General features: G+C 46.0%; 1 protein-coding gene across 3 annotated transcripts; it reads right to left on the bottom strand.

The window, feature by feature from the left end:
* Positions 1-7781: 7781 nt before the first annotated feature.
* Positions 7782-109630, bottom strand: MARCHF4 (membrane associated ring-CH-type finger 4). Of its 3 annotated transcripts, none has more exons than XM_064661267.1 (5): positions 108876-109630; positions 107553-108759; positions 39203-39364; positions 30031-30223; positions 7782-11464 (listed from the first exon to the last, which is right to left on the bottom strand). In XM_064661267.1, exons 2-5 carry the CDS (start codon positions 108012-108014, stop codon positions 11103-11105), a joined length of 1179 nt encoding a protein of 392 aa, XP_064517337.1. In that variant the 5' UTR covers positions 108015-108759; positions 108876-109630; the 3' UTR covers positions 7782-11102. The 3 variants fall into 3 exon arrangements, with proteins under 3 accessions (XP_064517337.1, XP_064517338.1, XP_064517339.1); XM_064661268.1 differs by having other exon boundaries at positions 107553-109315; positions 109435-109630; XM_064661269.1 differs by having other exon boundaries at positions 39209-39364; positions 107553-109629.
* Between the last annotated feature and the right edge of the window lie 17342 nt (positions 109631-126972).

The raw sequence follows: 126972 nt of genomic DNA, 5'->3' as shown, positions 1-126972 counted from the left end.
CTGAGTCCTGAGGAGCTGGGAGTACAAAATGCCCCAAGGGCACAATCCTGATCTTATGTGCCCACTCAAGCCTGAGGAAAAATCCTGCTGATTTCAGTCAGGTTTATGTCAGCCTTAGGTGTTCTCATTCAAAATTAATTAACTAGTTGTCTGATAGATTTACTTTACATTGGGATTTTTATCACTGTAATTGCAGACAGTTGTTGGACATTTTTTTCAGGTACTGGATCCTCTGGCCATTGAGCAGACAGCTGTTGTACAGCCTCTAGAAGTGGCCATTTCTGGATGGAAGACACTGGTTCACTGCTTGAAATTCTCAAACCACATTATTTTCTCTTTAAGATTCAGGTAAATATATTCCCCATTCAGATACACCTACATTCATTCTAGGTTAGGTTTTGAAATTTCCACCCATTTCTAAAGCAAGATAGTTTCATGTTTCCAGCGGTGAAAACATCTTCCTGCCACCACCTTGCCTCAGATGCTGTTTACTCTAGAGTCTGTGATTTTTGCAATTCTGCTGTGAACTTTGCAGCTTGGGCTCAGATCCCAATGTTTTGGCAACACTCCTGTCTGTGTGTGAGGGAATCCAGGCTGCAATATCACTCAAACCTTCCTGTGTAACAGACTACCTTACATTTCTGAAGAGTAACCCAGTGTTTCAGCCTTCCCGTTTTCCTAAAATCCACTGAGCTGGCAAAGACCACATTGTCTTATTGCTGTTACAATTCTGCAGAGCCCTGGCTGGCTGGTGCTGGAAATTACTTTGGGTCTGAGCATGTGCAGGCAACATGATGGCTTTTAGCAATGTAGCTGTGTGCACAGAATAAAACTAGCCCTTGGAGGCCACCTTGAATTAGGAACAATACGTTTCGTTAGAAATAATTGGGTTAGAGGTAAGTTAATGTGTGCAGTAATTTGTGTTTTCCTAGCCTGGGTGATGCAGCTTTTTGTTAATCAGGGGCTTGTTAATCTAGCAAGAAGGTTGGTTGTCAGGCTGCAGTCTGTGAAAGACCCAGTATTTGTACTGGACTCATGGAAAGACTGCTGGAGAGGACTCGATGAAGTCCAGTTCTGTCCATGTTTCCTGGCTCCTTCCTCCCTTCCCTGAGGATCCTCTAGGGCCTATCTTGTCCTCTTTATTCCAAACCATCAGTGTTATTGCTGCAGTAATCAATATTTGCCACCAGCCTCTTCACACCACATATCTTCTTCTCTCTGCCAGTCCTATCCATTCTCCCACTGCCAAATCCCCTCTCCTTGTTTTTTGTCATCCATTTCTGATTAGCACGGCTGTTTCTCTCTGAGCAGCTCCTTGTCCTACGCATTTTATTTTCTCTATTTGTTCCCTTCTCCCTTTCTGTCTCTCTGTGTATTTCAATAGACTTATTTGAATAGCTCTATATTAAAACAACAAAAAAGAAGGGAAGGGAAGGGAAGGGAAGGGAAGGGAAGGGAAGGGAAGGGAAGGGAAGGGAAGGGAAGGGAAGGGAAGGGAAGGGAAGGGAAGGGAAGGGAAGGGAAGGGAAGGGAAGGGAAGGGAAGGGAAGGGAAGGGAAGGGAAGGGAAGGGAAGGGAAGGGAAGGGAAGGGAAGGGAAGGGAAGGGAAGGGAAGGGAAGGGAAGGGAAGGGAAGGGAAGGGAAGGGAAGGGAAGGGAAGAAAAGAAAAAAGAGAAGAGAAGAGAAGAGAAGAGAAGAGAAGAGAAGAGAAGAGAAGAGAAGAGAAGAGAAGAGAAGAGAAGAGAAGAGAAGAGAAGAGAAGAGAAGAGAAGAGAAGAGAAGAGAAGAGAAGAGAAGAGAAGAGAAGAGAAGAGAAGAGAAGAGAAGAGAAAGAAAAGAAAAGAAAAGAAAAGAAAAGAAAAGAAAAGAAAAGAAAAGAAAAGAAAAGAAAAGAAAAGAAAAGAAAAGAAAAGGAAAGAAAAGAAAAGAAAAGAAAAGAAAAGAAAAGAAAAGAAAAGAAAAGAAAAGGACTTAACCAGTTTCCAGAGGAAGGATGAGGAACAGACTCTACCTGTCTTCCAGAGCAGGATCCATGTGCAAATATGGAAAATTCTCTTATGCTTCAGCATAAGTAGTGTTCAGAGCTTCTTGTGGCTGTCTTTGGCTGATAAACACTGCCCCTGCTTTCCTCCTGAGACAGGTAGGCTGTGTGGTTTATTGCACTAGGAATTGCACCTTGAAAAGTGATGCTCTAGGCATTCAGTGGGCACTACAGAAGCAAGGGGCAGCCTCAGAAGATGTCCTGGGGCAGAGGTTGCTGTCATGTGCCAAGCATTCAGGAGAGGAGCTCCAGATCTAGCCTAGCTCTTTACTATCACCTTTGGTATTGCATCCACTGTCCTCCCTTTCTTTGTGCATACTTGCTCTGAGCATTCCCTGTCTGGAGTTCACATAGCAATTTGTAGACGATAAAGCCCTGAAGTAAGGACTGACTCCAGCACTGCTTAGACAGATGTCCACTGTTGAGGGCAGTTCTGTACTGTCCCTGGGAAGGACCCAGCACACCAGAGTGGGTATTCTGAAAATAGCAGCACTTTTCAGTGCTTGCCTGTACTTACCATGGTTGCCTCAAGCTTCTCTTTTGCACAAAGGGGAGGCACTGCACAAGAACCTTAGAGTGATGTTTGCTAAACGATTTTTGTTGTTTAATGCCATAAACAAATGATAAGTCAAAGTAATAACACATTGAGCTATGGCATTTTGTTCAAATCTCCTTACGTGAATTCTTGGCCTCTGATGTGTAGACAGAAGATGAAAGCTTACTGTATAAGGCCCTGTGTGAATTGTGACCAGAAAGAAAGAATTTTTATTGCAGTAAACAAACAAGAAAGGAGGTAAATTTCACAGTGTGTTAAAAGTTAACAGAGGAGAGAAAAAGATTAACAAGAGTCATTCATTAGCTTTTTTTATTATGTATATTTTCATTAGAAAACAACCTTGAACACCCAGGAATAGTTTTCTAATAAACGTAAGCTCATGAAGAGCACTTGGAAGTTTCCATTCTGGGTTCAGGAGAATGACGGGACAGTAACACAGTTGACATGGTCATTCCTCTTAGTCAACCCCTCCCTTGTGGCTGATCTTTTCTTACATTGCAGCCTTCCCTTCCCCATGCTTCCTGCCCTGGACAAAACCACCCCCTCCCTCCCAACGCCACAGACATCTCTGTAGAAGTCTCAAAGAGAGTATTTCTGCATGGACACACCATTGATTCAATCCTCAGTGAACAGAGTGATTTCTTCCAGGCCTGAATGAGGACCCCAGCAACAGACCTTGAGGATCCATGCAGAGACACTGCTTCCTCTCCTGGGCAGACCCTGTAGTAGTGAAGGAGTCCTTAGGAGTGATATCAAAGGCAACTTACATGTAGAGATGCAAAATTAGCCTAACTGGGACTCTGCCCACTGGAGATGAAGATCCAGAGAAGTGTTCTTGCCCTCCCTGCTATCTCTGTTCTTACACTCAGCCTCTCAGGGCCAAAGTCCTGAAGGGGTTGTGCATAGCTATGGGCTGGTTGTGCTTCTGGAATGAGGAAGATTTCCCCACCAAGCCTGGCCTGCATTGCCTACAAAGGGTTTGTTTGTAGTTGAGAGCTGATGTGTATGAGCTAAAAACACAAGGGACAAGGCCATTTTGATTTGCTACCAAATAAATCTGACAAAGATTCCTGCTCCTCTATCATCAGAGCAGACCTCACCCAGGTTTACCACCATCTACAAGGAATTTGTCCTTACTGTGTTTTTGGCTCAGGTACATCATCCACTATAGTTACCCTGAGGCTAAGAAACAAAAGATTCCCCATGCCTTTATCCCACAGCTCGATAGCTTGAAAGTGGTTGCTCTTCTGGTTGCTCTTCTGGATCAAGAAGCAAAACTCCATGAAAAAGGGTTGTGCTGGCAACATCATTATAGAGGGATGTGAGGAAGGTTTGTGTGCCTGTTAGCAAGGAGTAGAAGGGCTGTCCACACTCCCATCTAAATGGTAAAACTAAATGTTTTACCATTTAGTAGCAATGATCACCCCTTTCCAAGGGAAAGCAAAGGTTATGGAGTAGTGGGTGAAAGGGGAGGGGGAATATAATCTCATAAGAACATAGGTACTCAGATTAGCTGATCAGAGAAGCTGGAAAAGAAGATCAGGTGGGTTAGAATAGAAGTCTGTTCATCCTTATAGGAAAAAGAACCTCAGTAAAATGTAGTGGAAGAACTCCAAGAGTGCTAGGCTGGATTTTAAAGCAAAGCTGTCCTGTGACGAAGGACAAAGAGCAGAGTAGCTCTCTCACCAAATTGAGCTGTGAAAGAATGAGACAGGTCACTTGCAGGGGCACAGTGGGCATGTGCAATTTTTGTGTTTACTAGTAACAAAACCTACAGAAGCTGATAGATGCTGCCCAACAGTGACTTGCTAACAACAGGAGGTCATCCTGCCATAGAGGGAGGCAACTGTAGGCAAACAGCCTGATGCTGCTTATCCCATCCAGAGGGGAGCTGTGGTCCTCTGCAGACGACTACACTCTAGGAAGGCTCCTTGAGCAGACTTGATCACTCAGACTTTCTTTGAGCAATCAGGCAACTGAAAGTGATGTCCTAATTCTGTTTGGTAAAGCACACCTTGATGCGTAATGCAACATATAAAGGAGCATCTCCCCTTAGTACCTCTTCTCTACTGTTATTTAATTCTTTAAGACTTGGATATCAGAACTCTCTTTGTTAATTTTCTCTTTTTTTTTTCTTCTTTTCCCCACCTTTTTTCTTTTTCTTTTTCTTTTTCTTTTTCTTTTTCTTTTTCTTTTTCTTTTTCTTTTTCTTTTTCTTTTTCTTTTTCTTTTTCTTTTTCTTTTTCTTTTTCTTTTTCTTTCCCAAGATGCTTGGAAAAAAAAGGGTTATTAATAAAAAATTAAAAATATGGGAAAAAGGTCCTGACAATGTGGCTTGGAAAAGAATTTCTGTCTGAGTTCTTGCCCCACTCAGAAACCCATCTCTTCTCAAACAGTTGTGGTGGCGAGTGCTCGTGCTTTTGCATCATTGTGCTTTTTTGAGTATGGCTCAGATAAGTTTGAGGGGTCTTCAGTTTGTTTCCCACTGCTGGAGCTGAGCATCTGTTTTCCACATACTTCTGCCTTAATTAAATGCTATACAATAATGAGCATGAACCAAAGATAGGCCAGAAGTCACATGAAAGCATTTCCCTCTTCTGTCTTCTCTTTGCCTGGAGTCAAATCATATGTCGCATTTTCCACATGGCAACTCCCTAGCTCCTGTCAGACTTATTCAGTACAGTTAAGTATTCTTTCAGGTTTATTTAGGAGTTTTTTTCTCTTCTTTATCTTTTCAGGATAACATTTATAAATATATACATGTATGTTTACATATATTTTATCTTGAAATTCCGATTCTGGAAGAGAAAACATCATTCTTTCATCAAAGGAGAAATTCACCCACTGACCTGGAGGTAATCTGAATAATGAACTAGGATAGTTTTTGATGTTTGTGTAAACAGCACAGGATTGTCAGTTTCTGCTCTCCTTCTATCCAACATGAGAGATAGGAGATCAAAGACTGCCTTCAGTAACTGCAGTATGTCAGACTTGCATTATTGAAGGAAATATTCCTAGAGCCATTGATTCACTGCTGCTGAATGGGGGAAATCAATCAGTGTTTTCACCATCTCCTTCAACATGTAAGAAGAGGTGGAGGTCAATGCAATAAGCTCCTACACTTGTTTCCCCTCTCACTTATTCAAATAAATCACTATTCCTCAATGAAATGATTTTGCCTGTCTGGAAACATGAAGGATGTCGAAGACTTTAAAACTAGTGTGTGAGGAATTCTGTGTCTGCTCAGGAAATCTTCGGGGCTGGAGTCTAGGGACAGCAGAGGGGATGAGGCATCTGTTGGCTCAGGAATGGGAAGGAGCAGTCACAGGTGAGGTGACAGTGGAGATTAGGATACTCAGCCAGTAGTCACTAAGGCAATTGCACTGCTGACTGTTCCCCTACAAGTGCTTGCCCGTCATACAATAGTAAGAGGAAGGAATAGGTCTTTCTGACTGTGCATTCTCACAAGGAGATGTGCAGGAATCCTGGCAGATGAACCACAGGTTGGAAGTGCTAATGGTGCAGCCTCCTCCTACACTCAAGCGTAGTAGTGCTTTGATTAGTTTGCTTTAGTTTCCTCTTAAGGAAAACAAAGAGGATGCTTGAATGACTGACCACAACATGTGGGCAGAGGATGGTGTTCAGGACTGGAAAGTCTTCAAAGTTGTCCTCCAGCTACGGGCATTGGCTATGATGTTTTACTGCTGCCGGATCAAGGCCTTTGAGAAGAGTCAGGGACCTGGCAGCATAAGCAGTATTTTCCTGTCTCCCTGAGTAAAAACAGGACAGCCAACACTTCTCCCAACTAAAATCTATGCTGCTGACTTGCTCTTTCCTTGGGTCATCCATCACAGTAAGCTGAGACATGGAGCTTTTCAGCACCTTGCTTGGGAAACCACAAAAGGGAACATACCTGATTTACTTCAAAAGCAGCCCATCATTTCTTACATTTTAAATTAGAAACCAAGTGTTAGCTGGGTATATGGGTTTTGCTAGCATTATTGTGGTTTTTTGTGGCAACCAAATAACAGCAGGCACTGAGACTGGCAATGAAAATATATACCAAAGAAGACTGACTCATGCTTATAGAGTTTGACTTATTGATACAAACTCTTAATGGTCCCTGTGTTCTCTGATGACCCTTGGGTTAGTGCACGTGCTTGATCCATTGCAGGCACAGAGGAAGAAGGTTTGAACTTGGCAGTGAGTATTTACCAAGAGACAGGATGGCAAGAATAGAAGAGCTGTGGGAGCTGGAGGCCAGCACTGATGTTTCAGTAGTCAAGAACAGCATTGGCAACTGACACAGAGCAAAACACCTCTGAAGAGCATAACCAGAAAAGAATTACCAGAAAGAACTGTCAAAGCTGACAGAAAATCAGGGGACTGGCAGAAATCACAAGATTGAGCAGGACCATATACAAACATTTTCTGATGAAGGCTGAACCCACTGACCACCCCCAAACAATGTCAGAGGACCACAAAGCCCAGGAACTGAAGGGTCTCCAGAGTGATAGGACCTGGAATTTTCTCCACTGGGAGAAACAGCTGCCAAACTCTGCAAGCTTTGTTTGTCAGTGGAAGGCGATCTGACAGCTTTGTAACAAAATACAGGGAATGTCTCTTCAGGGACCCATCAGACAAGACTAGAGGAAAGACATGGGGAAGAAGAGATGCCTTCTGTAGCATAGCTCTGCCCCATCTCTTCTGTCAGCTAGAATCCCGCAACACAAAACTTATTTTTCATGTCTCAGGAGTGTACTGTCTCTGTTTGCACCTTTGAAAGTCCTGCATAGTAGCACAAAGGGGATGGCACAAGGAGATTGTGGGAGATGAGAGAACTGTGCTCTGGAAGGAAGAGATCCTCATCAGTGTTTCTTCCATCAATACTTTGGGGAGGAAAGAAAAAGAGAATTCAAAACCCCAACCCCCACACTAAATTTGCACTTGTTCTCTCGGATTGGCAGCCTAGAAGTTCATAAACTCAGAAGTACCTTGTTCTGGAGTAAACTGTTCTGAAAACAGTTTCCAATGCCTTCCCCAAGTTTGCTTTGCTGGTGGCAGCCCTTCGGCTCCGTGCTGGCACGTGTATGAAGCTCTCTGAACAAGTTTTGACCTTCCATTAGCCCCTCTGCCCATCAAGCCAGCTAATGACATGCTTTGTATTGCACAGAACACATACAATTGACAAGTTCATAGTGTTGTTTAAATATTAAACAGTCTAGACAGGCTTTTGAGTCTTACGCCACTATGACAAGGCTCAGACCACACCCATCTCTGAAATTGGGCTGCGGGATCATTTGCACAGTAAGACAGACAAAAAGACTTGTATACATTGCCATGCAACAGAATAGACCCCAAACCGCCAGCCCTAAGTGGAAAGTTTATTTCTAAGCACAATATATGGAAAAAACCAAACCAACAAACCCCACAGATATAGAAAACGTTGTAGCAAATCCCTGGTCAAGTAGGACTTCATGTCTGTCACTACCCTGCACCTCACAGCCGCTTAAAATGTCATGCAATGGAGGAGAGGGCACTTGGACGACACCCTCTGCTTCGGATCAAGGAGGATCTCCAAGCAGGAGAAGGCCGATGGAACTCCTGCTGAGTGATTCAGACTGTAACCAGCAAAAGGGCAGCGCTGCTCACCCCCACCACACGCCTCGTGACTACCGGTGGTAGACTTAGCACTTCAACAGGCTTTACCAACGTGGGTTCTCACAACATCCCTGTGAGGTAGGTACGTATTGTTATTCCCCCTTTGCGTGGAGGGGGGACTGAGCCAAACAGCCCAAGGCTACAGAGTCAGTGGCAGAGCTGGAGTGAGAGTTTGCAGAGTCCTGTGTGCTCAGAGTACCAGATCACACCACTCTTTCACAGCAAGTTGTGCTTCTGACCTCATAAACTTTTAGCCATTAGCCAAATTAAAGGAATTTGACTTCTCCATACTAAATGAGTGGAGGGCAGGGAGGGAAACAACATCATGGGTTACAGTTGTCCTTTCATCTGCATATGCTTTCCCCTTCCCAAAACCACCATAATTACTCATCTCTTGGAATGGGGACAGCTTCCAGAACAGGTATAGGGGCGAAAGGCTGCTGTGTTTGCTTGCTTTGGCCAGGTTTCTCTCTACTGTGGATCAGAAGCAGTTCTTCCAGAGGCTGTTCGTTGCAACACTTTCCTTCTGGGGATAGCTACTTTCAGAGATGACTGGAACTGCCCCTTCCCTTTCCCTCTGCCCACCAACACCCCCTTCTCCTCTCCACCAAAAGCACTCTTTGGTAGATAGTAAATCTGGTCAGATAAAGGTACAGTGGCCTCAGAAACCATGTTTCACATGGGTCCTCAGTAAGTCAGCTTTTTTGAATGGTGTTTCACCTCCCACACTCTCTGCCACAGAAGTACCTGTTCTGTTGCATCCTGATATTTAAAGGGACACTGTCAAGTAATTGAGGTGAAAAATATGGCCTTGCCTTAAGATGCTAACCTCCATCTTCAACGTTGCAGAATGGCTGGTGCGCTCAAACCCAGGGGCTGAAGTCTGACACCTTCTCTGGTCCAGAAACACCTGACCTATGACAGACTGGGTGCCAAAGGAGCTGGTAGCCCATGCTTGCCCTGTCTCCAATAGAAGCTGTGAGAGGTGCTGGTATGATATGGAGGGCAGTTGAATGCAGCCATCGTGCAACGTTGCTCGGCACTGCTGCTAAATGGATGCAGTTTGGCTGAAGTGCTTATCTTGATTTTGGGGGGAGCTGGGTTCAGGTTTGATCACCACAGGTTCATTGTTTTAGGACTGCTGAGCTGTTGCTCCTCAATTAGCTAATCTCTGTGTTTTTAAGGTTCTTGCTCTTATGCTTTCTTCATGGCAGATGCAAAATAGCTAAACACCACAGAGTTGGGACATACCCTCCACAGAGCCAGGACATTCAGCAGGAAATCAGCAATATGGATTTCCTCCTGTTGCAGAAGAAAGGTGGGGAGAAGAGGGATAGGGATGATGAAAGGAATGGAGTGAGTGGAGAGAACCATACGTGCCCAAATGGAAAAGGACAAAATCGGTAGGGAAAGAAATTTTATTTTCAAGCTTGTAAGAGAATATTACAAACAATGGAGAGTAAAAAAAGCCCAAACCCTAAAAACTATTAAAAAGTACTTGACAGTGTCCCTTTAATATCCACAAATGATTCAGCCATTGTGCATTAAAAGAGAATGTTCCTGAAGAGCAACCGGTACCTTCGAGGATATATCCCAGAGAAGGAGACTTATTAGAAGTGTTACACAGTCAATGAGCAACTGTGCTCCCTCTTCAGACTAACTCTCTTTTGGATGATTGAATGGAATAGACTCTGTAATAAACTAACAGACTGGATGTGAAAGGATCAGCCTACAAGACTGAGTGAGACTGTTGCAAATTGAGCAGCAGGGATACAGACACCAAAAAAAAAAGTACATCTCTAATGCATGAGTGTCTGAATTGGCAAGGGAGCAGACACCCACAGAGGATGGGTCATCTTCTTGTGATTGGAGTAAAATGGAAGGAAATTAACCTGGAATGTCTGCATGGAAAATGATGTGTGTGAGTGGCAAGATTTGGATGCTGGATTTGGGGTTATGAAGGCATGAATCACACCAGTACTTGTGCTTGAAACACCTGCGGAACGTTTGTACAAAATTTGCCAAAAATGCCTATACGTCGAATAAAGGTCATGGAGCACCCTCCCCCCTCCCAGTTCTACCCTTATAAACCCCTTGTCAGGAACATTATGAAAAAAAAAAAAGGATTTTTGGTGAAATTTGTGTATGCCTGGATTTTTTTAAGATTTTGTTGGTGAGATGTTTCAATCTCTCCTTCTGTAAATCAATACTGAAAAATCCCCAGCCATTTAACTTCAGGTACCCCATGGTAAATCAAACAAAGCTCCAGTGACTAATGAAACAAAACAACTCATAGCCCTGGTTAATCACAGTCTGGAAAATAAAAACACTCCAAATATTTCGTTCCCTTCCATGTTTTTATAAATCTCACACTATGTGTGTGTGTTTGTGTGCTCGTGCGTGTGTGTACGGGGGGTGTGTACAGAGCGTTACCTATTCCAGGTAATAGGATTTGTAAGACATGCTAAACCGTCTGTTCCTCTGCTTCCCCAGAACTCTGCCTACTCAGTTTGTAGTCTGTATTGCACTTGTTTTGTTGGTTTTTTTGTGATTTGTGTTGTTGTTTTTTTTTTTTTTCTTTTTTTTTTTTTTTTTTTTTAAACAGGCTGGAAAACATTAACCTCTTTAGCATGAGTGTGCAGCTCTCCCTCCACCTGCTTTTTTCCTCAGCTGGCCAGGTGCCGCCTCTTATATCTTGTGCAGTTACTGAAAAATGAAAAGGAGAGGAGGAAAAAAAAGAGAAAAAAGAAAAGGAAAGAGAAAGAAAAAGGCACACCATGCTCCTCTGCTTTATGAGTTCTTTGTCTCCTCCGCTTCATGTTAAGGCCTCCTGAATTCCTCGGCTCAGACCGTCGTGACCCTCATGACGAGCTCTCTGTTACTACTAGACTGACTCCTCTGTTCGTGAGGCCTCAGGTGGCTGAGTATATGCAGGATGGTATAAGCACAGTGGTGGTCAGAGAGGGTGCCTGTGGCATGGCCGGCAGCCCGTGCCCCGCTGTCGGCTGGAGCGGAGTTAGTGGCTGTACCACCAGTGGAGGACGAGTGGGTGGTTTGGGAGGAGGGGCGCTGATTTGTCCTGGTCCCTGTTTTTTGCTCCTCCATGTCCTTTGTTTTGTCATAGTTCAGCACTTTCCACTGCTGATTGACCGCCTGCCACCGTTTAAAAATCCGGTAAACTGAGGGCCCTTCGTGTATTATTAGACCTGGAGGGAAGTGGGAAAGAAATAAACATAAAACAGAAACAAAACTTTAGAAAGAACCACAAACCTACCCCAGCACCTTTCCCCAGCTAGCTGGTTAATCTCAGCTCTCCCTCAGCCAGTGTTTACTCCATATAAATCCTCTATTTTAATTACCGACAGTCAGAGCACTGGTGCTCCTCCTCTCCTGGATCCCTTTTCCCCCTGAATTAAAAGGATTACAGTTTTATCTCAGCCATCTATAAAAGGATCGTAAATGCAGCACAGTGAGTTATGCTCTTACAGCAACAGAGTATCTGTTTACCAATAAATGCCTGAGGTTCCTCAGTCGCTGGACTAATTTTTCATGATGCATAGGCATGATTCACTGAGCTAACGGCGTGTGTTTGGAGGGGGTGTAACTGGATCTGATGTTCCAGTGACGGCTGCTGCTCCAGCACCATGTGTGTGCACAGCCCGTGTCTCTCCCCACACACACAGCAGCAGAGCAGACACACATGTGCAGGCCAGAGGCAGCAATCAAGCCAAAAAAAAGGTCTGTCTATTCCCGTAAGTGGTTTGTTATCAAAGGCAAAGTTTTGCTCATTTGCAGAGCAGGTACCTCACTGTACGTCATTGCTTCGTCTCAAGGGGGAACTCAGCACGCTTCACAGAAAGGGCAGATGAGCTCACACAGTGTGTGCTCACAGTGTGTGCCCTGAGTGTGTCCCGGTGCCCACCTGCATTCACCAGAGCTGATGTCTGGGGGTGGCACTGGGCTGCACGACACCTGACTTCTAATGGTCTCCACATTCAAAAAAGAGTGAGCAGCTCAGGCCCTTCCACCCAGCAGTTATCTCATCTCCCAGCTGTCTCCATCATCCTCCCCAACCTTGCCAGATGAATAAGGAATTAAATAATTGTAGTTGTTTAGATGATGACAGTACTCGAGTATTAAGCTCTGTTATTATTAAGTTGCCAGGCTCTGGCTAGACCCTTAGGAAGCACTAGGTCCAGCAGTGGCTGCAACACAAAGGTGTTCTTCTCCACTCGGGCTGGAGGAAGCTGCAACATCTCATGTAGATTAGCTGGCACGCTGTAATTTATCCCACAGGCTTTGCTAGACAATGGGATTTATGTGGAATGAGGGGGGTCTGAGTCTCCTTGTTTTGCAGCCATCTGTCTCTCAGGAAAGTGCCTTTTTATTCCATGCAACTAAAGCCAGACCAGCAGGCAGGACTGGGTGAGTTAGCACATGGACAGCTTCATTGTTCTTAATGACTATGGCTTCACCATTCTCAATCAGGATCAAGATTATCGAAAACATTTCTAGGAAGAGTAGCTCTCTTACCTGCCTGTTGCAAGTGTAAAAGTACAAGAACAAAAGACCCACAAGAAATAAGAATCAAAATCATGCCTAAACAAAGGGGCTGACTTGACCAACAATGTGTGGAGAGATAATAGTCACCACAGAATAAAGTGGTTTATGGCTATTCCCAATGAATCAAATGCTACAGCTTTAGCCACCACCTGTCTTTTCTGGATTGTTCTAGTTTTCGATGGCAGATAATACTGGAGTAAACCCATGCTACATCAAACCCCAAATACCTGAAGGTCATCTTACCCTTAGGGCTGATCTCCCCATTACTCACTGATGGGATGCAGCCACCCCCTTTCTCAGGGTCTGCATCTGATGTTAGAGAGTTTAAATCACTGCTTCAGTACAGACTGAGTTTCTAGCCTGCCTGGTTTTAAGCATAACTAGGAGCCCTGCTGACTGGATCACAGATTAGCTTCAGGGGGACTCTCGCATTCATTGAAATGGGGTGCCAAGCCTGCTCCCTGGCTGTAGAAGTAATTACATTGGATAGTTTAAGTATGCAGATCTGACTGTTTTGGGACAGGGAATAGCATAGTATGAGAGAGCTCTACTCTCTGGTTCCCATAGGCCGTTGAGATTACACAGCTGTAATCCTGCAGTGGTGCTGGCTTCTCATAACCAAACACCATGACATCATAATAGAAAAACGTGGGTTTTCCCCCCTGCTTTGAAACATGGTTGAGAATTCTGACGTGGTCTGATCAAAGCATCAACAATAAAACACAGGACTTAGGGAAAGCCTGCAGATCCAGCCAAGGAGATGGAGCTTTGAAGCAGGCCTGAAGTGGATCAGCCCATGACAAGGGACATTAGACATATATTTAAATGAGCTGTCTGATCTGTAATGAATGAAATTTCACTCTGATCAATGAGAGAGCCAGTGTTTCTCAGAGGCCACCTTAAGCCTGGGATAAAAGAGTTGAAATCAAATGCTTTCTCTTTGGCTGTAGAACATTCTTCATAGAATCAAATCCATTCTACGAAGTATTAAACACTGAGCCAGGATTGTAAATCTATTCTTAATTACCTTATCACAAATATTTAATGCGCAGCCTGATTCAAGAGGGCTGTTTATAAAATTCTTGTTTGTTTGCCTTCTAATTATAAATGTTTATGATCTTATGCAATTAACTGTGTGATGCTGATGGATGGGTTGCTGAGTCAACTGAGCACCTGCTTTCTTAGATAATTCTGGTTTCCAAATATTTATAAAAGTACAAAATAACTTGTTTTCATCTGTATTTACTGGGCTCTAAATTACTTATCGATTTCCCAGTGTCAAGCTCAGGAAGCTGTGAAATTAAGAAGAAACCAAGTGGAGGGGTGGGCAGGGAGGCGGAAGTAACAGTGATTCATTTGCAAGAGTAAATGCCAAGAGTAAGCAAGAGTCTTCCCCTTTATATCAAGCTGCAGGATGCTTAATGCTCCCATTGAAACAAATTCTGTCTGCCTTAGATAAATTAGGACTGGAATTTCTAGATTCAGCTCTGTGAATCCCCTAACAAAAAACCCCCTCCCTCAAAGATCATTCTTGTTGACAGAGGTGAAACTTTCAAGTTTAAGGCCAGAATTCAGTGGGAAATCCTTCAGGAAGAACTGTATTCAACTTGACATGTCCAGCTAAAGCCAATTATTCCATAAGTCAAATCCTCTGTGTGGGTGTGTAAGATTGCAGGTTGGTGTGAACTTCTCTCTCTGTGCAATTCTCTCTTTTCAACACATAGAGAGTTTAAGATGGATTCTGGTAGTGTCCTGGTCCTTTTACACTCCTTCCCAGTTTACCTCACCCTCTTCTGTTTCACAAAATCTGTTCTCAATTGATCCTCTGTGAAAATCATCCTCTTCAGAAGGAAAATCTCTGTAAATTTTACACGGAACTTGTTGGTCCAGACTGTTGCCTGTTTTATGAAATCCTTAGTTCGTGGTGCTGGTGAAATAAAACTCCCATGGAATGGGGACACTGATGATGTGCTGTTCTCATTCCCATTTTCTTGTGTAGAGACCTGGCTGGACCAGCATTGGACAAAATTCCTTGAGCTGAAAGTTGTAGAAAGCTGGAATTCCTTGGTTTAGAAGGGATGGGATCAGCATTGGATCAGCAGACTTGTGACAAAACTGATCAAGAGAAATGGCAACAGGGACAACTGTGTTTATGTCTCTGGGTAAGGAAGGGGGAATCAGCTGGTGTACCATCAACTGTGAGGTTAACTGGGGGATTGTGAACCTCCAATCTAAGGCAATTTTGGAGCAGCAGTTTCCCAGAAATGACAAGCAGTGACCTCCTAAACACGGTCAGACTCTGACACCAAGTTATCTTTTCACCAGGACTTTCAGTCTCTAATTAAAACTTTCCTCTTATTCCAACACTTACCATGCACTTTCTTGAAAGAAATAGGTAAATTCTTGGGAAAGGAACTGTTTCACCTCTTCACCCATAAAAACCCCACCAAAACAGGGCTTCTGCTGACAGTGGGTGGTACATCATCCCTGCACTGACACTCTTATTATCTACTGGAGGAAAAATCAGAGTCCATTCCAGCCAGTTACCTTCTCAAAAAGGCCCTGTCTTGCCACCTGAGTTGTCACCTCTTGTTTCCACCTTCAGCAGCACTTTGCTCTTTTGTTTTCCTTTCCAAATGCAGTTTCATCTCAGCCAGACAGCTGCCATGCTTTAGCCTGTTTCTGTTGCTTTCATTACTGGGTGTCAGGGGAAGATTATGGCAGCTGTGATCAAAGCTTAATGTTTGCATCCACAGCAGTGGTGACTCAGGCCAAGGTAAACCAAGCTTTCTGGGAGACAACACTTCTCATTGCCAGCTTTTCTCTCTACTGACATCATACACAAAACACTTCCCTCCCTTTCTGCGAATTCTTTAATCTTTTGTGACAATCTCAAGTTTCTCCACTTTTGTTTCCAAAACTCCAGCAGCTCAACCCTCACTTATCTCTTTGCCTTAATCTCATCCTATTTGCTCCATCCTTAGTCACCTTTTATCTTGACCTAAGAGCAGGAAAGTGGCTCATGATAAACCAGGAAAAGAGAGCCAGAGGGATCTGTTCCAGGAAATACAGGCAGGGAAAGGGATACCTAGTATCTGGCATTCCCCAACATCGTGACCAGGTGAGTTCCAGCATTACATGTTCTTTAAACAACCTAGCATACAATCCTCCTGTGGGTGATGATCAAGGCTATAGAGCTGTGCTCTTCAGGAAACGGGGAAGAGGGTGAACCAAGGAGTGGGGAGAGATAGTTTCATAATTGAAAATAATGTCATGGCACCAATGGGACTCTCACTTGGGCTGATTTGGGAGGAGAGGTGTGAACCTCAGAGCTGACCAGGCTGGGAATGAGGTAATTGTCCTTCTTCTCCTCATTCCTGTTCATCATCTCCAGAACCTCTTCATTTCATCCCCCTTTTTTCTTCATGTGAACTCCCCAGGAGGGTGCAGTCCCTAGACCATGGAGGTGCAGAATTTACACTGTACCCACCACCTGCCTTTTGATTCCCTGATGAAATAAATTGATATGTCACAGAATTCCTGTCTTCAGCAATGTGACTGCCTGGTCCAGCTTGTGTTTGCACTTCTCTTAATTCGATTACATCTTGTTGATTCCTCCAATTTGCCAGAATCATTTAAAATTTCAAATGCTGATCTGATCCTCCAAAGTGCTTGCAGCCTTTCCAATCTTGGTGTCATATGTGAATTTTATAACAGCACTTCCTATTTAATTATCTAAGTCATTAATAAAAATATTGAAGAGAGCAGAGTCCAAAACAGTCTCTACTTGAAATGGGTTCCCAGTTTACAGTACACCACTGACGGCTACTGAGAAAGCAGTTTTTCCACTGGCTGTACACCTGCACTATAATTATGTAATCTAGAGCACATTTCTCTTGTTTATTTAGGAGAATCTAAAGGCAAGGAATCAAGAGCATTGCCCAAATCACAGCATAACAACCTAACTGCTTTCTCTTTAGCCACTAGTACAACGATCCTTCCAAATCACAAATGGTTATACCCTCATGCTCATCAGTTGGTTAGCTAAAAAAATATTCCACTATCTTTCTATGAATCAGTTAAGCTGATTTGCCCTTCATTTCCTTCATCCTCAATTCCTACTTTCTTTAATGATAGAGGTTATATTTAAAGATAGGTACTCTGCTTGCATTTCCCCAGCTGCCTGGCACCTCCTGCATCCTCCCCAAGTTCCGGATGATGAAATGCTCATGGGTCAGAGACTGCTCCTGCAGCTTCCTCTGAAGTTCATTAGGACATGCTGACAATGACAGAGCTAACTCATTTGAGGCTGTTCTCTTCTGATTCTGCCCTGGGCTTCCTTCTCCGCATTAAAATTATTTTAGCTAAGTTTTCAGGACTGAAACAAAGGCAACATTTAACTCTTTGGCCCTCTGTGTATCAAATATTACTTGAGCTCTTAGACTTGCCTTGTTCTTCTTCTTTACATATGCTTATGGACTCATTTCTTTTTGCCTTTTGTATTCCTGGATGGTCATCTTGGGGTTCAACCCTGATAGCTGCCCATGCCTGTGTGATTTCTAGAGACTTTTCGTTAGTTGAAGGTTATTCTTTCTGCCTTTTGTGTGATTGCAGCTTCTGATTTTGGGTCCTCAAAGAGTTCCTGATATAGCTTCAGTGCTCTCTTCCCACGCTTCTGAGCTTTCCCCTGCACAGGCACAGTTTGCTGTTGTGCCTTCAGTATCATCCTTTTGGCAGCTGTGAGCTGTTCACAGCTCTTTTATCCTTCAAGTTCTCTTCCCAAGAGACGCTCCCTGCTCTGGTCCCCTGAGGCTGCTGCCACTGCTTTTCTGGAGTCCATTATCCTCACATCTTACTTTTCTTCAGCTCAGGAATGCTTTCATCGAACAGTCACTTTCCATGCAAACTACTGTTACATTCAGATTTTCAGGGATTTTTTGCTTTCTGGTGAAATCGAAGAGGAAGTATAGACTCCTTCATAACTGCCATCTCCACTTTCCAAAACATAAATTTTGTCCCCAGAATGTTTCAAGAGCTTAGTGGACAGTCTACCCTGCATATAGGAGTAGTTCATAGTGGATGACTTAGAACCTCTGGTGCTGTCTTTTAGACATTTCTGGCAGTTGCAAGATGCTTGACCAGTGGTCAGGACTTTTATAGTCCACAAGACATCTAGCAAAGATTTACTCTGAATAACACTTGAACTGTACTAGGAGGGTGAGCAAACTTAGCAGCTGCCAGCATTGAATGAGAGACAGTATAAACTGAAAATGTATTCATAATGATTAGAGCTAAAATGAATGCTTAACATATGGAAAAATAATTAGCTGATTATAATCAGGCATTTTCTTATCAATCATTTTCAATGCACATTTTTTTAGTATCTTAAGAACTGATTATGTATGAATCTGGACTGTATTTTGTCTTGGCAGAACTGGGATGTCTGCATGGCTGGACTCTGTTAGAGTGCTGTTGATCACTGGATGGCATGTGCCATTATGGAATCCATGGGTCTGGGGAAGATAAAACACACCTTCTGCTCTCTGAGTGCATTCACCGTAACAAGATTTCACTGTCACAGGGCTTTTGCAGCATGTGTGTGCCATGCTTGGATCTCCTCAGGCCACAGGGGCAGCAACTCCATTGGGTCATTACAGCACAAACAGGCTGGTCCACAACCTTCAATTGATGACTAACCAGAAAATCTTGTGTTTATTACAGCTTATCTCCTCTTGCTCAAGGGCAGCTGTTCCTCAAAGCTTCCTCAGCCCCTGGTGGGCCAGGGCCCCCCAGAAATGCAGAAAGAGCCCTTCTCCCTCCCTGCTTCCTCCGCTCCATCTGGCAGAGCCATGGGAGCAGCAGGTCCCATCTGGGCGGGTGATTACGCTCTGTCCCTGCAGCTCTCTGCAGCCATTAACACCCACCCCCAGACTCAGCAGGAGTCCTGCTTGGTGGGAGATGGATCCAGCGTGCCGGCATCTCAGAGAATCCCCACAGTTGCTGCTCCACCATGCGAGTGATCATGGAGCAGAGCGTGGGGGGCTGGGGAGAGGAGGCAGCTCCTTTAGTACTGTTGGCAGTGCTTGGTGTGGCAGCTGGCAGCGTCTCTCCCCCAAGCAGCACTGTGATTTTGCAGGATGCTGCTGAGCTATGTGGCAAGGAACAATTGCCAGGTTGTGATGCCGCAGCACGTCATGAGTTCATGTAACACAAGTATGCAGCAGTGATTCCTGTGTGCACAGAATGCTATGCATTCCTCTTGGAAGCAGGACCAGTTCATCCCACAGACATGGCATTTGTAGCTGTGGGAGGACGAATGCTTTATCCAGCAGGATGAATTGAGTTGACAGGTAGGACTGCCTGTCATGGGGCTTGTGGAGCTTGTGGGAGCTGGGGACAGCATGTTGTAGAAGCATTTGGGGAGCTTTTATGGCTGCAAGGTAGATGCATCTTCTCTGTGAGCTGCTGCCTCCATCCCAGGGCAAACATCCTCAGCCATGTCCCCTGCCGACCCATGTACTCCTCTGCAACACACTGACTGGGCCCTGTAGGGCTGAGCTGGTAAGACCCAAAATGAGGAAAGTCTGGCAAAATTAAGGATCTGACAGGAGATGTCCAGTGGACAGGAAATTACTTTTCATTCAGCACTCCCACATGGTTTGTTTGCAATGGGACATTAGCACTGCCTGTCTGCAGGATGCTGTCTGTGACAGAGGAGCTGAGGTGACCCCAGCAGCTGCACACAGCAACACCCTTGCTCTAGAGATGCCACAATACTTCCAGCTGTAAGCATATGAAATATCAACCACTACTAATTTCTCCTGCGCTGCCCAGACTAGTACTTTTACTCCTTGCCTCAAAACTGTGACAAAAACCACTAAAAAACCAAAAGAAAAAATAACAGTGAAAATACATAAAATGAAACCCTAAGAAATCCTTGCTCGGGCAACAGATAAAATGTAAACTGAAGTACTCCCGTAAACCCAGCTGGCTGTGGACAGCTACAGCAAAATGGATGTTGTGCCCTTAAGGGCTCTTGTACTCCCATGGTATTTAATTCACAGTGCAGAGGATTAAAGGGCAGTCTCTAGTTATGCAGGGAGCAATAAATGAGATTCTTCTTGGAAAAAGCAAATAAATAAATAGAGATGGGAGCTCCACCAGCAGAAGCTTTGCTTCTGAATCATGCCTTTCCAGCAGCATTCCCCACTTGTGAGTCTACCTGTAACTGTGCCAGGAAAGGAGGGATAGGAGGCAGTGCTAACACACCCTCTTGCTCTCTTAAATTTCCCCCTCCTTATTTTGTAGCTAGGATTGTATAGATCCTCTTGGAGCCTTTTTTCATCAAATTTGAAATGGAGATCACAGCAACACCCCACATCTTGAAAAGGCTTTGTGCACAACAGGTGAAAGACGCTCATTGTGTGCATGACAGATACTCCAAGGTCTTTAAAAGAAGGGAGTAAATAATCATTTCAAGCTAGATTGAACAGAGCACTGGCTAAATGCACACCCTCATCTCTGGGTGATTTTGTGGGTCTTTTCTACCTTTAGGTTTCCAGATATTCCCTGACAGAAGTCTATGGAGTTGAATACTCATGGTGAAAAGGGAAAAAGCATGTGGCTTCCATTTCACAGTGCTTATACGAAGACAGTCATTGCTTCAGGTCTGCATTCTGAACCTTGCTATACCATAGCTAATGTTACTTTGACCAAAACACTGCCTGTGCAGTCATGCTGGATCCTCAGCCATTCCCATGACACTTCTTTAAAGGCAAAGCTGGACAACAGCCCTGTTCTGTGTAGGGTTTGGGAATCTGTCTTCACACTTGCTTGGAGTGAGATCTGAAAAAGTCACACTGTTTCCCAGAATGGAATAATACACATGTATTTTCAGACAGGTGAAAATGTTTCATTTGGACTTGAATTTTTTTAAAATGTTGTATTCCAAAATCTGACACTGAATTTAAAATACTCAGCATGAGCAGTCGTCTCTAAATGCTAAATCAAAATGCTTTATTCAATAATGATCAAAACATGACATTTGCTTATTGAAGGTAGAATTAGTGCCTCCCTCTCTGCTTTTATTAGCAAATGTAATTCTGTTGGGAAAAATGAGAATAGTTTCACATTTTTTCATTTTCTAAGGGATGCAGGTCCTGTCTGAGCCCAGTTCCTCCATCCTGTTCCAGCCACCTCAGTGCTCTTCCCCTAAGAAGGTTAGGAACCAGTTAGGAGAGACACAAAGGTGAGCACGGATCACCCTTAACATCCCTCAGGGAAATGTAGGGCACACAGGCTAAGTTAATGGACCTGAGAGTGCCTCTGAAGTCACAGGTCAGCATGTGCATTGTGATTTTTTCTACTCCCTCACTGGAGCGAGATGTGGGCATCTTTCCCTCCTGATGTGTAGGAAGGCATTCCATGAATGTCAGGCAGAAGATGCTCATGGTGCTCTTTGGCTAGCCTTTTGTTGGGATAAATGTATTCCTGGGATACACTGTGGTGCAGCCTGTGTTTGGCCGCTTTGTCCTGCACAGCCATGATAAAATCATTCATTGCAAATCCAGGATTTCTGTGAGATTCCCAAAAGCCTTCCATCTTGGGTGCTGCAGCCTCTCCTCTCTGCTCCTTATGCTGTCCTCACAGGTCTCACCCTACCTTCTCGCCTACAAGGCCTTCACCTCTCCCACAGAAGGAGGAGAGATTTCAAAATTAATTAGGGTGGTAGAAGCCAAAAGGACAAGGGTCTATCATTTCTGATCTGTTACTAGCTAGGATCTCTAAGAGAGCAAAACTTTTTCCTTCCTACTCTGGGTATACAAGCTTCTTCCACCAGAGCTGAAGGCCTTTATGAGCTGCGATATCCAGCTGAGTGAATGCTGACGGTGGTTAATGGAGCATGTAAGAGTTTACCTGCACCTGTGGGATCCACCAATGCTGAGCTGACAAGTATGACAGCAGTGAAAGGAACCAAGAGTGGCTAAGCCTGCAGCACAGGTCTTCAGAAGAGCCTTGTAGGATGCAGAGAGGTCCATGATGTGGCTGTGGCTGAGCAGAGTGAATTGTCCCAGTTGAGCAGAGTGAAGTGTCTGGACCTTCAGCTCTTCAGGCTTCTCTGCATTCAGCAGGTAGTGATGACTGCTCACTCCACACTGCCTGAATGTCATTGCTGTGGGCTTGTTTGCTGAGAAGGTAAAGTGTTGGCTGGACTACTGGGCATAGGATCCCTGGAGTTATTTAATATTACTGAACAATTTCTACTTAACACTGCACATAATAGGGTATTATGGATCCAGCTCTGCCATGAGACAGAGGGACTCAGGCTATGGCTGCCATTGGTGGATCTTGGTGCAGGAAGAAAAGCTATGCTTCAGGGAAAAACTTCCAGGAAGAATTAAGTTTAGCAACTTCACCCATGGGCCTGTTTGCAATTCTTCCTTATAGACTGTTGTATTCTGGATCTGAGAGATGGCTCTGTTGGTAGGTAGCCGTCATCAGTCAGTCTTTAAGAAGTGATCCCAGAGCTGGATTAATGTGGTTTCATATTAATCTCCCCTTATGTCTGCTGCTGGCTCCCCACAGAGCAGGGGACACACCAAAAGCAGCTCCATCACTGTGCATGGGGGATGACCTCCTGTGATCTCATCTTTGACCACAGAGTTGAATTCTCTTGGTACAGCCGCAACAGAATGCCATGGACCACAGCTTCCCACCTCCAGGAGTAAAGTGTCTGTGGGGATGCAGGCAGTAGTAGGAGGAGCAATGGGACAGAAGGCAGTTGGAAAAACACAGCCTGGCAAAGAGCTGACTTTTTTTCATCCTTTAGTAGATAGCACAATTTGTGCAGCTGGCATGGGAGATCCTACCAGCTGCCTACAAGGGAATTTCCTGCCATAGTGTAGAAGCTATGACAGGCAGGTAAGTACTTCTGCCTCTGCCTACGTATGGAAACTTAACCCAGGGACACCAGACACTTCATTTCAGCATGGAGTTTAGTGACAGGGAACCATCATTCTGATTATAACGTATCACACTTGAAAGCACAAGGTGCAATTCACAAGGCAAAAGATTTTTTTTTCCCTCAGAAAATGTTAATTACATTGCCCTCATTAAATGCTAAACACATTGATCCACTGGAGCAGAGAGCACCATATGGTTATTCACAACAAAATACATCTCTGGAGCCCTGTTGCAACAGTGGGACCCCGCATGGAGATAGATGTGGTGAAGGAGTGTGGAGCTGAACAGACACGTGTGAAAGGCCAGGTGCTGCTCTGATCGTGCTCGAAGCTGAGTTTGTTCCCTACAAAAAGGGAGAGGGTTCAGAGGCAGGTCCAAACCCTGTGGCTCTGCTCAGCACCAACATGCTCCCTCTGCAGAGAGCTGCCAGAGCTGCACTGGAGTTCAGTGGGCACATTGAGCCTCTGCAGACACGCCCACTGGCTAGAGCAGCACCCATGCACACACACCAGCTGCCCCACTCTCTTATGGAATAATCAGTGCAGCATTAGATAAAAACAGGTCCCATCTTTCAGGAACAGAGGGGTGGCCTGTCTGGATTTTGCCGAGCATCCGCTGTTCCTGGATAGCGGCCAAGGAGTTGGTTGTCAGATCAGCTGTGCAGCGTTGCTCCTCCTCGTGCCGGCCCAGCTACAAGGCCTGCAATAATTGCTCTCAGGAACAGACCTTGCCCAGCTGGATTGAGAGCCCCATAACGTGACCTGTGGGAACTGTTCCTGTCTCCAAACCCCTCTTTACACCTGATAGATCAATGATTTGCTCAGTGGTTTTGCAAGCATGCACATTTGGCTGAATGTGTGCAAACCAGGGTTCACAGCGAAAAAACGGTGAACTGGCTGCCTGATTTTATCCTGACTGCTGGCTGTGAAGGTAGGACCTGGATCTGGCCACTTCAATTAGCTCCTGGTAGCTCCAGTTTACAGGCAAACTGGGTAATAAGTGCATGAAGAGCGTGGCAAGCAGTGCATCAAGTTGAAAGGCATGGAAGACTTCCGTATATTCTCATGGGTGTCAAAGCCACACACATTTGCTGCGTGTGCTGGTGTCAAGTCTCTCCTCCAGACATTTGCCGAACTTCTTTGCCTTGTGCTCTGTCTTTAGGGTGTCATCAAGCTAACACATGAGCTTGGTGCTTCCTCAAAACTGATTCCCTACTGCTGCTGTAAAAATTCTTCCTGCTTTGTACCTTGAGGAACTATGCAGACCTGAATGAAAACATCTGCTTTTCTTTTGAGAATTGGATCGATACAGATGAAGACTAAGACCCTGAAGACACCTCATTTCTCAGTTTCTCTTTATTGTGTTGTGACTTTGTCTCCTAAATCCTTTGGACGCTGAAGGCCCAAGTGACCTGGCTAGAAAATACCCTCAGGCTACCTCAGCCTGGCATTTTCTCTAGGAAGCAAAGCTCATTTAAAATGAAACCACATTAGTCTTGGCAGGAAGCTTGAATTGTCACTGTCTCAAGGAAGCTCCATTAATTACTGTTCCCATTGCACTATGAAAGATCAAATGCTGTGGATCAGTTTTAATTGGCTATTGATTTCTTATGTTATTACCTACGGTTGTGCTGAGATGCCGTCAGACATACTGGATGCTTTTGATTATTCTTTCTGGCAGCTGGGATTTGAAAACAGCAGGCAGACACTTCCTGATCTGTAATGGATTGCCATGGTGTGCCAAAAAAATCGTTGGCTGGATGAATGGTCCTGCTTTGCCTCTCTTGTACTCCTGAGCTGCAGTGCAGTTGCTGTTGTGGAGGCAAATACCGTCAGGGACTGGCTGCCAGGGAAAGAGCGGGAAAAGCTTCAAAGAACACAAGGATTTAGTCCCCGTGGAAGTGCACTGCTGTCAGCACTGAGGCAGGGTGAGCCAGAGAGCAAGGACTGGTGGGCATGGACAAAGCAACAGTCCCCATCAGAGTGATCCAAGGAGAGGCAGATTGGATTAGTTTTGCATTGCTGGGGATAAACCCCCCAGCATGCCAAGCTCAGGGACAGCCCTGTGTGAGCCCAAGCAGGACGGCACACACAGACCCTAATGGCTACAGCCCTGCACACACAGCCCACCCCAGGCCCTCCTGGGATGCACTTCTCCCTCAGAACTGATCTGGTGGTGCCTGAGCCTAGGCTGTGACATGTTCTCATTAGCTGGCAGAGTTCCTCCATGTTTAACAAGAGAAGGTTTCCTGTCCTACTGACACCAAATGACACCCTAATCTACAAATGCTGACTTTCCCTAATTGCACCTTGACAGAGAGAGAGGCAAACCTCTCCTTTCTCCTCCAAGGACTGTCATTTAATTAACAGGCAGGCATCTCTCAGGATTTACAGCCCAGCTCTTAGCTGCTACTCTCCCTACTCAGTAACTGAGGCCTACAAAGGCTCTTTCCATTTATCTGTGCATTTCGATAACCTCATTTCTGCTAATCTCTATGCCAGCTTTCTGGATTTACCTCTCATGGACCGTGGAGAGAAGAGTTAATCAAACGAACAGTCCCCATTTCAATTCTCATTCCCTTCCTGGTTCTTGATCTTAAATCTTTGTGTTGTAGGTGGCTTCACAGCAGAGCAATACCTATGCTGGCACCATCACCAGGTTCTAGTTTAATCCAACTCATATTATTTGTCCTACAGATGTGACCAGATATAGCACAGATGAAAGAGATTAGAATCAAAGATGTTGAGGCTGGCTGGATATCAAGAAGCATTTAATCGGTTCCTCCTTTGTGAACTGGGATCATCTCTCTGCAACCTGTTCTTGACATATTTCCAGCAGGTTCTTAAAAAAAAAATCCAGTACTGGAGGTTCCCACAAATCCCAAGCAATCCTTTCCAGTTCCTCCTGCCCTCCTGTTAGATGTCTGAGAGCAAGGGGGAGAACAATGTTGAAAGACCATCTTGCACATCTTGCCCAGATGGACATAGCTTCTGGTCCTTGGGGCCATACCATCTGTCTTGCTGGTCATGAGGAGCAGACTGGTTGCATTTTGGTTGCAGTTTTATTTCCATGGTGGGTGAAGAGGTAGGAAATGTCCCTTCCAATTGTTTTTGTGGAGCATGCTAGGATCTAGCAAAAGCCAAAGAAAAGGAGAGTCCTACTGAATGTTAGTGGCTGAGGGTCAAAATCAGGACCCCTGGATTTTGTTGCAGAGATCAATAGTGTCTGAGTTAACAGACGTATTTTGAGAGCTCAGCTTTGAGACACTCTGACTATTACAGATCAAGTACAGCTCAAGTGAAGGTAACAACAACAAAATGATCTGTACTTAGGGAGCTATACATACAAAGGAGCACTTGTGCCCTCTGACTCCACATTGGAAAGACCAGTTCTTCCATGAGATTACCCATTCAAATTGCCACAGATACCTCTATCTAGGCAAATTGCTACCTAGAGAGGAGATCACACAAAACAGCTGTGCAGTTGCTGACGCAGGTGTGTATTCCCTGTTTGATGTTAGTCAGATCTCTGCATATTTGGTGACTTCTCCAGCTTTGAGGCTCCACAGTGCCAGAGGAAGTGTTCTGCTGAGCACCTCCAGTGACAGAGTGTATAAACCGGCCTCCTGGACAAATGTCCCTGGCTACCCAGTGGACATGAGACATTCAAAGACAATTGAAGGAGCTCTGATTCAGAACATCTGTTCTGTCTTTCAAACCTCTGCTCCTCTGCCAGTGAAAGCAAAACGTGGGAGTCAAACTGGAGAAAGAAACAATTGGAATTAGTGTAGGACCTACAGTATAACCTTCTGCTAGCTAAGGCTGCCTGGCCTGTTACCAAACAATGTACAGACAATGTGTGTGTTATATTAGCTGGAAAAAACAACTGTGTGATCTGAGTGCACCTAATGTCCTGCCCTTTCCCCATGACTGAACATTTCATAGTTCCTAAATCTTTCCTACACACCCACAGGCTGGATAGCAAAAGGAGAAAAGGGCTGTACTGCAGAGGAGGAGACATTGGATTGCACAGACAGCACTCCAGTGTTTCAAGATCTGTTGTCACTGCAATTATCCATGAGAGGTTTTATCCTGAACTTGCAGAAGTGGAACTAAAACCCAGGGAGGAGTAACAAGAGGCTTCGGGCCATGCTGGCAGTCAGCAGCAGAACTTTCAATCTCCAAAGCTGGCTTTGCCCAGTTGTAATCAAAAGACCCTGCATGAAGCAGCCAGGTTTGGGAGAAGGATAAAGAGAGGGAGAATAGCTGATCCACAGTGAAGAACTCACTGCAAATCTTCTAGGGAGCTGGAATTGCTGCATCCATCACAGTTGCACAAAACTATAATGAATGAGGAATTAAATTCAGTTGTGGTGTTCATAGAATTACAGAATGGGTTGGGTTGGAAGGGACCCTAAAGATCATCTAGTTTCAACCCCTCTGCTGTGGGCAACGATATTTTCCACTACATCAGGTTGCTCAAAACTCCATCCATCCTGGCCTTGAACATTTCCAGGGATGGGGCATCCACAAATTCTCTGGCAACCTGTTCCAGTGCCTCACCACCCCCACAGTAAAGAATTTCTTCCTAATATCTAATCTAAACCTACTCTCTTTCAAATTAAAGCCATTACCTCTGTCCTATCACTACATGCCCTTGTAAAAAGTCCCTCTTCATCTCTCTTGTAGGTCCTTTTATGTAATGAAAAGCTGGTTTTCCTGGAGCCTTCTCTTCTCCAGGCTGAATAACCCCAACAGTCTCAGACCTTCTTCATAGGAGAGTATTACTTTTGATGAATCACTTCCACTGGCCTGACCTGGCCTGGCCTCTCAATGGGACAGACTAGCCTTTTGGCTCAAGCTAGTGCAGCCCCCCAAAATCTGCAGGGCTAAAGAGAAGTCTCTCAGAGGAGAGACCTGACCACATGAACAGTCAGGGAGTCACAGATCCCCATGAAAATCTCATGTCACTAAGTTCAAACCGGGCAGAGGAAGAGGAGGAGGCAGGGAGGACAGTGAACACCCGACCTCAGCTAGCACTGCTCAGAGCTCCTTTCGTCTCCACTGCTGAGCGGGGAGCAGCAGCAGCTGGGACTGCAAAGAGCATAGATGTACTATACAAGCAAGTTTTACACCGTGGAGTGGCAGGGGCAGAGTGCTGGCACAGATGAGCTTTTGTACAGAAATGGATACACAGGCTCACGTGGTCCAGAACATCGCTTCTCCTGGTTGAGTATGGGTGGGCTGCCTGGCAGCACAGGCAGACATGCTGCACATAGCCCAAGTGGAGCCAGCTCTGGGTAGTTTCTGATTGCTGGGCAAGAGAACCCACATACAGACATGTTAACTCACTGCATCTGTAATGCTTCCCACTGGCTTTTGAGTTTGTGGGAAAGCCAGCATGCCTGGCACCCCAGCTGTGCAGGGAAGAGCATGAGACAAGGGGCTGCCTCAAGTCACGACTCTGAAATTTTCCTGCAAATGGGATGGCTGCTTGTTCTTTCGCTGGAAAAAAGTCAAAGCTCCCAGCTTAGGGCATTAAGTTTAATAGTGACATTGGTGGAGATGCAAATGGGCTTATTTTCCCTCTGAGACGGTGGAAAAGAGAAATAGAGGCCAGATCCTTAGAAAAATGAACAGAAAAATAAAAAAATGAACCTCAAATCTGAATCTGTCTTCCTGATTCCCCTTCAGTTCAAGACTGGCATGGTTTATTCTCTGCTGTGTGGGAGGATTTAGCTCCTATTGACAGATGAGCTAATCAGTTCCCCTCAGCTCTTGAAGCTTTATCAAAGCCAGTTAATCATGTTACTGATGTCTGCCCAGGCCAGAGCTCTCCACTTCTATCCTCCGCCAACAAATGCACACCATACGTGTGTAGGGATAACTTTTTTCCACTTTCAGTTCCACCAGCAAGAGGACATCACCAGTGGCTATTCAGCCAACATGTGGGTGCTGCCCATCTCTCTTTCAGCCCCTTTGCCACCACTTCTTCCTGGGGAGATGTGGTAGCTCCACCAGCATCTCATGAAGGAGCAGCATGATCTCTACAGGCCAAGCTCACCTCTCATTGCTAGCACAGTGGTGGCAACAGTGGGAGGAATTGTCCTCGGTTTTGGAAGGCCCAAGTCCCATGCTGGAAGGTTGCTGAAGCCAAGAGCCATTTGTAACCAGATACCAGGGTGTGCACTCCAGAATTCTGTCCCTGCCACTGGGTTTGTTTACTTCTGTACCCAAATTTCACCAACTGCTGCTCTGTCCTGCTTCTCCTGAGGGCTGAATTGGTGGCTGTGATCCTTCCCTCTGGAATGGCTCCATCCACACACACACACACATTTCCACCAAGTCAAGAGGATTGCCTTTTCCCATTGACTTTTGGACGGCTCCTTCCACCTTTATACCAGTGATGGGAGGACCCAGACATGAAGAAGTCTCTGGTCCCGTTTTTGCTTCCTGTCAGGGTCACTTGAACTGATGTTACCTAGTGGCCTGTGCAGGTGGACACTGCTCAGGAGCACATTTGGAGGTTGCCGGTGTTCACCAGACTGTTTCAGTAACTGTTTCAGGTACTGGCAGCTGCGTTCCCCCATCCTGCAGAACTGCACTAGGGCTAAAGCCTGAGCTCCCAGGGAGACTTCTGGGGCCAGGCTGCCAGCATCTTCTCTCCCTCCGGCATTTGCACTGGGAGTGACATGGCTTCATCCTCAGAGCTGCTCTGTTCCAGTAACCTGACAAGTACTGGACAACCTGACAAGTACCCCAGGCTGGTCCATGACCTGGTTGGAACCTGCAGCTCCAAGGTGGACCAAAGAAGGGGCTGCCACCTCTGCCTGGCAGAGAGAATGGGTTGGAGAGCCAAGGAGCTGCATGTGGAGAGCCCCTGCCATGCCCAACCATGGGGCAGTCCCTAAACTAGCTATTCCAGATAGAAAGGAGTTTCTCTAAAGCCTTATACTTCCCAGCTTCCCCCAGACCTCCCCAGCCACTTTTCGATCTGAGGTGAGATTTGTTTCTCTGTGGGTTCGCTGCAGGTCCCTCTGCCATCCCAGCCAAGGAGACACTCTGGGGCCACCCAGAGGAGGAGAGAGGACAGTAAAGAAGGTGCCATAAAAGCAAAGAGGAGGAAAAGCCATGGATGCTCAATCCAAGCCAAGCTGTATGGGCTGGCTCTCCATGCCATCTCCTGCTCCTCTCCACAGGTGAGCAAGTGGGCGCCCTTGGCTGCGCCGTGAGACACGATCACCCACCTATACAGACAATGTCCATGAAGCCGTACATTCCATAGCAGATCTGGAAGAGCAGGTCCTGGCGCTGCCATTTGGCTGAAGGACTGAAGGTCGACCAGATGAGCCACGAGATACTGGCAATGAGGAAGAGGGAACCCAGGATGGCCGCTGCTATCTGAACCTTCTCAATGACTGTCAGAGAGATGGCCTGCCACTGCAACAGGAGGCAACAGGGAGAGGGGACAAGAGGGAGGGAGGAAGGAAAAAAGATAAGACATTAGTTACTTGGGGCACGTCACTGTTTTACATCATTGTGGTGGTTTTGGAGATCTCAAAGAGTGCCTATAAGCATAGGTGCTTTTACCTGGTCCACATCTGGGATGGAGCATGGCAGTTGTTCACCAACACTGGCCCCATGTTTCCTGACAGCACTGATTAAGAGGCAATGGAGAGGAATCCTGCATCTCACCAGTAAAGCACAGAGATTTGAGCGAGGCATGACAGACAAGGGTGATACACCAAAAATAACATCCCCATGACAGTAGTTCTGTGATGGTGATCACAAACCAGGAAGTTCAGTTACTCCCTCAAATAGAGGCCAGACAGCATCCTCAGCCAGGGCATCCTAGCACATAAGCATCTCAGAGAGCCAAGCTTTCTTTCAGAGGCCTCACATGAGCTGGCCCTGTGCCACTTAGTGAGATCTGGCAGGATCACAGCCCTAGGTAGGATCTTGCAGCGTCAATGCACATCCCACAGAACTAGCTGCAAACAACACAAGTTGCTCTGGTCAGGACACCCTGCCTTTAGGTGATGACAAATTCAGGCTGTATTCCAAGGTAAACGTCATTGCTTCTTCCTCAGAAGAAGAAAAAAATAGAAATAACTCCCCCAAATCCATTCACTATGTCAAATAGCTTTGTACAAGCTACATTATAAATATCCTAAACCTGGACTCCTCTCTGTCATCCAGCATAAAACCTCCCCACTCAGATTTACAATGCTGAGAAAACTGCCCTATAAAACCAAGAGTAGAAATTGGTGTCTTTAACAAGACTTGGGGATGTGGTCCATAGCCTCTCCTTCAAATCAAAAATCAAGCACGTAAACAGGCTGGGGAGAGACAGTCTCTCCTGGCATCCAAGTATATAGGCCACCTCTAGCTGTGAGATACATGCCCTTGAAATCACAGTGGGACTGGCAGAAGGATAAACAAAGACGGACTTCAGCCTCCTGCAGGTACAGAATATTCAGAGGAATTGAAAATGTTTAGCCTAGATTCCGCCCAAATCCAGTGTCCCCATGAAGTGTCAGCTCTTCTGAGACCTCAGTACCCTGCATGATTGTCAAACATATCCTAGGACAGCAGGGTCACCCGTCAAGCTTGTCCCATCCTTCTGCAGGGTAAAAAGGAGTTCAGTTGCTGGGTTACTCTTTAATGCCCAGGTCAGTCAGGAATTAGGAATGTTTTTTGCCAGGTAGGGAGGACTTTGAACCCTGACTGAAGTGCAAGAAGGATAAGAGGTGGCTTGTCTGATACAGGCATGCATGGCATTGCTACCAGTCCAAAGACCAGACCCCTGAACTGAATGCTCTTCTCTGAAAAGGGCTGGATTTGGAGAAGAACAAATGAGAGTTTCAGCCTGAGGCTGAGGTCTGCGGGCTGCAACTGGAAGGAGATTGCTCTGCCTCTGCCAGCCTTGCTCCTTGGCTTACATCCTGCAAGGGCAGACAGCCCTCAAATCGTCTATCATGGATGTGCAGCATCAGTGAGGTGGGTGGTACCAGCCATTTCATAGTTGGCCACAGAGTAAATGGCCATAGAGCTGCTGAACAGAGAGAGAGCTTGTTCCCTGCTGAAGAAGGACTGGGTTCAGCTAAACCCAATCCCCCCTCTGGGCTCACTAGCCCCAGTCCCCTTCCTATCATCTGCCTCAGCAGCTGGCCCAGCCAAAGGCAAACACCAAATACTGGGGACACTCAATGATCCCTTCAACAGCCCATTCCCACTCTGCCACAGCCCAAACTGCTCCATGCCTCCACCAAATCCAGCCACACAAATGGCCTCTTTGTGCCACTAAGATGTTGACAGAGTGAACAGACTCCCCTTAGGGCTGGAAACTTGGTGGTAGCAGTCCCAATGGGTAAAGGCAGGGTGCATGGGTGCTGGAGGTCAAAGAAAGGCCACAGCTGTGCAACTCCTTTCTTGACATAAAAGAGAGCAAAGGCCACCTAGCACCCATTGCCCCCAAATTTGTTTTCTGAGGGTGCGATCAGCAGCTATGCCTTCCTCCCATCGGCTCTTCAGCTTTGTTCTCGACAGCACTATAAGCCAATGCAGGACAAATCTGCAGTGCCATCAGCTCAGAGCTCCAGGACTAAATGCATGTGCCAGGAAGGGAGCTTAGATATGTGTGTGGGGTTGCACTTTCACCACTGCAGCTTTCCCCAGACCTCATCTCCCTATCCAATAACTGGCTGATGCCGAGGGGAAGGGAGTGGAGGGAGCACAGGCTGGTGCTGCGTGTGAAGGCTTTCCTGCAGGTCCCTCACACTGACCCGCATGCACCTGTGCCAGCCAAATCATTCTGCATCATTTCTCTCTCTCGAGGAGGTAATGGACTGACTGCTCACCATCTGTCTGGCACACTGCATGGCCTGTGGTGGCAACAGGTCCTTCCAAGGTAGCAATTAAAGACAGAAAAAGAAGAAGGAACTGCTAGAACAACTAGCAGCTATGTACAACCAACACCACTGTTTTGCAGAGAAAGGGAGGCTTAGGTGCAGTACTAAATACGCAGTCAAAGGGGATGGGACTCAGAGCGCAGAGAAGTCACACCTGGGTGCAAACTTCAAACCCTGCTCCTCTCAGTTGGGAACAGACAAGCTGGAGCAGCAGCAGGGACGCTGCCTGACACTGCTCAGCTGGCAGTGGCTGCCAGGAAGTTTGCTGTGGTGATAATGAAGAGGCTGGAGTCTGTCAGCCGTGCCAGGGGGCAGGAGGCTCTCCCCCTGCATCTGGCACTAAGTGACAGTGACACACACAGCGGCAGTCCTGCCTCTGTTCAGGAGATGGCACTGGGGTGTGATTACCCTCTGGCAAGGAGGTAAATGGGTCAGAGCTGAACACTGGGGAAAATAACCAGCTTGCAGAAGAATTTAATATTTTCCAGGAAAAAAAAATAAAGTAATAAGTATTGTATTTCTTCTCTGGCAACCCCAAGAACTGTGATTCAGCGCCCCACATCTAGCTTGAGCCACCAATAACCAGAGTAATTATTTCTCATCTTTTAATTCCATTTTGCTACACAACTTAGGGTATGAGGTTTTTGAACAGAGAGGAGAAAAGGGGTGAGACGGAAGATAAAGCCTTTTACCCAGTGAGTGCACACACAGAAGGGTCCAAGAGCTGTTCAGAGGTGGAACGTGCAGATGAATTCCAGCTGCAGGAGCTGGGCTTGATGTGTCCCTGCATTTCCGGCCTTGGGAGCCCACCTCAATCACAGCACTGCGCCTTTCAGATTTCATAACAGCCCTTAGAAAATCACCTCTTTTCTTAACCTCTCTCCACTGCCATTATGACTAGCAGATCAGGGATTTGGCAGGTGACCCTGTTAATCCTTGGGTCACCACTAGAGCTGCAAAGGAAGGTCTCAGCAACACTGCAGAGTCCCTTTACTGGTACATCTAAAACCCGCAAAGCTCTTTGTCTGAATGCCTGGCTGCATACACGACCCCCTCCCTCCAAATCTCCAGCTCAAATGTTCAAGCTCTAGCAAGATCACAGTGTCAAGCAATCCAACCTTGTGGGGATAGATCTAAAGATGAGCCCTTCTTCCTTCGGCTGATAATGACTGTTGAGTTCTCAGTAGCTACTGGGCTGCACTGAAGTGCACCATTAACAACCAGCAGCTCACCCAGGTTGTCAGTCAGGGATGTGACCTTCAGGCAGGTAGAAAGCTCTACAGATGCTCTGTCAGGGCAGAATGGGGCAGAACTAAGGACTTGATGGTACCAGAAAGCTTTAAAGGCTTCTGCAGGATAACAGGAGCAGCTTTGTGAGCTCCAGGCTCTCAATGGCTTTAGAGCATGCCCATGCAGCTCTCTGTGATGGTTTGCCATCCACACTGGAAAAAGGGCTCCAACCCTCCAACCCATTCTGAAGAAGCTGTCTGGAGCTGTCTGTCTGTCCTCTGCTATCACCTCCCTTGGCCAGGTGCTTTGGCACACCACCCACATCTGCAGGTGCGATACACTACTCTCTCTCAGATCAATTTCCCCAAGTTTCTCCATTTTGCCCAAATTGCAAAGCTCTGCAGCCCAGACGCCTCAGAAACGGTTTCTTAGGAGTCCAGGTCTGACATTTGTGATGACCACAGCCAGGGCCCCAGCTGGGACCAGTGCCTGCCACTCATGTAACTCGTTCTCTTGCAGTGTTTCATAACCTACGTGTAGTACTTAGGACAAACCTGGTTCTCTGTTTGCTTCGGTGCTTCTGCTTGAAGGCTTGGAGTGAAAACCTGCAACTGCTAATGTAACACAGATGAATAATGTCATTACTATAATATTTAAGGCTTGATCTGTATTTCTCTTTCTTTGGCACCAGTAGTCTTCAAAGGTTCCCAAGCACCAGCACTGATAGATTCAAGGCAGCTATTGCCTGCATAAGATGTCTATGTCTTGCTGCAGCAGCTTGCAAAGAAGCCTTGTTTGCTGGAAAAGCCTTCCTACACTCCCCTGAGAGCTCCCCCATGCCTGCCTCAGGCAGTTCAGTTTATTTTTATTGCTGTATCTGACACGTCCCCTTAATACGTATCATTAACATCCTGAGTTGTGCTAGCCAGCAATTTAATTCTCAGACCCAGGGTCACAAGCAATAACAGCTTTTTCCTAGAAGGTTGGAAAGGATCATTTCCAGCACTGCTTAGGTCTGGCTCTCCCCTTGCTGCTGTCCCAAGGCCCTGGCCATCCTCCTCAATTATCTTTTGGAGGATGGCTTTTCTTTTTATAAATTCACCAAGCAAAGTTATGCCACCTCTGTGGCATAGCCTCCCTGCTGTACACTTACAGATGCTGTGGCTTATTCAGATACTAGAAAGGCAACAGGGAGGGTCCAGTAGAGCCATGTAATAGAAATGTGCAGTGATGAAAACCCCTCTTTTCATGTGCCAGAGCATTTGGTAAGACGAAGCATCGATATCCTAGAAAGTTCCCGTTATAATGCACAGGCCAGGAAGTCTCTCTTGCAATGATGGCTCCCACTGCTTGCAAGCTACAGCTGAAGCTCAGCAGGGACCAGGCAAAGCTCACACTCAGCACAACCAATTCAGCAGGATGGGACAGCCAGGAGACATCAGTAAACTTGCCTCAAGCTTTTTAGCTCAGGATCTCAGGCTGAGGTTCAAACACCCTGTGACCTCAGGGTGAGTGAAGTTCAAACACCCTGTGAATGCAGATGTGAGTGTCCTGATGAGGAGACCATATAAGAGCACTCATCAGCTCTTAACAGTGCACCACCACAGACAAAATAGAGCCAGAAGAGACCGGATCCCAACCCCAGCACTGGATAACTGAGAATCTTTGGAGCTGAAACAGCCCACAACACAGGAAGAGTCAGTGATACCAACTGTAAATCAGTTGAACTCTCCAAGACTGCAGACAGTTGTAGGTCTGGGAAGGTTGGTTCAAACAGATTTTCTATTTGCTAAATGGAAGCAAATAGAGCATCAGAGTGGATGTGGCTCAGGAGCAACTACAAAGGATCTGTATAGATTAAATACACTGCAGAGCCACTCCATGGCAGATACCTGTTCCACTATATATCAGCACCAGGGTGCAGGCAGTACTATATGTGCTTCTAAAAACCTGTGTCTTCAGGGTCTTTTTAAAATCATGGGCTTTGCACAACTATTGTGCAATATCGGAGAGGAGGATTTAAAGCCTCCACGCCCATGACTCCTGTCTTGGCGACTGGAAGACTGGAGAGCAAGAAAATGGATGGATGGATGGACAAAAGCTCTGAATCTTCTGGTTGCTCACAGCTGGTGGGATATTTTTGCTCATTTTCTGTTTGACTGCTGCTTGGCAGGACACCTGCCATGTTGTCTAACAACTTTAATCCCCCAGTCTCAGCAGGTCAGCAGTGTTGCTGCTTTAAGACCTTTGCTCTTAAATGCCTGCAGTCCAGGGAGAGGGGATGGAGTGGGTTAATTTATAGAGAGTAATTCTGCCAAAATACCAGACTAGAGGTCTCTCTCTGGTATGAAACATCATAATAGCCTGGAGGCTGGAAGGAGTCTGTGTTAATTATGCATGAACCCGGCTGTAACTTCTCTGCCCACACCGTGGGTCTCCACACACATTTGGCCCATGCTGTGGTCCTAAGCACTCCAAAAAATGTGCAGATATCAAAATGGGCAGAGAAACATGCAGATCCTGGGGAATATGTGGGTGTTGGATGTACTGCTCTGCTCAGACCAACTGGACAGGCTTCAGGGAGCCCTGGACCTGCCAGCTGCCTGGGTTTGGCGTTCCAGCAGTCTATCAGAGAGGACACAGGAGATAGGTAGGTCATGTTGTTGATTAGAATCCAGGCAGGCTCACATCATCACCCAAACAGTATTCATTTGACAAGGAGGTGAGGTTTGCGGGTCCTTGCCTGTATTATGGTTGGTCTGGAATAAACAGATGACCACGGCTTCTTACAGCATTTCTGCTCCAAAAACTGTGTTTGAGAAATTCAGACATTTCTAGTAAGAATAAAGCTGGGCAGAAGTTCCAGCAGACCCTGAGAAGAAAGGTTAGGGATTTTGAGGCTTTACTTAGAGATATGCTTGTATGTCCAGCTGGCCCATGTTATGCATGTGTAGGGTGAAGACTAAGCAGAAAGGATGCTCTTCTCACCTGCACATGCTGTGACATGTTGTTACAGGACACAGTGTCAGGGCATTGCAGCTCCTGTGTCCTCTCTGCTTCCCTTTCCCGGCATCTCACCAGACGGTGAGAGCCACTGAGGAACAAGGCATGCGTAGTGATGGGTTATGGGGGGCCCAAGCCTTCAGTCCTCATGGGAAGCCCAGGCCTGGTGGATCAGCCACTTTTCACAGCATTTTGGAAACCAGTGCTAGTGTAGCATCTGCTTCCCAGCAGTGCCTTTGTGCTGGCACCAGACAGGCATCCAGGCACGCAGCTGTAACTCTACACATGCTGCATTTATTCCGAACCAAGAGGCTTTTCACTCCAGTTGCTTCTTCCCACCCTTCAAATCTCCCAGTGCTTCTGCGAGAAGTGCTGTGAAGTCTAAGTCAGCAACATGAAGGTCCAAGCTGGGATCTGTACAGTCCTCTGAAACCTTTGCTCTCCAGAGCTGAGCTCTCTAACTCAGTTGTTCCTGCCACTCAGTTTTTGTGTTCATGGCAAAGGTCAGCAGATCAGGCCACTTTCTGACAGGGGAGCCCAGAAAGAGCAATGCTTTGCACAGGCTCTGAAACATGTATGTGGGATGTGAGTTTGTCTGTGAACAGCTCCAACAAATTTTAGCTGAGTGAGGAATGGGAAGAAAGTCACTGACCTACCGCTCTAAACAACCTGAAAGTGCAGAGCATTTGGAGGTCATTAATTAAAGGCAGTGCTGGCAACACACACGCTCCCAAATCTGCAGCCACAAACCTTCAATGCTGCTCAACATCACATCCTCGACTTGAGACATAGGAAGCATTAGGGCAGTCAAGGAGCAGCTTTTCAGAAATAAACAAATGCTGCTTGGTCCACATCCCTCCTCGTGTGTTTCAATCTGTTCTGAGTTACTAGGGCCAAAAAATTGAAACACTCTGGGTCTGAGGCTTGGGATTAAACTACTGATATCTCCAGACCAGGGCTCACGGAAAATTCAATCAGAAGCTGTAGGGACTCTCAGAGACCACGCAGGCTTTTTCCTTTCCAACAGCAAATCTTATCCATGATGCTCTCCTGATTTCCCTATTTCATTTAAGTCTGAAATCCTAAAGGGTTGTCCCTGTTTCTTCACTGTGGTTAGTGACCTCAGGCCTGGAGAAAGACACACAGAGGCCACAGTTTGAAGGAGAGAGCAGGAGTTTGCATTCCCCCTCAACCCTGTACAACCAGGGACCATCACTAGCACAGTCCTTGCCTCCTGGTAGAGAATGACCTGCAGAGAGCCAGGAACTGTACAGACCAACAACCCTACAGACATCACCCTGGTCTCTAAACCACTGTAATGTCTCTCCAGTCCAGATGATGCTCATTAAGCAGTAGTGCCTGGATGTGATGTGCTTCCTTACCTCTGAAGCATTAATGGTGCTCAGCAAAGGCATGCAGCAATTAATCCATCTTCAGGTGTTGCTCCCGCAATAAACCAATAGCTATTAAGGATAACTTATCCCACTTTTAATAGTCACACAGTTTTACCCTTCTGAATCTTGATTTTAAATTACCAGTCTGCAGTGGGGCCTATTAAACTACAATGCTTTTGAACTCAGAAGAGAAAGAAGGTGGGTCCTTGGATGACTTTCACAGCCACTTACGTCAAGATGTGCTTTACCTGTTGTGTGCACATCTCCAAAAGCCCACCAAGAATAAGGCTTGGAGAGACCAGAGTATCAGAGTCAATACCCCTTGTGCCATGCCACAATCATGGGAGAGCAGTAAAGTGAAAAAGGGGGCAAGAGGAGAATTGTAAGAACCCTCCATCTGCCTCCTCCATCCTTCACGCCAGCAGAGAGGAGTCTCAGCAGGAGGAGATCAAGGTTGATGGAACAACTATAGACAAGTAGAGTCTCATCATACTCTTCTGTCACTGTCACAGACTGTGTCCTCTGTTGCAGTAAATCCCATAATGGCTCTGCCCCTGGAGACAGGGGTCTCCAGTGGATGAATACATTTGAATGGCTATGGGGGTTACAGCACTATAGTGGTCACACTGGAATTTTCAACAAAAGGTAAGTGAATGTAAGAATTGCCAAGGACAAAAAAAGCTGATTCCTGAAGGATTCCCCTGGAACCACTGAGCAGAATATGGGGCCTCTTTGAACCAGCCCCCGACGACCCTTTCTAAATGTCTCAGACATATGAATCCCTGTGCACAGGGAAGGAAAACCCACACAGGTAAAATCCACTTGCTCCCAGAAACAAAAACTGAAACAAGAATAAATAGACTTTGAAATGTCTCTAGTACCTTTACCTGCAGAGGGTTCTTTGTGCTTATGGCAATGACGTGATACTTGTAGTAACACAGCTCACAGCTCCAGCAGCCTCTCTCGCTAATCCATTTGATCAGACATGGCTGGTGCGTGCACTTCACCGATCCATCGCATCGACACGGGCTCAGCAACTCCCCCTGAAAGAGAGACACAGCATCAGCAAGGCTCCCCTCCTCCCCTTATCTCACAAGCATGGCACAGCACAGCACGACGTGGCACAGCATGGCCCGGCAGAAGTTCCATCATCCACCAATTTGATCTTTGTTCCTTTTTACCTGGTTTGGCTTAGGCAATCATGCTGCCTCCACTCATTTTCCCTCTAATAATGCTTGGCTGATGTGAACAGAGATTGACAGGGATGTAATGGTCTCAAACACTTGGGTCTTACATTTTTTTGTGGGAAGAGACAGCTGGGTAGATTAGAAGTGCCTTAATCACCACTGAAGGAAAAGCTAAATGAACACAACTCTTACTAGGCACTAGAGGACCCACACTAGACCACAACCAGCGAACACAGCTCTGCTGGCAACTGGATATCACTGGTACACTGCTCAGGTTTCTGTTTCTCTGCTACCTGTTTTATAAAGTGAGGTTGGTGGTGGGTATAGCTGTGAGACAGCCTCTGCTGCAGACTGGAGTCCCGCTCAGCCCAGGGCGGCTTCCTCAAGGCCAGGCAGGCAGGAGGGCGAGCACAGATGTGGCAGCCCTTGGAATGTCTGTGCAGGCTGGCTTGTGCCAGCTGTGGAGGTGCTGTTCCTCCCTGGGAGCTGGCTTGAGCCCAGTGCCATGCAGTAATTCCCAGAACTTGGCAAGCAGTGGGCATTTGCGGTGTTAGACACAAGACTCTCCTTCCCAGTGCTCCCAGACATGGAGGGACAAACCTGACCATGGGTGGCAGGTGTGTGCCTGGGGTCCAGGTTTTTGCATACTCATAGTCCATCAAGGAAAAGGTCCTCAAATTTCACTTCCCTCTCTATCCACTTCCTCCAGGCAGTCATACCAATGCATAGCCTACAGGGCTGGCTCTTTGCACCCTAGGAACAAGCAAGATGGAGAACAAATTGTGTCCTGGATTGTGACAGAGATATTTATGAGTGGTGGCCAAAACACTGAACCTCCTGGCTTGCTCAGTTTTTTCTGGCATAGCTTTAAATAAGGTATCCAGGAAAACCCAGTATTATTCTGATCCATCTGCTATTTTCCTCTTCCCCATGGGACTAAATTCCTCTCTGCACACAAGCTCAGGATCTCATTTTACAGTTTTTTGCCATCACTTTATTTAGGGAAGGACAGAGCCATTACATTTTAGTCTCAACTCTTAGTGTTTAAAAGCCACAGTAGAGACCCCAATAGTGTATTTAGCTGTGCTTCAAGATTTAAAAGCTTTTAGAGGCAGAATAATACCTATGGGACAGGGAAGGCTGGCATCATACTTTCAGTGTTGGGGAGATGATATCTGCTCTTACACCCACAGATTAGCCCCATCATTATCATTGATGGAACACTGGGACAACTGACCCTGGATTTGGACACTGGTGGATATGGTAAAAGACACCCATTCCAACTGCCTCGGATTAGGAAACAGATCCTGCTCTTGCTAACCCTGGTGGGAAACTACCTCAGCTTCCAGGTCACTACATCAGGTCTCAGGACTTGTGGAACTGAGCACCACACCGGGCAAAGCGATACCCCTTTTTATGAAACCTAATGCAAACATGTTAATTGTTTCATTTGTTTCAGCTAGGTGACCTAGAAATGTTGTCTTCTATGAAATTTTAGCAAAACCGTAAATAACTGCTTATGTTACAAAACCAGCCTCAGCTCTACTTGGTACTTGTTTTCATTACACACTGGAGGGGACGCAAAGGAGGGTTGCAGGGCCCATGAACCTTTTTCACCTGGGAGGGGGGAACAGGACAAACCAGAAGAAGGGAAGCAGAGAAGGATTAGGTGGGAGAAAGGAGCACGTGGGAAGGACCATTTGGCATTCAAACTCCCCATGTGAGGTCCAGTTTGAGGGCTCAGGTTCAGCTGTGCATGTTTTTGACCTTTGACGAGACTGGGATCTTGTTGGAACAGCACAAGTGTGGTAAGGAGCCATCAATGGCACATACTGCCACACAGGATGCAAAAGGGAAAGGATCAGAGCTACTAAGGATCAGCTACTCTGATTCCCAGCTTGCCAGCCTCTTCCACACCAAGAGCTAGCCTCATACAAGGACCCCTGCTCTGTGTCTCTGGTCTACCCTTCTCATCTCAGACTCTGGTGCCTTTTTTTCTCAACAGCTTCATTCCTCAGCATACAAGTGCATCCCCAGCAACAAGGAGGTAGAGCAGAAACTTCCCAGCTCTGCAGCATCCCTGCCTTTCTTTCCACCTCGCTGCACAGCAGGGTCTCCTGCAGGGCTCAAAGTGGTTAAGTGCGGGACCTGGGTTTTGTCTAATGAGCAGCTGGAGGCATCGGTGATGGAGGATCAGGAACAGAGCAGAATGGAGCAGGAACTAAGAGCAACAACCTCCAGGCAAAGGCAGAGGAGAAAAACTGTAGCTGCAGCCTGGACTCAAGTTGAGTCCTTCTTCTTGGGCTCTGTAATAATTGATCTATGAAATCTGAGCTTATCTCTTCAGAGTCAAGAGATGTTCATAGACATCCTACACTTCCATGGGCATCCAGTCCCTCTTCCCTAACTGGGATGCTCCAACCTAGACAGTCCTGCCAGCTCTTGTAACCTCAGGACTCAACTGTGGAGATGAATCCCCCAGTTACTTCATTTTTGCAAATCCAGCAAAAACTCTATTTATCACATTTTCTCCAGCCGTGTGAAATATTATATCCTTGCATGTGGTGCACAGCTATTTTTGCATACTGTGAAGCCCAATTCTGTCCACAGCAGGAATTTGTAAAACACTGCCACATGCACACACGCGCACATGCACTCCTGTACCAGCAGAAAAACAAACACCAGGGGCATATTAAAGGAATAAATCCTTTGTACAGCAAAGGAGGATTCTCATTGCTGGCTGTACAGAGAGCTCAGGAACAGACCATCGGCTGTGATACACAGGAAGGATTCACTGCCCAGAGAGTTCTGCTGCTAAAAGCTACATGAACATAAAAGCAAGCCTAAAGTGAGATGCAGATCACAGCAATCAGAGATGGAAATTAAATCCCCAGGCCTGTTTCTGCAGGTTTGTAGAAGATGGCTCTGCATAACATATTCTCCAGTGCTCAAACAGCAGCATTCCCACCAATTCCCTTTGGGGACTGCTCTCCAAAGACCCTTTGAAGGGTCTATTTCCTATTTCACAACACTTATTTTTGCAATTTTGCTTTGCAGAGTTACATCTCATCACTGGGATGAGCCTAAGCAGCATTTCTTCTTTGTCAGCAACTAGTGGAGAAATGCTCCCCAGCTGGAAGCTTCCTCCTCAGCTTGCTCAGTACCGTCTTGTTCTTCTGAAACAAGCAACTGCGCTTTGGATTTAGGGCACCTGACTTTTTTTTTTCTGCTGTTGTCTAAGTCTAAATTAGAAAAAAAAACAGAGTTAAGAAAAAGTGAAGGGTGGTCTGGCTTCAGCCATAACCATCTCAACATATGCAGGAAATACTCTTCCCTATGTATTACTCTTCCCTACCTCTGGGGAGAGTAATATATTAAGCAATTATTTATAATATTGTTTCCTATTTCTGGCTTTAATGGGAGCTCATCTCTAGGAGCAGCAAGGGCAAGGCCAGGCTGAACTGGCTTTACCCTGAGGAGGACAGTACTGCTGGAGATGAACCAGGAGTGCAGGTCTGTTCCAGCTTTATCCTCTCCTTCTGAATTCCCAATCTGCACCCATTGCAGTACATCAAAGTGGTTAATGATTATCTGGCCACTGCTATTTTAAGCCTACTGGGAGGAGTGCAGAGAAAGGATGGAAAAAAAATTATTGCCAGTGCGTGCTTCTGGTGCTCAGTATATCCAGGGGAAAAATAACCACGCCAGGAGCAGCATCACCCCTGTGGAGTGCTGGTGGCAGTGTTTCACCTGGCCATTTTATTTGTCATTTCTCAGTGCTGGGAGACCATTCACACATTGCTACTACAGCTGCAGTTGCTCATCCACCAGCAGGCAGACATGGGATGTGTTTCCTGGGCCTGGTCTTTTAACTGCAATTAAGTATAGCAAATTTGCCCACCCAGTCTGCTTTAAACACAGCAGGTCTGGGGACAATGGTGTAACCAGGCCAGGATGTGGCCTTCTGGGCTGGCCCAGCTCCAGCTGTGCTAACCTACGTCTGCAGCCTGGGTTGCTCCTAAGCACCAGCTCCAGCTGGAAACAGCCCAGTTATTAACATCGTGCTACCACAACCATTAAAGCAAACATTTTGAAAGTCAGTGCAAGCTGTACAGAAAACCAAGATAGCTGACGGTGATCTTAAGACCTGTAGTTTTTCTTCAGCAGCTTAGGTGTGTAAAGTAGCATGAACATCACCCACAGGACCAGTGCCCTGGACAGGTCAATGAGAAGATGCTGAAGGAGTTGTCCATATGACAAGGGCTACCATCTCTCTCTGGGTGTGCACATGCAGCTGCTCCTGCTCACAGATCTTCACACACGGATCCGACTGCTAGCATTTATCTGAGTTTGTCTTGTTTGGAAAAGGAAACCAGGAATATTTAATTTCAGGTCTTCAGCTGTGTCTCCTAAATATACTTAAATCTTCACATTGAATTCAGATGCAATGGGAAGTTTTATTATGGCAAATAAATGCCAAATGATTTCTATATTAGGAACATAATTACTGACAAATTAAGTCCGATGGCAAAGAGAAACCCATTTTTGCAGAGCTGGTAAACTTCAGTTAACATCTACTAATGATCACTGTCTTCACACACAGTTACAAGAGCTGCCCTTCCATCCTTTGAAATTAAACATGTATGTTACTACCACCAGCTCAAATGCTTCCTGTGAGTACCCTCATGAGTGCAAGCACTGTGCCAACCAGCAACAGACAACGAGGGACTTGAAATAGGTATCTATGTGTATGTGTGTGTGTGTGTGTGTATATATACATATATATATACATATACATATATATATATATATATATACATATATATATATATATATATATATATATAATGAAATTCTCCAGCACTGGGGGAGATTGATGCAGAGTGTGAACCCGGAGAAGAGCAGACTTAGGTCTCCTGTAGTGTCAGGACAGCACAGGACAGGGTTATGTTTGGGGCTCTGTGGCAGGGTGGCATCTCCCCAGGCCCCTCAGCAGAGCTGGGTGCCGATCCCAATCTCCATTTTGGCAGCAATTGGCTGAGAGACTTTTCTTGACTCACCTGGGGGGAATCCCCTGACAGGGCAGCACCCTAAAACCTGGAGAACCAACACGAAAATCTATGTGAGTAATTATAAAAAGAAATCATCCAGACTCTGCCACCTCTGTGACCAGGACTGTCTCATCCCACAGCAACCCTGCAAGACTGGGCATCCCTGTGGCATGCAGAGGCAGCGCTGTCCCATTGCAGGCAAGACCTGTGTGCCCTGTGGTGCAATGAGTATCTCCATCCCAGCAGCAAGAGAAAATGAACTCCCTTAAAGGACTGAAGAAAAATCCAGCTCTGGACAATTCTTTGTGTTGCTCAGATGTGGCATTAAGCCTGTGGCTACCTGGTTGCAGTCTTTGGTGTGGGCTCTTGGCCTGGCAGCTCCCTGGGGAAGGACCATATCTCTGCAGGGCTCAGCTTGGTAGAGGTGTGGGTTGCCTTCTGGGGCTCCTCATCCCTATGGCAGTATGAGTGAGCAGCCACAGCTGGACACTTCAGGCTGGGGGCTCTGAGATGGGTGTAGGGGGCACAGCTCTGCTTTTTCATGGTTTTCTGCAATTTTAATGATATTAGCTGTTCTGGCAGCCCTGTGAATGGGGCACTTATCTCTGATAGGGCGATGAGAACTTCAGCAACAAAACGCAGGCATCTCCCTGCCTACAAGCTAGGTGCAAGCAGATAGGCATCTCAGCTTTAATGCACCCAGCAAAACCACCACACACCCCTTCAGGACCATCAAGAGTATTTTGGTGATGTCTGGAAATGTGGGTGCTGGTCAGGAGAGGGATATATCTCACACGGTCCTGAGCTGAAACCCAATGTTTGTTCCAGAGCGAGTCCTGTCTGAAAAGCCATCATGTCTGCAGAGCTCCCAGTTCTCCAAAAACAGCACAAATTGCCTTTCCGCCCATGGAGGCTGCTGCTGCAGCACCTGTGAGGAGTGCCAAGGCTGCCACACTACTCAGGCTCTTTCTGCACCTCTCTGATGAAAACATGAAAGGTTGCAGCCAGAGCTGCGAGGAGGGCAGGGTGGGACCTGCCTTGCAGCCTCCTGCTGGAAAACTCATCCTACTGCTACGACAAGAGACATGACTTCCCAGCTGAGCAGCTGATCCTCACAGCCTTTGGCTTTACCATGGACAAAGGAAATTTTAAGTTATCTCTCTTACTTTCTGTCTGCAGTGTTTTGTGCCTGCCACCACTGCTAAGACAGACAATGACGGGGTGGCAGCTCAGCATTTGGGAGTGGGATGGAGAAGTGGGAAGGGAGACTCCTTTTTCCAATCATTACTGTTCCCCTTGGGGACTCTGTCACTGCAAAGCTGAGGGACCATCACCTCATCTGGCTGCTCATCAGGGCAGCAGTGAAGCTTGCCCATGTTTTAAGTCAAACAACGTTTTTTTGGTTCAAGCAGATGACTCAAGAGTCTCAGCTGCGTTGGAGGCAGGCAGAGGGTGAAACTCCTGTGCTCTCATGCCCCACAACAGTGCAGGGATTTGGGGGAGAGGCATATGACTTATCCCATCCCAGGGCTGTGCCCTGGTCAGCAGAGAACAGGAAAGTCCCAAGAGAGCCCTGAGCTGCACCATGACGTTGGTTGCCCTCCTTATCAAATTGCTCTGCTCCTACTCTGACACCTCTGAGCAGGGTGTTCAAAAGCAAGACTCCTCACAGCTCTGTCCATGTGCCCCCATGGGATCCCCACTGCTTATGAACAGGATGGGTGCCATGTCAGAAAAGCCTGAGAGCAACCTCCGCATTCTACCTTTCCCACAGTGTAAGCAATGGTGCCACAGACTCAGCTGGGTAGGAGCAAGGATGGATTTCCTCTGCACACAGATCAGCTCTCAGCTCCACCAAGGAGCAGAAAAAATGGCTTCTTTTCCTCCCTTAATTGCTAAAACCTTAAAGAGTTCTGCAGGGCAGGAAGGCGGGTGAGAGAAATGAAGACAAGGAACAAAACTCATGAAGAAAAGAAGAAGGAGGAAGAGGCTTGAGAAGTCGTGGGTGCAGAAAGCCCAGCACATTAGAGAGTGGCGGCTCTGGCTCAGACAGGAACCTTTGCCGTGGTGACTTATCCTTGGAGCAGTCTGGAGTGGTGGCTCTGCTGCATGGCTTTGCCCTCACTCCTTCCCTGATTTCCAGGGGAAGGTGATTGAACGCAGCTCCACTGAGCTTAATGTGAACTGTCAGAGAGGTGGGGCGCATTTATGCAATGCCTTGGTAACAGAAAACAGGAAAGCTGCAGAGTTTAACGTAAAATATTTGGACATGACCCTATCCCTTCCCACTATAAAAAGGAAAAAAAGGATTTAACCTAGGCTAGGGCTATTTCAATATTTATCTGACAGTAACTTGCCCATGTGTTTGCCCACAGAATGGCACCATCCAACTGCTCTGGGTGCTTCCCTGCCACCACTGATAAAGACCAAAAGGAGGTTTTTCAGGAAGGACCAGGTGTCTCATAGCTTACCACCAATTTCCTTTAAAGGAAAGTACGTTAAAGAAGCAGAAAGCATGCATTTTTGTGAGAAACAGAGAATCACAGATTATTTTTTGTTTGATGAGCTATGGAGTATTTTAACACCTGGTTTCAGGCCAGTGAAATATAAGTCCCACTTGGCTGGGAAAGGGAGACAGCATGGAAAGGGGATTAGTTCTCACCTGGGACAGCCACTGCTGGGGAAATGAGAGGGAACCTAAGGACCCTAAGGGTCCTTTTAACCGAGAGGAAAGATCAGCTCCATCTCTGTGTGCAGGTCTTGCCAACAGATGGGCCCTTCTCAGAGGAGATTCCTCTAAACAGGAATCCCGATCCATCAGTTTTCCTCAGAGCAAATCAGAGCAAATCACAACAAATCGGTCCTCAGAGCAAATCTGCTTTCCTCAGCAAAGCAGGTCATGCTGCCACCATCGAACCCACGATGAAGAAGCTGGTACTGACCCTGCCCTGTGCCTGTCAGGCTGGGCTGCTCTACACTGTGCAATGCAGCACAAGGGCTCTATAACTTCAGAGAGGAGAAAGCACCAGCCCTAACTTCCCACAGGTGTTTTTCTCTAGCTGTTCGTGCCAGTGGTGTCCCTTGCTTTATTTCTCATCAAAATGGAAGCCCTCAGTTTGCAGAGTCCAGGCAGTTTAGCCAGGTCTCTCTGCTGCACCTGTACCCAATCAGTCCCTCACAAAGGGAGACAACGCAGCACAAAGCGTTGTGGTCCCCTCCGCATGGACAGGAGGAGCTTGCCCAGCTTCCAGAGATGGAGGTGACATGAGGTTGGAGGTGAATTGTCCCTTGCTCTGCCCACTAAACCAAGCTTCAAACTTTGCACCTTTAGAGCTCCGCCAGCTTGTCATTTCAACATCAGCCCTCTTTTGGGTAGCCAAACTCCATGGAAATTGATTTCCTGAAGTCAGAGAACATCCTTGTTAAGGGATTCAATATAAACCTATTCAACAGAAACGGGAACTGGTGGCCCAATGTTGGAAAGGCCCACACCACTGTCTACATGCAACACCATCAAAATCCACCTGCAAATGGACCCATTGTCCCATTTTCCTGGCATGGAAAGACAGACACCAGGCTGTCCTGGTTGCACACAGAGGTGTTCGCAGAGCCCAGCTACAGCCCAGCTGTACCTCTGTGTGCCCTTGCTTTGGCACCTATCACACAGGCTCTTGGCCAGTCTTGGCTATGCTACCAAAGCATGAGTAGGAAACATTTGTGAAAACCTGTCCCACTAAAGCAAAGCCAAACCTTACCTGAAATATGAAATAAGAAAGGATTTTCAGGAATTATATATCAATAGCCCAAGGAGCAGAGAGCTTACAATATATAGATCATACTGGTATTTATTTGCTTTTCTCTCTACAGAAGGATTTCCACAAGAAGAATAACTTCACTTAGGTGTTCTACAGCCCACTTCATTCTAATGTCATTGAACACGTTTTTGATTAGCTGATTTAAGTAATTCTTACTAAATGTTGCTCGGTTGCAAGGAATCAAAAGGTAAGCATCTCAAATATCACCTGCTGTGCCTCATCAGGTGTGATAATAGCACCGATTAAGTGAAGAGCCTTCAGTGCATAGAAATCACAGCACTGCGCATGTGAAATCAAGATACACGAATATCCCTGAGCACTTGGGTGTTGGAGTCAGTTCAGCTCCAGACTTGTCCTGAATACAGAGTGAAGCTGTTTCAGCATCCTAGAGAAGAAATGTCCTAGTCTGTAGCTCTTGGGCTTTCATCAGAAGTATTGAGGCTTTAAAGTTCTGGAGACTTACTGTAGATCCCATTCATTTTGTGAGCTAGAACAATCTAGTTACTTTTGAAAGAGAAATCCACTGTTGTTTCACTCTGGCTCTTCTTAATTAAATTTAAAGTATTTCAGACAATACTTAGATTTATCCTGTGTGAGATACAAGAGTGAGCTTAATTTTTCTCCCTAGGATGCTGGGATAAATCTTATGCAACACCATGAAGCCAAACAACTCTTCAGCACAAATCAAGTACCTTTATGTTATGGCTTGTTGCAGTAAATTTTCAACCAATTAAAGAGGTTTTTCATTAATCTTTTTTTTTTTTGCTACAAATGGCTTTTTTACTAGAAAATTCTCAGCTAAACAGAATTCTTCTAAATATACTTCTTTTTTTTTTTCCATGGGAAAAAAAAGACAGCAATTATTCCTTATTATCTCTAATCCTTGGGGACCTTTACCTTTCCACTTCTTCAGTCCTCATCAGATTCATCAATGTGTATTTTAGAAGTTCAAAGTATAAAGCTTTCAGTGTGCAAGTACCATATAATGCAATTCTTATCCGAGATGTGCTCATAATTCAGCAAATTGAACTTTGCAGCTACTTCCCTGGGAAGCTCTTCATAAAGATACTCAGCTAATGGCCATTTCAGAAAACATTATGCCATCGGCTGCTGAGGAGCAGCCATGGAAAATCCACAGAAAAGGATGCTGGTTTGACTCTCCAGATGATAGATCCCACTTTTAAAGACAGTGAAACAAACAGAGCAATAGGCTTTTTTTCTCTTTTTTCTTTTTTTTCTCTGAGAAAGCTGAAAAACCCTTCAACATTAGAGCTGAGAAAATCTTTACTCTGTAATATTTGCCTCATCTTCCTGCTTTCTTCACAAACAAGAAAACGGCCAGGTGCTGTTGGCAGCCTTACAGCAGTGAGATGTTCCTTCCAAAAGTGCAGCACCTGCACTAAAGAGCTGCTTCATGCTGGTACCATCAGCTCATCAATGGAGGGGAGTGGAAAATGACAATAGCACAGGATTTGAGGGTTCTCATTTGCCATAGTACCCTCAAGTGAGCCCCAGCCATGACTGAGGGCAGGGGGGTGGGGAACTGGGGGAGCTGGGAACACATTCAACACGTGGAAGCCAATATTAAGGTGCGAACAGTAGCGCAGAGCAAATCTCCAGCATTCAATGGCAGCATTTCCCAGCGGGGAGCGGAGATGAGGATGTGACAGGAGGAACTGTCCCAACCGGTCTGGATGGGAATGGTTATGCAGGAGCTTTTCCTGCTCCATCTGGGCTGGTCAGGACTGGCAGCTCAGAGATGGAAACCCTCCAAAGCCATATCTGTCTCCAAAGCTGTTTGTGTCTCCTGTGGTGCAAGGTAGTTCTCAAATGGGGGCAGCTGTTGGCCTTGGGTGCACCTGGGGTAAAGGCTGCCCCTGGGGCTGGGAACAGCTGGGAAGAGGGCTGAAAGCAGAAGTAAGGTGGGAGACAGCACAACACACACAGGGCTGCCGCAGGGTCGGGGAGCCGCAATACAAAATAATGAGTGTGGTTTGTTTACTTTTAGCTTCGCTAGCACTGCAGGACTGAGCTGTTTCATTAAGATGTGGCCTGATCTGCTTTTCCTTTCTGCCTCCCAGACTCAAGGAGAAGAATATGCAATTACAAAGTTCACTCATGTAGAGCCCTTCAATTACTGGGTAGCTCTGTTATGGCTTTTCTAAACATTACAAGACTCGTGCAATAGGACATGACATCTGAAGTAATTCATTTTTCATCTACCGATTAGCAGAAATTAAAATGGTTCTCAGAACATCCCAATTTATGTGAGATCAAGTTCCTTATTACTACACATTGTCTTAGTAGTGAAGGCATTTCTTTTTAATGTCTCAGGCAACCCTGCAAGCAGAGATACTGAGCAAAAATACATGAAGGAGGCAGCAGAAAGGAGAATAGAGGCCCACAGTGACCATGGGGAGGTGGAGCTTCAGAGCCTTGCCTTCCAATCCTGCCATAAGGTCATTTAAATATTTGGCAAAAAGTCAAAATGCTTGCTGGCAAAACGTGCACTGGAGGCAGAGGCACCTCCATTGGAAATGATGCAGCAACAGAGTGAGGCTGAACTGCCTTTACTGGCAGTGAGCTAAAAACCAGACATAAATATAAAGTGTTTCTTCAGGAGGTGCCTGCCAGCGGCAGCAGAGCAGCTGCCTGCAGGATGCACTCATGCAGAGATGATGGATGCTGCTCCGGACCCCAACACGCCAAACCGCCAGTAACAACTCTCCAGTGGGATCTAGGGAAGTACTCACGGGGCTGGGGTGGGGAGTGCCTGCAAGGCTGGCAGCTCAAGGTCACCGTGGGGGAAGCCAGGGGGCTGTGAGACAGAAGAGCAAGTGGCAGCATGGAGCAGCCAGAGCAAGTGATGGGATTAAGCAGAGAGGATAAAAGCAGAGGGTCTCACACCACTTGGCCGTGACAAGTGGTCACAAGCCCTTTTGCTTGCATTTGATTTTCAAGGCATCCCAGGTGCTGGGAAAGCAGGTGAAGTCCCCTGGGGAAAGGCTGGGATTAGGAGGTGGGTGGGCATGCTCTTGCTGACTATCAGCACCATCTTCCCCGTGACTGCAGGAGCATGGTCCAGAGCTCATGAACTCATAGGCTCACTTAGCTGAAGAGCAGCAAAAATAAACCGTGGGAAAAGAGAACAGGCAGCTTAATCCCCAAATCCCTTTGCCTCGCGTGACAACTTTCCAGTCAAGAGCAGCTCAATAGGATAGAGCTGAAGGTACCAGTGGCATTGGCCACACTGCCCCCAGGGGAAGCTGCACAACATTAATTACATTTTTTCAATGCTGCCCTGGCCAAAGGCCTCCTGTATGCAAAGTTGCATGAATCCATACATCTCCTGGTGAAAAGCCTTGTTGTGTTTTCCTACTGCAGATGGGGAATCCAGCTTTCCCTTTCCCAGACAGACTATGAAACAGAGGAGAGTAGGTAGATATAAATGTAAGAATTGCCGTAACATCAGTCAAGTGGGCTATAGAGGCCATTTTCTTTTTTTTTCAGTCTTTCTTTTGCACAAGGAGAAGATCAGGTTTATTGTGTGCATAAAAGTGAAATACGCTCACAGAGATGTGTATATATAAACAGTGCCAAGGCTTTGAGGTTTCAGCACTGTCAGTATAAAGATATTAAGCATTACACAGGATGATTTATTATCTGACTCTACAATAACCTTTTGAAGATATACTGATTGGCAATTTACATATTAACAAATACATCAACACTGAGGCAATGTCAGATGCTATGCACGGCTGTGTTCCACTCTGGAGGTGGCTGAATTTCAAACAGTGGCCAAATAATTTGTATCCCTCAGCATGAAAGATGCCCTATTGAAATATAAATTATTACCTCTCTGTTGTTGGTCTTTATTGTGCTTTGTCAAATTGGTTCTCCTGCTCACTACACATGGGATTTGCTGTATCAGATACAGAACCTGTTTCTGCCATGCAAGCTTCCTCTTACCACACCTTGATTAGTTTAATTCAGTGAACTACGTCCAGTCAGACTGGGCTGTCACAAGTCTTCCAGCATCCTCATGTAGCTAGAGGGTAGGCCGTCTTCTGGCAACACATATCCTCTGTAGCAACTTACAATTCCCTCAGCAAGTTGTGCTTTCACAGAGGAAGGGTCAAGTACCTGTTGCTGAGCTCCAGCAAAGGAAGTTTTATTGTCTTTCTAACCTGCATTCAGCTTTTAGGATGGGATTGTCCTTTGCATCCACCCAGCTGCTCTACTCCATTTCCTGGTGCACCAAGATAGGAAAAACATGAAAATGCCCAGACTGTTTCCCTGACAGTGACCTGCTGTATTCTGGCAGGATTAGTTACTCCTTCGCTGCTGTTCATGCTGCAAGCAGCTCAGATGGAAGAGGGTCACTGAAGAGAGAAGAGGAAAGAGGGCTGCTGTTCTCGTTGCTTTGCCCTGGGTGTCACGGGTAGAAAGGAGACAGGGTTGGAAGTCCCAAGAGCTGAGTTCTTTTAGTGCAACACTCCTGGGCTTTGTTATGCCAGAAAGATTTTAAGAGGTTTTTGAAAGCTCCTGGGTTTTTTTTCCTTGCCTTTGCAAAACTGGGGTTGGTAGAGACAAGCACAGAAATTATCACAATCCATGCACGTGTGTTACCTGGAAGAAGTCCCACTAACTGTATAATCAGCTACTCATCTGCTCTTTGGTGTCAAACGCTGAGAAGTTGTGTCTGCAGAGCTGAAGTCATTCAAGCAAGACTAAAGAAACTCATTATCCAGCTATCACCCCTCACAGCGACGCTCCAGGAATGGGAAATACCTGCAGCAGCCACAGACACTCCTCCTGGGCTGCAGCGTGATGGGAAGCACAACCATCTGGGATTGGCAGGGGCAGAATGCACCTTGCCCCCAGCTCTCCCCCTTACAGCTCTGCTGACGACACACTGTTGGATTTGGGGCAATATCCAGTTTGAGATCCTTGCTCTGTGTATCAGGGTAATGACACTTATCCACCACACATGGACAGCTGTAGACTTCATTAGTCTGCATGTGTCAAGGGCTTAAACTTCTTGAAAAAAATAAGACTGTTGAAGAGAAAATGATTAAATGTGGCTTTCCACCTGTCTGCATGGACATTGACCTTCACTGGTGTGCCTTTGCTGCTCTGACAGTCAGAACATGTCCCAGCCTTGAACACTGGGGTGGCCCACGTCTGCTCTGGAGGAAGGCCCCATCCCTTCCAGCAGTCCCATTCACTTGCAGGGGTGTTTAAGTGGAAGGTGTCCTTCAGAAGAACCCTGCCAGTGTTCTGTGAGCCTTTGAGGAAAAAAGGAATTATCTTATTACTGCACATTCACCTAGTCGGGGGCTTCTCTTTTTCAGTATGTGTACACACAAACTCTCAGTCTGACTTCTGTGTTCTGGATAAAAGGAATGTGCAGTGGCTGATGATTTGTCAGAACTTTGTTTCCAAAACAAGTACTACCAACTACCATGAGACCCCTGTGAAGTGCCAGGGCTCAGCAGTCCCTCACTGCAGGGATAGCAGAGCAGGGTCAAGGTACCCTGGCAGAGATACACAGCTCTTGCCCAAGCTGCATCTGCCTTCATCTCTTGTATCCACACATTTCCACAGGCAGTAAATAACTTCGAGATTTTTTTTTTTGATAGGCAGCAAGTATGAAATGAAACCAGTGGTGTCTGCTGGCAAGGGTACTTCAGTGACCCTGAGAAACTGGAGGACTTCTGACAGCCCCAGGGCCTGTGGGGTGGAAACACTCCTTCTGTGTCCTCCAGATCCTCTCCTTGTGCTTGGCCACATCCCTGGGCTCTGGTAGCAGCCAGGGAAGCTGAGCGAGATCTCTTGGTGGGACCTGCGTCCTGGGCTTCACTGTTCAGGATCTCCAGCAATTTTGTCCTCCTGCTGCTGGGAGGAGAGCAATATTTTTTTTTAAATTTTTAATGTAATTTCTTTAATTTCTTTGGAGATACCAGAGATGAAAGTCTGCCTAGTAACAGCACTGATGAGCACAAGCACACAGGGGGGCAGGTCTTGAAATATGCTCTGCTGCACTGCCACGTGTTTCAGGGCTGGCTGTATTACAAACCAAAAGCAGGGTGACTAGGTCCCTCCTGACCAGCTTTTCTGGTTAAATTCATTGCTTAATAGGAAAAAAATAATAATCCAAGCCTGCAAGTATTAGATCTGCCTATTGTTACAGAGGGGAGCCTCCCTCCTTACCTGATTAGATCTCAAGGAAACAGGGACACAAGCTGAGTGAGCGATTCCCCAAGGTGAGCTGGAAACACGGGCATCTTTGTCACCACGGGAAGGGTTTTATTTGCACAGCCTGCAGGTAACCTGGGCAGGTGAAGGCAAGGCTCAGTGCTTGGGCTGGAGCACAGGAAAGGGAAGGCAGAGGGGAAGCAGTCACCTCGGCGTAATGTGATGAAAGGAAGCGAGGTGTGAAACTGCAAAGGAAACAGAGATGCGGGAGCTGCACTGCGAAGAGTAAACACGGGCTGGCAGCAGCACAGAGCCCTGCCCGCGCTGCCAGCACACTGCCTGCGGTCGATACCGGCCGGCTGTGCAGAAAGAGCCAGGCAGCAGCCTGGGGAGATTTGTTATTTGGTTTTCCCTATGAGGCAGGGATAAACTGCTGCTAGGACCGAATGTGTTAAAGTCATGCCATCTCGAGACCGCCGGCAGATCCAGTCCTGCCTTAACCTGGGTGATGCTTTGGTTATCTGCCTCGGGCCTTAGGATTTTGGGCAGACAGACCTCAGGGGCTGATTACCTGCTCATCGTCCCAAGGCATAAGCCCTTCAGAGCACGGCTGTCTCAGGCTTTCGCTGTTCCCAGCTTTGTACAGACCCTTACACATTGTTTTCCAGAACCAAACCCAGCACTTCCCCTGCCTTAACTATGAAGCAAGCTCAGATACGCACAGGCAGTCACTCAAACGTGCCTGCCTCTGCCAGAACCTTTCCTTTCCTCCCTCTCTGCTCTTTACAACGCCTCTCTACATGCATGAATTTCTCCTCTTTCATTCCAGACTGTCAGGAGGAGATGGCAACAGAAAGCTGCTTACCCTATGTGATGTCCACCTGCACGGTTGTCTCAGGAGGAAGATCATGTAGTACAGCTGTGAAAGGTGATGGGGCAATACCTTGGGACAGACACAGAGATTGAGGGCTTACAAGGGAAACAGCATTATCCATCATCAGTGTGGGTGTACTCAGGCTTTTTACACACTGATATTTGGTTATGGAGATTTGTCACACATAGAAAAGCTTCTCTGTCCCCACCAGGCAGCACAGGAAGGATCCTAAAGTGCCCTAGAACACAGAACAGTCCTATTACAGTTTTTAAGTATTAATATTGAATTAAAACTAAAAGCATCCTGGCTAAAGTAGAAAATATTTCCAGGAGCCTAACTTCCAAAAATACAGTTTGGACTTCACCAGCTCAGACCTCTTCCACAAGGACCCCGCACCATCTTTGCAGCCTACTTGCAGATGCTGCAGCACTCCACCTCTCCAAAGGGTGTCCCAGGAGGACTTCTGCCCAAACCTTCTCTTCACCTTTGTTATTAAAGACACCTGTGGAAAGCCATTGGGTTCATTTCCACAGTCCTGTGGGCATTAGCAGACACACTTGTGTACTCTCTTTGAGAGTGTAAAGTGAGGCTGGTTTGGACGACACAGCAGGGTCTCAGGCTACCTGACCAGGATCCCCAGGAGTGAAGTCTCCACAGCTTGAATTGTCTTTCAGAGCAGCTGTGAGGAGGTACTTTCTAAGCCTTTGTTAAAGCAGAGAGCTGGCTGGACTTGGGCTGCTTTTGCTGGCTCTCTGGTGCTGCTGCTGGTATTTGGGTGGCTGTGTTTATGATCAGCTCTGTTGAAAAGCAACCCAGGAATTCCTGAAGTCTTTGGTGGGGCCAGAGAAGATGGAGATTTATAGAAGGGAACCTTTCCTTGAAAGCCATGTGGAAGGAGGCTGAGCTCCCTTTTAGGCAGCAGTGTTATGGACTTGGTTTGGCTTTAGTGGGCTGTGGTATGTTACTCTGAGCCATGCAAGATTGGTTTACCTGGTACAGTGACAATGTTAGGCTGACCTCCCTGCTAGGGGGAGTTAGGTCACCAGTCTTGTTGGTTCATGGAGGGCAGGCACCACAGATTTTTCTCAGCCTCCCCTTTCCTGTCTCCTCTGCTTGTCTCTTAGTGGGCACGCAGTGCCTGCATGTGCTCTGAGCTCATTCTCAGCCACGTATTGTAAGTATTTAATAAAGAAATGCAAACTAATTTTATTCCTAGAACACAGCTATTGTCACGGGGAAGAAAAAAAGTCCTATGGCAGCCTGTGATGACCAAAAAACACCTAAAATCACTTCTCATCAAGGAATCTGCCCCTGTCCCAGGCTGAGCAGCCCCACAGGACACCTTGAAGACCTAGGGGACAGATTTGTTGGTCCTGGTCCACAATGAATCCAGGTGCAAATGGAACTATGAGCTCTGAACTGAGTTGACTGGGATTCCTCCTACATCCACCTTTACTCTGGATGCTTCTCAGGCAGAGACTTTCTCAAGAGCAGATTAATGACTGAATGTGAGCAGGCAGCTGGCATGAGCTTTCTAACTTGATGCTAAACACACTTCATCTTTAACCATCTGTGATTCAAAAGCCCCTCACAGTACTCCAGTCCACAAAGGAGACTTTCAGCTCTGCACAGAGCAGGACTAGAAAATGAGACTGCTATAGATGTAAAAGTTGTAGACTGTGTGTAGCATACTCACCCTTGCTGGATTTTAGGCTCCAGACTTGTCTCCTCTATCATGAACCTGAATAGAGACCCTCAGTCAATGGGGAGGAAACATTTTTCACTGAAGATCTGATCTAGTTCTGATATTTTTTTTCTCTTCTTTGATCATTGAGAGTTTGATATGATCTTGAGGCTAAAAATCAGTTTTCTGTCCATGAACTCACTGTTTCTCTCACGTTTAAGGACCACAATGATGGCTTTGCTCACCTCTGGTTACAGTTGGTGCTCAGCATTCTTCTCTCTCTCAATTTGAGGCTTGCATCATTTCCCTCCTCTCTTACACTACACTACCTCCCAGGGCTGCCCATCCTCACCTTTTTCTGTATAACCAGATTAAGCCAGAGCCTCTGTATCTGGCCTGTGCTTGCCATAGTCTTTTTCTGTGGTTCAGGATAGTTTTTCACCCGTATCAGCTCAGCTGATGAAAGCCATTACCTCTCACTGCAAACCTTGCTGTGGACTATGGGACTGCACTTACCCTGCCCTATCTCCAGGCTCACAGAAACAAGCCACTGCAACCCAGCAGCCTTTCAGGTAGGCATTTACTTATTTCTCTAATTTTGCTGTAATTCTGTTGTTTTGTGAGTTGTGAAGTGGGTGTTGGCAGCACTGACACTGCTACCTGCATTACTGTGAACCTGTGACAAGGCATCACTCACCTCTGAACTGTTGTCTCAGGCTCTCTGCAAATGCAGGCAACAGTCTCTGGGCCACCATAATCCATCTTTAACAATCATTTTTGCAAGTGTGACAGGATAAGGCATTGTGAAACTGAAGACTGAGACTCTTGGGAACAATTATGAAACACGTACCTCAAAGACCCTCGTTTTCTTCTTGCAATTTTGTGTTTTCATTTACACTACAAGAAAACTACTGTAGCCTGTGTTATCTGAGAGACAAGCACTGGCAGCAGCAGGCTGGAGATGCTGTTGAGTTCTTTGGGATGCTTTTCCTCAGGGCAAAGACTATTTTTTTTCTCTACTCTACTGAATGGCTCATTAGACCCTATTTAGGTGGAAACAGTACTTATTTCACTTGGGAGATACTCAGAGCTATATGCCAGACAAGCACTATCTACCTGGAAGTATTCTGAAGGATGCTCTTCTGCAATACTACAGTAATTGTAAAAATATCACCCAGGTGTATTAGCAAACTGGGAGCTTAGAGTGATAATGTTAAATGAGCAGTAAGTTGTTTGCTAATTTGAGGTTTATTTGCTTCCTCACATGTGTGTGTGTGAGTTTGGAGCTGGTTGCTTTCAGTGATCATGGCTGGTTTGAAGATTGCTTGTCCCGATTCAGATTTGCAAAACCCAGTGGGGGTTTAGCACAGGGGAATATCCATGCTAGAATCAGCAAAAACATTGGAGAGGCACATGGTTTTATGAAAGCCAGGTCAGGGAGTGAGAGTGATTATTTAGTAAAGAGAAGCAATCGGAGAAAGTGACCAAAAATCCCCCATGTGGCAAGGGTCCACCTCAGCCTGGATGATGCTCTTCTGTTCTGGGGAGGGTTTTCCCCTCACACTGATTCTGGCTGTCAGGCATTGTGACTTGGAATGTTTCTGTTTCTGTGTGTGCCTTTTCTGGGTTGCTTCTGTATTAGGAATAGCACACCTTTCATCCTTTTAGTCAGAGGAGAAAAAAAAAAAAGCTTAAATGCATTCAAGGAAGGCTCTCCCAGAAAGAGAGCATGGTTGGGTTTGATTTTAAAGGAGGGAGCTTTTGGTGCTAAAATTTTGTTGCCTTGCACAGTGGCTTGACAATATCTTCTTAGAGAGAGTAGATCATTGCAGGCAGATCTGGGCTGTGGGGAGAGGCCCTTGTCCTGGTGTCCAGCCATGTCTTCCCTTCTAACTGAAGTAAATTCCTTTACATTAGGAAACCGAAGCCTGCTTTGAGCAGGAGGATAAGATTGAAGAGATCACTTCAGCAGTCAGCTCCAGCCTCCTGTTATTGCATGTCATAAATTTGCTCTCAAATGTGCTCTGCTTCATTATAAAATCAGTTCAATTTAATGACCCAGCTCCTCCAATAGCTCCCTACTTGGTCAGTTAGAAACTTGCTGGCGATTTTCACTGTAAATTCATTCAAGCTCTATTTATATTAAATATTCCTGTTGCAGAATAATTGGGGGGGGGGGTGGCTTGAAGAGCTCTTTTTCCTACTCAGAGTTATTTCTCTCTTGGGTGTTTACAGGGACAAATCAGGTCCCCTGTCAGCAGCTTCTTTTTCCCTGGTATTAATATTGCAGAGAACAGTGGGGGAGACTGTTTTTCACCATGTTGCAGGATCACATTTGTCTTTTTCAGCTGAGAAGCACTTTGGTCATTCAAAATTTCTGTATGTTCAGCAACAACACCAAGACTTGGTGTTACAGACACACAGGTCCCAGACTTCCTCAAGGAGCTCAGTTACCTTCTCTCTGTTCCAGGGGTAGAAATGTCGGACACAAGGAACCATACATCTTTCTGCTTTTGATGCATACAGGACTTTACAGCAGCAAATGCAGGAATATTATTTGTACCAGAAGGCATACACCAGAGCCTTGTGAGACCAGCCTGTTTGAGGTGGAAGCCTCACAAGTTAATCAATTTTTTATTATTTGTGCATTAGGGACTGAGATATTTTATAACAAGATGCCACACCTTTGGGATTGCTTGACACTACATCGGATCCAGACTTGCCCAAGTCTCATCTGGAACTAAACCCCACCTTCCTCTCTCATATCCTACCTGCTCTAGCACTAGAGTAAGGATCTGAGCTACTCCTAAAGCCAAATAGTCTTTAAATGATGGGAACCCCTAGCTACAAAAAGCCAAAAACTGTGAAGGAAAAGCACGAAGGGGCACAGCAGGAAAAGCCCAGATGAGCTGAAGATTTTCTTCAGCAAAGCAGAAGCCTTTAGTGTCCCTCTTGTCTGTGTTTCCCTCCAAGACACAAGGCACAGTGAGTACTCCATGCACTGAGGCTCTAAGCCATGGAGCTGGGAGGGGGGATGGCCCTGCTGCTGGGAGAACTCCCACTTCTCTTTAATGGTGGAATTTCTGTGTTTCCTGCTCATTTGTTCAAGTGTTACATTGTCCAAACAATTCATTACAAAAGGGAATTGAACAAACATCTCCTTCCATTTTCCACAATAATAGTTTTATTCCCGAGAAACCTTGTTTGGTGCATAATTATTTAATAGGTATAAGACAAATATACTGATTAACTAACTGTTTCTAAATTTACTCACCTGGGGCAACAAAAGGGAGCTTAACCTTGCAATGATGGGATTTGAATGACTGGTACCTTTGAGAGGCAGGTCAGGATATAAGGCCAAATAAGGACCTGTCCTGGGGAAGCCTGCTGCTCTGTTCCTCTGTGCCTCTCCAGCTGTTCCTGCATTTTGGGCAGAGCACTGAATGGGAAGTAGAGGTTCAGACTTCTATTTAAAATACCCTTGGTGCCATTCAGTAGAAGACAGTCCTTCTCCCAGGTGAGCTCAGGCTGGCTGTGGCAATAGTAGTGTCATACCACGATCTCAAGTTCACAAGATGCACAAGAGGAAAGTCTTGTGTGTGTTATCTTCTGCTTGCCATCTTTTGAAGTCTGTGGCTATTTTTAGACCTCATCCTGTGAAGCCCGTTGCAGGCAAAGATCTTGAAGTGCTTTCTGGATCCCTTTGGTGCATCACCCCCCAGAGCACAACAGCAACAGTGCTCAACTAATAGTGCTAGAAAAGCAACAAGGTGGTGAATGCATTTCCTAGCACTTTCCTTCTGCTGCTTTTGCAGAGGAAAGGCACAATCCCCAAGCTGATGTTTCAAGTCCACCATGGTTTGGGCGAATTTGTCCTTTGGGTTTCAGTGCAGCCTGTGAATGTGGCTGGTGTCTTGATGGCTGGTTACTGGAGATGGGCTAACTGTCCTTATTCTGCAGTGAGACATCTTCCATGTCACAGCAAGGGAAAACCCTGAGTCACAGTGACGCCCAATTTAGCTGTGATATCTGGATTGGATTAATAACCTGGTCAGCTTCACATAATTGTAAAGAAGGGAGGGCAAAATCCAAGGAGCTGCCACTAAAACTAGTTCATTCAGGCCTGCAGCCAGTATCCCAGATGTTCTGAATCTTCTGGGACATGTGGCAGAAAGAAAAAAAACCAACAACAACAACAAAACCCCTAGCTCTTTACACTTAATTCACATAATTTTTTATGCTTTTTCTTATCCATGCTGTCATGGCTTGTGAGAGTATGAAGGCACTCTAAGGATACAGGCAAAGATTTAAGGCATAATCCCTTCAATTTCAGATATTTAAAAATATGAATGCACTACCAGAGTAACTGCCCCTCCCTGGTCTAAGAGATGTTAGTGGTCTGCAAAAGGAAGGTCAGAAAGGACAAAAGACTCAATCTTCCTCTCCAGCAAATACAACAGCAAGCCTCTTTTTGACTGCTGAAATTGGGACCTTGAAGAAAGTGTCTCCTGCTGAAACACACTGAGGATATTTTAAAACCAGATTAATAAATAATTGGACCATCTGCATCAGAGTCTGTAAGTGGAGTGACACACGGAGGGTGTCTCTAAATGGAACAGCTTCAAATATGCAGAGTAAAATACACAGAGGAATGGATTATTTTTTTTCCAGAATAGACATAATTATTGCCAGTTTAGGTCTCTCTTGCAAGCACTGCCTTAGAAGATGGGTTGATTTCTCCTAAGAACTGAACAGACAGATAGTGAAATATTGCGCCTGCCCTGCAGAGGTGACCATCATATTAGTAAGACAGACCAGGGTCAGGAGCAATAGAAAGGAAACGGTTTTCTGAGGCTATGCAGCAGATCAGCTTCCCATTTCCTATAGTCCAGATGGGCCCCTTTGATTTCTGGCAGGAGATAGTATTGCCTCTAAGGCTACCAATATCAGTTGAATCTCCTCCCATCACTACTGGGCACTGTTTGTCCTGCGCTGGACAGCTCTTTTAATTAGTGTTCCTCTTGGGGTTGCAACAGTGGTTGGGGTTAATGTTTCAGAGCCACAATCTTCATAAGAACAGGGTCAGATCACAGCTCATTGAAAGGGGCTGCTTCTGGACCACTGAGTTTAATAACTCCTGATCCCTCTTTCAGGTGTTTTTATTCTTTTTTTCCTCCTGCAACATCCCAAGGAAGTGAGCTGCCCAGCTGATAAAATGTGCTTCCTTCTACTGCCTTTTGATCTAGTAACTGGGCACCCTTTGGCACTTGTATTGGAAGAATCAATGAGTAATTAACTGTTCCACGTTCTTGATTCTGTTCTTGATTTTATAGCTTTCTCCCCTGAAGTCCCCACCACCACTCCTTTGCTGAGCCAAGGTGAACTAGTTATTTACCTTCTTGCTTTCTAGAAACACAGCAAAGAAAGGTGGTGTATTCTGGGGGTGAAAATGTCTCATTTGCATAATCTATAGATAGTAGCCACATCAGCCTTTTTTAAAACTTGAAATGGAGAAGAACATTGAGAAAGGCACTGACAGCAAGAGATACAGTTTGACTGAGAGACAGAGTGTGTGATTTATCACATCTAGTGTGCTGTGCTCCCATGCAGACATCTCCATCTGAGGTTGTCTCCCTGGGCTGCTGGTTTAGGAGCGAGTCAAGACAGGTAAGAGAGGACAGGGCTGATTTGGTATATTTTGGGTGAGATGATGCTTGTCCTACAGCCCTCAGTCTAATGAAGGCTGAGGCAGATGTGGGCACCTGCTTTTTAATGTGAGAACACTGATGTAAATTAAGAGTCTTGAGCTGGAAGCTGTAGTGTAACCATTAACTATCCATGGCAAATGAGTTGGTCTTGACACTTCCTTGCTGTGCCACATCTGTTATTGATCCAGGTGGATAGTGCTTGCTTGCTAGATGTTTCTGAAGGTATGTGGGGTGCAGTGTGCTCACTTTCCTCTGTGCACCTGGAAATTTCTGATCTCCATGGCAGAAATTATGTCTCAAGAAATCTGAGAAGTGATATTTTTAGGCTTTTTGCTGCACAATAAGGCTGACTAGAATTTAAATTTTTTATAAATGCAAAAATATTTTTGATGAGTTGATGTCTCGTTTACAGTAATAGTCTTAGAATATAATTAGTTATTATAAGGATAATTTCCCTATTTTTAAATTGTAGTTGAAATTACATTATATGTATGTAGAGGGGGGGACAGGCTTTTCTGTTTCAGTTGATTTAAATATATTTTTACTGTGAATAATGCCCTTCATATTTTTTACAGAACAAAGAAGAAAATCTGTATCTCACTCCACTTCTTCTTTTAGTGTCCTCATGAGCAAAAGAAAACAGCAGCATTAGCATGAAGCAGATGCTAAACATATTAAATACATGCCAAAGACCTTTAGGTCCTTACTTATGGTAGCAATGGAATCTATCTCTAAAAATATTACACAGGAGTAGAGATAATGATATAGACATGTAGATAAAACTGTACAGGAATAGAGCATCCCCTTGAAAAAAAGGGAAGGTCCCACCTGGATGGTAGAACAGATAAGGCTTCCAGTAACAATCAGGCCCTAAGTTTAGACAGCTGCCAGTGTGTGACCCAAAGAATGGGACAATACCAGGACTGTACCCACAAGTGCACAACTGCAGGGGTACCAGGAGACACAAACCCTGCAGCACCTCTCTGCAGGCACTGCCCTGCAACCAAGCAAGGCCAAGACTGAGGACCTCACCCGAGCAAGCAGTTAGAGATCATGGGAATTAAAAATGGGGGAGAGAATGGAGAAGTGAAAATAGCAGGTGTTGCCATGTGGATCCCATCCTTTCACTTGCCTCTGTTTTCCCTAATGTGAGTGTCCAAGAAAAATGCATGGACAGAGACAAATCAAAAGAGTCATTTTTGCCAGGATGGACATGACACACATCCATGCTACACCATCAGGATAACCCATGTTCCCTGCTTTCATCTGAGGCAGTTTAAGGCCAGTCCCTGCCGGCATCAGTGGATGCTTGAGCACAGTTCTACCCTCAGTCCCACCAGCCTCACCATGTAAGATTCTCCAGTGGAGTCACCAGTCACAAGCTGTACTCAGACCCTTCACCTGATGGGATGGCAAGGCAACATTTGTGAAACCTTGGGAGCCTTTTATGCTCCATGGTCTTATAGTCTTAACCCTCAAGGGTAGGAAGTTGGTTTTCATGAGCAACCTTCACCCCAAACCACCTGACCATTCCCTGCTGAAATTCACGACTGTAGGTTGGGGAAAGGTGGCCATCACAGTTTCTATGGGAGACTGGGGACAAGAAGCATAGAGGCAGCTCCAGCTTGCCACTGCTGGCAGGTTTGATAATGGTTTAGTCCTCATGCAATGTCTCCTCTCTGCATCCAGCTATTCAATGAATGTAAAGCAAAAATAAAAGAATTGCCTCATTAAAATCTGGACACAGAGCTGGAGATAATACCCCTCTTTTTGTCAGATATGAAGTCACGCAAGTCCCAGCAAGGAAGGGAAATGACAGATGGAGTAAACTGTACCTCCTGTCCCTCAGACACCCCGTGCTCCATTGCAGTCACATCAGAGGCTGCAGTGAGCACGTAACATCTCTGGCAATAATGAGTGACTGGCAGCGCTGCACAAATCCCTGCTGGAGAGGTGTCAGTCAGGGGCTCCCGGGAGGAAAGACTGAAGAAATGGGAGGAACCTGATTGAAGAAATAACCCCTCATGCAGATCTCCAGTGACTAACTGCCCACCCTCATCAGAGGATCCAGGTGCAACTCTAAGGGCTGATGTCTGAGTGCCACTGCAGCTCCTTCTCTTCACATTCAGCACTGACTTTAGGGTTTATCACTCCAAACTCCTGGCTGAAGGTTAGTTCCCTTGCTCCTGGCCTCTTCTTGAGCATGACCCATGCTGGGGAGCCACCTACCACTTGTTCCCCTTTCACAAAAACTCCCAACTCCCCCAAAACTCCCTGACTTCAACCCAGCCCCACTAACACCTAGCTGTGAGCACACCTTGATGTCTTGCTCTAGCAAACCACCTGGTCCAGGTTCAGCTCTTTTCCCTACAGGACCACCCTACATGGGCATTCGCTGACCAGGATTTAGACCAGTGAGATAGAAAGGAAAAAGCACCAGTTTTTCCTGATTCCAGCCCCCTGAGTGCATGGAAGCTGTGAATGCTCTGGGTTTTCAGAAAGGAAGCAACACCTGACAACAGTGGGGATAGACTCCTGGAGAAATCAGGCAGCACTGAAGTTTCTGATCTGAAGAAAGGGAAGGGACACAACATAAATCTAGATCTTAGAAAAACCTTTTCAAAGAGCCTCTGAAAAGGCCTTCTCCCCGAAGGTTTAGCATTTCTAAATGCACTGAACTCTAGAGATACGCCCAGCAGTGTTGTTAGAATAACTGGAAGATGGGAGCTGATCTGAAGTGACCCAAAAGCTGATGAATTCAGGTCTGATGAATTCAGGAATGTCCCATATGGGGATCACACCCACAACCTTGGTGTTATTAGCACCATGCTCTAGCCAGCTGAGCTAATCTCATGAATTCAGTCTGTGATAACAGGACCAGGATGCAGATCGTGCAAATGAGATCATTAGTACTGATATGAATCTGGAGCTGAAATGTTGCAGCTCTCTAGACAGGGGTTGGCTTTGCATCTTGGCAGGTTTTCTTTGGCCCCAGTGTCACCTGGACTTAATAAGTCACTCACAGCAGCATCCCCCCATCCCGAAACAGCTCACAAAAGTGCCCAGACACAAAAGTCTTAGACTGCAGCATCTCTTTGGTCGATTGCTGAAAACAGAACACGCACTTGGTGGAAAATATAATGTACTGTGACTGTAAATACTATGTGAATTATTAATTTGCTGTTTACTAACTTCAATATTTTTCTATTCAATTATTCTCTATAGATAGAGCAAAGGACTCCACTGATTTTTAAATAATACGCAAATTATTTTTTGTACATATTTACAGGAAGAATTTTTGCACATCTTTTTCCTTGAATAGATTTGAATTATTTGTTGCATGTTTTATTAAAGCAGCTCTTCAATAATTAAGGAGGGTATATAATTATATGTAAGACTACTGTGTGCTCCGTATTGCAGTATTTATTAGCACCATATTGAAAATACAACCCCTCTCATATGAGTTGTTTTACAGGATTACTTCAGAGGTAAGGAGAACAACTATCTGCAATTTACTGCTGGGGAAACTGAGGCATGGGAACTGAGGCAGATGCTTCAGGGGTCTGAACGTGATTTAAGAGTTAAACCCAGGACTCAAGACTCAGTACAGGAGTCCAGCCACCAAACACTGCAGCCTCCTGGCATGTTTTGCATTCCCCTGTAAGACTCTCAACCGCACTCAACTTCTGTGAGCAAAGCAATAATCTTCCTGCAAAAGGAGTGTGCATAACTAAAATCCTTATTGCTCTACGGGCGTTCTGTAGGCAGTGATTGACCTCAGCATTCAGAAGAGACAGGTCCCAGATCTTCTATGAAGATGACATTTAAACACTAATGGCCTTAAAAGCTATCCAGGAAAACTTGCTGACTCAGGAAAAGGAGTGCTCATGTTTAGGCTGAAACCAATTGCACGCGCTCTGATGTAATTTATTGTTCACAATACACAACTTATTTAAGGCCTTGCAAGCTGTGAAATATTCAAATCAGCAAGAGGGTGACTTTGAATGCTGTTGCTGAAACACAGTGGAAATGCCTTCAGCCTAAGGGTCAGGGAGTTTGGAGCTCTTCTGTTCCTTGCTGGTCATCAGAAAATGAGTCCAAAAGGCAGTGGGTTTCTGCTTAAATGCAGGGATCTCAGCCCAGGTTTTCACTTATTTATTAATTATATGCAGCAGTAACCCCTAGACACAGTGGGGCTGGACAGGGGTATAAATCTAGCTGAAAAAAACACATAAACCTGAACAACTGATCTTGTCCAAGGCAACATTTGCTCCTAACTTTTCCTTTTCGTTAGACGCAGTCCCAGCTCCTCAGAGTTATGAATCAGGCTTCCATGAGTGCCTTGTAAACATGACATAAGAGGTCCAGGTTGGAATGGTGCGGGAGCAACAACTGCACACAGTGAAGAGGAGTCTCAGCTGTGGGCAGAGATTTTACAGAGCAGCCTGGCAGGAAGGTATGCACATCAGGAGCTGGAGGAGGTTTGCTTTCCAGCTTTCCTTGACAATAGGGAATTAACCCCCCATGCTGAGCTGCTCACCTGTTTTGGGGGTTTGTGGCTCTTTTTTTTTTTTTTTCCTGTGAGGCCTTTGTATTGCACAAACTTTATTTTGTCCCTGCTATGAGTTTCAGAGTCAACAAAGACAAAATTCTCTCCTGAATTGGATTTGAGTAAATCTAGCCCACTCTATGCCCTTGGCACCCCACAAATATTGCAGCACCTTTGTGCAGATCTTTACATAAAGATCCTGGTAACTGATGATTGGTGTCAGGTGAAGAACACATTTTTCCTCCTGTCTGTAGTGTGTATCTCCCACAGAAATTAAAGGAAACTGATTTTATTCCACCTCCCCTGCCAACAGGATCTGTTACCCCCCAGTGACAGTCTCAGCTTTCTTTGTGCTGGCAGTTTCTAGCCCTGTTGCACCCAGACTTTCGCATGGATGATCCACCTCTTAGAGCACCACTGGGTTCATTTCACAGTCCCATTTATAGGAATGGATTTCCAAGGGTTATGTGACCCCACTGGCTAAGAGAACCTCCAGTTTGGCAACTAAACTGATGCAGAGGTCAAAGCTGTGGTGTACTGCACAGTGTAGAGACTGACTTGACACTATTGATCTGGTGATGCCAAGGCTGCTCTTTATGGGGAATAAAATCCTGGCTTCTTTCCTGGAGAAGTGAGACCATTTTGGACTACTCCTATATGATGGAACAATTTATGGAAAGCTCTACTGCTTTCTGGCAGACAAATAAAAGTGGCAGATCTGGTGTGAATGTGCTTGCTTCCACGGCACTGACACTGGAACTGGTCTAAATCACCATGATGCTGTGGAGCACAGGGGCTTGGTTCAGTCAGCCCATTTGAATCCAAAACTGCCACCCCATGACACCACCACAAAACCAGTGCCTGGACTGCAAACTAACAGGTAAAATTCAGCCTCTGCTGCTAATGGTGTGAGATGAAGCTTATAGAAACTGTGGTCAGATCACCTCCCTCAAGCTTCTTAGTTTATTTATCCAGCTGGTGCTTCCCACACCAGCCAAGCTGCGGACAATGCACCATTGCTCAGGATGTGCCATTTACCTAGGAAATGATGCAGAGCCTGAGTCTCCTACAGCCTGCTGGGAAACAACTGAGCCCGTGGCCATGATAGTACAGGAGAACCAATTCTGGGTGCCAGCTACTTGCAGGAACCCAAAAAGAGTTCATGTTGCAGCCAACCTCAGAGAGGCCTCCAACACTAAAACCCTCCAAAAATCCAGCCCTCCTGGGCACCAATCTCCCTGTGCCATGAAGCCCCAAATTTACCTGCTGCAGATGAAATGAAGTGGCAGAGTTCGATTACTGACACCTCTTGGCTCATGATTATGATGTTACTAATTAACCACCTTGAGCACACCACAAAGACCTTCCCCTTGATAAATGGTCCATTCTGTTACCATGCCTGGTGGATAGGGCAGTGACAGAGGTAGGCAAATGTCTGGGGCACTGGCCCTAGCCCTGTACAGGGACCCCTTTTGATTCATCACACTGTTGCCCCCACGATGTAGAGCGTCTCGCATGTCATTCAATCTTACTCTACCAGATGCACAAACTAGCAGAGCATACAGAGTTTCTCACCTCCCCTCTGATCTCCTTCTCCTCTCTCCTCAGCAAGAAGATCAGAAAAGCCACAGTTATCACTGTTTGAGGGTAATACTGGGGTGGTTTACCAGCATGTAACTTGGAGGTCTCATAGTGGAGGTAACTTGGACCCTCACAGTGATAATGATGTCCATTTTGGATATGGTTTCCAACCCCCACCCGGGACTACTCGGGTTTCCTCTACAAGCCTATAACAACTCCTCCCCCCAAATAATGCCATTCCCAAGCTCTGCTGCTCATTTCTTCCCAAAAAGACGCTGTGGGGTGGGCTGGATAAGGCACTCAGACTCTCAAAGCTGCGCTTTCCTTGTCATTTGGGAGAACTTATAATTACAATTCCCATTACTGTAAGTTGTGTACACAGTCTTGTAAAACATGACACTTTAAGCCTATTAATTGCCATGTTTTGAATTCTTGCCAGCAATTTACTCTCCCCCACCCCCAAAGACCCAACATCCAAAAAAGAAATTATTCAATCATATCTGTAGCAGAACATCACAGCCACAAGAGAAACCAGATTCCTGCAGCCGGGTTTGGGGCTCCCAAAGAGCTGTCCTGATGCATGATCCACATGGGCTTGTAGGGTCCTTCTCCCAGCTGTTGGCAAGGTCTACTCTTCCCATGGGATTAGTACCTTCAAGACTCTGACAAAACCCAGGCTCATGCACGCCAGATGCTTCTCCCCCTCCCCAATCCTGCTCAGCCTCACCCTTCCCCAGAGGGTGTTTGAGCTTAATTAGGACAACCCCTGAGCTTAGATTCCTTTCTGGTCCTGTGTTCAGCTCTGAATCATGGTAGACTCTCAATCCAGATCCTTCAGACTGCCAAGAAAGAGCGAGCTAGCTTGCCAGGAAAGTGGGGGTTCAGCATACCCCAAATGAGCCAAAGTGACCTAAAACCTCTTTGTATCCACTTTACAGGCACAGGTGCGTTAGTCCTTATCTTCTGCTCAAACCAGCTTTCTTCCTAGGAAGAAGTCCCTGTTCTTCAGCTCATTTTTATTTCCAGAGCACTTTGAGTGTCTGGCCCCAGTTAATCTGTTGTGCCTTTAATGGCAGTGACCTTCTTCCCTCCCTCCACACAGCAGCAGCAGGAATCCCAAGCCTTGTCCTTGCAAATCGCTTTGGAGCCCTTTAAGCAGAAAGTAATGTTGCAGATGCAAAAGATCTGTATGCAGCAAAGACTGAGTGGATTTAAAATACTAATAATTTTTCTGTCTGGAGCACATGTGAGGACACCAAAGGGTTTTGCAAACAATGGTGAGGTTCTGATCATGTCGTGATGTGGGAAGACAAAGAAACCACGTGTAATCAGAAATCGAAGCAAATGGAGATGGTCAAGAGCCAAAATGGGGACAGGGGTCCTGCTTGCCTTTGGCTTCTCCTACACATGGGACATCTCACTGGCTTCAGAAGGGAGGAAAGAGAACTCCCTTTGAGAGAGTTGTTCTTCAACCAAACAAGAAGGAGCAGAGTGGAGGACACAAAAGCACGACATGGAGATCTTCCTCAGAGCCAGGCTCTAGCACAAGAGCCCCAAGAGCTGCATCCAGCTCTTTTCTAATCCCTCACCAAATGGACTTTCATCATACTCATAATTAGGGATAATAATTTAAAGAGATAGTTGAATAACCAAATCTGCTAATCCTTTAGTGGAGCCTCTTTCCTTTAATCTCTCTCTGGTTCACTAATGCATGAAAATATAGCCAGGCACTCACTGCCCTCATTAGAAGGAAACTTTACCCTCCTCCTCTCGGCCTCAGAGGCATGCCAGTGATGAACAGAGAGCACAAAGGCAGCCCTCTGACTGCTCGAGACATGCGAGAACTTTGAAAACATCAACCTGGGCTTGTTTCAAGACCGATGTCACAACAGAGGCCAGTTGTCATGGAAACAGGTTATCAGCTATCAAAAACCATCCATGAAAAAAGTGTCACAAGGAGAGATGGCAACTGGGGCTGTGAAGAGGCGAAGGCCTTGCACATAGGAAACTCTGACTTCTTCAAGCCTCCTCCTTCATCTGACCAGATGAACATCCTCCCCTTTACTATAATTTCTGTGGTCACAATGAGCCACCCTGCTCTTCCTGTGGCAAAGCTTGGTTTGCCACCAACAGGGTGCTTTTGCACATCCCCTCCAGCCCTCTTGTTAGTGCCCTGGCCACTGTGCTCCCACGGTGGGCCATTGGGAGCCCACTGTGGGGACCAGGAATACCAGTGCCAGCATCTGCCTAGTAAGAGCTGATGCACTTGCTGAGCTATGAGCAGTCGCAAGTGGGAAGCCATTGTTAATTAATCAGATACGCCATGTAATAGCATTAATCACAATCAATATATTAGATAGGGATGATGAAGATGCTGTGCAATCTCTGCCAGATAGCAAACACACCCACACAGCACAGCCACACACAGTCCTTGGAATGTCCACGTTCTTCGCCTGATCCTCCTGGCTTGATTACAGCATCAAGCTCTCTTTTCGCCTCTGCTTCTGGGATCTTGTCATTCTCCTCTCCCCTGCCTGCCTCTGGGTTCACCCTTTCAATCTGTCTCCCTCTTCCCTCCATCCTGCCTGCATTCCTTGTTTTTCTCCCATGACGTAACTTGGAGAGCTGCTCTGAGAGGCACCTGTCTCATCCACACATGCCTCCATCTCCAGAGCTGGCAAAAGCTTTGGGAAAGGATGGAATTGAGACCTTGATGTGCTGTTGTGTAGGTGGGCAGTGAGGGCTGTGCTGTTCCTCTCAGAGGCCCTCTGCTCCACCAGAAAAGCATGTTAGCCTTTGCCAGAGCTGAGTGACAGTAGAGACTGCCTAAAAATGCAACATGATCCCACCATTCATCTCAACTGCTCTTCCCATGTTTTCCCGAGGAACAAACTCCATGTTCTCTTCTCCTGGTGTCCCTTATCCCAGGAGCAGGAATTCTATGATGGAAAGGCATCTGCACTTGGATAAAGGGTCCTTCCAGAAAAAACACTCCTCCCTTCCCACACACACAGCCACAACCTCTCTGCAGAAGCTGGAAGGGTAATGCATTTTCTCTGGCAGCTGCCACCACAGACATAAGAGGCATGTTTGAGATAACAAGACTTCATTTCAAACAGGAATGGTTTTCATGGCAGGCACAGTGAATAAATGTAAGTCGTCTATTCTTGCTTCAAGTCCTGCTCTCCCTAACAGCGTGGAAAAGAAACCCCAGACATACCAAAAACTTTGACAGAGTTAACGACTAGTCCAGGCTTTAAAACAGAAAATAATGCCTTAATCTTGGGTTAAAAAGGAAAACTAAATGCATTCCATTAAAAGCAGATGAGAGGATATGAAAAATGCTTTTGGAAGCTAAATAATAGTAAAAACATTTTAAACATCCTAACAAATTGGCAGAAAAGCCTAGTGAGTCATTTAATGCTCTCCATGCAGGCGGCATTACTGGCTGGGTAATTTATGCTTCTTCACAGCATGGTCTCAGGGCAGGTCGCTCCGGGAGGGTGTGTTCAAACCCACCATTTTTTCAGCTATGAAGAACAAGAGGCCTCTTCCTGTGCTCACTCAGTCTTGAGGGAGGTTTTCTACCTGCACCAGGGCCATGACAAAGCAGGCTGGGAACTGGTCTTTGATGGTGAACCAAGCAGCTTCAGCAGGAGGTCTGCTGTTCCCCAGGATGGCAGTGCCAGCAGGGCAGGAGCAGGATGGAGACCCCCAGCAGGAGCTGGGACTCTCATGTGCAGAGTGCAAACAGGACCAGGAGAAAGGCTGTTACATGAGAACAGAGAATGAGGGGCATTTGAAGAGTCCTACCACACGTGAAGGCTGAAGGAATAATTGCATACAAGGTTTGCTTGGGGTTGATGAAGGCCAGCATTCTCCTCTGAGTGAAGAAGAAACGCAAAGCAGTCACTCTGGGATGGAACAGCCAAGTATGGCCAAACTCCTCCTTGCTCAGTTGCCTTCTTGCCACCCTTCTTGGACCCTGATTTGTTGGGCTGTAGAGATACTTCTGGGTGGAGAGGTCTGACAAACTGTGTGGGGCGACAGGAGACTGCTTTCCCAGTGACCACCCACCCCAATGACTGTCTCAACTTGTACTTTCCATGTTTTCATGAGGTCTCAGAAAAGTTGAAGCTATCAATTTAAAGCAGACCTTGCAATTTCTCAGTGCAAAAATACAGTCTCTCACAGTGCTCTGAACACAAGCTGAAAAGCCTGCTGCCCCTTGGTCAGGCCCAGGAGGGAGCCTGATTCCCCGCTGCACTTCTTGGGATTTTCTGAGCCTTTTCCTAGCAGAGAGCATTAGGTATGTTGATAAATTCAGGTGCTGCAGAGGTTGCACCGCCTGGCACAGATGGCTGAGATACAATGGGACCGTCATTACCAGCCTGCATTAGCTACAGGTAATGAGCTATGGCCAATGCCAATCCCAGTTGCCTTCCATTCAGCTGGGTTTGTCCTCAGATAGCCACGCTGGACATCCATCAGTCCAACAGAAGCTTAAATACTGACCTGAATGATCTACCTCTTATCTCCTCACTTTAAGGCCATGAGAGCTGAGACAAAGCCGAGACAAGGTCTTGGTGTCTGTGCCTGTTGTGTTCTTGCTTATGAGAGCAGGAGCTGGACGGAGCAAATCTCCTCTCTATACCTCCTGACAGCTGACCTGGATACTTAGGTGGGATGAAAAGTGTGAGTGGAGATCTAGACCTTTCCCAAATTTAATATTCTGAGTTCAGAGGAAGCTTTACTCTGATTAACACCCATTTCTTTACTAGATGTAGATTACTAAGATGAACTGTCTGATTTATAGTTCTAGTTTTCGAGCAGGGAGAAGAAACTAGAGATGATTAAATAGTCATAAGTTCAAAGTTATTTTTAGTTTCCTAGAGACTGAGTCTCAAATGAGTGAAACAAACAAATCCAGCCGGGATTAACAAATTGCACATATAGAATTGTATACCTACTTTTGCAGTCTCAAAGCCCTCTTCTCCCAGATAAAGCTTTGTGCCACCTTCTTCTTACCTGTAACCACCTAAATTTATAATTTTGGCAAATGAGTGTTGGGTGTGTGAAGAACAGTAGGATTAAAGACTTGGGGACATAAAATGGTGGGTGATTTACATGAGACTTTTCTGAACTGACTGTTATTATGGCGGTGACTTTGAACTTGGATAAAGTTGCATGATTCCACGGCAAGCCTCAATCCCAAGTAATGAGACTCCAGCTCTTTCTCCGTTACACATAATTTTGTTTTCTTTTCCTTTTTTCTTATCTTTTAGTTTTACATCTCATGTTTTCCCAACCTTCTCATGTTCTTTGGTTTTTAAGGTGCAAAAAGAAATGTGAATCCATACATGTATACCATGCCCAGAGAAGCTGTGGATGCCCCATCCCCAACAGTGTTCAAGGCCACGCTGGATGGGGCATTGAGCAACCTGGTCTAGCGGGAGGTCCCTCTGGCCATGGCAGTGGTTGGAAAACTAAATGATCTTTAAGGTCCCTTCCAACTGAAACCATCTATGATTCTATACTGTGAACACCCATGATTGCTGCATGGACAAGGATCTTTGCATGGGAGATCTTCTCAGTGTTGAACAGTCTCTTTTGTAGTCTTAGTGGTATTAGCATTCCTGAGGCTTGAAGTTATCACCCATGACCTTAAGTACAAGTGCTTGAACACCCTATCCTGTGTGTTTAGTTGAAGTTCAGGGGGACAATGAGGGGACATTTTAACCACCACGGGGACGCTGACTTCAAGAGGTCAGTAGTCTGATCCACTCGTCCTGCCCAGCCAGCTAATAATCTCCTTGCTTGCTAAGAAATTTAGTCAGTGTTAAATTACATGTTTGATTGCCTGTGGTAAATACATTTAGCTGGGATTTATAACCAAAATGACAGGCAGATCCTTAAACTCTTCCTCACCATTTATAAGGATTAATTATTTTTAGTCTGAACATTGTAAAAATGTACCTACTACCTAAGACCTTTCACAGGACAGAAAGAGAACTGGGTCCCCATGATTTGCACAACTTCACAATTAACATGTACATTTATCCACTAAGCTTCACTCATTAGGCAAGAAATTCAGAAACCACTTCCCCATTGCAAGGTGTGACACACTGGAGGCATTTTCTGGTCTGCCCAACCATCACCGTATCACCTTCCTGGGAAAGCAGATTCTTCCTCTGGAGAAGTCCTACTGCTCTTGGAAGTCTGATGCCACCTAAAGGCATCAAATGTACTGCTCAATGTCCAACTCACCTACTTAACACATGGAGAGCAAGTGTATGTATAGGTAACTGGAAACGTGGGAGATTAGGCTGGGAGGCAGTAGATTGAGACTAAAAGTAGTAATCTATCCACTACTGTTGGCAGGCCTACCACAATTTCATAATTCTGTGGAGAGATCTACGCAGCCAGAAGGAGCAGTGGTTTTCCCAGCATAGCAAGTGGCCCAGACACTTGTTTGGATGCCCTTTCACCAAGACACTGTTGTTTGGATGCCCTTTCCAAAAGCATCATGAGAACTTTCATGCCCATCAGTGAGAACAGGCACTGCCATTCTGATTGAAAGCAAGTTTTTGAGATAAACACAAGCTTTAACATCACACTGGGGACCAGAAGAAGGTGGAAGATATCTCCTTAACTCAGTTACACTGCTCCAAGCAGTCTATTGGGTCTGGAATGGAAAGGTCCCCAACCCACAAGCAGAGTCATTGTGGTGACACTGGGATCAATTCCAACAATTACTCTCCTTTCTACCCCCTGTGAAGCTTGGAGCTGTACTCATTATTAATGAGCACATTAAACCAAATCAGGTAGTAAGGAATTCGTGTTTCACAGACAACATGAGAAAACAGCATGCAAAGATAGCAGATTGGACATCTTGCAGTCTCCAGCTCAGAGGCCTATCCCACCCACTGCTCCTGGGTGACAGCAATGACAGAATGTCCTCACACTGCCAGGATGAAAAATGTGCATTTACACTGAGGCAGGAACATGCAGTTGAGGAGTGTGGCTTGGCCCGAAATCCAGAGACAGAGATCCTCTTCAAGACTTGGCATGTCTGGTCAGGCAGGACACGTCCTGGCTTTAGAGCAGTTGTTATTTGGAACCTTGGTCCCAGTGTTAGCAAGGTAGGAGATCATGAAAGTAGCAATGGGAACAGTTATATGAAGCTGCTTAAACTTACAAACTTCTAAGAAGTTTCAGGCTGAGCTTTGGATCAATTCTTATTCCTTCCAGATTGCTTCACTCATCCCTCCTGGGTACTCTTGATCAAATCACAAAAATGCTGAGCAGATTCTTACACCGTACTTTCTAATAAACCTTTTAGGAAAGCAGAGTTGACAGCATCTTACAGTTTTTTCTTCTTTTTTAAACTAGCTCCACAGTCTCTACCAAATTCAAAGATGCCAAGTATGATCAGGCTGTGGATGGCACCATTCATTTGTGTCAATCCTCTTCATACTAGATGAGCAGACAGGACATATGGGCCTATCCTTAACAGAGTGCACACAAGAAATAAATGGGAGATTTCTGCAAACCAGTAAACTTCCAAGTGCAAGATTAACCCAAGGACTGCCAGATGCAGAGGGGAGCTGCTCTAAGTAGAGGAAGTTGAGAATTGTTCTTTCATCTCTGATTCCTGTGAATACACCCTGGAAGAGGATATGGTGGAGAAGACAGGTCTCCAAGACTATACTGCACTGTGCTTCGTCTCCATGGACCAGAGTTTGGCAAATCAGCATCTCAGACAGTGTGTTCAGCCTCTCAAACACAGTCTACACCTCATCCTCATGTCTTGAGGTTAGTCTGGTCATCTGGACCATCTGGAGAGTACCCTGACACCCCACAACCCTCCTACAATTTCAGAGGTGAAAATCAGAACTGTGAATCTGTGTTTGGGAAAACTGGTCTCTCTAGTGAGTAGAGAGAGAAGCTTAATCTGCTTAGCTTAATGAAGAGAAGGTGAAGACGTGATGCGACTGTAATCTGTTAAGAACTACCACTGGGAGAAGGCTTTTAACAGTGAAGGGCTTTTTAATCCAGTAGACAGACAGAATGAGATCCAGTAGATGGAAGATGAAGGTGAGCAGATACAGTCTATAAATAAAGTGCAATTTTTTTGAAACCGTGAAAGCAATTAGCTACTAAAGAACCTATAGAGAGATGCGCTAGGTCCCCCAACTCCTGAAGTCTTAATCAAGACCTAGTTATGTTTGAAATTACAGGTGCCACTGGGTCTGAAATGGGGGAAACCTGACAGAATTTCACACCTCAGAGAAACCGGGATAGCTGCTTTATAAAAGACCTGCTTAAAAAATCCACAAATTTACCTTTGCTTCCTAAAGGCTTCTGCATGTCTGTTTAATAGCTGTCACCTTCCAGCCATGAGCTGTGCATTGTGCAGTTACACTCATTCTCCACAGGAGAACGTTAATCCGGCTCTTAATCACTCACACATACTCCTCCTCTCCTGGTTCAATTTTCAAGGGCCCTGAAGTAACCATGACCTCTGCTCCACTCCTGTACATGACCAGAATAATCTGCCTCCTCTTGCAGCCCACCTCCCTGCTCTCTTCTTGCATGCTCCCTGAATTTCTTGGGCAAAAGCATTCCCCATCTCTCCCCTGGATGCTCTCAGAGGCTTCAAATGCATCTCAACCCAGCCAGAACATCTGGCTCCCAGTTTGGAATGTGTTTCTCCCTGTTTTCATGCTTGCTGGGGCATGTGGAGAATCTCTGTGCTGCTCAGGCTCACACTGACTTCCAGATGCCTCTCCATCCCCCACCTGAAAACAATTTTTCTGGCCAAGCTGCTACACTCTGAATAACAGAAAAAGTTCCACAAGCAAAAAGACATCCATCTGGTGACCAAAGGGCCACATGGGCACTGTCGAGAAAATCAAGGACTTTCTTTCCTACTTACCGCAGTCATGGCAATGACATGTCCCATGGGCTTTTTCCATTTTCATTGGCACGCTGAGCACTTGCCAGAGACCTTCTTGCCCAACCCTCTGAGGTGCTTTGGCAGCCCAGCCCTGAAGCCCTTCCTTGGGGACACAACATGCTTGTGCACTAATTCAGGCAGAAATGTATACACCAGTTCCTCCCTGCCCCAGTTTTCCCAGTGTCCCCCAACAGTCTGTCCAGTTCTCTAGCTCAGACTGTGAAATCCACAAGAACTTAACATGGAGGTATTCAAAACAATGCTCAGCCACACCTGAAGTATCAGCCTTTGGCCAGAACTGCAGTTTTTTGGATCATCCCAGCACATGTCAAATACATCCAATTATATCAGCAGCACTGCTGAATGTAATTCTTTCTTCTCTTCTGCAGTCAGAGCTACCCCACCTCTGTCATCACTGCCATCTCCACAATGTTGCATCTTCCCCTACTATGACTTGTCTCATCTCACCAGATATCACAGAGTCTCATCAGGTTTTGCTCCTCCCCGTTTTATCATGGTTTGTAATGGGAATGAGACTTACAAGACTGCAGAGTTGGTAATACTTGGGCCCGTGTATACCCCCAATAACTCATTTTTTAGTCACTGGCCACTTTCAGCCAAACTTGGCAAGGATAGGAGGGTTCTAAAATAAAATTGCTTATGTGTCTTGAAAATAGGGGAATGTACAGAAGAGAGAAACCTTATTAAAAAATGTCAGAGTAGGAAAATCAATAGACTGAGCTAAATTCCTTATTAGGCTCTGGAGTACCCACACAAGGTGGAGCGGACACAAAGACAGGTTCAGAAATGCCCTGCTGTCCTGAAAATTGCTTTAGTTCACATGGTTAGAATACCAGAGAATTTGAAAGGCACAGAGGAAAGCAGTCTTGATCTGCCTTGATCCACCTTTTCTTCAAGACCTTCCTGAAGACCCAGGGTCTTTTTCTCCTGGAAACCACAGAGCTAGGACCAGGTGCCAGCACTGGAGACAATGTTTTCCGAGGCTGCTCGATGAAGGATCCCTCCATCTTGAACCTAACAAGCAGGAAGAACACATTTTCCAAGCTTTTCTGGAGTTCCCTCTCTGCCTGCAGAGCAGCCATGTAACTCTGTGTGACTGGGTGACGTGCTGAGGAGCAGAGAAGGCAGAGACTTCACCAGAAGATAGACTGGGAGTTTTCCCTCCACAAGGAATCTGTAGGTGTTTGGGGGTTTTACTACAGGTGGAAAGCCTGTCTGGCAAGAGCAGAGGGAAATCCAGGCACTGAGATTCCCACCTTGTGCAAAATCACCCCAGCAGAACAGCACTCTCAAGGCAGAGCTGGAGAGTGAGCAAGGGGTCCAGCAAGACCTAATACAGCCACTGGGACTTAGAAGTCATCCCAATGGGGTGAATGCTCTGGCACTAGATCAGATGTGACTGTCCTACGCCCCCAGCCCGACTGGGATGTAGAGAGCACAGAGTGCTCTGAGACACACAGCTCCTGCTGTGTGCAAACATGCTCTGCACAGCTTGGACAGCCACTGGGGTCCTGCTCCTTCATAATGAGCTGGTGTTACCTGTGGCTGTGACATGGCTTCTGGCCACACATTGTCCCTGCTTGAGGCCAATCCCTGGACTCTCCCTCGGATTTATCCAAATGCCCAGCCTTCTAAGCTGCTCCTAGAAGGCATGCTTTGTGCTGTCATGCTTTCCCAGTGCTACCCCAGGAGTTGTTAGCCCCACCTGGATTTAATCTGTGCAAACCTGGGGCATGCCACACAGAAAGGCAGGGCCAACGACTCAGCAGGTGATATCCTTAGAGGAGGAGAGGAAACTAAAGAGGTGTAAGGACAAGAAAATGCAAGTGCTGCATAAACCCCATTTCTCCTACCTCCTCCCCTCAGTGTGACAGCCTGTCTGTGGGCTGCCTCGCCAATATTCCCATTCTGTGCTTGAGCAGCCCCAGCCTGGATCCTGTGATGTCCTCATGTCCCTATCCTTCAGATGAGTTCTTCGTGGGGACCATCAAATCTGCTTGTGCTGGTGCTGACACCTATTCACAGCACAACTGGGGCACTGCTGGGATATAAATACAGCAATGGGGACCATCAGCAGCCAACGCTGCTGTGTGGGAGGGGTCGGTGTGTGAGGCTGGATCGATGTGCATTTTGCTGGCACAGGCAAACTCCCTCTGCCTGTGCAGAGAGCAGCTGAGCTCTGGGCCTGCTGTGTGAACCAGAAATCACCTAGATGCCTTTAGCTCTGCCGAAAACCTATATTTCCCTCCTGTTTAAGACTGACACTGACTCCACATACGGCCAGAGCCTTTGTTTCAACCTGCAGAGACTGTAGCTGTACCTGGGAGAGGCACTGGTGTACAGCCCTGTACATGGAACCACCAGGAAGAAACTCAGTCACTGTGGCAACAAGAAGTGTCACTGCTTCATCCCCAGGGCCTTTGAACTCCGTTGTCAATCTCCACTTTGCGCCCTCCTGCTCGGAGAAAGAGCATCAAATAGTGTAGAGGGCTACATAGGCAGAAGAGGAGGAAGGGTTGGGAAGCAGAGAGTGCTGAGGCTCCCAGCACAGCAGGAGAAGTGGAGAGGGGGATGCTGGGGACATAAACAGCAATGACTTTCAAAGCAAAACTGGCAGGGTACTGTGTGTGATTTTCCAGTTCTTCCTACCTATCCAGGCTCCCTGTTCACTCAGTGACACTTAGAGCAGTCTCCTGGAAAGACATTTTTGCACCGAGTGCTCCTGTTTTCCAGGGCTGTGGCAGCTGCAGTGGGAGCAGGAAGGGAGAAGAGCCACAGCCAGGTCAGTGCTGGGGCCTGCTCAGCACCCTAGGCACGAGGAATGGGGAGAGGAGAGAGGGAGCTTTCTTTTGGCTCTCCTGATGAAACTCCAGCTGGCTTTATTTCTGGTTACATCGTTTCTCTGAAATCCCAGGCTGCACACACGAATTTACTACTGTGGGGTTACTCCTTCAGAAGAGGTTGCTACATAAATGCATTTATTTTAATGAGAAGACAAGTGCTATGGAAGGATTTGTTCTGAAACCCAGGGAGATTGTCAAAGAGGCATCACACGAATGAGTGCTAGCCATCCACAGTTGCTGCTGGGTTTGAGACTCAAGTGCTGGGCTATGACTGCTTTTTCAGACCAGGAGCTGAGTCTTCAGAGTGGGGTGTTCCACTTCATCCCCAGCTATGCTTCTATGAGATACCTTGGCATAACCAGCTGCAAAAGAACCAGGTGCCATCAAAAAACAGGCATGAATGCACTTGTTCGCATCCGTGCTTATTTGAAGATAATAGTTTGAATAAAGCTCCAGGACACAATGAAAAGTCACTTAATGCCAAGGAGATTATGATCTATTGGACAATGAGGCTCATTAATGGGAAGGGCTGGCAAGCTGAGTGAAAAACTGCATTTCCTGAAGCTGAGCTTCCTAAAAAGACCCATATCTGAAGACAGCACATTTTCCTCTGACAGCCCTTATAGGCTGGGATGTAAAGTAGAGGATGGTGGTGAGTCATTATGACCTTTTTTTCCCCTTAGTGGATAAGGAAACTGAGGCACAGGCAGCCAATTAAATGGAGATAATCAGTGCATATCTGAGAGCTGGTGTGGAGACACGCAAACTTCTCTTCCAGGCCATAAACATCTGTAGTTAATGACAAAATGTTAATTACTGGCAATCAGCTAATGAGGGTAAAAGCTGAACTAATTTTCTGCTGCCTGAAATGCTACTCTAGATCGTGTTTTGCCCATCAGCTGAACTGCTATTTAAAAAGAGGATGAAAAGGAAAAGAAAAAAGCATTTTGGCACCTCGCTCTGCCTCCTCTGCCAGACCAGATTAGTGCAGGGGGGAAGTTCTCTGGTGGAGACAAGCTCTAGTTCATTTTCCTGTGTCAGGCAGGGAATTGGCTAAGAGCTCAGAGGCCTTGCTACCCAGCCTTGCCTCCCACTGAGATCAGCTGAAATGACTTTAATGCAAGGGTGGAAATTCTGGTTCTTCCTTATGCTCAGAAGAAACTCTGCACAACCCTGTTCCCCATAGAAGGACAGGGACAGTTTGCTGCCCCGTTTTTTGCCCATCTAGCGACTCAGCCCTACTCAGCTATGGCATGGAGCGGGTCTCTATCACTCCCTTCTCGCATTTTGAAGAGGCAGCTGGAGATGACCCTCCTGGAGCAGTAAGCCAGCACGTACTGCTGCTGTGCATGAGTAACCAGCAGCCATTCTGGAGGAGGCTGTGCACTACCGCTGGGCAGAATGATTCATCTCTATGTCACCAACACGGTAGCAATAGCCCTGTAACAAAAGGCAGAGCCATGGGGTAATTTGTCATTATGGTGACTATCAGCCTTGGACTGATCAGCCTGGGTGCTCAAATCTCCAAAGCCTGCAATAAAACCTCTCTACTACACCGAGGAGGGAAAGACACCAAGTTGGAGTCACTGAGGATTTGGCCCTAGTAGGGACTCTGAATCAGTATATTGTACAAAGTTTTTGTTTTGGGGTTATGGAGATGAGCTAGGGGGGTTGAGATTAGCCTCAGTGCTGCCTATGATACAGTAAAACCAACTTTGACTGGCACTGTGCTTTACTCTGCCCTGGCACAGTGATTTCATGGCAGCTCCATGCTCAGGGAGCAGAAATGCCAGGCTGAATCTCAGGCAGGATAAGCAGCTAAATGCCCCTTATTCTCCAACTCAGTTGCCAGGGACAGCTACTTCTGAAAATTGCTAGCTCCAAAATTCACTTTTAAATCTAGTGTTTCAGATCAGTCCCAAGCCCTCATATACAGCCCATGTTCCAGGGATTTGTCTGTGGCTTCTTTCCTGTGGTCACATCAAACCAGGTTTCTCATGCAGCACATCCCAACTGCTGTCCTGCAAGCCCTTCTCCTCAGGCTCAGGGAGCCTGGCACCCAAGTGTCTGCCATGGTCCCCCACTACACTCCTCCAACCCAGTGGATACCTTCAGGCACTAATGCCAACAGATGTGTTTTCTGCCCAGATACCAGCTGAAGAAAACTCCTCCTGATTAAGCTGATTCCCAGCCCTTTGCAGTCACCTCCACACTGCCACGATGCTGACTGTCAATCAGCTTCTACTTGCTGGTGCAATTAATTCCATCTCCCTTTGCAGCCCCAGTTCACTGCGTGCAGGGACAGCTATCACATTTCATGCTCTAAAGGGCTTAACACGCCACTACACACACATGCATCTACACACCAGCAGGGTGGCCAGCAGGGTGATTGGAAACAGACTGAAGGAACAGGAGGCCTCACAGACAAGGCCACCCTAAATCAGATTTAGGGGGTGAGAGGACAAAGCAAATGTGAGCTGTTCCTGTGCAGAGTGGCACGTCTTCACCGTAACACACATACGCCTCTTACCCGGGTCAGGGCTGCATCCATCTCACAGCCCTGTGGGTGAGGGTCACCTGAGCTCTGCATTTTACCACTTGGGATACAGCAACTGCAACATCCTGGTAGTTCTTTTCCCAGTTAAAGGCTACTTGCCTTGAAAAGGGGCCAGGTGGAGGGGTAACTGGGGGACAACTAATATGTTTAGTGTTTAGCTCCATAAAGAGCGTCCCCTGTCATGGCACTAAGACTGGGTGTTGGCTATTCACACTGAGCCCAGCCAGGGTGGATACATCCCACCAGGCAGCATTTCCACAGATGGCTGTGCCAGCTCTGAACCCAGGGAAATGAAGTGAGCCCAGGGATGGCTTAAAGAGGGAAAACATTTTGCTACAGAGCCTGGAACTGGGAGACAGCACTGCTGTGAATCCAAATACCAATTCCTCTATGTCTTCTGCAGAACTCTTCCAGTGAGTTCCAAAGCTCCCCAAATTCAGCACATTTCCCAGCAATGCCACCACCCTCTAGGCTAATGCCATGGAAAAATACTTCTCGACTACTGCTGCCAACAGCTCTCCAGTTGACTGTAGTGGGAAAATCCTACAGGTCACTTTAGTGTATGATATTCAGGCTACATTTTACAGATGTGCTCTCTCTGGCTCAGCTCGGAGAGAGCAAACGAGCTGTGTGACGCGTGCAGGGGTTGCTGCACCTCTCGCTTCTCCTGCATTAGCACAACATGGCTGGTGCACCTGGTGCTGCAAGATCGAGTCAATAGCTACTACTGTTATTATCTTTATTAATCAATAATAATATCCTTATTTCCTCTTGTGGGGCTTCCCAGCACATCCTTTCTTATTTATCCTCTGTCTTATTTACATCCCGAGCTTGCAATTAGATCTGTGTGAGTGGCAGTCAGCACTGACCCAGCTGCCAAAACCCAGCCACACTCTTGCAGGCAAGTCCCTTTCAGAGCAGGGACAATTCGACTGACTTCAGTCAGCCTGCCTGTGAGGAGGGAGCCCTGTGGAGCCACGGCCAAAGCCATCAGCTCCTGTAGGCAGCTCTGTTTGAGCTGAAAGGGCTGTAAATACCTAACATCCCCCCAGGGAGACACTGAGACATCTGCACCAGCTGCAAAAATACATAAAATGAGGCAAGGGTAATAGTGGCTATCTTGGGCATTTGTGCCTCTGCCTCCTTCTCTCAGTAGTTTGAGGGCTGTGTAATTGTCAATGCCTTTACCCTGATATTTCCCTGGGGAAAACGGACAGCACAGTGTCCCCAGTGCCCAGGCAGGAGCTGGTGTGCAGGCAGAGACTCACTGGAGAACACATAGGAGGTCTTTGCAGAGATCTATGCCACAGGCTTCCAAATGCCAGGTGAGAGGTTTCACATTGGCACCATCCTTCTTTCCAGCCTATATGTCCCTCCATGGCTTTGCATTCAGCCCCCTTCTAATGAAACCAGTTGGTCCTGCCCTGCCTGGCAACACCCCCTCAAAAACCACGGCAAATTCCTGAGCTAACCCACATTTTAGCAACGAGAAGCGACCTCTCCACGAGAGAGTTCTTGCTCTTAGAGAGAACAAAACTCGTTCTGCCTAATTGCTCCTGGCAGCGCACTCTGCCGTAATGAAGGCGGGAGCACAGTGGCAGGGGAAGGCAGTGCTACTCCTTGCCAGTGAGCCTCAAAATCCATCCTTTTGTGCTAAAAGCACAACATGAGGCCGGGCTTGCTCCTTCAAGTCACTTGTGCTGTGGAAAGCAGAGCCTGCTTTGAGCCCAAATCTGCCTTGCACACACCCCTGGCTCTGAGTGCTGGGAGGAGGCTCGTCTCGCTTTATTTTTAATCCTATGAAAGGCCTAAAATACGTCACCAGTGAGGATTTGCATTGTGGAAAGGCTTTTTCATAGACACTTTGGACTCTCTTTCATGCACCCAGAGGGCTTTGCAACAGTTAATTTTGCCTCCCAGCTCCTGGGAGGGAAGAAGGAAGGGATGGAGGGAGGTGTTACTATTTGCGGTTTGCCAAGAGGACTGTGAGGTAGATGGCTGAGAAATAAACTCTGTGGCCTGATGGTGCTTCTCGAAAGCATTAACACACTTTCTTCCTTCTCACCCACAGGCACAGTGACGTTTCACACTTCTGCTTGGGTCTGGCTCTCTGGAGGCCTGGTAGCCGTTCCCTAATGCCTCTCCTTTCACAGCAGCTTAAATAAGAGTCAGAGCCAGTGCCACAATTGGGAAAATGGGTCCTCTGCAAAACAGCAGTGTGGTACCAAACACCGCACAGAGACTAGGAAAGCTGACCCTGTCCAGGGACAGAGAGGCTGGTTATGGCACTTAATCCAAACTCAGTGTAGGAGAACAGGAGGGAAATTTTAAAAGAAGAAATTAGTAGCTATTTAAAGGAGTATCAATCAATCATTTCACAGTTTTGGAGGCTGAAGGTCTGATTTTGGTTAAATAAAGGACTTTGCGGGCACAAAACCAAATAGGTCTCAAGTAGCCTGGATTTGAGGACAGGCTAGAAATTGGTCAAGATTTCCCGGCCATCCCCCGTGCAGGCATGCTCTGGGTCTGTCCTGAGCAAAAGCAGGTAGGGAAGAAAGTCCCAGCTGGTGCTTAGGAGACAGAGGTTTCCTGTGGCAACCAGACCTGTCCAGGTGAGCCCATGCTGCCTGTCCAGAGCCACCCTCTTCAGCTGGCTCCTCTACTGGGGCAGGCTGCATTTTAGGAACGCTTTTTCCCTTGGCAGAACAGGACCAGACTTAAAACCTTTCACCTGCTCCCATGAGGGAGAAAATAAGCAGCATTTCCACGCATGCTTCAGGTGACCACCTCATGCCTTTTGATAGCTGAATCCTGCAGACACAAACAGCCATCAAGGAGCAAACAGGGAAGCTATTTTCCCTTGAAAGAAGGTGCTGTAGTGAGGCAGGGACATAGCTCTTTTCTTCTTTCTTTCAGCATCACAAATGAAATCCATTAAGCAGTGATGAGCAGACGGCACTGAAAACAAACACCAAATTAAGCACACCCACTCCAAGGGAGAGGTTTTGCCTGCCTTCTCCATCCAAACTCCTGCCAGGGAGGAAGGTGAAGATTAAGGGAGGGCCCCCAGCAAGACCATTTCTGGAGGCTGGGCTGGGAAAGGGGAGATGTGCAGATGATGGGGATGTGCCAAAGGAGAAAGAGTCCTGTGTGAGGATGATCACAAATGTGGTGACTGTAGTACTGAGCTTGGAAGAGGTCTGGGAAGTGGAGGTGTAAGAGAGGTGCTTTCTCATTCCTGGCTGCTTTCCCCTATTTGTTCTCTGATGAAGAAATGGCAGCAGCAGTGCTGGGACAGGCATGGACACACAGTTTGTCCAGGCACTCCAGGGTCTCATAAGTGATACAGGCTTGGAGGACACTATTTCCATCTCTTCTGGGAGGGAGGGGATGAGGAAGTGGAGGCACCAAACCTGGTCTCATGCTCACCAGAGGGAGCTAAGGGGACATTGGAGTGTGGCTTTGTCCCCAGTCCCACTCTGCTGCTAGAAATTGGTCAAGGAATTGCTGTTCCCAAGAAGGACAGAAGGGACCTTCTGCCCAGGTCAGAGCACCAGATCTGAAAGAGAGAGGAGGAAAAAGGAGAGCTATACCTGGAAACAAGTAGAAGAGTGAGAGGTGGGGAATCAGCTGGGGGCCACGAGGTGGAGAGAAGCAGGATGATATGGGAGATTGGTGGTGATGCAGGGATAGAGCTGGAGCCATGTCAGAGGTACAGGTAAGGCAGGTGGTGGGCATAGACAGCACATCTATCCAGGCTTTTCCAGCCCAAATTTTCACTGGTTCTATGTTAATTTGATCTCAAAAGTGCAGCAGGTGAAGGACAGCAATACCAACCTCCCTGACTTGAGTGGGGAGCACAGGAACCTCCTGGGCATCAGTCATGTGCCAACTGCTGCCACCAGTTCAAGAGACCATGGCTTTGCTGCGCTCATTAGGGCAGGCTCTCATCCTGGGCCAGCTCAGTCATTTAAAGGTCAATAAGACAGAAGTTGGGACACCACTGAGATGGCTGCAGGTACATCCACGTTTGAAGGCAGGCAAGTGGGTGGGCTCACATGTGTAAGAACCTTCTCCCCTCCACATCCTTCTCCAGAATAAGAAGGGTAAAACCTATGAGCAGTGACACTGCAACCACTTCTCAATCCCCTCATCCTGTGGTTTTTGTAGGGTCACAGTATTTAGGTTGGGAGGTCTCTGGATTTCTTTAGTCCAACCTCCTGCTCAAAACAGGGCTGTTTCAAGGTTGCTCAGAGCTTTGTTTTGCCAAACCTTGAAGATGTCAGAGGACTGAAATCCTACCATACGTCTGGGCCTTTGTCTCAGAGCTGCTCCCCTCTCACTGTGAGTTTGTTTCTGTCTATCCAATGAGCATCTCCCTTGCTGCAACTTGTGCCACTGCCTCTTGTCCTTTCCTGTGCCCCTCTGGCTCCATGGTCTTTATAATCTGACTTTAAGTAGCAGAAGACAGCAGATTTCCCCTTTCATCTTCTTGTTGCCAGACTGAACAAGTCCAAATCCCTCCACCTCTCCTCACACATAATGTACTTCTATCCCTTTACCATTTTAGCATCCCCCACTGGACTAGCTCACATTGTCAATCTCTTTTATGCTGGGAGGGCCTTTGGGCACTGGGAAAGAAATCTCTGAAATTGCAGCCTGCAACCAACTCATACAGCCCTAGTATAGCCCTTCTTCCCAGGCTGTCCAGAAGACATTGCATGCCTGATCTAGGAACAACTTCACTGTCACTTGGCAAAAACTGCAAAATGTACAAGAACAAAAATGGCATGCTCCATGCCTAAATGTGCCACTGACTTTCTCTGTCCTTTTACAGAGGTAAAAGGGACTCCCTCCTGGGATAGATATTCAGATGTCAGGCCAGGCAAGGAACTTGTTTTCTTGAAAAGCTGAGCCCAAAATTTGCTTTATCTCACTGGGCTGAATATAGAATAATCCCCTTGAAATTGCTGCAGTATATCTTCAAATGCCTTATACTTCATTGTTGCTAGAAGGGAATTGGTATCTGGATGCAATTCTATGCACAGTTTATGCTAAGTCTGTGCTGCCATCTTCCCCTTGCCCTGCCAGGTGAGAGGTGTGCCTCTTCACCAGTGCTAGGTTGGTGACCAGGTGGTCAGATGGGGGAACTGATTCAACAGAAAGTCAATAAAAAATTTTAAAAAGTTGATTCTTGTTGGATCAAGTCCCTGGCTACATAGAGACTGGTGCTAGAGCTTGGAAACAGTGGAAATGCAGAGCTGAGATTGCTGCTCACTATAGCTGCAAGGACTTAGACTGGCTCAGCTTGCTCATGACCACACATCACCAAGAGACTGGACAGTCACTCTTACCCTGAAGAAAGGTCTGTAGATAAGACTTCACCTTCTTTCAGTGACACCAACCTCTTCTTCAACTTCAGTGACACCTTTTTCTTTCCCACAGGAATGTCCCTGCTGCTCCTGGCTGAATTGCTGTGCAGGGAGACACCACGGTGGGAGGATACAGTTTCTGAACTGACCTTAGCCTGACTGTGCTCATGGTGGATATTTTACCTTCCAGCATTGCATGTCTTGTTTCATGGAGCCTTTACCCAGAGCAACTCATTTGTGCCAGCCATCCCCCCCCTCCATCCAGTCCCAAGCAAGGTGTCAGTCTTCATTAGCAGAGGAGTGTGGGGTTTAGCTGATATAATTTCTCCAAGTAGTCTGGCTGAATACACAGTCCCAGTGAAGCAAAGACACTCCAGGTCTTGGCTCAGTGTTGTGAACTGGGGCCCTTGTGCTGGCAGGGCCCTCCTGCTGGTATCCCTGATCTCAGGCGGGGTAGGGGCTCCCTGAGGTCTGAGCTCCTGAGAGTTTTCTCTCAGGACAGATGCACAGAAATACCTATCTCCATACTATGACCAGCCCAGCTCCCTCTCTAGAGGGGATCTCTGACTTAGAAGTTTCAAGGAGATCTGACTCCTCTTTATTATAAATATCCAGACATGTCAGTGTCAGAGGGAGATGCATCCCTCTTAATCCTTCCCAACAGTATTAACTAAACAAATCATGAAGAAATTAATTAAGCAAAAGAAAAAACATATTGGATATCCAGGAAAATGTCTTGACATTGAGTTGCCTTATGATAATCTCTTAAGGACTTGGGGGTGGCAGTGCTACTCCTGGCATATGGAAACAGGTGTAGAAAAGCAACAGAGAAAGCAGTGAGAGCAATGTGTAGGTACTGCAAAGTACAAACGAGGAAGGAAGCAACAAGCCTTTGATATCTGTGGCACTGCTGGAAGACGGATAGATTCAGCCAGCTTGGATTTTAAAAAATCCCAATAATGTAAATTCCTTAAGTACAAGCCAAGCCTATGAATAAGATAAATCTCTTAGTCACTTTGCCAGTGATATCCTTCTAATCTCATCCTTCCTCAACGATGCTGCTCAGAGAGTGAAACACTTAGCATAAATGGGTTTGCTGCTCAGAGCAATCACTCATGCCTCCCACTCTGACCCCAGGATTAGAGAAGTCCCCTGGATTAAGGATGTTACTATTTAGAGTCCAGGGTGAACCAGCTAAGCACGGGCTCAAGGGAACTTTCAAGTGATTGCAAGAGAGAGAGAAAAAGAGAAGGAGAGGCGAACAGGAGGCCACCACCATCTTAGGGAATTGCATGTCGCACGCTGGTGTTGAACTGTACTTAAAGTGCTTTACAAAGAGAAATGACCCAATAACAAGAATTATCAATATACGCATGGGAAAATAACAAACAGTAACTCAAAGGCCAACCAAGCCAACTTTTTCTTTAAAAAATAAAAATTACATTGAACTGCTGGTGCTGTTTCCAGAGATGCTGAGTGCCTTGGTTCCCAGCAGACATCTCTGTCTGCTGAATAGGCCCAGCAGTCTGAAATTCAGAGCCAAGGGCTGCTGAACTGTCCCTCCCAAAACAGAGATTGGAAATGACCTGCTGATTAAAATCTGAGCTGAGAATCAGAGACGGATCCTCCATGCTCCTGAGCCCAAGAAGCATGGTGGAGCCATTTACACCCAAATGAGGAGAGCCTCAGCACCAGCTCAGATTTCAGAGAGACTTCAAGCTACTTCATGGAGGTAGAAAGATCATTTTGAATGCCAAAAATAGGAAAACCATGTCAGTTGATCCAAATTACATCTAAGACCATGATCAACCATTTGCCTTTTGCTTACCGTTCCCTTGTATCACAGACTCATGCGAGAACTGCTCTCAGTACTACTTAGGTAGCATATACGGTAGTAAAGTATGTAATCCCTTAAAATACAAGAGCTTTCCTTACAATCTGTGCCTATGTAAACCCAGACAAATATTTAATACATTCTTATCACACCAACGGGAAATAGTTTTATCATCTCTGACAGACACATGAATTTCCAGGAGCGCCTGTCACACGTTTACTACATCAGTCCCCAAGAATGGCTCCCTTTCATTATTTCTCTATGGAGACCCCCTCTGCTGATGCTCTCCCCTCCCCATGGGAGAGTTTCCAGCAGCAATTCCAGTTGGATATTGGAAAAGGGAAAATAGGAACTTCTCAGAAGCCAGACTTTTGGTGTTTTGCCAGGAGAAAGGTATCCTCATGCAACTTCTGCCTAGGTTTGCAGAACAGCATTTCTAGGCTTTGATTAATTAAAATACAGCATGTCTTGCACAACTTTTGAACTCTATTTCTGTAAAAGATACGTGAGGCTGCAGGCTGTCTGTCACATTATGCATGTCCCCTGTGCCAAGACTGTAGTTTTCTATTTGACTGTAAGTCATCCATTAGATGTAAGACAATTATTATTGTTTTTTAGTGAGTCATTTTTCTCTCAGTAATTAGTAGTTGTCAGTTCAACTCAGCCCAGTGCTGATGTAACTCAGTGACTTCAAAGCTGTGTTTAAAGTCTCTTTTCTCCCACACAGCAGCTCACCACAAACAGTATCACTTTTCCTGCCTCGTCCACTGGAGCTGTGTTGCCCCATGGAGCTGTGTTGCACCCAGCCAGGCCAGCAACAAGAAGGATTTGCTGTCTGAGCACAGAAGGGACTGCCCAACAGGAGAAGAACTTGGCCAAGAAAAGGCAGCTCACCTCCTTGACCCCATTTTATTGCTATATGCTTCAAATCCTGGCTGCGTCTGTCTTGCTATAAAAATGTCAGACTGTCTCTAACACTTATTTTTGCTCGCCGCTTCAGCGTGGCCTTACTTGGCAACTTCTCCCATCTGTTTACTACTCTTCGATGTTGTGCATGCATTTCTGAATGCTGTTTACTTATAATAATGTGAACAGTCAGCATTAGCAGAGCACCTAGCTTTGAAGTGGTTTTAGTGTTTTATAGTTGAACAAGGATCCCTTACAGCATTCCTAGAAGAAAGTGAAGATCTCCAGTCCTGCTTCATGGCGGCATGAAAGGGTCCTATGTATCACTACAGGTGAATCCAGGTCCAGAGAGACTATATCTAGATGTAGCAGCTATATGAGCACTGGATGTCCTTGTCCCCGTATAATCGATGAAGGTCTAGTCAATGTTGACAGCAGAGCCCCGGGAGTGAGTCAGCTGAGCAAATGTAGGTGTCTAGCTCTCCAGCTCCACTGACTGTATTGACTAGGGGCACAATTATCTACCTCAAGATGTTTTCCACTAAGAAAGCATTGCGTGGGCATGAGTCAAGCTCTTGATTTTTCACTGCCTAGACATCCAGTCCACATGCAGACACCTACGTTGTGACACTCACATTGAGGTGTCTGCAATTCAGAGCTGTGTCCCACCTCAGTGATGTGCCCAGAATCACAGCTTATATACAAAGCTCAGAGGAGAAGCTGAGATCCTTGGTTGCTGTTCATTCTCTTTCATCCGCTTGAACTGGAAGAGAGACCTCCTCTAGTCAAGCCAACACCATAGGGGAACTACTTCAAAAGTGTCCTCTTAGAGCCAGAGAGCAAACCTCTACCTTGGCTGGGACCTGTTATCAAGTGATCAAGCTGCCACCTTGATTCTAAAATGTGGGGGTTTTTAACACTGATCTCTAGGTTAGCTCTCATCTGAGAGGAGTGTGTTTGCTGCTCAGTTCCCCACACCATTCTATTTCTTTTTCTCTAGCAGGAAGGCAAACTCTGGCTCTGCAGAAAGCGGAGATGCCCCCCTCTGAGCACTCATGGAGGCAGGCCATGTGGTTTTCCTCCATATCACACTGTGCTATTTGCTTAGAGATCTTCTAACATGGGGTGAATACCACCCTGCCCGGGAACTTTTCTTTACCACTTGTACCATCCAGCAAGGGCTCACTACCATTTCATGGTCACAGCTCTGACATCCTAGTGTCAGAAAGCGCTCAAGCCTAAATCAAGCTCTGAAACATCCTTGTATCTTGGATCTTTCCAGGTCAGCCTGCTTTCATGACCTGGTGAACTTCCTGGATGGTCGGTCAGATAGAAAGATCTTTTTCAGTGGGTGAACATCAAGCACTGATAAGAGGACTGAAACAACAGAAGACATGCAGGCCTGATCTGTGAGCCATTGTGATTCAGCACAATTCTCACACACTGCTAATCACCACACTGCACTGGACATGCCATGCACATACTACTGGGAGGAACAGCCAAAGTGCAGATCTGTAACTAGAAATGTACCAGCAGCAGCAAAGAGTAGTCACATTCCAAAGGAACACTTTCCTCACAGGGACATCCCTGGATGGGGGAGCTCTTAGCTGCTGTGTTGTGTTTCCAACCCTGTAGTGAGCTCAGCAGAGTCCTCTGGGAAAGTGCCTCGCAGCAGCTGAAACTCTGCTGCATCTGCTCCACAGCCCAGATGTGCACCATGCCATCAATCTGCCCTCTGCAGGAAAACGTGACCCTCAAATGACCATTTAATCTCCTTCTCAATCCAATTTGGCTCAGCCACGTGTCATCTGCTTTCTCCCACGCTGCCACAAACACACGTACAGCCAGTCCCTGCTCCATAGTGAGTGCTGGGATCAGCACACGCTGCGGCAGTGCCTGAAGGCTGACTGCTGCCTGGAGATCATGAAGAACCTCCAAAGACAGAAGGGTCATGGAGTGTGGTGGTGGGAACCCAGGTCCCTGACCCCCATGAAGCTCTGACCACCTCATAAAAGCCCCGAAGCCCAGAAGCAGAGCAATGCACTGCAGATACCTACCTCCAATGCTGCTGTGCGTATTTCAGGAGTGAAGGAAAACAGCTCAAGGCAATGTAGACACAGTGATTTAAAAGGAAACAGATTAAAGACGGTCACATGAGTGCAGATGTGTCCCAGCAGTTGTGCCATAAGCATTGACAGGTAGATAGGTATCTTGCAAAAATCCCTCTCTCTCCCTTGACAAGATATAAATCACAGGAAGGGCTATTATTCATGCTGCAATCCACCCATTACATGTGAAGCTGTGTCGGAGAGTACCAAACAGTGTTGACCAGAAGGACTTGTGGGTTTTACCTCACCCTGGGAACAAATACCACAGGGCAGTCTGAGAAAGGGGACTCAGTAGGTGGATATTTGTTCCAAAAACACGGTTAAGGCAGGCCAAATGGGAAGGATCTGGATGGTTTTCCCAATCTCTGTGCATTTGTGCAGCCTCCTTTTGACTCATCAGTATATCCAGCATACAAATAGCTAAGGACCTTAGGAGCATTTACCTAGGGGTAAAGACCTTGGCCTGTACTGGTGGTTGGTGAGTGTATGAAAATGCAAAACATCTGTCAGTGGAAGTGAGTTTTGAACTCCAAGTTGTTTCATTTCCAGATGAGCACATTTTCTTTTATTTTAGAGGATACAGAGAGAACATACTCTCTTGTGCCTAAGCACCACTCCTTGTCTCTGCAATACAACAGAACAAATAGCCTAATCAGGCCAAAATGCAGAGCATGCTGAAAAACTGGGAACATTCAGGATGTAGTTAAGAGAAAGTGGAAATCTCCCCTGTAGCCCAGGAGGGCTGGTATTGCTGCTCCAATCACATTGCTTAGGGGTAGAGGATTGTCTGGCGAGAAAAGACAGAGAGTTACATTCCCCTGTTGGAGACACATCACCTGGAGAGGGATAAGTTACAGATCCCTGACCCCCATTTGAAGGAGACACAAACGTGGAGAAAAGCTGAACTGGGATACAAAGAAAGAAGGAGCTGATGAATGCCACTGGGCCTTTTTGGTGGCAGTGGGATAGTCCGTGGGAATGAATGAGTGAGGCTCCATGAGGTACAACATGGCCTTGTGCTGATCAGAGTAGCAGAGCATGTGTTTTCCAGCCTTGTCTGCCCCAAGATCATCCCCCTGCATCTTCTGTTTCATCACAGAAACCCAATCTCAGTAGCCTTCTCACATCCATTACAAGGAAAAATAGCTGGATCCAACCCAAACAGAAAACAGAGCCACGCTATGGTAGCAAACCTCCTGCCAGCTTCAGAGATTGCGACATTTGCCCCATATGTTTCTGATCCTCCCAAACACACGCAGAGCAGCTCAGTTACACACACACTCATTTGTATGCCTTTGCAAATAATCTCTGATGTGGGGCCTCTCAGACTGCTCCTTAGAAATCCATAAGCCTGTAGCAGTCCCTGCATCCCCTTTGGCTTACTACACCAATAAGAACTTCTGAAGAGTCCCAGCAGCTTAGCTCGCTTTCCTACTGACAGATGCACTTTGGATGCCTCTGATCAAAATTCCTCCTCTTGTTAAGTTGCACAGAATTATTTCTGATATTCTCTCTGCCATTCATTATCACTTAACTGGTCTACAATTGTTCCCCTGGTCACCTGGCTCTCCAATCCAGCTGAGTTTGCTACAGTGATGGAGTGACATGTAGGATTCTGCAGGCTTGGGGAAGAGGTGCTGCCATCAACTACCAATTACCAAAGACGCTGGTCCAGGCTTTCAAGCCATCCCAGCTAGTGCTGCATCAACCTCCTCTATGCCTGTGCTGTCTGAAGGGCAAGTACCATTCAGCTGTGTGTGACTGCCCCGTTGGGAAGTGCCCTTCAAAGAGGCCGACTGAAATAACAAATCTTGGACTGGGGTCAATGGAGAAGCCTCTAAAACTTTTACTATGCAGTTCCTTTGTTTTCCTAAGTGTACTGTTTTCTGAAATACGCCGGTACTGCTCTCAAACTTGCTACCTCAGCTTCTGCTGGCAGATGGATCTTTTTCTTGTCTTTTTGTAAACAAAATTAAGAACAAAGACAACAGCCAAACCAGAAGTTCTCAGAGCAATGGACCCAAACAACGGGTAGGTTCCCCCTGAATTGAACGTGGGAGTAAAGCGGCTTCTTTGATATCTAGTAGTTGTGGACCCGTTATGACAATTCCCTTCCATGGCACCACAAACCCAATATGGGGGGTATGCCCCCTTGGCCACACATTTTCATGCAACTCATAAGAGTTCAGGAGTTCTGCAGCCTTTATTTATCAAAGGTGGCTGAATTTGGCAGAGAAGTTTAAATGTCACAGAGTGTATCTTGTGGACACAGAACTGACATGGAGAACTATCGATGCTTAGGGAAGCAAGTAAGAAAGAGAGAAAAGAATGTTTTCATTTTTATTAAAACACATCTTGGGACAGGTTTTGAACAGCTTTCCAGGCAAATTACTTGAAGGCAGAAAGCAAAAATGGCCTGTAGAAAGGAGAATGGCTGTAAGCTTCCAGAAAGCAGCAATTGAAACATAATGCTTCTGTTTGTTACAAACAAGCTAATGGAGGTTTTCGCAGTAATTAGACATTGTATAATAAATTTCAGTTATATTGCACATTTTTGAGGATTCCTAATTTTTCAAAATCTGCTTTTGTAAAGTTGAAAACCTTAGTTACAGATCTCTTTCTGCTTATCCTTCTGTTCAATTTAAGCAGAAACAGTTCTTGCTCAATCAAGTTTTTCTACCACCAGCATTTCTATAAGACTCAGATTTGACATAGTATCACCTCTTGGAGGTTTAGTGATTATTGGATCAAGAAGTGTCCTGGCTATGACAAAGAGAAATATCTGAGCCTTTGCTATTATTAGCAATGTTTGTTCTCATTCTTCAAGCTATAGAGGGGCAGCTATTTTCCCTTGCTATTTATCTGACTACCATTACAAAAATCTCAGCCCCTGTGAAAATCCATCCTGGGGAATTAGAGCAGACATTTAATCCTATCTTCTGCACAGCTCTTCCTAAAATCACTGTAAAAGCTAAGGGGAGATCTTACTGCTATCTTCAGCCACCTCATAGAAAGGTACAGCAAGAAAGCATACTCTTCTCCAAGCTGCATGGTTACAAGACAAGAGGAAACTGATACAATTTGAAACATAAGAAATATGATTATAAATAAAAAATAGAACCCTCATATTTTCACCATAAGGGAGGTCAAACATTAAACCAGGGCCAGAGAGGTGTGTGGAATAACTGTCTTTGGAGCTATCCAGCTCTAGATATCTGGGTATCTGATCTGGTCAGATCTGCTTGAGTACGTATTGAACAAAATGACCTCCTGAGGTTTCTGCATCCAAAATTATTTTGAGGTTGTGCGATTTTGTTTGATCTGAGCTACAACACTCAGAATTGTCACCATCACCTGACATTTGCATCACCTGTCTGAGCACACCTTCAAAGAGATGAGGCTCTTGTCTGGTATCACCAAGAAAAAGGTGAAAGAAGAATCTTATGAATAGATGCAGGTTGGGAAGGCCAGGGACTCTCCTGCAGATTTCACACGTCTGCAAGAAGGGCAAGAAATTAATCATAAGGAGTGGGAAAGAGAATAACGATGGCAGCTGGGCCAGGTCATGACAGTTTAGCAAGCTGAACTTTATGTAGGATTCCTCACTGCAGGCTGTGGGGGCTGTAGAAATGTTTTTCTTAGAAATGATGTAGCCATCCCATGTATGAAGAAAATTTTCCAAATGTGGGTTAAATGTAGGTGACAGCACTTCTGCTCTCATATGTCAGAGGAGGCTATGAACTGTGTTTTTCCTAACTAGCTGAATCCCATGAGTGTTTTTCCAGGCTGAAAGTTTCTTCCTTTTAATCTGATGTGGAATAAAACTGTCTTCAAACACAGAACTTCTTCCATGAGGGAAATCTTCTCTGCCAGCTAGCCCAAGGGTTTTTGAAGCTGGTTTCTAAGGATGCACACAGTACACAGTACTTTCTGTGACAGAAAAGACAAAAGTTGATATGCAAAGACAGTTTCAGTTCTCTTGTTTCCCCAGATTTTCTCCTTGGGCACTGCAACAATTTCCCATTGTTGGGAGATCTGAAAATCAAGATGGGATATTTCTTCTCCAGTCCTTGCACAGCTATTAACCTTCAAGCAGGAATTTCATTCAGGGAACTTATTTCACTGCTAATATAGAGAGGTTCAGACTAGACTGGCCCAATAACTCCCTCTGGCCCTAAATCTTTTACGATTGCATGTCTCTTCAATGTTAAGGAAATGTTGGGTTTTATGTCCTAAATGTGAACTCTTTAGGGCAAGAAAAGCCTTTGCTTCACTTCTTGGTGCAATGCTTGACATACTGACAGCCTGTAAAGGTTACCATAGTATTAAAATAAAGAATGGTCTAGAGGCCAGAAGCACCCATAACTCTCCTGCCTCTTGTGCAAACCCTCTCTTTAATTACTTAACTGCTATTTCTCTCCGATACAGTATTTTATTATTACCTACTTTTCTTGAATGCTCATCTGATCCGTCTTAATGTTCTTTTAATATCACTTGGAATGGGATAATAATATTCTTGTACTTTTCCAGCACTTTAAATCCTGACAGGTCCTAGTGTGCTTAACAAGGAGAAGAGGGAAGTGCTTAATTCATCAGACAGTGCAAGGTCATGCAACATATGAGACAAGCTGAGAAGAACACCTGACACAACTAAAAGCAGTGGGGTGTTTGGAGGGGCAGCTTTATTCCCCTCCCCAACTTGAAGAAAGTGCAAACCATCCATTGAACTTTAGTTCACCACCTGCATGAAATTGCCAGGGTAGGTGCTGATGTGATGTGGGTGAAGTGTCAGCGGGATTCCTGTGTGCTGATGCTGTGTGTTATGTCTTCAACAGATTCTTCTACATGGCTTTCTTAGCTCTCCCAAAGAATGAGAATTGGAGTGAAAAACAATACAGGACCTGTCTTGGTAAGGACAGGGAACACTGATGGGCAGGGACATGCACGTGGAAGTTCTTGGAAAACCACTTCTTCCATCAAGATACCAGTCAAAGAAGTGATCTGCTTGGTTTTGACTCAAGGGAAGCAGGGCAATGCCTGTACTATGAAGTTGGAGAAAAAGGTATCACAGAAATGAAAGCAAGAAATGAGGATGTGAGCAAGTATCTGTTATACCCTAAAGTAGTAAGCAAATGAAGACCTAGGCACAACATGAATACACAACAGGGAAATGAGAGAAAAGAATCTCAAGGTGAGGGTAGGGTTAATGCCCAGGTGACAGTGCTAGTACAAGAAGGTGGAGGAAATGTGAGCTACCCCATCCATAAAGTGATTGGAGAAGCAGGAGAGAAGTGGGTGATGGGGGCAACATTTCAAGCAGGACTGGCTAGAGCCCTAAATCTGTCAGGAAAGTCATATTCAGCCTTGCTGAGAGTGGCTTTAACTGGGACAGAGAGCAGACACCTGAACTGAAGTAATGAGGATCCATTTGCTCCTCTTCCACATGGCTATAAACGGGCAATGACAGGACCAGCCTCAGCCATAAGTCTTATCTATGGCAGTCAAGGGATCCTTTAAGAAAAGCACAGCTGCTCCTCCAGCCTTTTCCTCCCAACTCTCCTCAGGAGGCAAGGCAGAAGAGCTCAAATCATTAATGACCTCAAAGATTCAACAGACTTAATGTTTAGTGCATCTGCAGGCCCTGCTGGAAGGGGCTGTTACTGAGGAAAAAGGGATGCAATTCAGTAAGGCCAAATACAGCTCCTCCACTGAGAGAGTAATGCCAAGTGCACAGAGTCAGGATGGAGAACTGCTCAAGAAGCAGCTCTGAAGGACAAGGAGACTGTACTGGATCATGAGTTGAGTAACAATCAATAATCTTCTGCTGTTCCATAAATAAATAAATAAATAAATAGAGCAAACATTACCCTGGAATGGATGACTTCTGTTACTTGTTAAACAGGATTCAAGACCTTTCTGCACTGCTCAGCACTGACAAGGATTCAGCTGGAGAATTGTTTCCAGTGCATTTAAAGCAAAATATGGACCACTTGGGGAGAGTCCAGAGGATAACACCAAGGATGATCAGCAGTCTACAAAACAGGTCATAAGAGCAAAGGCAGAATTGGAATTGTTCAGTGTAGAGAAGAACAGGGAATGTTATGGCTTCAGTTGTCACCTGAACTTGTGAAGTCCTGAAAGGATGAATTTTCACTGTGTAGCTACCGGAAAATACCTTCAGTTACTTAATTCTTGGAAAACAAGTAAAGGTAAAAATAATCTGTTGTCCTCCTAATGGGAGGGCAAGAAGAAATGAGCTGCAGCAGGAAAGCAGATTCTCCAGCCATGCTCAGCCTTAAGAACTGGTTAGATCAGCCTCAGGATTTTGGATGGATGGACTCAGTCTCTTGAAACCTGGGCATTAGCCTATGCTTGGGCATGATCAGTGCATGGATTAAGAAACAGAAGCTAAACCCACATGGTACCTGGGGTTACAATGGCAGTCACAAGGAACAACTTGACAGAGGATGCAGCCACAGGATTCTCTTCAGGCCATGAGGGCAAACACCTACAAATGCTTAATGCACTATAAAACTTAAAGGTGCCTCTAACACTCATCTCTTAGCTAATGACACAGACTTTTGCATTGGAAAGGTGACCCCATGGCCTTATCTTAAATGTAAACACACTGTCAATCAAGCAATCCTTGGTAAACTTCTGCTAAAAGCGACATGCAAAGACACTACAAAGACAATAGCAGTCTTTGGTCTCCAAACTGGTGGAATATCAAGTTTATTTTCTCTCCTGTTCTGCAACATTGTTTTGTATGTGGACCTGCCGGTCTAAATGTCTGTGATTCCATAGCAAAAAGTAAGTCTGACAGTCCAATTCTCCAACCATAATGGAAGTTTGCCAGGAAGTTCTTCTACAGAGGAAACAAAACTTTTTCAGGGTTCCTTTCAAGATTGAACTACCCCATCCTCCACGGAGTTTACAGAGTTTTCCCCAAGCACAGCTTGGTTTCTCCAACGAACACAAGGCACTAGATGTAGGAAAGACTAAAATAATACGTAAACCATATTTTTGCTTATCATTCTCCCATTCTGTACCATCCCATCCCTCACTCCCCACACAGGGAAGCAGGTTAAACTTGTGCGACTGTTTTGAGTCACGTCATCAGTGTTCAAGCTGCACACAGAGAAAGCTTGGATACGATGGTAAATAGGCCATAGGAGAACTTGTGCAGAGTAGAACAAGATAGGATGGGTGGGGCCAAGATCTGATGCGTGAATTGACTTTAGCCAAGAAGAAAAGAAAGAAGAGGAGGTGAGAGAAAACCACCAAAGACCGTAAAGGAGACATGACATGAGAGAAGAAAATATGTGTGAGGATTTCAGGGTATGGGCCCTGCCACTGCAATCAGTCTGCCCACCATGATTTTGCCTTATCACTTCTCACAGTGGGGCATGGGGGGCAGCCCATTTATTATCTAAATACATTTTCAGGTTTTGCTGTTATTTTCTTCATCAGAAGAAAGTCATCACTCATCATTCTCCGCTGCCAAGAATGTAATCTGTTCTACTGCAACCAGTGATAAATCAGAAAAGGATAAAAGGTAGGTTGTGAAAAGATGGGGGAAGATAAGAAAGTCTTCGGCATCAAGCAATTCATTTTAGGTAAGCAATCCTGATTAACAAAGGAAAAGGAGAAAGATAAAAAGTTAACAAGCTATTCTGTAAGTCTGGTTTCCCATGGAAACCATATGATGATGGGGTTGTTCTTTTTTTGTCTGATGGGATACACATTCCTGTTAAAGCAGTTGTTCCATCTGAAGCTTTGTCCTCCATGTCCTGCAGTGTCTACCACAGACAATACTATAATCTCTCCCACAACAGGACATTTCTAGCTTTCCTCTTCTTTATCCAGCTAGTTTTCATGAAACGTACAGGAATTTAATGCTTTTCAGATCTTAATTCTCTGCCAAATCTGGCTGAAATTAGCCAATTGGTTGAGGAGGGCTGATGAGCATAAACTGTAACAGCTAACACCACCGCATGGCTTTATTCCTTTAGCAATCAGCTAATAAAAGGATGGGATGGCCACAGATATGGACCAGTAACAATTGTAGTTACTTCTTATTATCCTACTCCAGCCTAGGAGTGGTGGAGACACGTGCAGCAGATGCATAGGACACACAGAATCACAGATTTTTGGCACAACCACATTTCTGACTTTTGGACTGGGTCAGTCTTGAATGGAAAAACACAAATGTGAGCAAAAGGCTGCCACAGAGGAGGCCCTTGCCGGGAATGAATTTTTGCTTGAAAGACAACCTGAATGCAATTCAGTTTTGTATGAACAGAGCCCTTCCAGGAGCAAGCGTTGCCTTTGTGGAAATAACAGTGACTCTACAGATGCAAACAATGGAGCTACATGCTTTTGCATTGCTTGTTCTGTCACTAACTGACATCAGCCACTGGTAATCATGGCCTGAAATGTATATTTAAGAAACAGTGACATGAACACAGACAAGTTCCTTCATGAAGCCTTTTATATGGGGAAAAGTGGAAGAAAAGAAAAACTGCTGCTCGGGCTAGCTAGTGGCACCGAAATAAATGGGTCAGGCATCAGAGTTTCAGCAGGCACAGAAGGTGAAAACCCTGTCTTCTGGAGCAATTAAAAGTCAATGGGATTAGTGGCTTTCACTATTATTTATAGAAACCCTGCTGTGTGCACAACATTATTGAAATACAGGGGTCAGGTCCCTGCTACTGGATGCCTACACTTTTGCTGTTGAAGTTAATGGGAGCTTTGCCAATCAACTCTGTGGCAACAGCATCTAAATCTAAAATAGACGGCATCCTGGGCTCCATTCAGTTGATGGCTCAAGCAAAGCTTTTGCCAAAGCCAAGAATGGTCTGCCTACACAGCACAGATTTGATCCTGGGACAGATGAAACAGGAGAATTAGCTATAGAGGCATTAAGATTCAAAGATGGGAAGGCAGAGAGGTGGACTGAATGTCACAGGAAGCATCTTCTCTTCCTTTCTGTCATAAATTACAATATACAGATTGAAATCTAAACAGCTGCATCCCAAAATCTCTTAGTCTTCAGTTTTAGCAGGACTGGCTGTTTTCCAGTTAATGATTCTCCTTCTAACACCAAGTTAATGAACCCTGCGGGAACACACCTATGAAAGGACATGGATGGGAACCCTGCACTGTCATTCTGTGATTCAATGTTTGAAAAGAGCATCCTGATGGTCTAGCCAGTTTGGACAGACTCCTTGAAATACCAGCATCTCCATTCCCAAGTTTTCCTGGCTTTGGACATGGTTGTGATGATGGTTGCACAGTTGTTTCTTCTTCCACTCATTCACTATCACACCTGTGCCCTGCATTACACCACAGCCTGCCTCTTTCTGTCTCACTCCAGAAAACAGGTACCTGATTCTCCTTGATCTTACAATGTTGTAAATCAGAAATCAGGCATCCCAGAGGTCTCCTGCACTCCTCTGTGCTGCTGAGAGACCGGTCTGTAGAGTGGCAATATTTTCTGGCTTAGCTCATGCCTTTTCTGCAAATCCTACTAGGCAGGGGGGCTAAAGATGCTTTTTGCCTGTGCTTGGAACAGGAATGTGGCTGAGATTCTCAGTGGTTATTTCAAGCAACACATGCTAATGACCAGCCATTCAACAGTACTGACCATTCACTGATCCTACATAGGGCCTCCAAGAATGTGTGTTAATCCAGACTGAGTAATTTAGGCTCAGCTTAGCTCTAGAGAAGTCCTGAACATGGCAGGTGCCTTGATGATGAAGACATTACATTACATGTGCATGAAATCCAGACATGCACCTGCAGAGGAAGATCCCACTGGTTACACACAAGAGGCTGGTGAGCTGTAGGGCTAGAGACCAGCCCCAAGGCTTTGCTCCTCTTCAGTCTTACCCTGATCTCTAGATTGGCTTCAGATGTGAAGCGTGAATATTACTTTCAGAAGTGTTATCATTAATTGTTCTGACACTAAGTAGTCTTAATAACCACATGGCTTTACAATCACTCATTAAACTTTAGTTCCTTGTCTTGCTGATGTCCTGCAGCAAGGAGCTCCACAGCCTAATTACATATCACATGGAAATGTATGCCCTAATATCCATTGTAAATTGTCTTCCCTTCCAATTTCCTTGAAGGTCTTCATGTTCTCATATTAAGGAGTTGGTGTCCCAAAAGTCTAGAGGGAACTTTGGTGGGAAAGATAGTCTATTTTCAAGCATTTCTATCGAATACTGAGCTAAGTCCAAGCCTGCAAGCAAAATAGTCCACAGACTGTTCTCTCTGATCCTCCTTATCCAAGCAAATCTATCTGCACTGACTTTTCAAATCTCCATCCTTACAGCATCTTTCCTCAGAACAGAGAAATAGAGAAATGCAGACTGAAACTGATAGGTAAGAAAAGATGTACACACACTCTAGCTGACAATCTAACAAGCAATCCTTGAAACATATGGATTTCCAAATTATCTCAGTTTTATTTAAGAACGCTTTTCTATTTATTTTCAGCACAGCTAGCATAACTTCCAAGATCCCAAACTCCACAGTACTGCTAACTCCTTGTGACATGGGCAAACAGTTTATCCGCTGATGTGAAGGGACTTTTCACCCATGTTTTTTCCTGCTCATCTCCACAACTTGCTCTCAGCTTGGAATCATACCAAATACTGTGAAACATTTGTGAGAGCAGAGCTCATCTTCATTTCTTTCTCTTGCAGAATATTGTCAGAGATCCAGGAAAGCCGATAAAATTCTGCAAACACTTAGCACTACCCAAAACAGAAGAAAATACTCCAGCATTTTTCTTTCTTGCTTTCTCTCCAGAGCTTTGCCGTTCAATCCAGAGCCTCAGAATTTCCTGACACAACGGTGCCGGATGTTCAGTCATTGAAACCTTTGAAAATGCCAAGCAAGTCCCCGAAAGGCAATGCCATTACCAAGTGCAGAGTTCAGTCTCTCAGCTTTCATGATGTTAAGCTCTCATTTTCAGCGAAAGCAATTGCCTTTTTCAGCTGCCAGACCTGAGAAGAGCTTGCTGGTCATGCCCTCAAATGGGAGCCCAGATGCTGTGATCCCCCGATCACCAGATCCACTCTTTCTTGTCCACAACCCGCGTTTCTCTTGAGTAACATGCAAGGATCAGAACAGTTTCACAATAATGAGCTTTCCTCCTTCCTACAGTCCTCAGCACATTTTTAAATGAAAGAATCAGCTTACCCATAAGAGCCACAAACACACACGAGGAGCTTAAGATATAAGCAATTCAGTAGCCTGAAGTATCATGCATATTGGGCAATCATAAATTTAAAGTGAAAATCCCTACTGATTTTGTTTTGCATTATATATTAAGTAAAACCTATTGCAAAGCCAGATTACTAAGAAACCTTTTTGGCTGTTGTTTTGGTTAGGTTTTTTTATATCGAAACAGGATTAAAACTTCTTTTGGAGACTCACTGTCATTTTATCTGGGTAAATAAGCTCAGAGTACCTAACAGTCAATTTATAATGATGGCTTTTGTTCTTGGTACTGTGATGCAGCCCTGCAAATTTGCCCACAGCTGCAGCAGTTTTAGATGGTTTTGACAGGTAAATAAAACACTGTTTATATCTGTCATTGTCATTAATCTACAGAGTAAAGAACTAGCAATTATATTTTGTTTCCAAGCAGATAAATTTTCATGATGATCTTGGCAGAGGTGGTAGAGAGTAATGTGCATCTATGACTTTTATAGTTGTGAAAGTCCAAAGCATGAAGAGTCTTTGCTCAGCTGTTGAGTTGGAAAACAAATGGGAAACAAAGACTAAACCAGTAATAACCACCACAATAACAAAGAAAAGGAATTTGGGATTTAGCCCCACTGGATTTTTATTGACATAAGGGCCAACTAAACCAAAGTACAGGTCTTGACATCATCTGTATCAATTCAGCACTCAGTTATTCTGAAACATACTTCCAGGAATCTGTGTCAGGATCTGGGGATCTGGCTGTGCTTTAAAACCTCATGATTTGGGCCTCCATAATGTGCTTCCCAGCTGCTGCAGGGCAAAGGGTTTCAGATACTCCTCAAGCTATGCTGGTGAAGAAAAAATTATTTACAGAATAAGGTAAAGCTCAAGGACGAGTGGCAGAATCCAGCCATAAGTGTCTTATTATATTGGTCAGAAACTGTGAGAAGCAAAAAAAAGAGAAATCCTGGTGAAACTCTATTGATGCCAGTCACGTCTGCCCAGCTTCTCACTCAGGTAGGCTGGCAGATGATCAGCAAATAGTCTCCCTTTTACAATGCAACCTACACTGGTTTTCAGTGTGAAAACTAGCATCCAATTATTTTCAAGTATTAATGTTCTCCAAGGAAGAGAGCTACCTTTATTTTAATTCTGCTTAGATTCTATTTGCTCTGACACGTAAGCCAATCTTGCAGGTGCTACGTCTCATGTACACAGGCAGAATGGCAAGCCAGGGAAGAGTACTAGTAATGTGGAATAATGTAAATTCCCAGAGAGTGAATTGCATGGCTTCCAACTTTTAGAAGAGACATGAAGAAGACAAATAAGTGAGAAAGGCATATGATATCTCCAAAAAAGAATCATTTTCCCCATCCCCATCTAAAATCCTATGATCAAAACTGTCTCACAGCATAAACCATTAGAGATGGCTACTGAGAACCGAGCTGTGACCTATGGGACCCTTGGTATGACACATCCAGCAGGGCTGTGGATATTGGGATGGGTTGGTGGCAGGCCCTGCTTCTCCCAAAGAAGAATGGAAGCCTATTCCGCACCTCCCAGCCCCCATCACCACCATCCTTGAACCAGCATAAGGGAAGGCACAATCACTGCATTACAGATGTAGTTAGCTCTGGGAAAGGCAGGATGTGTGCCAGAGCGTGGCCACTCTCAGATGAGAACTAGCTTTCCTTAGCACAGCACACAGGTCCATGAAGGGGAAAGAAGACATGGGGCAAACCCCATTCAAGGTTTCAATGTATTACCTTACATGCCAGAATCTGTGCCCGAAATGGAAATAGTATCAGTATAGTCAAATCTCTTAACCCTTTCCCATGCAAAGATCCCCTATTAAGACAGTTAATGGGACTATCCCAAGCAGTAAAGGTTATCAGCATATATGGGCTTGATCCCACAGAGGTCTGCAGCCTTCCTTGTCACCTGCAAGCCATGTCATGTTAGGTACAAATGTTGCTGAGTACATCACTATGAGGAAGTTGCCAGCCTGAAAATGCATGAGCTGCTTTTAATTGTCATTAAATATGGAGAATAATGCCCTAAGGTGGCATCTTATGTTCTAGCACAGTTGCATTTGTTTCATTCTCCTGTGTGGTGTAGGGAAACTTCACTGGCCTAACCTCAGTCTGTTCCAACAAGCACCTCAAGGCTCAAGCTTCAACAGCTACAGTTGTAACCAGACGGTTTTCTCCTCCAGCTAGTGCAACTAGGAGCATGGGAGCAGTGGAGCACCTGCAGAGCTCCTACTAGCCGTCCCCTGGGAACCACTGAAGTGGAGCTGTCTCCTGCCACATGTCTTTGTAGAGACTGAAGCTGTATTTTTAAAAGCAAACAGCACATTAAACTCGTCCTTTGCATCACTTCTGGTATCATTGCAACTGGGCACCCACAAAGCAAGGAAAAGCCTCCCTTGCTGAGCTCCACTCTGCTTCAAGAAGGCATCAGCGTGTCCCTCCCATGCCACAGCTGTACAGCTCTGAGGCTGGGCATGGGCTCCCAGGGCAGGACGGCCGGGCAGCAGAGAGGGATGGAGCAGGCCTCCACCCCACGCTTCCCGGGGAAACACTACCGAGGTGCAAAATCCTAAAGCCCAGGGCCTGGGCAGAAGGCAGAGGCTCCATGGCTTTCGGGTCCTGCTCCGGGCACCAGTGACATCCCTGCAAGCATCAGGCCCCACGTCCCGCAGGCTGGGGCATCGCTGCCACCGGTCCCCCCGCCCCGGCGCCCACCGCCCGCGGCCGCTCACCTGCTCGGGCCCCTGGAAGCAGATCCTGCAGAGCGGGGTGCGGATGCCGCTGTCGACGCTGCTGCCCAGCGAGTATCGGTCCTCGGCCTTGCCCTTGCCGAAGTCATCCGAGGAGGTGCTGCTGGGCAGGGAGGCGGGCGGCTCCCCGGCGGGGCTGCCCCACTCCTCGGCGGCCGGGCTGCCCGCGCCGCCGCCGCCGCCCGCCGCCGCCCGCCAGCCGGGCCCGCGCCCCCCGGGCGGAGCGGCCCCCGCCGCCGCCTCTGCGCCGCCGGGCATGGGGAGCGGCGGCGGCGGGGAGGGCGGCGGCGGCGCGGGGGGTCTCCGCAGCAGGAAGACCTTCAGGTCATTGAAGAGCATGCGGCAGCGGCACTTGAGGAGGCCTTGGTTTCGCAACATCTGTCTCGGACGGAGGAGCCCGCAGCAGCAGTAGCAGAAAATGCCCGCGCCGGGTGGTATTAACATGTGCCTTTCCTTGGCAGGCGGGCACGGGGGGGAAAAGAAAAAGGGGCAGGAGCCGGGCGCCCCGCGGCCGGGGGGCTCCGCGGCGGCCGCAGTGCCCGGGGGGGCTGCGCTGGTCGCCGGGGAAGGGACAAAAGCAGAGCCGGAGGGCGAGGGGGCGGAATCCCCGGCAGCCCGCTGCAACCCGGCGGGGATAGCCACTGAAAGAAAAATCCACACCAGAAAAAAACCCGACTCTGTGCTGCTCGGGGACCCTTTGCTCCCCTCCACAAGTTTGCTTAGAAATCAGCGGGAGGAGGAGGAAATAAATCTCCCACGCCCGAGGGTCCAGGGGCGCAGGCAGCGGGCTCGGGAGAAAAGCCCCCGATCAGCTCTCGCAACTCCTAAGCCTTTAAAAAAGAAGGGTCCACGTCTCCAGTGGGTGTGGGGAGGAGGGAGAATATGGTTCTCTCGACAGTATTTGGCATCTCAAGTAATTTTCCTTTTTCTTCTATTTTGTAATTTTTTTTCAATTAAAAAATAAAACCTGATCACACGAATCCTGGTGTGAACCCAGACAAAATAGCAGCTGGTCTGGCTATCAAAATGCAAAATTGGTAGCTGTTGTTGTTATCAAAATTGCTTCTTTGACAAAAAAGACCTTCACATTGTTTGTGGGAAAACACCCTACGTTTCCAACACTGTACTCCCAGGTGGCTTCAGATTTTACCGTTGCCTTTAAAAGATTTCATTGTAAATATTAAAAGTCCTGAAAGAAATAATTAGCATTCAATGAGCTTAATCCCAGAGGTACTGAGACAAATATATTTTTATATATATAATATATATATCATATATATTTTATATATATTTATATATTCTGACCTTCTCTATTCCAGCAGCTGTCTGGACCACACAAAAAAAAAAAAAAATCAGAGCGAAATTGGTGAGGGAAGGCGGCTGTATTATTCCCTAAGCTGTTACCATCCTGGACCAAAAAACCCCGTCGAAATCGAATCTATTCTTCGCATGTAATTGACCGGGGAAACGTGGATCTTACATGGTCACGTTTCCTTTCCTCCTTTCACAAAACAGGAACGTCATCAAACGCATTGGCAGCTTGTACAGACCATTGTGGATGGCGAGGCGGCCAGGACTCTATCAGCAATTGCAGGAACCTCCTTTTGATGCATTGGACGAGGCTCCTTCTTTCTCTCCACCACCGTCCCCACCTTCATTTTCCTCCCCTTCTGTCCTCCTCCTCTGACTGTTGCTCTCTCTCACAGGCATTGACATTCAACCATCGCAAGTCTGTCGCACTCTCGCTGTCAGGAAAAAAAAAAATCGGAGCAGATAATTCTCTTCTTCCTCCTAAAAGGCTAGGATAAAGCACAATGCGCCAGACACATGGGGCAGCATGGCTTATTTTTCGTGCGGCTCCTACCGCTTTGGCAACATCGAGCTGGTGTGTGCGTGTGTGCCTTCCTCTCTCAGCAGCAGCCTCCTCTCCGCTCTCCCATCCGGCTTGCCGTGATGATGTTGCTGTTGCTACCTCCCTTGGATGCAATGGGGAAGGCAGATTGTTTGCAGTGCGAGCGGGGATTTGCAGGAAGGGAGGGGTGGAACGTGGTCGCGCTCTCCTCCCTCCCCGGCTCAAAAAAAAAAAAAAAAAAAAAAAAAAAGGAAAGAAGAAGCAAAAAGGCGGGGTGAGGAGGGGGAGAATCAAGGAATCAAGGGAGGAATGGGGCCCTTCCCAACCTTTGATGCCCCGGGCTGTCGGCTGCCTGCGAGAGCCCACGCCGGGGAGGAAGGGGAGGAGGGGCGGGGGAAGGGGCTGGGCGGGCGCTGCGGCTTCAGCACCACGGGGCGCGGACAGCTCCGCCGGGCGGGGCGCGGCGTCTCCGCGCTGCGCTGCGCCTCCGGCCCGCTCCCCGCCCGCCCCCCGCCCGCCGCGGCCCCGGAGTCCGCACCGGCCCCGCCGAGCGTGGCACTGCGGGACGCGGCCCCGCCGCCTCGGGGGAGCCGGAAGGCAGCGAAGCCTCTGCGCCCCGGCGTGTTCCAGGCTGGTTTCCACCTCCCTCCGACCGCTGCGTGGACCTGTGAAACACGGGAACTTCCAGGGGCAGGTGGCAGCGGCCGCGCGTTCAGTGATGTATCGGGCAGCGGTGCCGGCTTTACAGGTTCCCAGCAGGAAGCCGAAATGCCACCAACAAACTTTTCCCTGGCAGATTAATTAGTTACAGAGGATTTCATGGTCTAATAGCTATGATATTATTTTTTCATTTTACTCCAGCAGCGTTTACTCACTGATAATTTGGGGGTTTTTTCAGTAGCATATATTGCAGTAGAAATATGGGTTCCTTGTAGCCCAATGAAGGGTAAATATGACTGAATACTATTGCTTAATTAGAAGAGCTTTGCTGCAAGTAATGAATTGATGCCAAGGCCGATAATTTTTACTCTCTTAGCCTGCTTGAAAATTTTAAGTAGCAGCTGCTGAAGGCCATTAGCTTTTCCCTGCAATCATCAGCAGAAGAGGCTTTCTCCACATTGTCCTCCTATATGTGTCCATGCAGACCATCCAGCCTCTGAATACAAGGGGAAACTTAGGTCTTCACTGGGACTTCATATTTGCCATCCCAGGCAGAACAGTTGACAAAGGTGCTGGGTTTGATGTGGACCAAAAGTACTCAATGATAAAGAAGATCTGAAGGCTTCTAGTCCATGCAGTATGGCTACTGTCAGTGCAATGTCTCAGCTCAGGGACCACTGAACACTCTCCAGATGGGATGCACCTCTTGGTGCCCGAGTTTGACATCATGTCAACACCTTGAAACTTCAGGCTCCTTAATTTGGTTTCTCCATAGGATTTCCTTAAACTTCTGCTTCAGGAGGCCATAGCAGGTACCAATGCCCAAGTCTGAGTTCTCTAACTGGTCTTGTGCATGAGGTCTTCAATGGCAGTGACCTAAGCATTACCACTGATACATAATCTCATGTCTTAAAAGTTGTACTGGGCCCTAGACAATGATTTGAAATTGTTTCCCATAAAAAAAGACGTGATATGCATAGACCACTGTGTCATGATTAGCAGAGGAATCTATGTTGTTACCTAATTAAAAAGGGAGCAAAACTGATTATTCACTACAGGAAAATGAAAACAGCACATGCACTTAATTTCCAGGAAATAAATTACATATTGGGATGCTCTAAAACATTTATCAATGCAGCCTGCCATTCCTCAGAAAAACTGGGCAGATTTGCCAGTGTGTCTCTCTACAACATATTTAAAGCTTCTCAGAATTTCACACGTGTCTAATGGGGTCATTAGAGAAATAATAATGGAAAGAGCTTTTTAGAGACTTCCTGAGCATGCGACAGGCTGGCTAGAGGCCAAGTCTCTGTGTCCATGCTCCCACTAACCACCTCATCCCTGCTTTTTATTGCTCCCATCTTCTTGTCTTGATATCACTAACATTTTCAGAATGGTTCCATCAATAACAGAATTGGAGAAAAATATATTGTTGTCACCTTTTCTTGTGTAAAGTATCTTCCCTCCTTCCCTCCTGCCCATGCTTGGTTTTACAAAAAGGATATGCTCAGAGTAGAAGAGATCTTTGTGTTACACTCTGGGTTTTAATGTATGGGTTGTGTGCCCAGACAGCTGAATGGCTGATAAGTGTGACAAAATAAATAAAACAAATAATAAAACAGGGGTGCTCCATATGCTTCCCAGAGGTGAGTGGGTACTATTATTCCTGCTTCAGTAAATGGGCGAGCTGCCAATGTTTTCACACTTGGATGCAGCATTCAGGTCCCTTGGTATGGATCAAGGCACCTTGCTTAAAATGCTCTCACTGGAAGGAGCTGGCCCTAGACACTTTGGCAACATCCCAGTGAGAGTCAGGGTCTGTCAGGAGGCCAATGCAGCCTTCCTAAATTTGCTCCACAAGAAGCAATGTGCAGCAAATAATGGGCAACACCTTCTCCTTTTGCAGAAGGGCCTGTTTCTGGGAGTTTTGATGCTGTGTCTCTTGATCCCACTAACAGGCAAGAGGTTAACATAGGAAAGAAACATACAGGAGACATCATCTCTGACACTACCCCTGTCCTCCTCAGGTACAGACAGAGGAACAAAAAGACATAGATTGATCAGCTAAGAGTGGAGAACTGGTTCCTCTTGATTGGTTACATTCAAGCTACTGACTGAGAAATCAGAAGGGGAGATGCCCAGGCATCTCAGCACAGACCTGCAGGCCTGTTTGTTTTGGAAGGATTCAGGTGTCAGGCTGCAGGTTGGTCTCACAGCAGACATTCTGATGCTGCTTTCTAGAGCAGAGTGTGGGCCCACTGGCCCTCAGCTACCGCCTCAACAAGGAGGAAAAAACCTCTCTGTACAAGTCATCACTCAGAGCAGAGGGAGTGGAGGAAGGAAGAAAGAGGGTGGCTAGAGCTGCAGCAACACTTGATCCGCCTATGTGGCAGCCTGATATAAAATCATATCAGAGATTTTTTTTTATTTTAATGTTGTTAGGTCACGGATTTAAAAAAATGGCAGAGATAGTGAGAGGGCAAATCCAAGCAGGAAAGCACTGTGTGGACTGCAGCAGAACAGCCTGAACACAGCATACTGCTCATTGTGCACAAGTATGTGATAGACAGACAATATAAATGCTGATTTGGACAGTGAGGACCAGGGAGTCAGAAAGCTGCCAGAGAAACATTCCTTTGTGTTTTCCATCTCTCAGGAAGTAAACAGTTACCTAAACCCATTTTCTTGCCCACCTACTCGGTCAATAGCTGCACTGCGCCTCCTGCTCCACTTACAGCTCCTTAATGGTGCAGAGGAGCTTTGATTGCCGTGGCGTGGGCCCTATCCCTCTGGCAAACCATTACTTAAATCCAACACATCGAAGGTTCCTACTGCTCTCTCACTGATGGGGAGCTGCTCATCAGCTGAGTACCCTCTGATTGCTTGTCACAGCCAGATTTCCTAGTTCTTTTTCCCGGATGGAGATATTAAATAAATCTCAAGTGATGTAATTACCATAACTCAGTTGAGGAAGCTTGTGGGCAGATGGAGCAAGGTGCTGGAGGGAGCTCTGTCACATTTTCTTTGGTCTTTCTGGGCAGTTGCAAATGTGCTGGTGCAAAGGATATTGCTGCTGGGAAGCCAGGATGATCAGGTGGGGGTTATGCAATCCTCCCAGCGTTCAGAAATAATCCTTGTATTGATTGGAATGATCTTCTCAAAGGACATCAGAAATAATTTCTGGAGTGTTGTGCCTTGGTATATCTGCTGCCTTGGACTTTTGCCTTGGAGCACAAATCATGGCACTCTGCACATGGGGAGTTCCTGTGCTACTGCTTTTTCCCCAAGCAAAGACTTGAACATCCACTCACTCTCTTCCTGCAAGAATCATGATCTGTCTCTGAGTTGACAGAGAGCAAATTTTTCTACTTCCATGGCAGCTTGCTCTCTACAAAGGGAAGAAAAGGATTGGTTCTTTTTTGAAAAATCAGGCATGTCCAGCAACAGGAGCCAAAGCAAAGCAGTACAATTGCACATCTCTTTAATTGTGTTCAGGAAGAAATTCAGGTCTTTGTTTTATTGAGCCTTCTCTACAAGCAGGCTTGAGGCTAGTCAATGTGCAGGAGAATGTGAGTAAGAGGATACTATTGCTTATGAGGACAGCCCCCACCTTTCCTCCTTTAGTCACTGGATTTAAAATTCAAACTTGCAATGCCACAGCAATTCTCTTCAGGACTAGACAACCCTAAACATGGAGCTTTCCTGGTAACAAGTCCTACACTACCTCCTACAAAAGGAATTCCTTCTCCCCTTGGATGACTAGTCAGAACTGTGACTGGAATAGAGCAGCTGCAATAGATGGTGTGTTTCAGGATATCTTCAGAAGGCATTTAGCCAAATGTTGAGTGGTTTTAACTATCCAGGAATGTAGTAGTTGTCATGAAATCCCAAACCTAAAAGGACCTGGAAATTAGGCATTAAAAAAAAAAAAAAAAAAGAGAGAGAGAAAGTATATACTCATAGATCCCTTGGATATTTCCACTATTCTCCTAAGTCAAGTCAAATTTGTTTCAAGTCTCTAATTGCATTCGGAGATGTATGTTATTTTAGCGACATGCAACAGCCCTAGAACTAGCTCTCACTTGTCTGACAGGGGATTTAGAGAAAAAACAATGTTGTTAAACAAGCCCAGTAGGGGCTGATCCTGAGGGGTATGCTGTGCTTTCCAAATCCAGGTGAATGGAAAAGATGTGTGTCATCAGGCATTTGCTTAGTTACAAGGATTCATGATCAGACACAGTAACACTGAGGATTTCCCTTAGGACCATCATGTGGCACAACACTGCCATACTCAACTTCAGAAAAAAGGAGTAATTTTGTATGGGAAGATTGAACGTCTGTCCTCAGAAGGACCCATTCCTGGTATAAAGGGGGTCATATGTGGTGACATCATGCCAGGATGTCCAGGATATGAATCCTGTGAATCCTGTAATAAGCTGAGATCCCTCTTGAGCTAAAATTCTGCTTCAGTATAATAAATATTTTGGACATTTGAGACTGCTTACCCAAATTCGTACCACTACATATCTTAGGATTGTAAGGCTGCCCAGATATCATGTTAGGCTGCCCAGATAACTTCCTTAACTACAGCAGCTTGTTTTAGGATCAGCAGGCTGATATACACATGCTGCATAAATACAATTCAGGCAGTAAAGTCAGCAGCCAGATAATCTTCTTAGTTTCATCAGTAGCAGATGAGTTTCCATGTTGACAGAGGCCAAGATCCACACATGAGAAGAAGTACATTGTAGGAGGACATCCTGGTGTCTCCCTGTGCTGAAGAAGCACCCACCACATGCACCAGCTTTACATAATTTTCACAGCAGGAGCAGTCCGTAGACTTCCAGATCTGCTGGGAAATGTCAGGTACAAAACACTGGGCTGACCCAGAGCCTGTTAAGATACCATGTTGTCCCTCTCTCTCTCTTGCCTGGAATATCCTCCACTGCACACCAGAAGTACAGGAAAGCTCACAACTGTCTCTAAAAAGTGCACAAAGATTTCACTGGCAGGTATCACTCTCCTTGGTGACTTCACCCTCCACCTTTGCACAAAGGACAAGTGCAGTGTTTATTGATGAACGAACTGAAGACTCCATCAGGAAGAGAGTGTGGATTTAAAGGCAGGGCTGTTGGAGATGGAGTGCTGCTGGGAATTAAAGCAGAGAGAAATGAAAGAGCTGTGAGTGGAAAAAGTTAGTGGATTTACACCCATGGGAACAGGAGTTGATTTTTGACCATTGCATTGCTAAGGAGGATCTCCCAATAGTACATCACTATGGAAACCTTGTTTTGAAAGGGAAGTCTTGGCCTTGCATGTGGCCCAGACACAGCATTTGAAAGGGAACTTAAGCATTACACTCTCCCAAGGCCTCAGGACCACATAAAGCGAGAGACTGTTACATCCAAGTGATGGCCTAGATCTACTGCTTCCTAACACACTTTATGTTAATTAAAGGAAGATTTCAAAACCATACACATTTTCTTGCCAAGATACTTAATTGATTTAGAAGCTTATGTAGTTAAAGAGTTTTGTAATTACATTTTATTGTGGGGGAGTATTTTAGGGATGGATATTGCCATGTGCTGAACACCTTCACGAAGTGCTGAGTGCTTGGGTTTCCCAGTGGGCTGAACCCTCAGTGCTGATGCGCTGGAAATTTCCTCTGGTCCTTGGGGTCACACAGCTCCTAATGACATGGTCCCACTAGACTGAAGTATTCAGTCTCACAGACCCCAAAAGGAAACCCTCAAAATAACTGGCTTCGGAGTCAGTGTCTGCATGTAGGCAGCAATTCCCTGCTGTTAAAGGGGCTCTCCCTCCTAACATGCTTTGGCTCTCTCTGGTGATTTTTTTAACCCTCAGGTCAGATGCATCTGTGTGGATGGGCTGACTCTAACACCAGTCCTTTCCATCTTAAGTCTAATGTGGTTTCTCTGAATCTTCCTCCCAGACAAATGCTTGCTCTCATTCAAGAAGAGGGGGAAAACACAAGCTGTTAACCCCAGGAAACATCTCTCTCTCTGCATCATCCCCAAACTCACATCCCTGTCTTCCTGACCTGCCCTGTGAGGGCACAAATAAATTCCTGGCCCTGAAAGCAATTAAGCTAGATGGGAAGAGCTTCGATTTCCATAGGGAAACTGAGGCAGAAGCAGGACAATTCCTGCATTCAAGTCAGCATCGAAGTGCCATATGGGGATCTATTTTACCTCATAGCAAGACTCTCTTCTGAGAGCAATTTGCACATCCTCGTGTGATGTGCAAATAAGCACACATGCAGTATATATCTATTTTTCTTCTCTCTCTTTATGACTGAATAATCACACAATCTTTGTTCCATGGAAGTTTGAATGCTGCTGTTTATTGCCCCCTGGAAACGGAATGACAACAGCCCACGGTTCCTCCACGGCAACTCACAAAGGTCTCCTAAGCAGAGAATTATGCCCATTGGAGGCAATAAACAGCAGGAACAGTAGAGTGACTAAGCACCAAAGATCCTGCATTTGTGTAGAAACTAGCGATGAGAAGGAGGCAAGGATGCCCTGGAGGATAGATAGTGCCTTAGGAAAAAAGTTTCCAGCATGTTCTAAAGAGAAAAGTTTCCATGCATAAAACACAGGTCAAATTTGAACCTCATTCCACCCTTGAATCTGCCTGTGGTCCTGGGTAAGGCTTCCATGCCAGGCATCAAGGCTTACTGGAAAAATGGAAAATCACAGGAGAATTGGCCCAGTGTATCCTGAGATACATCCTCCTGCCCCTCCTGAAGCGGTTTGAGTGTATGATATCAGGAGAACTTGCAGACAGTAATGGCATCTTTTCTATCTGAAGCCATCATGTGCCAGGACTCTGTTGAGCTCACCTCTGTTTGGCTCTGGTGCCCTTTGGGGATCCCTCATTTAGGCAGATAAGGATTAAAACCATGAGGGATCTCAGCACAGGATACTGCCCACCCAGTCTCTTTTCTCTGAGGCAGAGCTGATCCTGCGGTAGCATTGGCACTATGTGCTCCAACAAATTTGCTGTCCCAATGAAATCCTGATGTACATAGGAAAAAAAATTAATCTCCTTTTGTTTTCTTCCCTGACCACCTCCTTCCTACATTTCTCTTTTTGATTAATTTTTACATTCAGTGGTATAAATTTTCCAGGTCAGTGCTAAGTCCCTTGGTTGTGTGATCTTTACGTACCAGCAGACATATTCAGGGAGATGAGAGGAGACCAAGTGCAAACCAATCCATCCTACTGACACTTTTATTTATCTATTTTCTTTCCCCATCTGCCACTGCTCAACTTCCTCTGTGTGCATGTGTGTGAAAGAGGGATGGGGAAAACGGGCAGGGATACTGGAGCCACCGAAAAGCTCTCTGCTTGCAACTGTAGCTGTTCGCTTTCTTTCCTGCTACCCTGCTCGATCCATTGCTCATGTTCTGCTTTGTGGGAGAAAAAAAAAAAAGACTAATGTATCAAATAAAAATAACGCAGGGCTTTTTAGTGCTGTTGCAAGATGCCAGGGTTACAGTCAGGAAGCTGGAGCCATCTGCCAAGCCCAGACTCAACACCAGTGGCAAAGCTGCCCTGCTGCCGGGTGCATTGAGGGCTCCCAAGTGAAAAGCACCTGTGTCCGCAGCCTGAGCTGAGCTCAGTGGCTGAAATCAAAGACAGATGCACATCATCTGTGGATCAGGCAGAGAGAGGGACTCTTAACACACACTGACTATTAATATTTCATGGTCGTGACATCCAGCAACCACACTGTGAGGAGAAACAGGAGTTTGTTCTAGGTTTGCATTTAACCATGCCTTCCCACTGAATGTGAGAGCCAAGGTTAATCATGGTACACGGGGGAGTTCTTTGCTCACTAGGCTTGGGCCAAGACCCAGATTTTTTCATTTAGTCTGTATCAGCTGTAATAATTTGTACTCTGCTCTGATCCAAGATGGTTCTGAATCATCAAATACAAGCAAGATCCAGTGGCTGTTAAGTCTCTCAGATACTAAATCGTTCAGATAATCTCCATCTAGAGTACTTAACTTTTTCAGCAATCCTGTTTTCTCTTCTATGACCTAAACCTCAAGAACTCAAATGCCAGGTATCTGTGGAGTGGCATGCATTCAAAATGCACTTTTATAGCTGTGGTGTTATCACATAGCAAGCTTGTTCTTGGAATGAGCATTACTTAGGCGTTGTCAATACTTTAATCTGATTTATACAAGCTGTGTTCTCCCTCTCTCTCCCTCTTCCCTCAATAAGCACTAATAAGTTCTCAACCTGGACAAATCCCAGGTAGTTGGATCACTACCTGGCAATATATCAGTTTTGTTGCTGAAATCGGGGATGAAGCAGGGACAACTGGAAATGTTTTTCCCAGTTGTTTTTAATTCTGCTTTTAAATAGCTTGGTGCCTGTCTCAAGTATGACTGCCCTATAGGAATACACTTCAATTCTTATACCACTGTGTGCCAATTAAGTAATTAATGGAAGTCTGGAAAATCTATAAAAAAAAGTTGGTTGCATCCACAGGGAACATTAATACTGCAAGGTGTCATGCCTATGAATAAAACCTGACAGCATCTGCAAATTCAGAGGGAACTACCTGTTCTGTGTTAAAAGATCAAGTTCAGGCACTGATCAAATGATTTTCAAAACCTGGTCTTTAACTTGTCTGTGGACTGGAAAGTATTTGCAGGGCATATGGGGGTTAGTCTTTGTCCTCCAGGACTCAGTTGTCACTTTACAACCATATGATGCATTAGACATTGCTAGACATGAATGTCAGTACTTTTAGCCTCAAATTCTGTCAGCATGATATGGTGCCGTGATGCAATCTCAGTCAGCATCTTGATTTGATTTGTGCATTGCTTCACAATTTGCTCCAGAAGGGCTCAGGGTCCTGTTCTGCAAACAGCTCTGCAAATGAGAAAAGTCATCCCTGCCACTGGTTACAGACCTTGACAGCCAGCAGCACTCTCAGAGCATGGGACAGCACCACCCATCCTGGCAAAATTACGTGGAAATGGTGGCCATTTCCAAAATTCACTTGACCTCAGAGGCCATGCTTGATTTCTCCGTGTTACAGTGAATCCAGATGGACAACAGGGAAGGAATCAAGGGACTTGCTGAAAACCCAGCTGCTGCTTCTGAGCTTGAATTTTCCAGGTCAATACATTTCAAAATTTTTTCCACTGATAGAGTGAAAATAAAACATCACTCTTCCACAATTGGCCTTAAATCAGGCTCCTGCAAGATAATCTTAAAAAGAATTTTTTGCCTGTTGAAAGAGGAGACCCACTCCCAACCCACACTTCTGCACTGACTGTCTTTTGATTCAATTGTGCCCCATACCAATGAGCAGAGCTTCATCACCATCCTTCTAGACAGTAAGGGTCTAATACCAAAGGTAGGTTTTGTAGCATGTACACCTGTTTTCTAGAACCTGGATCAAGAATCATAAACTCATTTCACACACACGAATGAACAGCTGTCCGAGAGCAACAGCTCTCAACCCTCATCCCAACTAAATGCAGGCCAAGAAGTTTCTGGCAGAAAACTCCCAATTCATCAACAACTTTGGAGGTACTTCTGTTTTAAGCAATAGCAGCATAATCTCAGTTTAGTACACTAAATCATGAACCCCGGAGATTACTCTATCAGCAAGTACATATATCTGTATGTACATAATATGTGCATGTGTATAAACTCAATATGTGTACTGTCTGTGTATGTGTGCACCCTCACATGACAGGAGATCCAATCAGACAACTCTTGCACTTTTCTCCTTTCCTAATATAAGAGCTATGGAGCAACCATGGAATATGAGAGATGAAAAATGTCAAATAGACCATCAGAAATAATTGTTGTTAAAACATATGATCAGCAAGGGAAATGTATTGCCCCACAATATCACCTAGAATCAAAATGTGCATTTTATAGTGGACAGCTGTGATAATCACATGATCACATGATCTATCACCTAAAACCTGGGTCTGATGCCTAGTGCAGGCAAAAGAAAGGATTCAGTGGGCAACCATGCTGAGTGGGACAAGTATTTCCTTTATTCTTGTATAATTAAGCTAAATCTCCTCATTTTTTATTGTTATAATTCTTGTGCTTTGTAATCCCTTTTACTGGACATAAATATTCCAAACAACAGTAGTCTCTTAAGTCCCAGAAGTTGAGCTTAGACAAACTTTCTCAAACCATGACAGGCAAACTTTCTGTGGATCCTTCATGAACCCTTCTCAAGGTTAGGCAAGAACTGTCCTCTGGATGCTACACAAAACATCACATGTGAGCTTATAGTTGAATTTTTGCCTACATGACAAACACTAAACTCGTTACTTGTGGTACAGTGTATAACATCTATGTTTAGTTATAACTCCACTGGGGAAAGTACAACTTTGTTCTACTTACCTGTGAAAACCCTGCATACCCGTGCCACCACAGGAATAAAAAAATATTAATTGCACTACCAGTCCCTTGAGCTATTCATGCCACTCCTTCTCCCTCATCACACTGTATTAAGCCTTTTAAAGCCAAAAGTGGCGTAAATCTTTCTAAATGCCAGAGGACCATTTTGCTAAAACACTATCCATCTTAACAGCATGTCAGATTTCTGAATGAGAATGACTTCTTTGGTGGGAACAGGCCTATAACTTATACTGCTTCTCATTTCCCGAAGCACTGGAATTGTGCTGCTCCCTAATGTTATTTTATTAAGATGCGATTTGTCATCATGTTGCTGAAAACAAGATAAAATGCTGGCTAATTAAATTCCTTATTTAACTTGATGGGCATCTGCTTTCTGTAGTCACATTCTTTTAAACAGAACCTTTATAACTGCTTCTCAGGATCTGGCTATCAGAATGGGAAAATACCTTCCCTACATAAAGCACGTGCATTCCCATTGCCTATGACCCTTATTATTTATAATAAGAGACGTACAGGCAACTGCAGCAGCACCTTGTGAGTGCACTGCCCTGACACTTCAAGAGCACTCCCTGTTGTGGAATAATTGTTATCCCATGGAGCCCAGTGGAATGCACTGAGAGAAGCTGGTAGCAAAATACCGCAGCTGACAGCAAGTGTTTTCTAGATCAGGCTGCTATACAAAATGTAACAAAAAAATCACCTTGTGACTTCCCCCTTCTGTAGCAGATGAGACTCCCAAGATAAAGGAAAGTCTTCTCTGTTGAAGGAGCAAGCTTAACAAGCTTAAGCACACACTTCAAGTTGAGCGTGTGCTTAAGAGCGCTGTTTGTCAAGGCCAGATTCTGGCTCACTTTCTAAGCAGTGCATTCACAGAGGTTTCTAAGAGGAGAGCAACCCTTCCTGTGGCATTGGTTGAGTGGAGTCTGAGGTAGAATAGAGTCCTGCACTGAGTCCACATTTCTAATCTAAGCAGTGGTCTTATGCTGCTCCCCTCTAAGTCACAGCAGAGGATGTCAAACAATTGTATCAGAACCCACTGTAAGCTCAGGGCTTTTAGGAAAATCTTGAGCATGCCAAAAGCCTGGGTCTGTTTCTTGGAAGCCTTGTCATAAGACTGCATCACACACAGCTCCAGAGCTGCTTTGCCAACTCCTCTTGGTCTGGAATGTGTGTTGAGATCCTTCATGGAAAGATGCTGCTCCTGTGAAAGGACAAAGGACCATTAATATTACATTGGTGCTAATTATTTAACATCAGTGACCTCTGATTCTACTGCTTAAAGGATTTCTCTATATCTCTGGGTCTCTCATGCACCAGGAGAAGAAAGGGTAGAGAACTGTGGCTAGCATTAACAAACAGGACCTCAAAAGCTGGCTTCATATCACTACTGAGACCAAAGGATTAGCTGCTCATTCTGAGCTTGAAAACCAGGCCAGTAATTTAAGTTCCAGAATAGAACTAGGAATGCAACTTTGGTTTGTTTAACCTCATTTCCTAAAGAAATACAGCCTATGCAGTTAAATTGTGTGCACACAAGCCTTTCCCTCTAACTTTGGACCCTTCTGCCAGTTCAAATGTGTTTCACGAAGATAGAATTCTGTTCAGCATCTGGACAAAAAAACCCAACCAGTTGTGTAAAGCAGAGGAGTGTGCTCTGCCCTCATCTTAAGCATAAGACATCTGAGAGTCCACATTGCCAGTGCCCTCACGCCAGCTGGATCACACATTGTGTTAAATGCTGGCAACTCAGAAGGTTTGGAAACACTGTTTGAATCTCACTGTAGGATATGTGTTTTTTTCTCTTTTAAATCTTTGTTCTGGGTGCCAATGAACTGCCCGCCACACCTGGGCTGCATCACACAAAAGATCACGAGTCAGCTCAGCTTTGCAGCAGCCCTGTGGGGAGGCAGTGGCCTGGCAGCAAAGCGGGACCATGTGCTGTGCAGACCATTGCTCTGGACTGGAGCTGGGGAGAGGAATCTAGCCAAAAAGGACAGAAGGCAGAAAAGAGACCCTGCAATCTGTTGGAGGGGTTGTACTATAAACAAGAGCAGGAAGGTTTCAGCATGCCAGAGAAGAACAAGCTGTGTAGATAAAAGAGGCTGCTTCAAAGGAATGGAGGGTAACTAATTTTTCTTGCACTGAGTCGCCAAAAAGCAGGGGAAAAGAAGTGGTCTTCACTGAGCTGGCAGTCAGAGGAGGGGAGCAACCTTCTCATGCTAGAAAAACTCACAGAAAAGCCTCTGCAGATCCTCTTTCATCAGAGTTTCAAGAGCAGCAGGATTCAGCAAACTCCACATTTTGTCTTTGGTCCTACAAAGATGCTCAGTGAAAAGGCCTGGGCTGTCAGATGGGCCAGCAGGCCATGGTCCTTGATGTGCCTCAGTGGCAGAGGGAAAGTAGAGTGAATTAACAGTTATGTAAGAAAAGAAATCCAGGGAATGGTAGAGGATGCAGGGTCCGCATCTCCCCAAAACATAGCATGCCCTGGCCCTCTAAGCCCAGGGCTCTGGTTGCCCATTAGGCAGCTTAGACCTTGCTAAGGATCCCAAACCAGAGCAGAGGAAGCACAAGCCCACAGCCTACAGAAGACAGGTCCTATAAAGAGTAGCAGCCCAAAAGAAAGGCTTCTCCAACCAGAAGCAGCTCTGCCAGTCCAGTGGCTTTTCTTTGACTCTCCTGCCCCAAGATGTTCTCTGAAGAGCTGACCTGCATGTCTCCAGTCCAGCCATTTCACTGGTTTTAGCTGGGAAGAAACTTATAAATTTATCTTAGAAAGTGCAGCTACAAGTTCTCCACAGTTCGTCAAAGACTGGTACGTTTGGGCACCCGTTATGGTGTCTCTGAGCTCAGTGTGGGCTACCAAAACCCTGCAAGAAGCTGAGGCATCTCAGGGTCGTTAGCCTGGGCTGATTTCCAGTTCTATCCTTGCTACAGACAGCAGCTCTGCATGCAATTCAGCCCCAGCAGAGTGTAGGCTGGCCACACATCCAGGAGGAAGGAAGCCAGCCCAGTTCACATGGAGAACCACCAAGGTGTGTTGGCAAGGTGGTGAAAAGGGGCAAATACAGTAGAACCTCCAAAGAGCAGCTTGAAACCTCTCAAAGGACAATTCACGAGATTCCAGAATAGCTCTGGAGCCCTGGATGACTCGTATTTCAGACACTAGCTGTTGCTCATGTAAGATGTACAGCACAGGCAGTTCTAGCTCATTTCAAGCCAGCAGTCAGGACCAGTCAACCCAGCCCATAAGGAGATGTTTAGAGCATGATCCAAGCGATAGCAAGATCCTGGTGAGAACAGCACTGAGAATCTTGTTTCCTTAAGTTTTTTCACTGGTGGGAGCATTTCTTCATACGGGGGGGCAAACCATTTCCTCTGCAGCAGAGCTGGGGTGTGCTAACCCTCCTAGTCTTCCCAGGATTTTCACCCTGCATCTCTGCTCCCTGACCCAGTATATGGAAGATGAGTCCAAGCCACTGCTGGAAGCATGTTCTGACTGAAGGGACACCTGGAGTGCTACCAGCAAACTGCTCGCAAATGGCCTCTCATTTTGTAGGTCTGTTCTCTGCATGGCCGGGCTGTTCCTTGTGTCTTGCTGAAGTTGTGCCATATGGAGCAAATGCTTCAACGTCTGTCTGTGTCTGCCTGACCGTGCAACCCAGGGGCTCTCTGCAAATGATGCTCTGCTCTCAAAGTTTTCACGAGTTGGGGACAGTCCCTGGCAGGGCCTTTTCTCCACTTTTCCCAAGTTTAATTTTTTTCCCCTAGATCTCCCAAAGCATAAGGAGCCATCAACAGAGACCCGGAACTCGATAGCTGTTGGCAGGGAAGAGGTGGCTGGAAACAGTTGCAGGATTATGCTCTGCATATTCTCTCTCTTGCCCATATGTGACACTGGGATCTGGTTTAGCTTTAGGCAGTTAAAAATGCAACAAGGAGGAGAAAAAAAGGTCTCTTGTCCATTCCTTTCTCTCTCTGCTGTGTAGCCAGCTGGAGTCTGCATGGGAAGAAAGGGCAAAGGAGGAAGATCTGGACAGAGACCGTGGGGCTGAGCATCCTTTTCTAGCAAACCGTTCTGCAGTGAGGGGACCTGGAACCTGAAAAAAGGTTTTACTTTTTCTCTTAAGGGACGATGGGATGTAACCTTGGACCCAATCTCTCTTTAGCCTATGGTTTTCTTTAAAAGCGGTGTGTTTGCGAGTGCCTGTGTGGATGTGACGTGCTCACGCCTGTTTGTGTGTGATTCCCAGGTAACAGCATTCCGTGTTGTGGCGTGTGTCAAGTTGCACCTTGTTCTTGCTGCCTGCCTTGTTTTTCTCAGGCTGACAAGCTCCTGACTAATGGCAGTCACTGCTGCTTAATCAGGAAGTAATTTAATGATAACCCTTTCTAATTAACCAGCAAAGAGAAGAATGAATAAACTGTGAAACAGCCATCTGGCTTCAGTGTCTCCAGCCAAAGGATCTGTCAGGCAGAAGAAAATAGTATCTGGGGACAGGGGTAGCAGCTCTGGACCTGCCACTGGGCAGAGTAAAATTTTGAGATGGGAGAGGGTTCTGGTGCTCCCCAGGGCCTTTCCTCTGCTTTCTCCCCAGTTACTACTCTGGTCATGCACATGGGTATCATGACTGTCCAGGAAGGGCATCTTGATGTGTGTAATCCAGACACGTGTAATTAGAACCGTGGGAGGCCCTTTTATTTTAACTTTGAAGCAAATATGAGTGAAGGTACCTTATTATGAAGGTGTTCACAGAATCATAAACGAACCCAGGTTGAAAGGGACCTCAAAAGACCATCTGGTCTAACTTTTTGTGGGAAAGAGAGCCTAGATGAGGTTATCTATCACCCTGTCCAATTGGATCTTGAAAACTTCCAGTGATGAGGACTCCACCATGTCCCTGGGGAGGTTGTTTCAGTGATTGATTATTCTCAATGAAAAAAGTTTCTGTCTCACGTCAGGATGAAACCTCTTCCAGTACAATTCGTTGAACAGCGTGGGGCCCAGTACTGATCCCTGAGGGATCCCTCTTGTGACAGGTTGCCAGCCTGAATAAAACGCATTGATCACTGCCTTCTGCATGTGGCCTGTGAGCCAATTTCCTATCCATCTCACAGACCACCCCTCCAGTCTGTATCTGGTCAGTTCATCCATGAGGAGGCTATTTCCTCAGGTAGACAAAAAATGTTATTTTGCTGTATGTGATCAGGTTAGTCTGCCATGATTCGCCTTTAGTAAATCTGTGCTGGCCTTCCCAGTCACCTGCTTCATTTGGTTTGCAATAGTTTCTCAGAAGACTCACTCTACTATTTTCCTAGGGTCTGGAGTAAGACTAACAGACCTGTAGTTTCCTGTGTCCTCCTTTGCTTGTAGATAGCTCTAACATCTGCCTTCTTCCAGCCTTCAGGCACATCTCCTCATCTGTCCGGTCACTAGTGATGTCCCCCAGGGATCAGTGTTGGGCCGAGTCCTGTTTAACATCTTTATCAATGATCTGGATGAGGGGATCAAGCTGACCATTAGCAAATTCATGGACGACACCAAGTTGGGTCAGTGTGTCGCTCTGCTGGAGGGCAGGAAGGCTCTGCAGAGGAATCTGGACAGGCTGGATTGATGGGCTGAGGTTGAACAAGACTGAGCGCTGGGTCCTGCACTTTGGCCACAATAACCCCCAGGCAGCACTACAGGCTTGGGGAACAGTGGCTGGAAAGCAGCCCAGCGGAAAAGGACCTGGGGGTGTTGGTTGACAGCTGCTGAACATGAACCAGTGTGTATGCCCACGTGGCCAACAAGGCCAGTGGCATCCTGGCCTTTATTAGGAATAGTGTGGCCAGCAAGACTAGGGAAGTGATTGCCCCTTCTATTCAGCACTGGTGAAGCCACACCGTGGCTGTGTCCGGTTCTGGGCCCCTCAATTCAGACAGGGCATTGAGGTGTTGGAGCGTGTCCAGAGAAGGCCAACAGAGCTGGTGAAGGGTCTGGAACACATGTCTTGTAAGGAGCACCTGAGGGAGCTGGGGGTGTTCAATCTGGAGAAAAGGAGACTCGAGGATGACCTTATCACTCTCTACAACTACTTGAAAGGAGGTTGTACCCATGTGGGCTTAAGCCTCTTCTCCCAGGCAACCAGCAACAGGACAAGAGAACAGAGTCTTAAGCTGTGCCACAAGAGGTTTAGATTGGACATAGGAAGAATTTATTTACAGAAAGGATGATTAGATATTGGAATGGACTGCCAAGGGAGGTGGCGGAGTCACCATCCCTGAAAGTGTTTAAGGCAAGACTGGATGTAGAACACGGTGCCATGGTCAAGTTGATATGGTGGTGTTTGGTCATAGATTGGACTCAATGATCCCAGAGATGTTTTCTAACCTAACTGATTCTGTGATCACCACTGTTCAAAAATGTCAGAGTGGCCTTGCACAAATGTCAGCTACAGCTCCTAATACCCAGGGG

This window comes from Pseudopipra pipra, chromosome 7 (genome assembly GCF_036250125.1).
Source record: "Pseudopipra pipra isolate bDixPip1 chromosome 7, bDixPip1.hap1, whole genome shotgun sequence".
NCBI lineage: Eukaryota > Metazoa > Chordata > Aves > Passeriformes > Pipridae > Pseudopipra > Pseudopipra pipra.
The sequence above is the reverse complement of the archived record's forward strand: the minus strand, read 5'-3'. Positions and strand labels throughout refer to the sequence as shown.

Excerpts from the sequence above, each read along its gene's own strand:
- MARCHF4 (XM_064661267.1), bottom strand. The coding sequence starts at position 108,014 with ATGTTAATACCACCCGGCGCGGGCATTTTCTGCTACTGCTGCTGCGGG. Across the intron at positions 30,224-39,202 it reads AGAACCCTCTGCAGGTAAAG|TGGCAGGCCATCTCTCTGAC; the intron begins GTACTAGAGACA and ends CTCCTGTTGCAG. Across the intron at positions 11,465-30,030 it reads CATGGACATTGTCTGTATAG|GTCTAATAATACACGAAGGG; the intron begins GTGGGTGATCGT and ends ACTTCCCTCCAG.